Source organism: Gambusia affinis, linkage group LG24 (assembly GCF_019740435.1).
Source record: "Gambusia affinis linkage group LG24, SWU_Gaff_1.0, whole genome shotgun sequence".
In the NCBI taxonomy this organism is placed as follows: Eukaryota; Metazoa; Chordata; class Actinopteri; order Cyprinodontiformes; family Poeciliidae; genus Gambusia; species Gambusia affinis.
Window position 1 is genome coordinate 9,908,432 of NC_057891.1, and position 126,841 is coordinate 10,035,272.

General features: G+C 36.9%; 2 protein-coding genes and 1 long non-coding RNA gene across 5 annotated transcripts; all 3 read left to right on the forward strand.

The window, feature by feature from the left end:
- Nucleotides 1–12,278: 12,278 nt before the first annotated feature.
- On the forward strand, nt 12,279–38,666 carry LOC122827169 (protein SON). Of its 2 annotated transcripts, none has more exons than XM_044109795.1 (20): nt 12,279–12,460; nt 12,836–13,039; nt 14,002–14,036; nt 15,869–16,053; nt 16,652–16,842; nt 17,443–17,621; nt 18,531–18,798; nt 18,890–19,083; nt 19,185–19,337; nt 21,154–21,329; nt 22,347–22,481; nt 22,856–22,942; nt 23,045–23,263; nt 26,255–26,365; nt 26,473–26,589; nt 28,976–29,123; nt 29,435–29,503; nt 31,516–31,631; nt 33,749–33,850; nt 38,037–38,666. In XM_044109795.1, exons 1-20 carry the CDS (start codon nt 12,378–12,380, stop codon nt 38,112–38,114), a joined length of 2,850 nt encoding a protein of 949 aa, XP_043965730.1. In that variant the 5' UTR covers nt 12,279–12,377; the 3' UTR covers nt 38,115–38,666. The 2 variants fall into 2 exon arrangements, with proteins under 2 accessions (XP_043965730.1, XP_043965731.1); XM_044109796.1 differs by having other exon boundaries at nt 12,332–12,460; nt 12,839–13,039.
- Nucleotides 38,667–41,122: 2,456 nt separating this feature from the next.
- chrm4a (cholinergic receptor, muscarinic 4a) lies at nt 41,123–89,263 on the forward strand. 2 transcript variants are annotated; one of them, XM_044109798.1, is made up of 9 exons: nt 41,123–41,246; nt 53,332–53,386; nt 54,731–55,000; nt 62,516–63,114; nt 65,957–66,111; nt 66,608–66,809; nt 69,773–69,853; nt 78,166–78,435; nt 86,358–89,263. In XM_044109798.1, exons 3-9 carry the CDS (start codon nt 54,946–54,948, stop codon nt 86,601–86,603), a joined length of 1,608 nt encoding a protein of 535 aa, XP_043965733.1. In that variant the 5' UTR covers nt 41,123–41,246; nt 53,332–53,386; nt 54,731–54,945; the 3' UTR covers nt 86,604–89,263. The 2 variants fall into 2 exon arrangements, with proteins under 2 accessions (XP_043965733.1, XP_043965732.1); XM_044109797.1 differs by lacking the exon at nt 53,332–53,386.
- A 1,080-nt stretch (nt 89,264–90,343) lies between these two features.
- LOC122827354 lies at nt 90,344–102,874 on the forward strand. Its single transcript, XR_006370037.1, has 2 exons — nt 90,344–94,983; nt 95,083–102,874. It is a non-coding gene; the product is annotated as an uncharacterized LOC122827354 (long non-coding RNA).
- The last annotated feature ends 23,967 nt before the right edge of the window (nt 102,875–126,841 follow it).

The window sequence follows — 126,841 nt, forward strand, 5'->3', positions numbered from 1 at the left end:
TGAGTTTTAAGCTTTTTTAATTTCAGAAATTTCAGCACCACAATCAATGGACAGTTTGTGAAATTTCAGCACCACAATCAAATTTCAGCATAATTTGCTTAATATAACTTGGAAATGCTGAGAAACAGTAAATCTGGTTGTTTTAAGCTGAACCAGTTCAAAATTTTGAGTTTTAAGCTTTTTACTGTTAGTGACCAAAAACGCTTTATCTCAGCGAGAGAAGCCAAAATGGACAGTTTGTGAAATTTCAGCACCACAATCAAATTTCAGCATAATTTGCTTAATATAACTTGGAAATGCTGAGAAACAGTAAATCTGGTTGTTTGAAGCTGGAACCAGTTCAAAATTTTGAGTTTTAAGCTTTTTCACTGTTAGTGGCCAAAAACGCTTTATCTCAGCGAGAGAAGCCAAAATGGACAGTTTGTGAAATTTCAGCACCACAATCAAATTTCAGCATAATTTGCTTAATATAACTTGGAAATGCTGAGAAACAGTAAATCTGGTTGTTTGAAGCTGGAACCAGTTCAAAATTTTGAGTTTTAAGCTTTTTTACTGTTAGTGACCAAAAACGCTTTATCTCAGCGAGAGAAGCCAAAAATGGACAGTTTGTGAAATTTCAGCACCACAATCAAATTTCAGAATATTTTACTTTAATATAACTTGGAAATGCTGAGAAGCAGTAAATCTGGTTGTTTGAAGCTGGAACCAGTTCAAAATTTTGAGTTTTAAGCTTTTTTACTGTTAGTGACCAAAAACGCTTTATCTCAGCGAGAGAAGCCAAAAATGGACAGTTTGTGAAATTTCAGCACCACAATCAAATTTCAGCATAATTTGCTTAATATAACTTGGAAATGCTGAGAAACAGTAAATCTGGTTGTTTGAAGCTGGAACCAGTTCAAAATTTTGAGTTTTAAGCTTTTTTTAATTTCAGAAATTTCAGCACCACAATCAATGGACAGTTTGTGAAATTTCAGCACCACAATCAAATTTCAGAATATTTTACTTTAATATAACTTGGAAATGCTGAGAAACAGTAAATCTGGTTGTTTGAAGCTGGAAGCAGTTCAAAATTTTGAGTTTTAAGCTTTTTTACTGTTAGTGACCAAAAACGCTTTATCTCAGCGAGAGAAGCCAAAAATGGACAGTTTGTGAAATTTCAGCACCACAATCAAATTTCAGCATAATTTGCTTAATATAACTTGGAAATGCTGACAAACAGTAAATCTGGTTGTTTGAAGCTGGAAGCAGTTCAAAATTTTGAGTTTTAAGCTTTTTTTTAATTTCAGAAATTTCAGCACCACAATCAATGGACAGTTTTTGAAATTTCAGCACCACAATCAAATTTCAGCATAATTTGCTTAATATAACTTGGAAATGCTGAGAAACAGTAAATCTGGTTGTTTGAAGCTGGAAGCAGTTCAAAATTTTGAGTTTTAAGCTTTTTTACTGTTAGTGGCCAAAAACGCTTTATCTCAGCGATAGAAGCCAAAATGGACAGTTTGTGAAATTTCAGCACCACAATCAAATTTCAGCATAATTTGCTTAATATAACTTGGAAATGCTGAGAAACAGTAAATCTGGTTGTTTGAAGCTGGAAGCAGTTCAAAATTTTGAGTTTTAAGCTTTTTTTACTGTTAGTGGCCAAAACGCTTTATCTCAGCGAGAGAAGCCAAAAATGGACAGTTTGTGAAATTTCAGCACCACAATCAAATTTCAGCATAATTTGCTTAATATAACTTGGAAATGCTGAGAAACAGTAAATCTGGTTGTTTGAAGCTGGAAGCAGTTCAAAATTTTGAGTTTTAAGCTTTTTTTAATTTCAGAAATTTCAGCACCACAATCAATGGACAGTTTTTGAAATTTCAGCACCACAATCAAATTTCAGCATAATTTGCTTAATATAACTTGGAAATGCTGAGAAACAGTAAATCTGGTTGTTTGAAGCTGAAGCAGTTCAAAAGGTTGAGTTTTAAGCTTTTTTACTGTTAGTGACCAAAAACGCTTTATCTCAGCGAGAGAAGCCAAAAATGGACAGTTTGTGAAATTTCAGCACCACAATCAAATTTCAGCATAATTTGCTTAATATAACTTGGAAATGCTGACAAACAGTAAATCTGGTTGTTTGAAGCTGGAAGCAGTTCAAAATTTTGAGTTTTAAGCTTTTTTTTAATTTCAGAAATTTCAGCACCACAATCAATGGACAGTTTTTGAAATTTCAGCACCACAATCAAATTTCAGCATAATTTGCTTAATATAACTTGCAAATGCTGAGAAACAGTAAATCTGGTTGTTTGAAGCTGGAAGCAGTTCAAAATTTTGAGTTTTAAGCTTTTTTACTGTTAGTGGCCAAAAACGCTTTATCTCAGCGATAGAAGCCAAAAATGGACAGTTTGTGAAATTTCAGCACCACAATCAAATTTCAGCATAATTTGCTTAATATAACTTGGAAATGCTGAGAAACAGTAAATCTGGTTGTTTGAAGCTGGAAGCAGTTCAAAATTTTGAGTTTTAAGCTTTTTTACTGTTAGTGGCCAAAAACGCTTTATCTCAGCGAGAGAAGCCAAAAATGGACAGTTTGTGAAATTTCAGCACCACAATCAAATTTCAGCATAATTTGCTTAATATAACTTGGAAATGCTGAGAAACAGTAAATCTGGTTGTTTGAAGCTGGAAGCAGTTCAAAATTTTGAGTTTTAAGCTTTTTTAATTTCAGAAATTTCAGCACCACAATCAATGGACAGTTTTTGAAATTTCAGCACCACAATCAAATTTCAGCATAATTTGCTTAATATAACTTGGAAATGCTGAGAAACAGTAAATCTGGTTGTTTGAAGCTGGAACCAGTTCAAAATTTTGAGTTTTAAGCTTTTTTTAATTTCAGAAATTTCAGCACCACAATCAATGGACAGTTTGTGAAATTTCAGCACCACAATCAAATTTCAGAATATTTTACTTTAATATAACTTGGAAATGCTGAGAAGCAGTAAATCTGGTTGTTTGAAGCTGGAACCAGTTCAAAATTTTGAGTTTTAAGCTTTTTTACTGTTAGTGGCCAAAAACGCTTTATCTCAGCGAGAGAAGCCAACAATGGACAGTTTGTGAAATTTCAGCACCACAATCAAATTTCAGCATAATTTGCTTAATATAACTTGGAAATGCTGACAAACAGTAAATCTGGTTGTTTGAAGCTGGAAGCAGTTCAAAATTTTGAGTTTTAAGCTTTTTTAATTTCAGAAATTTCAGCACCACAATCAATGGACAGTTTTTGAAATTTCAGCACCACAATCAAATTTCAGCATAATTTGCTTAATATAACTTGTAAATGCTGAGAAACAGTAAATCTGGTTGTTTGAAGCTGGAAGCAGTTCAAAATTTTGAGTTTTAAGCTTTTTTAAAGTTAGTGGCCAAAAACGCTTTATCTCAGCGATAGAAGCCAAAATGGACAGTTTGTGAAATTTCAGCACCACAATCAAATTTCAGCATAATTTGCTTAATATAACTTGGAAATGCTGAGAAACAGTAAATCTGGTTGTTTGAAGCTGGAAGCAGTTCAAAATTTTGAGTTTTAAGCTTTTTTTACTGTTAGTGGCCAAAAACGCTTTATCTCAGCGAGAGAAGCCAAAAATGGACAGTTTGTGAAATTTCAGCACCACAATCAAATTTCAGCATAATTTGCTTAATATAACTTGGAAATGCTGAGAAACAGTAAATCTGGTTGTTTGAAGCTGGAAGCAGTTCAAAATTTTGAGTTTTAAGCTTTTTTTAATTTCAGAAATTTCAGCACCACAATCAATGGACAGTTTTTGAAATTTCAGCACCACAATCAAATTTCAGCATAATTTGCTTAATATAACTTGGAAATGCTGAGAAACAGTAAATCTGGTTGTTTGAAGCTGGAAGCAGTTCAAAATTTTGAGTTTTAAGCTTTTTTACTGTTAGTGGCCAAAAACGCTTTATCTCAGCGAGAGAAGCCAAAATGGACAGTTTGTGAAATTTCAGCACCACAATCAAATTTCAGAATAATTTGCTTGATATAACTTGGAAATGCCGAGAAACAGTAAATCTGGTTGTTTGAAGCTGGAAGCAGTTCAAAATTTTGAGTTTTAAGCTTTTTTTTAATTTCAGAAATTTCAGCACCACAATCAATGGACAGATTTTGAAATTTCAGCACCACAATCAAATTTCAGCATAATTTGCTTAATATAACTTGGAAATGCTGAGAAACAGTAAATCTGGTTGTTTGAAGCTGGAAGCAGTTCAAAATTTTGAGTTTTAAGCTTTTAACTGCTAGTGACCAAAAACGCTTTATCTCAGCGAGAGAAGCCAAAAATGGACAGTTTGTGAAATTTCAGCACCACAATCAAATTTCAGCATAATTTGCCTAATATAACTTGGAAATGCTGAGAAACAGTAAATCTGGATGTTTGAAGCTGGAAGCAGTTCAAAATTTTGAGTTTTAAGCTTTTTTACTGTTAGTGACCAAAAACGCTTTATCTCAGCGAGAGAAGCCAAAAATGGACAGTTTGTGAAATTTCAGCACCACAATCAAATTTCAGCATAATTTGCTTAATATAACTTGGAAATGCTGAGAAACAGTAAATCTGGTTGTTTGAAGCTGGAAGCAGTTCAAAATTTTGAGTTTTAAGCTTTTTTACTGTTAGTGACCCAAAACGCTTTATCTCAGCGAGAGAAGCCAAAAATGGACAGTTTGTGAAATTTCAGCACCACAATCAAATTTCAGCATAATTTGCTTAATATAACTTGGAAATGCTGAGAAACAGTAAATCTGGTTGTTTGAAGCTGGAAGCAGTTCAAAATTTTGAGTTTTAAGCTTTTTTAATTTCAGAAATTTCAGCACCACAATCAATGGACAGTTTTTGAAATTTCAGTACCACAATCAAATTTCAGCATAATTTGCTTAATATAACTTGGAAATGCTGAGAAACAGTAAATCTGGTTGTTTGAAGCTGGAAGCAGTTCAAAATTTTGAGTTTTAAGCTTTTTTACTGTTAGTGGCCAAAAACGCTTTATCTCAGCGAGAGAAGCCAAAATTGGACAGTTTGTGAAATTTCAGCACCACAATCAAATTTCAGCATAATTTGCTTAATATAACTTGGAAATGCTGAGAAACAGTAAATCTGGTTGTTTGAAGCTGGAAGCAGTTCAAAATTTTGAGTTTTAAGCTTTTTACTGCTAGTGACCAAAAACGCTTTATCTCAGCGAGAGAAGCCAAAAATGGACAGTTTGTGAAATTTCAGCACCACAATCAAATTTCAGCATAATTTGCTTAATATAACTTGGAAATGCTGAGAAACAGTAAATCTGGTTGTTTGAAGCTGGAAGCAGTTCAAAATTTTGAGTTTTAAGCTTTTTACTGTTAGTTTAAAAATTCGCTTTATCTCAGCGAGAGAAGCCAAAATGGACAGTTTGTGAAATTTCAGCACCACAATCAAATTTCAGCATAATTTGCTTAATATAACTTGGAAATGCTGAGAAACAGTAAATCTGGTTGTTTGAAGCTGGAAGCAGTTCAAAATTTTGAGTTTTAAGCTTTTTTACTGCTAGTGACCAAAAACGCTTTAACTCAGCTTTGGAAGCAAAAATTGGACAGTTTGTGAAATTACTGCACCACAATCAAATTTCAGCATAATTTGCTTAATATAACTTGGAAATGCTGAGAAACAGTAAATCTGGTTGTTTGAAGCTGGAAGCAGTTCAAAATTTTGAGTTTTAAGCTTTTTTACTGTTAGTGTCCAAAACCGCTTTATCTCAGCGAGAGAAGCCAAAAATGGACAGTTTGTGAAATTTCAGCACCACAATCAAATTTCAGCATAATTTGCTTAATATAACTTGGAAATGCTGAGAAACAGTAAATCTGGTTGTTTGAAGCTGGAAGCAGTTCAAAATTTTGAGTTTTAAGCTTTTTACTGCTAGTGACCAAAAACGCTTTATCTCAGCGAGAGAAGCCAAAAATGGACAGTTTGTGAAATTTCAGCACCACAATCAAATTTCAGCATAATTTACTTAATATAACTTGGAAATGCTGAGAAACAGTAAATCTGGTTGTTTGAAGCTGGAAGCAGTTCAAAATTTTGAGTTTTAAGCTTTTTTTTAATTTCAGAAATTTCAGCACCACAATCAATGGACAGTTTTTGAAATTTCAGCACCACAATCAAATTTCAGCATAATTTGCTTAATATAACTTGGAAATGCTGAGAAACAGTAAATCTGGTTGTTTGAAGCTGGAAGCAGTTCAAAATTTTGAGTTTTAAGCTTTTTTAATGTTAGTGTACAATAACGCTTTATCTCAGCGAGAAGCCAAAAATGGACAGTTTGTGAAATTTCAGCACCACAATCAAATTTCAGCATAATTTGCTTAATATAACTTGGAAATGCTGAGAAACAGTAAATCTGGTTGTTTGAAGCTGGAAGCAGTTCAAAATTTTGAGTTTTAAGCTTTTTTACCTCTAGTGACCAAAAACGCTTTATCTCAGCGAGAGAAGCCAAAAATGGACAGTTTGTGAAATTTCAGCACCACAATCAAATTTCAGCATAATTTGCTTAATATAACTTGGAAATGCTGAGAAACTGTAAATCTGGTTGTTTGAAGCTGGAAGCAGTTCAAAATTTTGAGTTTTAAGCTTTTTTTTAATTTCAGAAATTTCAGCACCACAATCAATGGACAGTTTTTGAAATTTCAGCACCACAATCAAATTTCAGCATAATTTGCTTAATATAACTTGGAAATGCTGAGAAACAGTAAATCTGGTTGTTTGAAGCTGGAAGCAGTTCAAAATTTTGAGTTTTAAGCTTTTTTACTGTTAGTGACCAAAAACGCTTTATCTCAGCGAGAGAAGCCAAAAATGGACAGTTTGTGAAATTTCAGCACCACAATAAATTTCAGCATAATTTGCTTAATATAACTTGGAAATGCTGAGAAACAGTAAATCTGGTTGTTTGAAGCTGGAACCAGTTCAAAATTTTGAGTTTTAAGCTTTTTTACTGTTAGTGACCAAAAACGCTTTATCTCAGCGAGAGAAGCCAAAAATGGACAGTTTGTGAAATTTCAGCACCACAATCAAATTTCAGAATATTTTACTTTAATATAACTTGGAAATGCTGAGAAGCAGTAAATCTGGTTGTTTGAAGCTGGAACCAGTTCAAAATTTTGAGTTTTAAGCTTTTTTACTGTTAGTGACCAAAAACGCTTTATCTCAGCGAGAGAAGCCAAAAATGGACAGTTTGTGAAATTTCAGCACCACAATCAAATTTCAGCATAATTTGCTTAATATAACTTGGAAATGCTGAGAAACAGTAAATCTGGTTGTTTGAAGCTGGAACCAGTTCAAAATTTTTAGTTTTAAGCTTTTTTTAATTTCAGAAATTTCAGCACCACAATCAATGGACAGTTTGTGAAATTTCAGCACCACAATCAAATTTCAGCATAATTTGCTTAATATAACTTGGAAATGCTGAGAAACAGTAAATCTGGTTGTTTGAAGCTGGAAGCAGTTCAAAATTTTGAGTTTTAAGCTTTTTTTTTAATTTCAGAAATTTCAGCACCACAATCAATGGACAGTTTGTGAAATTTCAGCACCACAATCAAATTTCAGCATAATTTGCTTAATATAACTTGGAAATGCTGAGAAACAGTAAATCTGGTTGTTTTAAGCTGGAACCAGTTCAAAATTTTGAGTTTTAAGCTTTTTTACTGTTAGTGACCAAAAACGCTTTATCTCAGCGAGAGAAGCCAAAAATGGACAGTTTGTGAAATTTCAGCACCACAATCAAATTTCAGCATAATTTGCTTAATATAACTTGGAAATGCTGAGAAACAGTAAATCTGGTTGTTTGAAGCTGGAACCAGTTCAAAATTTTGAGTTTTAAGCTTTTTTACTGTTAGTGACCAAAACGCTTTATCTCAGCGAGAGAAGCCAAACTGGACAGTTTGTGAAATTTCAGCACCACAATCAAATTTCAGCATAATTTGCTTAATATAACTTGGAAATGCTGAGAAACAGTAAATCTGGTTGTTTGAAGCTGGAACCAGTTCAAAATTTTGAGTTTTAAGCTTTTTTACTGTTAGTGACCAAAAACGCTTTATCTCAGCGAGAGAAGCCAAAAATGGACAGTTTGTGAAATTTCAGCACCACAATCAAATTTCAGAATATTTTACTTTAATATAACTTGGAAATGCTGAGAAGCAGTAAATCTGGTTGTTTGAAGCTGGAACCAGTTCAAAATTTTGAGTTTTAAGCTTTTTTACTGTTAGTGACCAAAAACGCTTTATCTCAGCGAGAGAAGCCAAAAATGGACAGTTTGTGAAATTTCAGCACCACAATCAAATTTCAGCATAATTTGCTTAATATAACTTGGAAATGCTGAGAAACAGTAAATCTGGTTGTTTGAAGCTGGAACCAGTTCAAAATTTTGAGTTTTAAGCATTTTTAATTTCAGAAATTTCAGCACCACAATCAATGGACAGTTTGTGAAATTTCAGCACCACAATCAAATTTCAGCATAATTTGCTTAATATAACTTGGAAATGCTGAGAAACAGTAAATCTGGTTGTTTGAAGCTGGAAGCAGTTCAAAATTTTGAGTTTTAAGCTTTTTTTTAATTTCAGAAATTTCAGCACCACAATCAATGGACAGTTTGTGAAATTTCAGCACCACAATCAAATTTCAGCATAATTTGCTTAATATAACTTGGAAATGCTGAGAAACAGTAAATCTGGTTGTTTTAAGCTGGAACCAGTTCAAAATTTTGAGTTTTAAGCTTTATTACTGTTAGTGGCCAAAAACGCTTTATCTCAGCGAGAGAATCCAAAAATGGACAGTTTGTGAAATTTCAGCACCACAATCAAATTTCAGCATAATTTGCTTAATATAACTTGGAAATGCTGAGAAACAGTAAATCTGGTTGTTTGAAGCTGGAACCAGTTCAAAATTTTGAGTTTTAAGCTTTTTACTGTTAGTGACCAAAAACGCTTTATCTCAGCGAGAGAAGCCAAAAATGGACAGTTTGTGAAATTTCAGCACCACAATCAAATTTCAGCATAATTTGCTTAATATAACTTGGAAATGCTGAGAAACAGTAAATCTGGTTGTTTGAAGCTGGAACCAGTTCAAAATTTTGAGTTTTAAGCTTTTTACTGTTAGTGACCAAAAACGCTTTATCTCAGCGAGAGAAGCCAAAAATGGACAGTTTGTGAAATTTCAGCACCACAATCAAATTTCAGAATATTTTACTTTAATATAACTTGGAAATGCTGAGAAGCAGTAAATCTGGTTGTTTGAAGCTGGAACCAGTTCAAAATTTTGAGTTTTAAGCTTTTTTACTGTTAGTGACCAAAAACGCTTTATCTCAGCGAGAGAAGCCAAAATTGGACAGTTTGTGAAATTTCAGCACCACAATCAAATTTCAGCATAATTTGCTTAATATAACTTGGAAATGCTGAGAAACAGTAAATCTGGTTGTTTGAAGCTGGAACCAGTTCAAAATTTTGACTTTTAAGCTTTTTTTAATTTCAGAAATTTCAGCACCACAATCAATGGACAGTTTGTGAAATTTCAGCACCACAATCAAATTTCAGCATAATTTGCTTAATATAACTTGGAAATGCTGAGAAACAGTAAATCTGGTTGTTTGAAGCTGGAACCAGTTCAAAATTTTGAGTTTTAAGCTTTTTTACTGTTAGTGACCAAAAACGCTTTATCTCAGCGAGAGAAGCCAAAAATGGACAGTTTGTGAAATTTCAGCACCACAATCAAATTTCAGCATAATTTGCTTAATATAACTTGGAAATGCTGAGAAACAGTAAATCTGGTTGTTTGAAGCTGGAACCAGTTCAAAATTTTGAGTTTTAAGCTTTTTACTGTTAGTGACCAAAAACGCTTTATCTCAGCTTAGAGAAGCCAAAATGGACAGTTTGTGAAATTTCAGCACCACAATCAAATTTCAGAATATTTTACTTTAATATAACTTGGAAATGCTGAGAAGCAGTAAATCTGGTTGTTTGAAGCTGGAACCAGTTCAAAATTTTGAGTTTTAAGCTTTTTTACTGTTAGTGACCAAAAACGCTTTATCTCAGCGAGAGAAGCCAAAAATGGACAGTTTGTGAAATTTCAGCACCACAATCAAATTTCAGCATAATTTGCTTAATATAACTTGGAAATGCTGACAAACAGTAAATCTGGTTGTTTGAAGCTGGAACCAGTTCAAAATTTTGAGTTTTAAGCTTTTTTTAATTTCAGAAATTTCAGCACCACAATCAATGGACAGTTTGTGAAATTTCAGCACCACAATCAAATTTCAGAATATTTTACTTTAATATAACTTGGAAATGCTGAGAAGCAGTAAATCTGGTTGTTTGAAGCTGGAACCAGTTCAAAATTTTGAGTTTTAAGCTTTTTTATTGTTAGTGACCAAAAACGCTTTATCTCAGCGAGAGAAGCCAAAAATGGACAGTTTGTGAAATTTCAGCACCACAATCAAATTTCAGCATAATTTGCTTAATATAACTTGGAAATGCTGAGAAACAGTAAATCTGGTTGTTTGAAGCTGGAACCAGTTCAAAATTTTGAGTTTTAAGCTTTTTTACTGTTAGTGATCAAAAACGCTTTATCTCAGCGAGAGAATTCAAAAATGGACAGTTTGTGAAATTTCAGCACCACAATCAAATTTCAGCATAATTTGCTTAATATAACTTGGAAATGCTGAGAAACAGTAAATCTGGTTGTTTGAAGCTGGAAGCAGTTCAAAATTTTGAGTTTTAAGCTTTTTTACTGTTAGTGACCAAAAACGCTTTATCTCAGCGAGAGAAGCCAAAAATGGACAGTTTGTGAAATTTCAGCACCACAATCAAATTTCAGCATTATTTGCTTTAGTATGACTTGGAAATGCTGAGAAGCAGTTAATCTGGTTGTTTGAAGCTGGAACCAGTTCGAAATCTTGAGTTTTAAGCTTTTTTACTGTTAGCAACTGCGACAGAAGGATAGAAGTTACAGTGAGACACAGACAATTGGAGTATTTGGGGCGGTGAGAGGGGTGAAGGGTTGGTTTGCTCAAAGAACATAACCAACACATGCATGAACTCGCAACAAACTACGGTATTACTTTATTCTGGCCCCCAAAAAGTATTTCGGCCCCATAAATGGATTTCAGCCCCGAGAAATATTTTTTTACTATTTTACTATTTAAAAATAACTGGATTTTAGAATTAAAAATAACTAGATTTTATTTGAAGAATTTAACATTTTTAATAATTAAATTTTTTTATTTTATTTTTTTGTCGTTTTGAATCCACAAAATACTTTTTTGGGGGCCAGAATAAAGCATTGTCCAAATGACATACCTGCAAATCAGTGTGACTTCTGCTGCTGTTTTTGGAAGACCCGATAGGCGTGGGTTCACCTTGGCAAGTTCTACTCTCATGTCATCTTCACAGCAAAGTCTGTTCCTTTTCTTCTTTTTATGCTCGACATATTTAGTATGGATTCAAATATTAAGAAAGAAACCACACGACATACACAGCCGTTGACTACTGCGCATTCCCCGCACCACCGATTGGCCAAGCAATGTACAGTAGTGATCCCCTGCAGCAAGTGATGGCCAAGCGGGGCGTGTCATCACGACTTTAAACAAGCGTGGCAGAGGCTCTGCCGAACCCCTGAGACCGACTCTATCGAACCCCTAGGGTTCGATAGAACCCAGGTTAAGAACCACTGACCTAACACATTTGCTTTAAATAAGAGTAACAGAATTACATAGTGCTGAAATAAAGCAAAAATAATCAGGTGGAAATCCTTTCCATGATTTTTTTATCTTCATCCAAAGAGTTATTTTTTTTCAGTGTAGTAAAAGGAGGAGGAGAAGCAGTACTACTGTATTAAGTCAGACAGTAAAGAATGTACATCACAGAAAAGGACTTAGTGATGAGACCTAATAGAGGAGGATGTTTTACTTGGCCTCTCTGGTAAACGCATGCTTAGCAATTCCGAGTTATATTATTGGCTAAATATCATATTCATCGTTGCAAATTCACTGAAAGGAAACCATGCTTTACTGCTTTTTTCAATGGAATTAAGTATTATATCAGATCTAAATTGGGTGTTTAAACATTTGAAATATGCAATGCTTTAAATGTACTATTTGAAACCTATATCCTCTAGCTTTTTCTTTTTCTCATTTGCTTCTTATCTATACTGTTCTTTTCTGAGACGTATAAATATATTCATTGAACGTTGTCATATGTTGTTATACTGTAAATGGTATGTCTACAAATAAAGTTGAGAAAAAAAACGAACAGCAGAGGGTGCAGCTATCGAGCGGATGGAGTTCCTACCCGGACGTTTATTCTAGTTACACACTGAAACATGGCGGCCAACATAGAACAAATTTTCCAGGATTTTATTCTAAACAAGATTCGCGAGATAGAGGAACAGAAGGGTGATAAAAGGTATGTTGGCAGTCGTATTTAGCTTGTGTTTCTTCTGACGGACTATTTCTAACGATAGTTCTGCAGTCTTAATGTCGCCGAATCATGTGGTTCTGAATGTTGTGAACTAACCATGCAGAGCATGCAAGCTTCGGGAAGGGCAGAGGATGAAAGTCTTCATACAGATGGAAACTGTTTTATATATTTATAAAGATCATCAGTTTGATTTTTAAAGATTATTTTAACCACGATGGAGATTAAAGGCCAAACAGCTGTACTGCCAGAAAGATCAACGCTAAATATTTTTCTCTGCTTCCACATGTATCTTTTCAATGCTGCTGTCGTGTTTCTTAAATAATCAGAAGGTAATATGTGATGTTCTGATCCGTTTTCCAGCAGTGAGGCAACAGGCGCGGACTGTGAAGATAAAGTTAGTGATGCGGCAAAGAGAAGTCCTCCGAGCGCCCAGGATCAGGACCCCAGCAAGTCCCAAAAGAAGCAGAAGAAGCACAAAAAGCACAAGAGCAAGAAGAAGAGGAAGAACCATGAGAAGGAGAGCAGTTCTGAATCTGGAGCCGACATGGAGGGACAAGAGCCGAGGTAAAACTTCCATCTTCCAAACAGGTTAATCTGAAAGACCATAGATAATCACGTTATCATATTAACAATATCCTTCAATAATTGCTTTTACTTTGTTCAACAGTTGACTTAAATATTAATCAGTTAATAGTTTTCTTCTATTTCATTATTGTTCCAAAATGTCAAGTTTACCACTGCAACAATTTAAAAGATCAGTTTTAATTACTTTCAGTTATTTTAATTCATTATTCCTGTGAACCTATCAAATGTATCTCATAATTTGTAATCGTTTTACCCCAGGACAAAGTTAACTCACTTTTTAAATGAAAGAAAATATTGCATTGTGTAGATTAGAAGCTGACATGCTCACAGTAATAATAGATCTTTACTGAAATTTATAGCAGTCACGATTCAATCCATCTTAAAATGAAATAATAGCAAATATTATCTTTGGCTGTATATCCCTGAATGCACTTTACCTAAAGGACATGTTATCATTTTGATACCAGAATGACTCACTGTTGCTTTAAGGGGATGTTTAAATGTTTACTTAATTTCACAACAGACAGTGAGAATAAATAAAGGGCCAGGTGAATTTAAAAAATATGTAAAAACATGCTAAGTGTTTATTGTGCAGATTATTAATCTGAGTTGCTCTTGTTCTCTTTATAGAGTAGCACAAATATAATTGCTAATGTTAGCTGGCTCATTAGTCAGGCTATCTGCTAATTTAGCAGAGCTTAAAAAGTTTGGAATTTCTAATGTAAAATTCCAAACAGTTTAGAAACCATAGTAACACATGACCTGGCTGAAACCAGTCATAGACATAATCGAGTTAGAAGAGAGGGAGAACTTGTGAAAGTTACAAATGGATGTAACACAGACACTTAAGCTGGCCTATTCTGAGACTTCATATTCTGCTGTTTTTGGTTGTCATGGATGTTTTCATTGTAACTTGCCTGTCTTTTGTCTTTTCCTAATAGAAAAGAGACACCAGCTCCAGAGATGAAGGAGCAAGGTGAGTCGACCAGAACTCATCTGCACTTTCTACAACCGAGTAAAAATATTCACCTTTTACATGTGCTTTGTGTTTTTTGAGGGCCAACCTTGAACTTTTTGCTCCAGATTTATCGGGAGTGAGAGAGGGGATAGGATTTATATCAATATGTCTTACAGGCATGGAGGAAAAAAGGTAGATATATTTATTGGGAAAAATGCTTAAAATATAAAATTTTGCCATTTTTATATTTTTATAGTGAGTGGGGAAAACGTCACATGTAGCGCTTTACAAAGTCCTTAAAATTTTTTATTTATGTCTTTTGTATATATATATATATATAATCCATACTATATACGATGTGATGCACCTGGCACAAATGGACATATAAAGACATAAATTTTTAAAATTTCTTCAACAGCATTTGCTACTTTTTAAAATGATGTAAATGTGAGTCTAGTCAAAGTCAGTTTGTGCAATTTAGTAGCAATTTGGAGGTAAATAGCTGAAATGTAAGATCAGAATAATCCATATGTGATACTATAAGTTGGTTGTTGGGAGTGAGGCTACCTTCGCAGTCTTACAGGAGGTTTAATTTTCTGCAGGGTTTACCTCAGAAAAATTGCTAAGCCTGGAGCTTGGGGCACTAAGGCAGTCATCCAGCTGTCTGCCATGTTTTTGAGTTAAAAAATGTTTAAAGTTGACAGAAAATTTGGAAATACTACTTGATAGTTATGCATTATTGGAAAACTGGAAGATCTAAATCCTATAGTAAACCAGTGGAGAAGCTGAAGAGACGCATGTGTGTGTTCCAACTGCTGTTATTGGCAGAAGGACATTTTCATGTCAGAGGTAGAGCACTGGTGTTTTTGTTAAAAATAATTTTTTTCTTTCTGAAACCAGTCTCAAATTCATGCCTGGAGTTTTCTACAATTATCAGTGAGAGATAGTGCTGTCATGAGAAACACTGAGGATGACTGCTAATCTGCTGCTAATCAAATGTATTCACTATTGAACATTAGTGTAACCTTCTCTTTTAAAGCAGAAGTCTGCTGCATACAGACTGATCTTAACACAATGCCAAGATGGATATATGCTGTTTTCAAACTATTTCCAGGTTATTCCCAGGTGGAAAACCTTTTAGACAGCTGTGATTTCTTTCCAGGAGCCACTAGGAGGATTCCAACTTAGACTCTGCAGTTTGTTGACCTGTCAGGTTTGAGAGAGGAAGACATGAATAAGCAGGGCTTATTTGGAAGTGTTGAAGGAGAAAGAGTTTGCAAAACAGCATCTGAAAGAAAGTTAGCACTTTTGGAAGAATGTTTTATTGGAGAAATAAGAGCAAAGTACAGAGACTGTGAATTATTCAAGACAATTGTGCCTAGTCCTGAATTTTTTATAGAGCCTATTCAAAACCTTCAAAAGATAACCCTTCTTAGGAAGTTGGCAAACCTTCCCAAAGGTATGTCAAGTAGATACATTGCTACTTGGCACACTATTGGGTAACATTTTCAAACCAACCAATCCAGGAATTTCATTAATTTTCCCTTGTGCTGATTGACTGTACCCAAAGAGCAGAGATGAAAAAACCCATAGGTAGTAATTCATATTAAGGTATATTTGGGTTTGAACTATTGGGAGTCCACAAAGAACTTCTCTCTATGCTGAAGATTTCGATGCCAAACTAGTTGAGAACTGAAAAGGGTTGCACTTTCTTTTCCAATGGCTGTAGTGCAAAAACTTTACATTTTGCAGTTTAAGTCTTGCAAGAGAAGATGTCTGGATCTTACATAATTCAGTCTTCATGCTCTGGGAGTCATCAGTGTCTTAAACATGTCTACTGAATGGTCTAGGTGACAAGAAGTCCAGCTCCAACAGAGAGCACTCATCAGGAAAGAAGAAGAGAAAGAAGAAAAAGAAGAGAAGGAGAAGTGAAGAGAACACGTCCGATTCGGACTCGGAAGTCACATCGAAGCAGAAGCTCAATGAATGCTTGCGACCTCGACAGGAACAGCTCCCAGATATCATCCCCAAACAGGTAATAATAATTCATGTTAGAGTAAATAGATGCTGCTTTTTTTAAATGGATTATTAGTCTCATCAAATGTATCATTTATCTTCTACTTACTGTTGACATTTTGAAATCTGGATATATGGAGTTGATGGTGAGCCTGCTACTTTTCCCACTGGTCTGTTTCCATGATGAATGAAGTAAAGAAACAAAAACAATTCAAACAGGAAATGTGACAGAAACAATTCCAGAAATGTGTTTACCTCACCACTTCCTGTTGAAACACTTTGTCGCCATCTGGTGGTCAGAGTTCCACCCAAAAATGCCTGATTTCACTAATTTGCATAAGAACCTCCATTTATATTCAAATCAAGAATCTCTAATTAATCGAGCTGCTGTTTGACAGCATTTTTTATTTTTATTTTAAATAAATAAGATCAGCATTTCCAGAAGTAAAAACTTTAAACTTTCTTCATTTAATGCTTGAAATTCTTCAAATTCCTAACAAGTAGTGGATAAGCTGGACCGATTCTGATCCTTCTCTCTCTGTATGAATATGAGCCTCAGATCATTTTGGACACTTTCCCAAACTATCTCTGTGTTGCTGCTTTTCACTCTAAAACAGGACAGCTCCAATAAAGGGACTGGAAATGAAATGAGAGCTGGGAGCAGGAGCCCGTGTCCGCCATCACATTCCAATTCTGAGTCCCATTCCTCCTCAGTGAAGAGCAACCCCGCCTCATTGCTGGGACTCCACTGCCAAAGGTCACAGACTCAATCACCGTCTCCTTCACAGTGCCACCAACGCGAAAGCAGGTATTGCAAGTATTATCACAACAAACAATATGATAAATGCCCACCCCTAGAGGCAGTTGCAGAAGCATTCAATTGAAAAACTCAGTTTTTTTAGTCTGTGTCCTTCTGATCAAGGACTAATCGGCCTAATTACGGTAAATCACTAATGCAGGGGTCTGCAACCTGTCTAATCCAAACCCTCAGGCCATCTCCATGAACATCAGTTTTACTCAAAATTAATAAGAACCAATGAGGAAGGTCTAAAACAGGGGTCACCAACACGGTGTCCGCGGGCACCCTGTTGCCCGAAGGGACCTTGTCAGTCAAGTTCTAAAAATAGTCATTGTCATTAGGAAAGTCCAAGGAAAGTGCCTGAAGACGTTTCACATTGATGCCACAATTGGCATTAAAATATACATAAAGCCCATTAACACAGCTTCAAAGCTCATCATCTGTTTTACTGGTTACTTAATGTATTTTTCCATGGAATCTGTCACTTGGCTTTAATCAAGTGCTGTCATTACAGTAATGAAGACAGCCCCTCACAGGCCAGAAAAATGTTTAATTGTTTGATATGTTTCTTAAATGAAACAAATGATGTTGTGGTGTGGTTGATTGCAGCCCGTCTGAGACGACAGGACATTTGTGTGAATCCGTGCTCAATCCCCAGTGTCCTTCAGAGAGGCCTCAGTCGCCAGTGAAGAACCTCAGTTCTGCACATAGACCCCTGCTGGTAGAAGAGAGAGCTGAACCAAAAACAGCGGAGCCAGGGGAGAATCGAGACAAAACTGAAAAACAAGGCAAGATCACGTAAAGCAAACAAAACCCCATGTGCTCCTCTGCACATTTAGTGAATGAGACACATCTCACCCAATTTAACAATCTGATGTGGAATATCAATTATTTTTTAAGTTCTAATTTTAAATGTCATGCCTTCATTACCTGTAAGTGGAAAATCCTCATATATAAAAGAAATGAATTCTTCATCTGTGTAAGTAATCTATGTAGTTTGTTTAACATAGAGATAAAGTTCCTGAAATAAATGGACTTTTCAATAATATTGTAATTTATTGAAAAGATTTGTGTATATATACAGGATTTCCAGCCTCTATCTATGTTAATTGTCTTTACTTTCTAAATGTAGGTGATGAAAACACATTTAAGATTATAATATTGCGCTAGACCAATTAAAGTACGGTAAGTCAAATTATTGATGCTTAATATTTGCCATTCAAAAGTTACTTTTAATCATTGGGAGGCGTGTTATAATGTATTGAATTTTGAACTGATGTTAAAATGGTTTGGTTAACTGAATGCTGCTTCCTTGAAATGGAATGTAAATGTACATGACAGCATATACTTATTAGAAAATTATAAATGGAGAATTAATGGCAAAGAACAAACTACTACTGTTAGAATGAAAGTGTTCAAAAATAATGAGAATTAAGAATAAATAGTTCTGCTTCAGACCTTGTATGAGACTTTTTCAATTTTGAACTGATGTTAAAATGGTTTTGTTAACTGAATGCTGCTTCCTTGAAATTGAATTATTTTAATTAATAAATGGAAGCAGGGTTCTTGGTTAAGCTTCAAGAAAGTTGTAGGTCACACACACACACAGAGACACACACTGGTTTATATCACACTGTCTCAAAGCACCAGTTGGAGTTTTGATTAAAATTTGTTTGTTGGTCTTCCTAAAACTTTAGGTTCTGGTTCATCTGCCCACAAGCCACCCACACCCTCTGAGCCCAAACAAGCCCCGAAGTCCACCGCCCCTCATCAGAAAGCTTCAGAAAAGCCCAGGTCTCATGACAAGTCACCAGCTAGGAGGAAAAGAAAGCAGTCCCAGTCCCCAGGCAGAGACAGAGACAGGAAGTCATCAAAGAAGAGAAAAAGATCCAAGTCCCACAGCAGGAGCTACAGGAGAAGATCCAGATCCAGGAGCCGCTCAGGGAGGAAGAGGTCACGCTCCAGGTAGCGTTACGTTTTCATTCTGTAACATCCAACGTACCAGCATCAGAACTGATGTCATCGTTTGTGTTTTGTTGGTTTCTTCTCTGTGTAGGTCGGTCCACCGGCGCTCCCGGAGGTCCCGGTCACGGTCTGCATCACGCAACCGCAGGAGGCTAACCTACAGCCAGAGGGACCGCTGGAAACGTGAACCGAGCCACTCCCCTGTCCTCATCCTGCGCAAAAAAAGATCGCCCACAAGAAAGGACCGGAGCAGGAGTACCAGCCCAAAACGCATCAGTGAACTGGGTCAGATACTCTAAACCAGCATTCCACAGTCAAAGCTACCATTTGCCACTATGAGTTTTTGAATAAATTGGGGTATTACTCCTGTTTCTGTGTTTCCTCAGATAAGGAGCAGTTGTTGGAAATAGCCAAGGCCAATGCTGCTGCCATGTGTGTGAAAGCTGGGATGCCCGTCCCTGCCAGCCTTAGGACTACAGTGCTTCCTCTGGCCCTACCAAACATGGCCATGAATGCAGCGATGGCTAGCATGACTGCTGGTAAAATCTGGAAATCATTTCTTAAATATGTAACATTCTGGGATGTTGGTTAGATTATTTTAAGCCCAATTCACACTACACAATTTTTTGCCTCGATTTTGTCCTTACGACAATCTTAGAATGTTCGGCATTCTAAGATTGTCGCTTGCGATAATCGTAACCGATCATCCTGTAGTGTGTGTAGTGTATTACGACTGATCAGGTCCAGTCGGTAGAACGTTGGGACCTCTCCGATCTAAAATCAGGAATATTCAACATGTTTGACTTGGCCTAATAATCTCAATGTGTGTGGTGTTCCACACACATTGAGTTCCACACAGCATTCAGTTTACAAAATGAGAACAAACCCTGTTGGATGTGACAGGTAGCCAATCATAAAAAATAAATAAAACAGAAAAATTATAAACTTTTCGCACAGTGTACATCTAGTTTGAAGTGCATTCTTTGGTTGAAATAGCTTGTTTAATTTCAGTCTGCAGTAATAAAACAACAGAGAAAAATACAGAAAGAAACTGACAGATGTTATCCTTCCGCAATCAGTTGGGGAAAAAATATGGATAACCGCTATCTGGTACGCAGCACATGCACTCTTCTAGTTCAAGCTGCTCTGATCTCTTTCAGCTTTCTGAAACAAAGGCTAGGACATGCACATATTCTACAACATCAACACATCAAAAACGTAAAGACTTATAATTAAAAGATTATTGTTAATTAATCGACAGAACAGAAAAAAAATTAAACCCAGTGTAATGTTTGTTAAAAGGGGGAAAAAAGTACAACTCTCCTCCATATCGTAGTGCAACAAATATAACCCTGATTGTGCTCTCTCCACTTCTTAATCCAAAGCTTTGACTTTTGTTGCGTCTCTTTTCCTTTAAAATAAGTTCACAAACTACAGTTACTGCTTCAATGTCGTTGCCCATATTTGTTTACTCTAAATTCAGGTGTGGTATCGTGGAAATTTAAGAGATTTCTCACACTCTATGATCGAACACATTATACTTACAATTTTTAGTCAGCTAGTGTGTGGTCTCTCAGGTTTTGAAAATCGGCAGACAATTCTAAAATTGTGTAGTGTGAACTGGGGATTACATTTTATTATATAAATCCTCTGCACAATATAAAAAAATGCCTTTCTAAATAAAAACACAAAAGCCTTTTTCATGTTTGACCTTAAATTAGGGTGAACTTCAATTGCTTTAAATCAGTTAGAATGATCAAAATGTATTTTATTTACTAAATGTAGAATAATGTCTCAGAGTTATGGAGAAGTCAGAAGATGAAGACATGGCTTTGAGAGCTTCTAAAGGGCTAATTCTAGGGCTAGGACTTTAACACAACAATTTCAGTTAATTATTTACATAGATTTGGATGAGTTTTTTATTTTTTGCATACAAAGGTTCCAGGCAGAACCTTTATATTTGAGCATTTCTGGTATGTTGCATAAGACACGTGAAACAAAACGATAGATAACAGAGACAGTTCTCTTTGGCAAGAGTCTTTGTCCCACTGGGGGTTATTTTTTTTTGCTTCAAAACATGATCTGATGGCGAAGAACAGACGTCCCCAACATTAACGTCATCGTCCACATTCTAAAGAAAAACATTTTCAAAGGAGTTCCCTGAATTTTCAAGGTTCCTGAAATGCTTGAAAGCTGAATGGGTAGAATAGTGCTTTGTGCCAATTTGATGGTTAAATAACCTACACAACAGAATTAAAAACAATAAATGTGTTGTTGTTCCACTAACTTAAATGAACAGTGCTAACCCATTTTATCGGCTCTCTTTTGAATCTTTTATTTTTGTCTCCATTGTAGCTTCTGTGACTGCAGCTCTGTCTAACATGGGGACTCTGTCTTCGCTGCTCACACTGCCCTCCGTCGGTAACAAGCCGTCTTTCCTCGGCATCCAGTCCAACTCAGCCGCTCTGGAAGAAGTGAAAAAGAAAGTGGCGAAGCAGGCCAACAGCATTAGCATTAAGGAATTTACTGATGTAAGATCCCAGTGTGTGTGTTTTCAGGACTAAATATAGCACTAAAAACAGCAAGCAGTCATCAGCATGCTCTCTCAGTTTGGAGGATTTGTTCCATCGATGTCACGTATTATTTCTCTATAACATGGCTGAAATGTGGAGGCGATATATGAAAGCTAAGGCTAAGAAGCTCTATGAGTCAGCAGAAATACTTTTACTGTCATAATTTTACTAGAAAAATGAACTAACGCAAATATGCATATTTTAAAGTTTCTGTTTCATCTTATTTTCAAAACTACAACTGAAGAACCATAAATCCTGTTTATATGTTTATAAATCCCCATCAAAAACCGATACAATTAAATACAGTACTTATATAATTGACATATTTTGTTAGTGAAAGTTAAGGATATATATATATATATATATATATATATATATATATATATATATATATATATGAAGAATTTAAAAATAATGCATTTTCAATAAATGCTCAAATATATTTGGATTGTAACTATGCTTCTTTGATGCTAAAAACTACAGTTTTTTATAGCAGTAAGAATCGTGTTCTTTTCTAAGTACTGAACTTCATGAAAAGTGAAAGGAGTGGTAGAGGATTTTTCTGTAGTATTCTTTCCATGCAGAGTCTATGCTCTCACTAAAGGACTGAGAGAAACAACAGACTTTGAAGACCAGACGGGTAATTAGTCTGGAATCTGTCAGGAATTGTTTAAAAAAAAAAGGAAAATGTCACCTTGTCTTACTTCTGACACAACTGTGTGTCCAAACTTTTGATCAGTACTGTACATCTGCACTCTCCCACTTGAAACCACATAATAGGTAAGAAGTTAAGATCTACAGCCTTATTGCATGTTTAGAAAAGTTGATTTAAAAAGTCTCCTTTACAACCCTTTTATTTTTCCTAAGCTAAAAACCTCAAATAGTGGCTGAATATTTTAAGAAGAAGTTATGATCTCAAACTGGGGGGGACATTATATCTCTTAAGTCATTTTATTGTTCTCTGTGTTTTTATAGAAATGCAAGATGATTGCAGACAGCACTGGAGAGCTGCCGGTGGCACTACCTCATGTTTCCGATGAAGAAGATGATGGCAAACTCTTTGGAGGATCAACCATTCGAGAGCAAAAAGTTATCAACTTCAACATTAATGTAATTTTTGTGTCTTTTCTAAACTGAGAAATGGACACTGAAAATGGGCATATATAAAGCTGTAGTTGGTGTGATTTGACAATCGTTTTTTATTAAAAGATGCATTAAAGCTCTTAAAATGCAGAAAGGGCAGATTTTAATTAGTTAATTTGTCAAAAATATGTCTTTAATTAACTAATTATGTTATTTTCCTTAAAAATAGGACAAAAATAAACGGTATTGAATCTGGTAGACGATTATTGATTACTTTAAATGCAACATGTTGTTCATAAGTGAAGTTGAAAAATTACCAGTCAGCATTTATATGGATTGTTTTAAGAAAAATAAAATGAACATTAAAATTTTTATTGCAATTTTTTTTTTTCAACTTTCAGAACACAACAGTTCGTCCAACATCGCGTAGTGATGCAGAAATGGCCAAGGAGTTTCCTGTGTCTTCAGGGTCACAACATCGTAAGAAGGTCAGGATGTACATCTGTACGACCAATAAGGATAAGCAAAGGATTTTCATCTGTTTCTAACACATATTAATGCTTCTTCCTATTTGTAATGTTACCATGTAGGAGGGAGAAGGAGTGGTTGCCTATGGAGAGTGGGTTCCAGTTGAGAAAACAGCTGACAAATCTACATCTACGGGCAAGAAGTCTGTGTCAAACGCTCCCTCAGCTACATCCATTTTACTGTCAGGCGAGGCTTCAGATTCAGGGTTACCCGACGTCATTGAGCAGCAGGCGGCACCTGTACCCGACAACGACAGTGTTTTCCCTGAAATACGGCAGCAGGTAAGACATAAACTCTCTAGAAGTATTGTTGGTGTCTAATAAAGTCACATCGTCCTATAAATTTAATTACAATTCATTGCGGGAAGATAAAGCAATATTTCCCATAAACAAAGCACTATAGTTTAAATCCCAGTGAATTGTGCCACGTGGTGACAAACTGAGAACCATGGCACCCATAAAATACGAAATATTTTAACATTGTGGCTATTTGAGCCTTCATATTGAAAAAACTGCAGCAATATGCTTGTTGACTGTTGTTGGTGTTTTACTGCTTTACATACATGTTAGTTAAAAAGAGTTTATAGAAATGTTCAACTTTGCAAACAAAAGTATGTGGAAGTCCGTCATGTTTATCTAGATGGCAGTTCATTTCTGAACCAGAAGGTTGTGCTAGACTCGTTTTAGCCAGCTCAGGAGTGCCTGGCTGCTGACACTAACACTGAAGTTAGGCGGAGACATGCAAACAATGTACAAGGTCTATCATGTTAGTCTCCATATAGATAAGTTAATATTTCAATATAAAACAGAATCAGCTATTCTCTGTATTAGATTTATTTAAACTAAAATGGTTTAAAGGCAACCTGTCCAAGACAGTTGTGCCTGTTGCCCAGTGAATGCTGGGGACCAGCCTCCGTTGTGAAGCTTCAGGGATGAGAGGGAATAGATGGATGATTGATTTAGTTTCATCAGAACCTCAGTACATTTGCAAAGTCTAATCTAGATTTGTTTTGCTCCATATGGAGTAATGTCTTCTTCCTCTGAATGGCCTTTCAACCAATGTTACTACAGGACTTATTGACTCTCTCTTAACTTGTGTGTGAGTAGGGTATTGTTACAGTTTGTATCTGGGGTTGATTTGAACATTTTGTACTTTCCTAAAGAGGATAATGGTTGGTATAGTTCAACATTATATAAAATTCCTTTCGTCATTACAATACTGCATTTAACAAAAGACTGGCTGGATACAATAAAATAAAAAAGAAATGTGCAGAACCCTAAGTATCCTCTTTCTGAGACGGTTACACAACAGAGCCTCTTCAGTCGCTCCAGGTGATCATTCCTACCCACAGCCATCAGCGTCAACACAAATTCTTTGAAAAACCTTTGATAAGGTTAGTTACATTTATTTTGGATTAATAAAGTGTTCTTGAACAGAATTGACAAAACTTCTTAATGTGTAGATGTGAAGTTTTAGAGAATTTGTGGAGGAGTTACAGATTAGGCAAGGAGGCCTTTCACCTGTGGAAAATCCAAAAAGCTTCTGGTTCGATCACTTTAATGCCATGAATAACTTCTTCATCAATACTAAAGGCATCCGTATGTGCCACAGAGGTCACTGTTACCCAACCCAGCAGTGCTGATCAGAGCTTTGAGCAGGAAGCAGCTGTTTCTGCAGAATAACAAGATACCGTCTTCTGCTTGGTGGGCACATGCAGAGAGAGACATCTGTAATGAGATCGGCTGTCAGCGCTGGCAGAGATCACACATCACTGCCAGCGCCTTTGGGCTGTCAATACAAGCAAAATGAGAAATAACAAGACACTTGGACTCTGAGTATTTACAGTTTGCTGTCACTGTTCAATTTGCAGTGCTCTTGCGGTGTTTTACATTTTCATGTGAATAAAGGTATTTTGTAGGCAGGCAGGGATATTATTCTGAGACAAAAAAAGCTACAAAACCTTTGTCAGGATGTGTATATTAGAAGGGACACGGCAAACTCAGGCTGTTTTGAGCTGGAAATCTTGGAAAAAGCTTCAGAGTGGAAAAGAGCAGATGCATGTTGTTCTTGATGTAGTGAAAGTGTCATAAAATAAAAAAAATAGTTGCCCAAACAGTGTTTGCAGCAGATGCTGCAGAACATTTATACACTGGGTGTGTTTATAAACTCACTGATCAAATGATCTAAGGATCTCTGACATGTTTCTGTAAGTCTAATTCTGTTCTTCCAGAGAACTAGAACTGCATTTTGAAATAGTTTTCATAGACTCAGAAGAGTAAAAAATAAAGTAGAACTGAGTATAAACTGTAGCAGGGCACATTTTGGGTTCATTGAGCCTAAGAAGCTCTGAAAAAACTCCTCAAATATAAAAAAAATCATTTTATGAAGTTTCGCACGTTTATATTAGGGCTGCAGCTAACAATTATTAGAGTAGTCAGTCTTTCTATCGGTTATACTGAGTCAGTTATTCGTATAAAACGTGATCACACTTTGCAGATTTTTATATTGATCTTCTTCAGCCTGTTTTATACAATGTTAGAAATACATTAAAAGATACAAATAAAACAGTTCCCCTTTTAAATAAGAAAATAAAAATGTTATTGCCTAAAATGCCATAACAGAATTTCTCTAGTGAACGCTTGATCAAAAGACGTACCTGCAGCTAAAATATATAGTTATTTTTCTTATATTCTGCTGAAGATAATTAATGAAAGCTTTAACTGCAAACAAGAATAAAGTGGGTTTGACCTGACGCCATTGAAACCTGACTGCTGTTATGTTGTACTGTATGCTGCGTACTGCAGATAAATTACTTTGAAAACATGCATTTTCTGTGACAGACTGGCGACCTGTACAGGGTGTACCCCGCCTCTCGCCCGGAACGTTAGCTGGAGATAGACACCAGCAGCTCTCCCGACCCCTCTCAGGGACAAGGGTGTACAGAAAATGGATGGATGGATGGAACATGCATTTTATTATTCTGATATATTCCTCAGCACTTTCAAGCTAACTCCAGTCAGACATATTTGTATATTAAACACCCAGCTTTCCTTTGCCTCCCTTCTGGAACTTCTCTGGCAGATATCAGAACTGCAGCTCCTGTGTGGAAACGGCAAAGATTTAAGTAAAGCCTTAAGTTTTGAAGCAGCAGCTGGAACAGATGGGTCCTTGTAGATGAGCAGTGAAGCATACAGAAGCATCCAAACCAATCTAGTGGTAGTTTTCTTCCATCACTTCAAATTGCTTTTTTTTTCCTCCTTCTCTCCCTTCAGAATGTGGATATCACCCAGGCAGTGACAGAGAGAATCAAAGCTCAGAGGCGATTGGCTGAGAACCCCTATGACATCAGTGCCATTTGTATGCTCAGCCGCGCTCAAGAGCAGGTACAATACTTCTCATGCAGGACTATTAAGGAACTGTTGATTTCTCAAATAGTTGTAATGAAAATTGAATGGTTGGCTTCTAAGACAATACTTTTTTTTTTTAACAGGTGGATGCATGGGCTCAGTCCAGTAACGTTCCTGGTCTCTTTACTGGTTCTACTGGAGCCCAGGTTCTCAGCTCAGAGGAGCTGTCTACCAGCGGACCACAAGCATGGCTAAAGAAGGTAAGGGTTACTTAGCCGCTGTGGCCCAATTCAGTCCATTTTACATAAAATCTTATGGTGAAATACATGAAGGACGTCGAGGACAGATGTTTTTCACCATCGGTCTTCAGTGGTTCAATGTGTGAAACATGAAAATCCTCATTGAAGTTTTGTTCCATTAAGCAGAGGGTTTACATTTCTTCAGGAAAAACAGAACAACTCCCCAACACTGTCAAATCTCAATCAAACTGCACTTTTAACATGGAAACTGGTTTTAGGAATCACACAAATATATTTTAGTGATTAGTTATATAAAAGAACAACACCCAAAAAAACAATCATGAACCTGGCTAAAGGAGTGAAGAACAAATATTAGCTGATTAAATGTTAATTCCAACATGTACCAGTGTCTTTAAGTCTAAGTTTCAGAGATTATGTTTGTTCTGAACAAAGGAACTTCGAACGAAAGGTTTGGAGTGTAAACTGAAAAAGAGGACTTTTGGGTCTCAAAAAGTTTTTAAATTTTCTTCGGTCACAGTAATCAGAGAGAGCATGAAAGGGTGGCATTTTCCAAAGGCCTCAAACTGGGAATTGAACCCCAAACTACTTGCCTCAGAGAAAAATTGAACAAAACTCTACCTGAACTTTTCAAAATTAGATGATAAACCCAAAGGTATTTGGAAGAAAAACATGGTGACCAAATCTGTGGGGCGTTCAGGCCCAGGTTGAGTAGAGGCAATTTTTCTCAGTCTTTGAGTCAAGATTAGATAACTCACAAAAGCAGGCCCACTGTGATATTATCAGGTGCCGATCAATCCCACTTAGGAAATTTAGGAAAGCGTGCAATGTCACGTTTAATACCCTGTTAAGAAAAAAATATACAGTGTTTCTAAAAGGAAACTGAAAAGAAATCGTTCAGTACAAAAGTTTCAGTTTGTTACCAACCTTGAGAAAACACAGTTTTCTATGTTATGGTTTATATGGTATTATATGGCATTTGTTAAAAGTGCAGGACTTTTAACAAATGCTGCTGCATTGTTTCTGGTTTCCGTCCATCTTTATTCTCTGCGATGGCTTAGCGGCTGACCAGCAGGCTCTCACAAACTCCTTTAGTTGCAGAGTAACCCAGCTGTCACTGACAAATTACACACTGTGGTGTGAAAGTTTATGACAGAGGTGACATCTCACCTTTTTCCTCTTGCAAAAACACACTTACTGACCTTAACCGGTGCTGAGACTGATGGCGGCAGCTCACCCGTTTAATGAGATGGATCAGTTTTCACCAGTCAATGGTAGTGCTGCCAGCTCAATCCCAGACCGCTTTTCTTTATATGCTGACTCCTGCGATCCAGTCAACAACAATAAAGTAGCCTCACAAACAGTGGGCTAACACACTGTGTTGTGCAATCCTTTGTGATCTTCTCCCTTTTTGTTCTAACTTCTGGGTTTGTCCTGTAGGAGAGGACACAAGGATGTGAAGAAGTTATTTATAGCAAAGGAAAAAGATTTATTTGAATAATTTAACTTGGTGTATGCCCAAAACTAATATACGTTATTAAAATTTTGATCATAAAATTTCTTTCCATTTACTAGAAAGCTTGGATTTACAAATACAAATAATTTTGGTAATTCTATTGAAGCTAAAACAGGAATAGCTTGGTCTAATTTAACTTCAAACAGTGAAAAAATTTATATGTGTCTTTTTATTCAGTGTATGTAAATATCTTTTTTCAAATGTAAATTATGGAGTTGATCTCAATTTCTACTCTTTGTAGCCTACCACTTTCTTTGTGCAGATATTTTAAACCACATATAATATCCGATGTTTCATAGAGCATTGGTAAAATCACTAACATCAATAAAACATGTGTCTTAAATCCTTAAACAAAATCAACAGCAAAAGAAAAAAAGATAGCTTTCAAGTACTTCTAACCCCCACAATAATATGCCTTCATGTCTTACCTTCAAAACCAGTCCTAAACATTCGCTCCCCCAAGATAAAACTTTGCAAAGTCCTCCTCAGCTGTTGGCACTGCAGGTCTGTGGTTACATGTCTTACTAAGGGCTGTTAGACACCAAGCTGACATGTGCCTGTCAGGAGCCTCAGTGCATGTCTGTCCCTGTTGACTCTGTGGATGGTAACTACTGTCAAACCCACCAGTAGTTTAGATCCGATTTAACTGTGTCAGGTTTGGGTCTGTCAGTCAGAAACATTGCGGTTGAGTCTTAAGCATGTTGAATAAACTTTTTGGAACGTCTACATAACAAACAATTACAACTAAAACTGAATAACTTCCTCTTCCTGACATAAACTAAAAAGGTTAGTGGAATGACCCCATTCCAGGGCTATATTGGGTCTATATTGATTGTGCTGATGCAGAGAGGTTTTTTTCTCTCCTGGGTGTAGGACCAGTTCCTCAGGGCGGCTCCGGTGTCGGGCGGTGTTGGGGAGTTCCTCATGAGGAAGATGGGCTGGAGAACGGGCGAGGGCTTAGGGAGGAACCGCGAGGGGACGGTGGAACCAATCGTCATTGACTTCAAGGTGGACAGAAAAGGTGTGAATTTTTCTTTTTTGGGTTATTTAGTATAAATTATTTATTTTATAGAAAATTATTACCTGTTTTTGCTCATTAAAATTATTATACAGGCATTTAAAGGGTTAATTCTTGGTTCTGTACTGTATAATAACTCCCAACATGCAAACACTGAATTTCCTGTTAAATCTCCTGCTTCTCTCTGGAAGCTCCATCAGCCCCTTCCACATCCCACTGATAGACTCTTTAGGGAGATTTTCAGACAGATGATGATAATAAATACGGCTGCATTTCTAATGGAGTTCCTGTGCTCACTGATTTTTATCTTCCAGGTCTTGTTGCTGAGGGAGAAAAGCCACAGAAGCAAACAGGAGGACTTGTTGTAACCAAGGACCTAATGGGTAACACATTCACTACATTATGTCTGTCTGCTTGCTCTTGCTGAAAAGATTCACATATGGAAAAAATAAGTATGTGTGAATGATTCTTGATTTGTGTCTCTAAAGCACTTAGGCTTAGGCTTGTCTTATTCAAAGCGCCATGGCAGTGGAGTGATTCCAGATAAGGATCCCCTCCATTAAAACACACTTTAGTTTGTTTCATTCATTTACAATTAAACATGAACATGTCCCATGTTGATGTAAATAGAAAGTTTTGAAAAAATAGGAGTAGTTGGAAGAAAAAAAATTGCCCCTTATCCCAAAAGTCAATTTGTAATAATCAGCCATCCATATAGATACCATGTCTTTACACACAAAAAAATTTAATAACTTTGTAATGATTCAGCAATCTACTGAGTCAAATTTCTTCATTATATCTGGTTAGAATATTATATTTTATTACTTTCTTAAAAATAAAAAGTTATCTACTCTAGTTATTTTAGATATTTAGTACTGACTTGTTTTTATTTTTTTTTATTTAAAAATCACTGGCTGCACAGTGGCGCAGTTGGTAGAGCTGTTGCCTTGCAGCAAGAAGGTCCTGGGTTCGATTCCCGGCCGGGGATCTTTCTGCATGGAGTTTGCATGTTCTCCCTGTGCATGCGTGGGTTCTCTCCGGGTTCTCCGGCTTCCTCCCACAGTCCAAAAACATGACTGTCAGGTTAATTGGTTTCTCTAAAAATTCTCCCTAGGTGTGAGTGTGTGTGTGAATGGTTGTTTGTCTTGTATGTCTTTGTGTTGCCCTGTGACAGACTGGCGACCTGTCCAGGGTGTACCCCGCCTCTCGCCCGGGACGCAGCTGGAGATAGGCACCAGCAACCCTCCCGACCCCGTTTAGGGAAGAAGGGTGTAAAGAAAATGGATGGATGGATGGATGGATGATCCTCTTAAATTATACATTTTGATTAACCTTTATTTTACCAGGATAAAAACACATTTAGTCCTGGCGAAAAAGCAGCAACAAATATAACACAGACAAATTCAATATTAATTATATTTTTGAAGGTCAATTTTGTTTATAGAGACTTCATAATCCATGTTTAATGCTTCATGTTGTGTGTGGTTTTTATTTCCATTTTATTTATTGTTTTTGGTTGTTGTATTTTATTTTGGATGTTTAAAATAACTTCCAATTCCAGTCTGGAATCTACTGATTCCACTTTGAGATGGAGAACTTTCATTATTACGCCACTATTAATATATTTACTTGAAAGTAATATCAAAACAACAATATTATTGTTTATCGCAATAATTACTGGAGCAATTTATCTGAAGGTTCCACATTCATCTGTTTACCTTAATGTTCAGGATAGAGAAGAAACAGGTTCTGCGTCCTAAATAGGACACAGAACCTGTTTCTTCTCAGATTCAGTGGGATTGATTCACTGAATATGCGATTCAACCCCAGAACAAAAGCTAAAAATCTTGTAAAGATAAAGGAGTCGTGTTCTGGCATGACCTGAAAGACCAGACAGGGAGGAAAAGGCCATTACTCTAAAAGAAGCATTAAAAACCAGATTACAGTTTGCAAACGCTCATTCATATACATAGACTTGTCTGGTGGTCTGATGAAACTGGACATCTACATTACTGTAGATGTTAGAACATTTCCTAACTGTGAAGGAAATGTTTTCTTCAGGAGAGATCAGTGAACTTAATGAAATACATGGTGACCCACCTGCCTGATTTTGTTGCTGGTTTAAGCAAAATATTCTCCTTGCGTCTGTATACATAAAATAAGTCAGTAAATCTTGAAATTAGCTTTAGATTTATCTGTTTGCTTTTTCATGTTCTCATTATCAAAGGTGCTGTCAGTGTGGCCTAGAATGGGAGCAGTTTAAAGAACTCCATCAAAACCTGATATTTTGAAGACATGACTCAGCTTTTGACAGAAAATCTCTTGATTAAACTTGTGAAAATGGTCACCATCCTTTCTGTCTCATTTTCTTCATGCTGGTTTTATTTGTGCACAGGGAAGCACCCGGTTTCTGCTCTCATTGAGTTGTGCAACAAGAAGCGGATCACACAGCCAGAATTTGTCATGGTTCACCACAGCGGACCAGACCACCGCAAGAGTTTCCTTTTCAAGGTTTGATTATCTGATAAACGGACCCATTCAATAAATGTGAATATTATTGAAAAGTGGATTTATTTTAGCAACTTTCTCACTAAGTGACATACATTATAAAGATTAATTACACAGATGGCCTTTATTTCTGTTAATTATGATGATTTCCCACTTTACATTTAAAAGTAGATTATTACATTCGACCAATAAAAAATTGGTTGAATTTACTGACTTAAAAACAGAAATGTGGGCTTCATGAAAAGTGTTATATATTTTCTTAAAGTTTGTTGATACATGAAATATGAAAATCGAGACTCGTTGCAACATATTTCCCAATAAACTGAATATGACTGTAAATTCAGAATGATACAGTGTCTATATTAGCATGGATCCTTCAAACATGATTATGGACCATACCTTATTCACTGTCATATTTTGGCAACAGATGAAAGTTTCATCAGAGCAGATTACTCTATAATTTTACTGTACTTTGGCTCCACGTTGGTTCTGTTTTTCTTTCAACTGAAAAATAAAAAAAGTTTGAAGACTTTTTTTTCTTAACGACTTCATTGAAATTGAGCCCTGCAAAATCAGGGCTCAACATTAAACAAGTTGTCCATAAAATCATTTCAGTAGCTGCGTTTCCTGTACAACTGTGTGAGAAACTTTGTCGATTTTCTGCTAAATCAACACAGCAGTTCCAGTTCTTGTTTTTATTATATTGGAAATGCAAGTAAAGCGAGACATGAATAATCTTGTTCATATGATAAGTCATTTAATATCACCGAGGTACATCCTTAAGGGGCAGTATTGTGTAAAGGCAACATTTTGAGCTTTACACCATGTTAAGGTGTTATTCCCTCATTAAGAATATATCTAGTGTTGCTTTGATTCTTTCATGCATGTTTGAGAAATCCTATAATGTCCTCTGTCAACCATTCAGTTGTGAAAAATGTCCAGGTTTGACCAGCAGTTTCTAAGCTTCCAGGCTTCTGCCTCACAGAACTTCTATTCCCCCACTCAGCTCCTTTAGACTAACCTGCAGCAATTAGCAAACACCTGGTAAAACTGTACATCAGCTGATCAAATCATATGAGCTACTTCTCAGTGTAACGCTGATGAACATGAAATGAAATTTATTCGAACATGATACAAATATAAAAATAAAATAGTGCACAGTAACAAGAAGTGCATAAGAAAGAAGAGAAAATACAGATTTTTTGTTTCAGTTAACATATCATGCTCAAAATGGGGTAGGAAGAAGTGAGAACTTATAAACTCCTACCCCTAAACACTTGAGACTTTAGAGTCCTACTGTCATTAAAAAAAATCAAAATCAAAGTGGCAGTCAGAAGTAACAGTTACTAATATTTACCTATACATTTTCCCATTTTATGCTGGTTTATCTTTCTAAACCCTTACACCAAGTTGTTATCTTCAATACACACCTTATTGCTTTCTGTTAAAGGATTAATAGAGGAGCCATGTTTGACTTCCTGAAAGCTGAATTTCATAAAGAGGAAGGGCTTTTAAAGAAACAGAGGCCCTATTTATTTTTTCATCCATCCATTTTCTGTACACCCTTGTCCCTAGTGAGGCCGGGAAGGGTGCTGGTGCCTAACTCCAGCGAACTTTTCGGGCAAAGGTCTGTTGCAAGGCAACACAGAGATCGACAGGACAAACAGCCATGCACACACTCACTTAAGGAGAATTTTGAGAGACCTATTTACCTTCTTGCTGCAAGGCAACAGTGCTACAAACTGCGACACTGTGGAGCCCCTGCCCAATTTCTTTTGATATCAAATTTCTTTTAAGTCATATTTAATATATACAGCCTTTTTATAACAACCGAAGATAATATACATAGTACATTGTGCCATAAAATTTCACTGTGCCTGGAAAATACATAGTACTGCCCCTTCAAGCAAAAAATACATTTGTTATTTCAATTTGCACAATTTTATGATTCATGGAAATGCAGCTAGTGTCATAACTTTTCTCATATATTTTTGAATAAATCTAGTATTCTGTGTTTACATCTTCCTGACCTTCTTGTTTTCACTGTAATTAAAAGCGTAACTCAACTGAATCCATAGCTCCTGTGTTATTAAAGCCATCCATATGCTGTGTTGCTGCAGGTCACTGTGGACGGGGTGGACTATCAGCCGCAAACTGCCAGTCCCAATAAGAAACACGCCAAGGCCATGGCAGCCACCGTCGCCCTGCAGGCTCTCGGAGAGGTACGGCCTCGTCTTCTCTGGGTCTAAATTACAGAATGCACTTCTTGTTGTTGTAACTCTACTTCCCAGTTAGAGAGCCTTTAAACAGCAGCTGTTATTTTCTCGTGGCCTTTAACTTGTTGAAAACGCCTCAGCTTTTCTCTCTCATCAGTTGTTTATTTCAACTCTTTGCTGTGTAGGCGGGAGTATTAGATCACTGTATAGCAGAGATCATTTTTGGTTCTAGTGAATACATTTATTGTGTTTAGATTGACCACAGATATACAGGCTTACATTAATCCATTATGTTAATGCCTAGAAAATTATTAGGAAGACTATAGATACCACAGCTGTCCAACACAATCATCAACACCCTCCACAAGGAGGGAAGGCCACAAAGCATCTGCTTTAGGAGCTAGCATATCACTGTGGAACGTTCAGCTGAGGGAAAAGTATTGTAGAACTGCAGGTTTGAATACTATGAAGCAAAGAATTTGATGTTTATTTAAAGCATTAACACAATTAGTATTTTTCCCTTTGAAAAAGTTATTCGGTCAGGAGATACAGGAGATCCTTCCTGCCCACAACATCACCATCCATAGCAATTATTTGAAGATACTCAGATGATACGAGTTATGATAACATTTAATTTCCCTTTGGGATAAACAATGGATTTTTAATCTAATTGAATTTATTGAAAATGGGCCTAGATGAAGTGAATATTTCTGAAAATAAAATAAAAATCATATATCTGCATATACACACAGCTAAAAACGGCATGTCTGTTCCTCAGATTGCAGCGTTGCAGAATTGTTGCCTTTTCTTTTGCGTCTTCTAAAGGTGTGCTTCATTTTTATTGAGTTTATGCTGACATTCATTCTTGTGATGTAGAATGCTTGCAGGTCATTAAACAAAAATATTGGAAAAATTCTCCAAGGAAACAAGTGGAAGTAGATTTTGAGTTGATTTTATACTTTGATGAAATGACAGAGTCTGACTTAATATGGACTTATAGACTTATAGATTAGCCATATGGAATAACTAATGCTTCCATTATCACCGATCCATTAGTTATCAGCCATGCTGTACCCATTAGTCCATTAGTGAGCTGTCATAAGAGATTAAATAGTTTGACTTTTTCATTATAAAGATTAAATGAAAGTAAACGTCTACCTGATGAAATCAGGCTAGAATAATATTTTCTAATTGCTGGTATTTATTTATGAAGACATTTTGAACGTTCTGAAAGAAGTGAAATTCAACCTCAGAGCAAGAAAAGCAGTCATTGTATTTTAAACAGATTGATGTCTGAACTTTTGATTCAAACATCAAAAGTTCAAACATCAAATGAACTTTTGATTCTTTTATGTTTTATTTTGATTCTTTAGACTAGCTGCTAGATTTGGAACAATGGCCTCACATTAGAATTTTGGGAAACCTTGGTATCTCATGGTCGACTGCAGGGCGATTGGGATTCTATCCCACCACTATACCTGATAGTGGTATTTCTACTGTGGTCTCTTCTTACCAAAGAACATTGTTCCAGAAGTCTTGTCTTCAATCAAAAAGACCAGACCTCTTAACTGGAAGAAGTCCAAACTGCAAATAAAACCTCTGGTGGTTTTCCATAGCTACCAGATTTATTTAAAGTCTGACTAAAAATTGCTTCCAACAGATTCTTCAATTTGAACTTTGACTAGTGTGCTGGGTTTTGTCATAAAATAGATAACTTAAAAAGATTTTAAAATTTATTTTTTGACATTTTGAATTGATTCAGAATTCCCAGTACTAGGAATTGCGATATTCTACGGAATTTTTTTTTTCTCCACCTCTACTCACTATATTGTCTATATTGAGTCCGTGGAGTGTAAAAGAAGAAAAGCAAGAGATGGGACTGTTGCTGCTGTCCGCAGATTGACCCTACTGACCCTCATTGAGGTTAACATGTCAGGTGGAAGTTTGTTTCCTTTTAAAATGCTCCTTTTTATTTGAGCTCACAGCCTGAAGAGGAAAGCCTGGCAAGGAAAGAAAGATTCTGACCCATATGGTTGGAGCCATTATTTCTGTCCGGCCCTTGGGGTTTGGATGCAGCTTTGGAGTATTTTAACATGAAGAATGGAGGGTGTTGCATGTTCCAGGGGTCAGTCAGTTCGTCAATGCATTACAGGCAGTGGAGATGCTGTTTACTTTAAGTGTAGTTTTGATTAAAAAAAAAAAAAAGTTAAAAGCTTCGGGTTTGTGTGACTTTCGTCGGCAGAGATGTGCTGACACTTGTTTCCTTCAGTAAAGAGCATCAGCCTCAGAGGCAGCAGCAGTTTATTGAAGGTTGTATTTGGAAGCATTTTATAAGGTCGCTTCCTGATATCCAATATTCCAGACATTTGGCTGCTCTTAGATAAAATTTGGTGCAGCTAATCAAGATTTCACAAAGTTTAGCATTAGCGTCTCATGGTGTACAAAACGGATCTCTTTTTTTTTTTTTATCAAAGTACAAACCAGAGATGAGATTTTTCAGTCGCACCTTTTGCAGATGAAATATGAAAATGATCAGATCTTAAATATTGTTTGTCTAATATTTTCTAAATATTTTGTAATAAACTCTATTTCAAATTTTTTTTGTTCCTTATCAAAAGACCAGCTGATTTTTAAGAAATATAAGGTAATCAGTCATGTCCATCTTCCCAGCTATTATGGCTTCTAGACCCGTAAAGGAACCTAATTTTGTGTGAAATTCAACTATACCCAAGAACTTCTTCAATGAGGTTTTAATGTTGGGTTTAAAATAAAAGACCACAAGTTATCTATGTGTACATCCATCAGAGACTAAATCTAACTAAAAAAAACCTGAGATATTTTTGTAGCTTCTCTTTAGATTGTGTTGGATAGACAGCTCCCCACACAGTGAACTTTCCAATCACTTCCTTAAATCACTGCTGCTGTTCCAACAGATGGCTGTGAAGGAAATCCTTTCAACCGCAAACTTCTTGAAGATTTGTAGCATCTTGCTGCAAACATGGCAAGGTAGAAGTGAGAGCAGCCTTCAGCGCTGTGGCTGCTGTAAACCTCTTTGCAAACTTCTAATTATTCACACATTTGTATGGAAAGCTATTCACAATAAGTTCCTTTTGACTGGAGTTTCCTTGAAAAACTCTTGTGCCACAAACAATCAGATGTGATGGAAACAGTAGGAGTCATGCCAATAATGTCAAATATTTTTGCTTGGTGTTGATTATGGGCACATGGCCTATTGTTCTTCCAAACAGGTTCATCTCAGTAGATTAGAACAGCATAAAAAGGTTAATGTAATTTAGTGATTCAATTTAAAAAGTTCAGCTCATTAAAGCAATTCATTCCCCAGAGTGATATGAAAATATTACATGATGCCAATAAAACACCTTGAATAGTTTTGCTGATAGAGTGAAGGACTGTAGAGTTAACTTGGGGAGGGGAGAACCTCAAACATTGAGGACCAGCTTTGGACACCACTGCAAGATCTTACTTTAGCAAATCTTCCACTCAACTTTCCATGCTAGGATACAGTAACGGTAACACCAACCTTCTAAGCCAAATTGTGGAGGTTGTTATTAGCTAAATTAGCATTACGAATGCGCGCAACACTTCAATATTCCGCTAATGCTGAAAAATTACAATTTCGGAGTAAGCTTGTTCAAGTTATTTAAAAAAACATGCTTCACCATCATCCTCCTACCACTTCCTGTCATATTCTTTTCTTCTTCTTAATAACATTCAGTTGTTGATCATAACTCAGGATGCAGAAAAAGTTTTTCCATTGTAGTTCTGCGAAATACACCAATTTTGATACAACGGTAAAACCACCTCAAACTTTTTTTTTTTTTAGCTTGGCGTGTTTCCATTAAGCAAACTTAATTTCATAATTCCAATGTACGTAATTTTATGGTCAATGGAAGTGCAGCTACTGGCAGCTGAAAAGTTGTAATGTCAGCAGTCTTCCTTATGATTCTAGGCCAGTGGGCCATGTTGTACCGAGGGGGATAAGAGTAAATTTCCACCAGAAAACTCAGAAATGTTTAGATAAATCTCAGAAATGTAATAAAAAATCAAGAAAATTTCTGAGTACATAACAGGAACATTAGACTGCTAACGCTACCCAGTGTCATGTTAAAACGCATTAGATGCATCAGTGAACATCTTGTTTTGAGATGTGTTCCTGTTTTTTTTCTGGCAGGTTCCTGCAGATGGACCTGGACTCTACACCGGCCCTGTCTTCACTGCTGCCTCCACCGGCCCTCTGTTCTCCACATAGACATTCACACAGAGCTTTTATTTTCCTACTGCAAACATTTCAGTTTGTGACAGTCAGTCAGGAAGGCACAGGACGTATTCCAGCTAAAACAGCTTCCTGCTTTTGTTCAGGATGCCTCATTGTCATGGCAGACCCGGTGCACAACATGGAACCGAGCCAGTCAGTAAATCCACTTGTAGTGTTTCTTTCTGGTACCTAAATATTCTGTTGTTCACCGTTGTAGCTGGTAGATAGTAAGATCTCAGCTGCCATCTAGGTGGTTATAAACCCCTTCTAACATACTCGGACGTATTACACAGAGATTGTATAAAATATGCATGGGTGTACCTTTGTAAGTTATGTAAATATGTATAGTGAGTGTAATGTATAGCATCTGTTTTAATCTTTTATTAGTTGAAACTAAGTAAAGACTTCTAGCAGTAAATGGCAAGCCTTGGTTCTGTTTGTCCTCTTGTAGTTTTCCTTCTGACTAAATGTTTCACACAAGGCTGTTCAGGTTGGAATAAAGCCTTGTAACATATGCAAACTGAAATAAAGATTTTATTTATGTAACATGGTTAAATAGCCTGGGGGTTTTTGAGTGTATTCACTGGAAATGTCACACAGCTTTGTTAGTTGCTGAAGTCTCAAAAAATATCAGAGGTTCAGGTGACATGAGAGTAGTGCACACTTTCCACCCTACTGAGGTAAATGAGGTCTTAAAAGGGAACTGTGGAAAATAATGTAAGGAGGTTTGTTTAGTTCCACCTTAATGTAATAGTACAGACAATTTGGACTTAAATTACCGTTTTCCACTAGTGACTAGCAGTTTGGCTTTACTCTACATGGTTACCTACTGCTTTGACTATGAGACTTGTTTCAAACAATCAAATCCAACTCAGGTCAAATCTTCATTGTTAAATTATGTTAATTTAAGTAAATAATCTTTCAACTGCATTCTCCATTAGGATTGCCTTCAGGAGGGACTGGTTTCTGTTTGATGCATCAAAGATTCTGAAAGGTTAGAAAATATATTGCTGTACCTTCACCTATATGGAAATAGCAATGTTCTTGTTTCAAAATGGGAAGAAAAGAATGGGAACTTGACCTGCTTGTCTTCTAAAGGGCCTATAAATGACATTTGTTCTGATTTGATGTTTTATAAATAAAGTTTATTGAATTCATTTGTAAAGAGATGGAGGCCCAATTTCAAGGGATTAGGCTATGAAGTCAAAATTCATTTAAGTTATATATATTTATATATATTATTTTTAAAGAGAACATGTAAACAACACAATATGACAAAATTAAACTGTCCACTTCGGAAGCATCACTGATTGATAATCAGTTTCACATGCTGTTGTGCAAATGGAATAGACAACAGGGGGAAATTATTGGCAATTAGCAAGACACGCTCAATAAAGGAGTGTTTCTGCAGGTGGGGGGCCACTTCTCAGTACCTATGTTTTCTGGTTGATGTTTTGGTCACTTTTGAATGTTAGTTAGGGTGACCAAACGTCCGTATTTCCCGGGACATCGTATTTCACGTCCTGTCCCGGGCGTCCCGGGTTATTTTTAGAAAGTGAGGAAATGTCCTGTTTTTTAAATGACCTTCACTGGACCATTAAATTGACGGGCTCTAGGGCACTGCGCACAGCGCTGCGTGTGACGTAATCCCTGAGCCGCGTCAGTGCGGGCAGCCCTGTTCTTAATCAGAAGATAGATAGCGTGGCTGTCAGTACGCCAACAACATGCCAAAGCGATATTATGTTATTGTAGGATTACGTTGGCCTGCTACAAAGATTTTCAGCCCCCCCACCCGCTCCAAGGTGTCCTGGTTTTCCCAAATGAAAATATGGTCACCCTATGTTAGTGATGTGGTAACATATTGTGGTAGCACAAGACTCTACAACTAGTGATGGGCAAATGAAGCCTTATGAAGCAATGAAGCTTTCATATTTAATTGTCATATGTTTTAATTATTAAAATGATTTGTAGCCAATCTAATCCTGGTATATGTTGAACGTCAGTTGTGTTGGGTTTTCTTTTATGTCATATACTAATTTGACAAAGACATTTGATGTTTTAGTGCCTTGGGAGTGCAGTGCTTGTTGGGGCATTTGCTTTTTTGTGGATTTCGTGGATTTCTGATCGCTTATATTTAGCTACAGGCAGAATTTTAGTCTTGCAACAGCATTAAATCTGTTTCTGCTGTGCAAGACTGATATATCTTTACTGATCAGACTACAAATAATAGTGGAAAATGTAAATCCCCACGCTCCTCCATTTTCTACCTCATGTGCTGTCATATAAAATCCTAAGAAAACATTCTTTGTGGCTCTTTCAACAAAACGTAAAAGTGGAATGAATACTTTTGGACGGTGCTGCAAATCAAACCTCTTGGTGACATTGCTTTGTGTAGTTTGGTGTTTCTATCCTGACAGTTGCGCTTGATACATCTGCTGGATCTCCAAGGTGAGTTGCAGGGTCATTAGCTATGAACAGTGGCAAGGTTGTCCTCCTTCTGTATCAACATGATGCTTCCACCTTCATACTTCTAATGACACTATGGAACTATTTCCTTAATTTATGCATAGTTCCATAATGTCTCAGCACAGACGAGTATAAGTTCATTTGAACACAACCAACATGTTGCCATTTAAAAAATAAGAAATTAAAAGAAATGCATTAGAACATAGAACCCGCTCCATTGGTTTTTTTTTTTTGTTTGTTTGTTTTGTTTTGTTTTTGTTTTTTTTACATCATGAGAAATTTACTATTACGGTATGCGAACCTTTTTATTAAAAGTCATCAAAAATATTGCCAAACATGGAAACATTTAGTCTTATCGCTAAAAAAAGGCGCTCAAACAAACTGCAACGACACTCGCAATGAAATCCTAAAACAAGAAAATGTGACGCGAAAAGAGCGGTTTTAGTAGAATTTATGTCTCACAAGCAAACTGACAGGCCAGTTTCCGAATCAGTCACGCGGGCCCGAGAGCGAAGCTTCAAACGTCATCACCTGCTCAATCAACACAAGCCTTGGCACGCGCTTAAAACACCCCTCCTGGATCACTCGACGCGCTCTTCGAAGCTTCGACACAGAGGACGCATCATTAATTTTAAGCACCTGGCTGACAGCGGGCAGCAGGTATGTTAGTTTGCCATATTTATGTCTGTGAATGCGCATATGGTTCATGAAGAACGCTTTAAAAGTTTAAGATTGTTTTATTGTGAAAGATACATCTCAGGTTGCCATGCCGAAAACTGCTTGCTGTTATTCATCTTAGGAGAGAGTTTTCACGGAGTTGATATTTAGGTCAATGTGTTTGAATTTGTTTAGTATGACCTAAAGTGGCTCTACAGGGAGCATTTGTTATTGTGTAAGAGCAAAAATAGTTTGATGCTTCTGTTTTATTTTTCTTTGTACCAATTAATATTAAACTATTAATAGTTTCCACTATTTATACAGCCAATGATGCTACACTGGTTCTAATATTAAACTATTAATAGTTTCCACTATTTATTCAGCCAATGATGCTACACTGGTTCTAATATTAAACTATTAGTAGTTTCCACTATTTATACTTTAATAGTGGAAACTATTAAAATGAAGAGAAAAATATGCCCTAATGAACTGTTGCTCTTAGCTACCAAGCAGAGATGAGAGGTGATTAAACAAGTCTAATTCTTGCGAGAATGAGAACAGCAAGCAGACATGCTCAGTGTCTGACCTGCTGTACTTATATTTTTGTTTTCATAAAGTTTCTCACAGGGAGTCTGGAAACCAACATTTCTGGCTCAGCATTTTGGTGTTGACAACGTTGAAACTTTGAAAAGGGAGAATCGCTTCCTAGGTTCTAAACCCTCCCTAGGTTCCAGTTGGGTGAAAAATACAATAAGCCTCTCATGAATGTGAGAGGCTGTTGCTGCAAAAGGTGATGCCCCTAGGTTATGCAAAGTATTCAAATACATTATTTTCTACAATGCCAGTATCAATCCACTGTTTAGATCATACAGGAAACTTGTTTCATATGTGATTGACTGCGATAAAGAAAATCAACAAAAATGAAATAAAATAAAATAAATTAGTAGCAGGATATATGAATAAAAATCTAAGGAGGTTAGATTAATAATCAACACAAAAGGAGCTGTTGTAACATTAGCATTAGCAAATGAGAATAAAAAATAAATACATTTTACATCAAATAAATGGATAGTTGGATTGTGAATGTATATGTTTCTTTACCCTGATGTGTTCCAGTGGGGTAAAAAATACAATAAGCCTCACATGAATGTAGCTGGCTGGAAAAGGAAGTTATTTTTCCCCAGGCTATGCAAAATATGAAAAAAAAAAGAAGTTATTTTTTTAAAATTCCATTAGTGTTCAACACTAAATTGTTTGGAAGGCATATTCATTACACAAATGTTATGAATCATCATTGCAATTAGCCATTATTCAGCCAATGATGCTACACTGGTTCTGTTCTGGGACCTGAAATGGAACCTCTGGAGACAATGGTGTAAAGTGGTCTGTGGCGTAATTATCTGTGGTAAAGCAGAGAATTGCTTGAATTCCTTGAATTGTGTTGAAGTTATTGGTTTAATCCAAATTGGTGTAAATTCAGATTACTTTTAGATGTCCATGTCCAAATGTGACATATATCACTGTGTTGTTAGCTCTTGTTCGTTTAGCATTATAAGGCAACATGGCTGTGACATGACTTATTCCTCAAGCTGCCTTCAGATATCAACGCCCCATCTGTGCAATCCTGCAGTGAACATTTTCTTTTGGTTAAATATGAGGCTCATGTGTACAGGTTGTGCAGGGACAAATCCTTAAAGGATGCTGATTCTAACCTCAACATTTTCCTTTTTCTAACTCCTGAGTTAGAAAAGCAGGGATCCGAGATCTGTCCGACTGCAGCCATTGCTGTGATCTCTTCTGCAGGAGAAAAGAATTAATCTGTTTCCTCACAGAGCTCACAGTAATTATTTCAGACTCTCTGAAGAAGGGATTTTGTCAAATGATCAGGATACACCAACTCTGTTCTGGAGGTACCAAGATTAAGAAAACCTGTAGTAAAACGCACCGCCCAAAGCCATTCAAATTAAAATCTCAAACTGTGGAGTTCTGAAGTCTTTAACAGGTTTTCTTCCAGGATTATCCTGAGTTTAGCTCCATCCATCTTCCTATCAATGCTAATGAGTTGTCCTGTCCTTGCTGATGAAAAACATGCTCACAGCATCACACTGGGGACGGCAGTGCCCAGTGCTTTAGTCTGTTTTTGCTGTGCAGTGTTATTTTTACCTTCAGTGGTTTGCATGTAAGAAAATTAGATTCCATTTGGGCCTGTTCTGGTCAGATTATTTTGTTGTATCCACAGTATAAAATAACTACTGTGTCCCAGCTGTATCATACTCTACTTTAATCTTTCTCATCTTAGCCCAATAAAATGCATGAAGGTTTGTGGGTGTGTGACAGTGTGGAAAGGTTTGAGGGGTATGGATAATTTTTTGCAATTCTCAAAAAGAAGAAGACAGAGGATTTAATGAAGAGAACCGCTTGGAGGGTCACAGAAAGGCAACATTTTTACAGTTTATCACCCAAATCTCACAATATATTTATTTGGAAAAACTCTTCAGAATTTTACACTGTACCACTTTTTGATTGGCCTTATATCTGTTTGTTTTACAATTAAGGAATCATCTCATGATAGCAAAGAGATGCATTGTATTGTCTTACTTTTATAAATGAGAATCAATAAAAATGTGAATCTGGGTGAATTTATTACATCTGCCCTGCATTATTTTAGTTCAGTCTACAATTTCTTTTATTTTCTGTGGATAAAATTATTGTATATCCAGGGAGTGATTAAAATGAAATTACACACAGTATACTTAAGAAGGAATTAATTAAGAATAAATCAGCAGACTCTCTGTATATACAGGCTATAAGCCTCAACATGGCCACCCCACTTTTATGAGGAGGAATGGGAGAGAATTTCAGCAAACTATTGTCAGATGCTTACCCTCCACAAATCAACTTAAAAGGCAATTTTACCAACTGTCTGAATTTGAAAAAGTAAAAGAATCTGTCTGGCAAAGAATATCAATTTTGATCATTCTGACTACCTTAACTTAACAGAGGAAAACCTAGTCTGACTAAATGTCATGCATTGAGGGAAGAGGCTTGTATCCTTTTGACCAGTCTGTTTGTGATACATTTTCATCCATATAATATGCTGTTCTTTCTGTTTATTTTCATCATTCATCCTGAAATGATGTGAATAAAATAAGCAAATAAAATGAAAACAATGTTGTGCCTGCAAGGAAATGTCCAAATGTGCTTTAAGAAACTGACACATTGATGGTCTGTCATTCAAAAGGCTGAAAATGCATCTGACAGAACACATTATGTTGCAGTCATGCTTGCTGTTTAATTTGAGTGGGAGTTGAGACATCAAAACAAATTTAATTCATATTCAAGATGCGATGGCATATTTTGGCTGAAATCCTGTTACTTACAGAAAAGCTTTAGTCTGTTTAATAAATGTTTCTGCCTATAACTTAATAAAATAAATTCATAGCTGAATGTTTCTGGAAGTTTTTTAATTGAATCAGTTCTGTAATTGGACCAAAGGAAGGGACTAGGACACCTTCTAAGCATTTTTCAAAAGGTTACAATTTAGTGAAACAAAACTTTTTTTTTATTTTATTTTTTTTAACAGATGTCACTTCAATAAAACTATAACAGCTATTGGAGCAAAAAGGAATGGATTTAATTAGGTCGTTTAGTGAAGCATACAAAGGCAACACTGCAAGACGACTGATTTCCAGGATTCAGTCGCTCTTACTGCTGCTTCAAATTAAAGGTGAGAAAAAAGCTGCAAAAGACTGGAAATGTCAGTAAATGTAAAACACTCGTAAATCCTATGAAACATTGTAAAAGGTACTTTATGCTCTGCAACTAAGACTTAACTAATGCAGTCAGTGTTTTAGAAAATGTGGTAAAATATCTGCTGATCATTCCCATTTTTTAATTAAAATTCCTTCTATTTAAAATGTTACTGGGAAGGCCAGTCAGTTAACAGTATTCAGACATGAGGACAACGTACTACACAGAAAAAGAGGTAAATTAAAAAAGTAACACAAAAAAGGATGTGTAGAAGCCTAAATACTGTAGTAATTTATTATATTTGACTACACTAAAGCCTAGTAAATTTACATTTCTTATTGGAGTTAAGGATTTTAGGGTGTGGCTGGAAAGGGTGAGTTGGGCAGATGGAATGGAGCTACACAGTTTTTTGACCTCACTCTCTCTCTCTTTAGATGTTCTTGTTTCTCTTTATTATTTCGTGGAAAAGTAACCTTTGTACCGTTTTTTATTATTATTATTATTATTATTATTATTATTATTATTATTATTATTTCTGAAGTAAACCATTTAACTATATTAAGAGGTTCCAGTCTGTTTTTTATTTGTTTTGTCGTTTTCGTCATTAAGTGGACTGAATGAAAAAGACGGAGAGCGTCAAGCTTATGGCTTCTTTATTTAGGAATCTACAGGATGGAAATAGAATTAAATAGCTCCACTACTTCAACATAGGACAAGCAAATGATGTTTATTGAAGCCCTAGACCATACAGTGGAAGAGATGACATTTTTATAAAGTCATATTTTCCAGACAGGAGTCCAGTGCAAAGATAATATATTGTTTTCATTTTATTTTTTTTATTTGTTGCATTAAGTGCTAATATGTTAATATTGTTAACTTACAAATAATGCATGCAATTAATATAAATTTTAATATGATGTAAATTAGTGACATTAGGCTTAATTGGATGTAATGGTTCCAAACAAACTTTATAATCCTAAGTAAGAAGACTATTTAATTCACTGCTTAACCATGTATTTAAAATGAACTGCAATATATGTTCTTGTCTCATTGCTGGGTATTGGAATTATGGCTTAATAATGCAAAACCACAACCTAGAGTTGTCCACACCCTAATCACTCCAAATGATGGAATAAGAATCAAAAGGGAAAGTGGGTGAATTATCCACCTTTGTTGTGTCAAAGTATTATTTATTCCACTGTAACTGACAATACAGAGAACCAAATCACCCAAAAACTGTTCCTGTCTGTTCAGACATCTTTACAAACTATGTTTTTATTTATGGCAGATGGAGTGCATCATAAATGATACAGTTGGTATTTTTTGAAGCAATCTCCATTATTTTATGTTTGAGCCAAAATAAAACCATCTTAGGTATGTCAAAATATACTGGGAAAAATGTGGCAGCAGCTTTAAGTTCTTTTTAAGATGGTGGAAGGTGAACATAGCTGGATTTTTTTTTTTTTTTGTGGTTGTTCAATTTTAAGTGTACATCCACAATTTCTCCTTAGTGTCTGATATCTCTGTAGTTCTTAGCTTTGTCACTTTGTCCTGATGTCTAGCTTTAATACTTTAGAGACTAAAAACCACAACTTTTGTCTACTTTTCAGCATTAATCTGGAGGAATAACATGCTGGAGTTAAGTGAGTAAGGGACTAAAACTTCGTGAGAAAGAAATATAAAGATGTGTACCATTAGCATAAAGGTGGTAAGAGATGTCACAAGACTAATCTGAGCTACACGAGCCACCTACTTTCGGTTTCTGGTAGGAAAAGAAAACCCTAAATTAAAATTTGATTTGCTGGTGTATTAAATTACAAAACAAAATCCAATACAAATAAAATATAAAATACTACTAACAATAATATTACACGCATATATGGGGGTTACACAACATTCAGTTTGTTACAGTGGTATGTTTTTAGGCTTAATGTTTATTTTGCGATTATTAATAAGCTATTGCTGTGGTAAGAGGAGAAAACTATAAATATATTGCTGCACTTTGCTCCATGGCTAGCTCCATGGCTAGCTCCATGGCTAGCTCCATGGCTAGCTCCATGGCTAGCTCCATGGCTAGCTCCATGGCTAGCTCCATGGCTAGCTCCATGGCTAGCTCCATGGCTAGCTCCATGGCTAGCTCCATGGCTAGCTCCATGGCTAGCTCCATGGCTAGCTCCATGGCTAGCTCCATGGCTAGCTCCATGGCTAGCTCGCTGTTACTGTCTCTTACCAGAGTAAGTAATTGTGGAGTCACAATACCTGGGATGATGAGCGCCCCCTGCCATGAGGCAAGAGAACTGCCTGCCTAACCTCAAATCTGTTCTCTGCCGTTTCTGATCGCTTCTCAGCACAAGGAACACGTTACACAGACAGCTGGCGACAAAAAAAAAAACACTGTACATTATATACATAAGCTAAATTATGGAAAATCAGTTCAGATATGAAATGTTTTTTAACCATTTTATTGGCGACGTACAGACAGGAGGAGCATGCTCTCATAGAATGGCAGTTAGCGAGAGGTTGATTAATCCCAGGTGAGGCTCAGCTGCTGCTGCCTCACTTCGCTTCCGAGCATTTGAATGGGAAAATGCGAAACTTCTGCAGTTTTGAAGAAAAAATTAATCATAATTGGTTAAGCTAAATAAAAAATAATTACTCCACAGTACTGGCTCACTTGCGTCCCCTGACCGCACATCACTGGTAACTATGGCAACCCGTGACAGTTTAAAAGCCCACTGACTCTTTCTGCAGTCAGGTTGCGCGTGCATCCGTCCTGTTAATGAAAAAAAAAAAATCCATCAGACTGAATATCAAAGGACACTGTGACATCACAACGTGACTCCAAAGGCAGAATTCTGACATCACCAGCCATTATATAAGCTTCTCACATCATCAACTTTCATCACAGCCTTTAGAAGCCTTGTTGATACATACAGAATATCTTTAGCAGTTTACAGATTTACAACTTTGTTTGGTGCAAATTTCCTTTGGTGATTTACATCAAACTTACAGTGAAATCTTAACCGAGATTCTAGAGATTTGATTTTAACTTAGAACCTAAAAGAAGCAAAGCTTATGATGGAGACCAACCAGCCTAAGGTCGAGGAGACTGAATTCGACATCATTGAAAGAGAATTGCAGCTACCCAACCGACCCAAGCGCAAGAGGAAGAAGGTGCCTTTTGCTGTCTGGTTGGAGCAGCAAGAGATGAAAACTTCTGCTGAAAATATCGAACAGCAGGAGGCTTCATCTGTGATGGAAAATGGATCGATCGCCCAACCTCTGGAGGTAGTCGATCAAAAAGGGGACAGACCGACACATGACAATGAGCCCATTGAGGAGAACCTGGTACCGACTAAAACCTGGACAGAGGAACACGCCCCAGCTGGCCAAGAGATTTCTGCTGGAAACATTGAGAAGCAGAACGAATCCCTGGTCAGCGGAGAAGAGTCCACCGTTGGAGGGCAGGAGAAAATAGAAATAGTAGAGAAGGAACAGCCCTCCATGTCTGAGGAACAACCACCAAGGACCAGGCGCAATAAGAAGAAGAAAATACCATTCAGTGTCTGGTTGGAGACACACGCCCCTGTTGATCAAAGGATTTCCTCTGAGATTACTGGAATGGAAGAAACTTCACTGGAGCCTGATGCCACCATAGATCTGTCATTTTTTACTGAGAACACTGACATTAATAATGGACCTCTGCTGGAAAACAAAAGTCTTCAGGCAGCTTCGCCCAGCAGGGGAAATAAGATGTTTTGGAAAGCGCTGCCCAAGTCAGAACCTCATGTAGATATAACTTTTATTGCTGAGAATATTGAAGCGGAAAAAGTTTCAATGGCGGCACAAAAAAGTAATGAGGAAGCTTCCTTGACAGCAACTCAACCAAAGTGTACATGTGCTGCTAAATTTATGGAGACTGAACTGGAATACATCAAATTTAGGAAATATTTAATGAATCAGCTTGATGAAATGTTTGATATAAATAAAAAACTGAGTGCGAAACTAAAACAGCAGAAAGATCTGCTGACGAAAGTCCTCTCAGAGAGACAACAAAGCAGGAAACCAACAGTTTCTGTACAAACTCAGACTGATTCACAGGAAAACCTAAAACAGAAACCAGTCAGTTATCAATCGGCTTCAACTCAAACAGAGATGGAGGAACCAGAAACCAGTTCCCAGTTAAAACCAGTCCTTAAAACCGTTTCAACGCAAACGGAGATGGAGAAACCAGAAACCAGCTCCCAGTTAAAACCAGTCTTTAAAACGATTTCAACGCAAACGGAGATGGAGGAACCAGAAACCAGCTCCCAGTTGAAACCAATCCTTCAAACCGTTTCAACTCAAACAGAGATGGATGAGCTGGAAACCAGAAGTCACTGGAGACCAGTCTGTGGAACGGTTTCAACTCAAACTGAGGTAGATGTGTTGGAATCCAGTTGCCTGTTAAAACCAGTTTATCAAACAATCTCGACACAAACTGAGCTCCCTTTACTGCTCCAAGAACAATCGTCTGAAACACAACAGGATGGGCATCAGGATGGGCAGACCAAGTTATTGAAGAGATCAGCAGGTAAGAAGAGGAGAGAGTCAGCAAAGAAAGCTGCCTCTGAATTGGAGACTCTGAGTAATGAAACAGTTTCAGAGGCGAACAGAGCACATCAAGGCATTCCAGTACCAGAATCAGTTGGTGATCAGAGAGATAAAAATGAGATATACTCAAATGAAACGATCATTGGTAAACTTCATCAGGCGACAGAAGAAGAAATGATTTGCACAACACAGCAAGGTGAGGACCAACGAGACGAGAGAAAAGCAACCAAAAAATCTAAACGCAAGAACCAGAGAAAGGCAGCGATGAAAGCTGCCTGTGAATTGGAAACAGTCAAAGAGAAAGTTTCTGTAAAAAACAAGGAACAAGAAGAAGTTTCAATGCTAGAAATAGTCAAGGATCAGAGAGCCTCCATCATTATTGAGATTCATAAAAATAAAACGGTGATTGATAAACTGCAGCAGGCGACTGAAGATGAAATGGTCCCTGAAAAACAACCAATTGGGGATCAGCAGGTTGAGAAAAGACCATTGACCAAATCAAAATGTAAGAAAAAGAGAAAGACAGCAGTGAAATCTGAAATGGAAAACAATTTAAACCCAATAGTGACTGATCAAAACTTGGTCCAAAACACAGAGACACCAAAACCTGATGTAGAAACAGCACCAGAGATCGCACAGACAGCTTTACAGCAAATAGAGATAAAACCAGTCATAGTTTCAGAAGATGTAGCAGGTAAGGATCCTGTACGTCTTACAGAAAAACTGAGAACATCGCCTCCACAGACAAAGGTTACTGTAAATGAAGATCGAATCCAGAGACCTCAGCAATCAGAGACTCAACCAGCTGAAGAGTCAGATGAACAGAACAAAGTCTCTGAAGCAGAAGAGAGCCCCAAGACAAAGATTTCACTGTGGAGGCGATTCAAAAAGGCTATGACTCCATCCTGTCTGCGCCAGTTTAAAGGCAGAAGTAAAGGTCATCCAGCGTAGACAGCACTTTATGTCTCCAGATTATCAGATTTAAAGACTGGAGGGGCCAGGTGTGGGTTGGGTGATTGGTGGGATTTGGAAAAAGAGCTACAGTTGTTAATTGGACATTTCAATATTAAAAAGCCAGGACTGCACGGTGGGAAACGTCTCCCTGTGTAGATTTGGGTTCACTCCGGGTGCTCCGGCTTCCCCCACGTTCAACATCAGTACTCATGTTCATCCATTGGAAGAGTTTTATTTCTAATTCTAAACAGAAAATAAGAAAACCACTTTTAATAATTAATGGGAGATTTGGAAAAAGAAAATGCAAAAAACATGGAACAAAAAGAGACTTTTAGAAGTCTAAACTTATACAAATTGGAAAACAAATTGAAAACTAGTTATCCTTCTGGGCAATATATATATATGTATGAATTTGTAGATATAGATATAAAATATCTATATATAGATAAATCTATATATTATATTTATATAGATAGATATACATATCTATATCTTTATAAATATAATATATGAATTTAGATATTATAAATTTATATAGTTCATTCAGATATTCATATATATCTATCTATCAGGGGCTGCACAGTGGGGCAGTTGGTAGAGCTGTTGCCTTGCAGCAAGAAGGTCCTGGGTTCGATTCCCGGCCCGGGGTCTTTCTGCATGGAGTTTGCATGTTCTCCCTGTGCATGGTGGGTTCTCTGGTTTCCTCCCACAGTCCAAAAACGTGATTGTCAGGTTAATTGGTCTCTAAATTCTCCCTAGGTGTGAGTGGTTGTGTGTCCTGTATGTTTTCTGTTTTGCCCTGTGACAGACTGGCGACCTGTCCAGGGTGAACCCCGCCTCTATATATATCTATATATATATATCTTTATAAATATAATATCTAAATTAATATATATGTAGATTTATATGAATTTGTAGATATATTTATAAATCAATAAATAGACATCTTTATAAATATAAAATATCTATATATACTGTATCTATATCTATATATATATACACACATACCCAAGAAGATGGATGGATGGATGAACTTGAAGTGATCAGTCCATTAATAGAAATTTTGGGACAAACTACATAAGTGGTGGATATACTGAATATGTCATTGTTGCTACATGGGAATATCTCAATTCACTTTGCACAGTTGTCACCTTCACTGTATCAAATTCAGCACTTGAGATCCAGTGATGCCAAGTTAGTACTGGATTCAGCACTAACTTGATGCATGATAGTTCATGTATCAATTAAAATGTTTGTATCTCTATATTGTGAAGTCGTTGAAATTCCTGGAAAGATCTTGTTTGCGAAAAAAAAGCTTTCAACTATTATTTTTAACAAATTTCAATTGAACATTTTAACAGAAATGTCAGATCCCATGTAATATGCATCTCTGTTTGCTTCCAAAACAAAAACTATAAAAGGACATTGTTCGCTATAAATGGTGAAGGACAACTACTTCACAATGCGAAGGCATGAGATTCCTTTGTGTGTCCATTAAATGGACGTTAATAGTAGGAAATGGAATGCGTGTGTGTATGAGTGTGTGTTTTTGTACCAACAAGCTTACGTAAGAAATTCTACTCAAACCATTATGGGTTGAAGTGCACTGATTTTGGCTCAGCCATTATACAACCTACTGCAGGGAGAAGAGTCTGGGTGTGTGCCTGACTATTTCTGCACACTCACATTACTCATGCCCTTCTCTGGCATTCGACTCATTTTTACAATAGGAGGCTTGGCCATCAGAGGTTTAAGTCACCTGGTTTTCACAAGACTTGCTGGGTTTTATTTTTTGTCATTCTGTGTTCACACAGAATGACTAACAGCAGATGGTCTGAAATTTCACACAGACAGAGCAGTAAACCTGTCACTGATTCAATGGCTCCTGTTCCTCTGAAGATGAGGTATTTTATATTATAATGACAACATGAGCAGAGCTGTGAGAAACACTGAGCAGATTTGTTTGTTTTTTTGTTTGTTTTTTTCACACTGAAATTTCAACTAATCAAGCATATTTTAAAATCAAGTCGCCAGTCTTTTGCAGGGCAACACAGAGACATACAGGACACACAACTATTCACACACACACTCACACCTAGGGAGAATTTAGAGAGACCAATTAACCTGACAGTCAGGTTTTTGGACTGTGGGAGGAAGCCGGAGAACCCTCGCATGCACAGGGAGAACGTGCAAACTCCATGCAGAAAGACCCCGGGCCGGGAATTGAACCCCGGACCTTCTTGCTGCAAGGCAACAGCTCTACCAACTGCACCACTGTGCAGCTCCTATTTAGCTTTCAAAAAATGCTAATTAAGAGGATGGTTATAGAAAATTTTGCTCAATTTCATTAATAGACACACCCAGGTCTGAATACCAGGTCACTCTGTCTGACATAAATCTAAAGCCCCAATCTAAAGAAATTTAAGATCAGATAAGAAACAAAACCATTGACCTCTATCAATCTGGAAAGCGTAACAAAACAGTTTCTAAGGAGGTGAGAAGATTTTTAAAGTGGCTCGATTTTCAGACACCATAAAACATAGACTTATTGCCACAAAGAGTCAGATGTTTTGTTTTAGGGCTTGCACTGTTTATAGAAGCAGTGGAGGCACAAACAGTATTACAAAAAAACATGCAAAAAGGTAATTGTACATAATAGATCTTCTTTGAAAACATTGTTTGATTCTTGACCTGTATACACCATAAACAAACGTGATTGTCCCCCAATAGATTTTTTCTGTTTTGATTTTTTTTTTTTTTTATCACACTTGTTTGATTTTGTAATGTCCAGGTTCTAAAGCAGCAAAGTTGTCCAAGTCCATCACACTGCCACCACCATGTTGAATGTAAGCAATGATGCTACACTGAGCAAGTCACTGAAAATGTACAGTTTCTGAGAAAATATGCAAGATGCTGTCAATATGTTAAACTCTTTAAAGTCAGAAGGTTAATCAGAGTGGAAGACATTTGAAAAAGAAAGAGTTACTCTTAAAAAAGTCAACGGTTTGCTGCTCTAAGGTATTTATCACAATGCTTGAAAAATACTAAAATACTAATCATTGAAGCAATTAATGCTTCAAAAAATGCAATTAATTCTTCAATGATTAGTATTTTTGTTTGTCTCAACAGAAAATTCTCTGTGCTTCATGTATTTTTATGTTCTGCTCAGGGGTCTCAAACTCCAGTCCTCGAGGGCTGCAGTCCTGCAACTTTTAGATGTGCCTCTGCTGCAGCACACCTGAATAGAATAATTAAGGCTCTGGAGAACTGGTCTACACAAGGTGGAGGTAATTAAGCCATTTCATTCCAGCGTTTTGTACCTGTGGCACATCTAAAAACTGCAGGACTGCGGCCCTCGAAGCCTGGAGTTTGAGATCCCTGTGCTAGATCTTTCTGAATTGGTCCTTCAGAAACACTTCAGTTTTAAGTTTCTTTGGAGTGGCATAACAAAACTAAGTGCAACCATTAATCATCATGAATGATGTGTGTGTGAATGTGGCTATTCTTATTTATTAGTTTTTTATCTGTTATTTGTTATGCATTTCTTACATTGTGTGTAAATTGTGAGACAGTTATTTTTAAGCATATGCACTGACTGATGGCACTTTTTAAGTTTTTGTTGTTCTTGTGACAATGACAAAGATTTATCTTAACTTATCTTATCTTAACTTTCCCATTTTTTTCTTACAAAAATTCTGAGATTAATCTCAAAATTTTATGAGTTTCTATGGGGGAAATTTATCCTCCTTTTGTTCTTATTCACAGTCTCTAATACACTGTCATAATCTCCCAGTTTTTAAAAAGCGCCTCTTCCTTTATCTGAAAATGTTTGCTTCACTTTTAAAGTGACAAAATCACAATCCAACTTTCCTCCCCCAACCTCAGGCTTTCGCCTGCGTTTGCCTGACAGGAGATTGAATTTGATTGGCAGAGGGCTGAGAGAATATGAAAATCTGCTGTGATTTGGTAGAAAACTGCGTTCTAGTCGTAGCTTGCTGTAAATGTTGGTTAAAACATTCCGGGAACACCGAAAGGACGGATGATTCCCCGGAGTTTGTGGATAAATGTCGGGAAGATTTAGGAAAGCATCTGTATAAATGAGAGTTCTAATATCCAAACAGTGAGTCATGAAGGATTGGCTGAAGAAAATGACATCATAAGTCTCTCTATCTCTCTGCTGCTTCTTCCAGAGAGCGCGGCGCGGTGAGGAACGGAGTGGTGCGCCTGGATGGAATGGAGCTCAAATCACTGCGATCCTAATTAGATGTTAACAAAAACTCGGACTGATACAAAATCAAGCTCCAGGAAGGAGAAAAAAGTCCAAACATCGGTTCTGATTCCAGCGGAGGGTCGAGGCGACAGAAACCTGAGTGGAAAACTTGGCTTTCGCTCTTTGCCATGAAACATGATTAATGAAAGCAGTGAAGTTGGAGGCTTTCAGCCTCACTGGAACTTCAGCGGTGAGTACAAAACCTTTTTATTCGGATTAACAAGCAGAGGGAGAGTTGGTGGAAATAAGCCATGGGTTTTAGTTTAAACCTGAGAGTGTGAGAATCAGTCAGGTGCGCTCCGGTGACCTCGCTGTTTTGGAATTACCCGCGACAGAGACGATTCTCATCATAATGACATCCCAACAAAAACAGATTTAGCATTTATTTATTTTTGTTCGATGCAAAAAAAATCTAACAATGGAGTACGTAATTGGAAATTAATCAATCACATTTTTAGCATGGATAAGCATGGACAAAGAAAGCAGTGTATAAAGAAAGTGTCTATTTTTACACTATTTTACTTATCTAGTTATCTAAAGGTTTGTTTGTTTCTTCTTTGTATCCTTCTGCATTCTCCCATGTCCTTCATACTTTCTGTTCTTCCATCCTAAATTTCAGTCGGTAAATTTGCAATTTGTTTGTTTATTACAGTAATGATCACTTAGCTGAATCAGTCAATAAATAATTTCATTTTCACTTTTACATCGGGCAGACATTGAAATCTGAGTCTGGAATCTTTACATGGTAAATTTGTATGAATTCTACCCTTAAGATGTCTTAAATTCATTCTGATTACACGGAAATTTACTAAAATTCCAACAATTATAGATATGACATGTTGCTATTTGAATTTTCTTGGAAAATATTAAAATCTAAACAGTGCTGTTATTCTTTTATTTTTATTTTTTATTGTTTCTAGGCATAAGATGTAAAATCTGTTCTTTATGGGGGTTGGGACCATGATGCATGCAAATGCAGCAGAATTGGTGAGCCAAAGCAGAAAAACATCATTTATAGGTTTACATTTTATTAAACTTTTTCTGTTACCAGTTTGTTTCTTGTTTCTTTTTTTTCTTTTTATGTTGCCTCTTTTCTCATTTCCCCTCCGTGAGTTAGTGTGAAAAACCCGGGCTTAAAACAGGGTTGAATTTTATCCTCCTTTGTTTAACTAATAAAAATGCACAATCTAAAACCAGTCTCAGAGTAAAAATCTATGTTTGAACACCACAAGCTGCTCTCAGATATGTCTGTTGACATGGTTTAGCAGAAATCGCAGGGCGTGTGGCATATGATGCTCGTATGTGAAGAGGAATGTAGTGAGATAGGAGGAGAGGAAAGGCAGGACGGTGCTCCATCGTTCCTAGAGCGTGTTAATGGTCAAAATGTTTAAATGGCCCAGCGGATCGTTGTGGCTTCTTTGTTCATTTGTCACCCATCTTTAATCCACCTGTTCTGCAGCCTGCTCCTTGGATTGTGTTGCTGGAAAGTCGATTCGTATTTATGTTGGAGAGTTGGATGAGGCTGAGACTTTTTGTTCGATTAATTATTGGATTTATGATCCTTAGCTATTTATTCTAGTGTATGGATGTGTCCAAAAAAGCAAAAGTTTCTGTTTGTTAAATTTTTATGCAGTTTGAAGCTATCTGAAACTTTCCTTTAAACTCAAATTCAAAAGGTGATTTTTCATCTTTCACCTCCTGCAAAGAATGGAGAGGTCTGTAATTTTCATCAATGATGAAAGCATATGATTTTTAAATTATTCAACATTTTGTTCTGCGTGAAATAACCAATTTGAGATGATTTAAAAAATAAAACCTAATATTTGGTACATAAACTTTTGTTTTACAATCCCAGAGGTTTGTCTCTGTAATTCTTGACCAGATTTACACACACTGCAGGGTTTTGGTCCACTTCTGCATATAGATGTCCTCCAGATCCTTTAGGTTTTGGGGTTGTCGCTAGGCAACACGGAGCCTCTGCTCCTTCCAGAGATTTTCTACTGGGTTGAGGTGTGGAGATGGCCCAGGCTCCTCCAGGACCATAGTGCAGTCGCCCTGTCCCAGTTACAGAGAAGCGTCCCTCAGTATTATGCTTCCACTGCCATGTTTTACGGTTGGCATGCTGCTTTAGGTATTACTCTCATCCTTCCTTTTCCTCCAAACACGGCAGGTAGCGTTCATACCACAAAGCTCTTTGAAGTTCTCATCTGACCTCATAAACTTTACCAGATCATCACCAGACATACTGCTACATCCTGAGTTATCTATGATAACAGAATGTTATCATAGACCTTTCCTCCCAGCAACTGTTATTCTAGGACCATCATAAAGTTATTGTTTAAATTCCTACTGGTTTCTGCACTGGTTTTCTCATTTTAAATAACTTTTATGCTGTTGTTTGCACACTTTTCTTATCATTTATTGAAAATAAATGTTTTGGATGCACAAACACATACACATTTTGTGTATTGTTTAAAATGATCCTGCAGTTTGCTGTGCAGTCCACTAGAGGTGGGCATATGGAGGTAGTTTAATCATGGAATTTTGTGGGGCTATAGTGATAACAATAAAACTATTCATTTTTTTAGGCATCTGTGTGATTATTACTGTGTTTCATAAAAATCACAGCTTCACCAAACACAAATACTTACAGCCTTCCATTTGTAATGTGTATAAAAGTTATTTGGGTAACTAACACACACACACAAAATAGCTGCATTTTGAAAATCACATTTTCAAATGTATTGATATTCATAGATACTTTCACTGAAAAAACAGGCTTGTTTGGTCGTTTGTGGCTCCCACACTCCCATTATCTGAGCTCTATTTTTCTCCCACACATTTTTCAGCCTTTACAACAGTTTTAATCCGTTGTTAGCATGTCGTAACATGTTTTTTCTGAGCCACCTTTAAACACAACATGAGCGTTGGGATGCCAGTAACCGTTTTATGCCCAGGGCAGCGACAGACACCTGCTGCTGAGCAGACCTGTATGTGTTACAGTCATGGCAGTATGCCAGCAAAAGGCAAAAAGAATTATCAGTTTTTTCTCAAAAAAGTTGAGTAATATTGTTGGATGCAGAAATTGTTATAACTGTTTAATACATGACAGTATGCTAAGCTTGTCAACAAGAATAACCTAATAAATATCTGCAGATGAAACCATACACTGAAGTTAATCTGACCAAACTTCTCATGTTTTAGTTTAGAGAGAATATGTTTTCTGTTTGCTTACTGAGAATTTTTTTCCAAAAACACTACTGTCAGGTTAATTGGTCTCTCTAAATTCTCCCTAGGTGTGAGTGTGTGTGAATGGTTGTGTGTCCTGTCTGTCTCTGTGTTGCCCTGCGACAGACTGGCAACCTGTCCAGGGTGTACCCCGCCTCTCGTCCGGAACGTAGCTGGAGATAGGCACCACCAACCCTCCCAACCCCTCAGGACAAGGGTGAACAGAAAATGGATGGATGGATGGAGAATATTTTTTATAGATTTTTTTGTGGATGGCATAACACACCAGTGCTATGCCATCCACATAACAGTTCTTCAGCAGAGGCCTTGTGTTGACACGATGCATCACACAATGCATTGTGGGATTAATAGTTCTTAAACCAGCCTCCCATAGTTCAGTTTTTTATAGCAAGATGCCCAATATTGCAAGATTTGAATCCATGACTGTGTAGTGTGTTACTATGGCAACCTTTGAGACTGTGGTCCTACCCCAGTTCAGATCATTGACCAGATCCTTCTGTGTAATTCTGGTTTGATCTTTGACCTTTCTCATGATCACTGGTCCTCGACAAGGTCTGAACGTGCATGGAAATCCTAAATCATGTGATTTTTCTGAATCATTCTTTTAGATTCTGTCTTCCACACCTGAGGTCTACGATGAAAATTACTGACCTTTACTCTCTGAAAGAGGAGAAACTTGGAAAGGTTACCAAATACTTATGTTCCCTAATGTATTTATATTATAAATCAAAAACATATTGTAAAATTTCAGGTGTAAACGTCAAAACAAGGCGTACAGTTGGGATCCACAAAGCTGTGTGTGGTGGTTTGGGTGTTTTTGTCCTCATCCGTCTCTCCAGGGTGTGACCGGCAGGTGCAGGCCCCGCAGCTGCGGCTCGTTAAGGCTCATCATGAGGCGCTTAGAGAGGGCTAGGGACCCTGAGGCAGATTCCAGATCGATCTCAAATCATTTAACTAGTCCGCAGAGACCAGCGGAGCTCTCTGGACAATTTAATTAATCATCCATCCGTACTGACAACCGAATTAGAGAAAGAACCAAGGGAAAACACTCGCTCCATTTTTTTCTAACACTGCCAAATTTCCAGTTTGGTGTCAAGTTCAATTCCCCTCCACTCCAGCAGGGGCCTCCAGAGCCAATGCAACTTGGACACACCCTGTTACCTATGTTATCTTGTGGATCTTGTAGATCTCATATCCAGGAAGTTTATCTTCTGTTCTATTCAATCATAAATTTATGCCTGCTGGTAAATAAGTGGCTACATGAGGAAAGGGTTTAGTTTGGTTAAATTTGAATAAGAAAAAATAAAATAAATACCTGTCTGAACAAGAATCTCATATTTTAATATACCAAATAGACCTAAAACCTAAAACCTAAAAGTCAATTTAAACCTAACCATCATTTGAATGTAATTTGAATGAATGAAAGAAGCCTGTGTGGATAAGACAGCAGCCAGGCCCTGCACAGTACACTCCCCCCCCTCCCCCCCAATCTACATTCCAGATGGAGATAAGTTGTAGAAACAAGTATGGAATGACTGACAGCTCTGCAGTTCTGAACATCTGCTGGTTCATTAATGTGTATCTGAATTGTTTCCACCATATGGTGAAACAGTGAGCTGACTTTTAGAGTTTCATTGCTCTCTTTATGGTGCAGTTTATACAAGTTTTATTTATTGCTTAGTTGATTGGGACAGATGCTCCATGGGACATGGATAACAATTAGCTGCTGATTTTGTTGCTGCTGATTGTCTCCACTGAGAACCTGCAGATAACTGATTGAACAGATGAAGGTGGAGAGTTCAGGTAGCTGGAGATTGGTAACCAAGAGTGAAGCAAACCTGGACTAAAAGTCCATAGTTCCCTTCCTGATGTCTTGACTTACTTATTTTTATTTTTGCAGTGATGTCACTGGAGGAGTGTTTGAGGTTTTGATTTAGATCACCTCTGCCTTTAAGTAACTGAATTGCTGTAAATCAAATGGAAGCATACAAAGCTGTGACATCATCATAGACTTAAAACTTAAGCTTATATAACTTATGTGAACAAGTAGATAAAAGAAAATAATAAAAAAGAAAATGTTCCCTTTGTCATTATTCTGGCATGTAGTAAATCCAACAAATTTTAGAAATCCTGATGGAAAACTGGAATTTTTAACAAATAAAAAAAAAAGATAATTCCTTTATATGGTGAATGTAAACATCTGATTTCAACGGTTGTTAATTGTTAACGGTTGTTATTGTTAATTTACAAGCAAAGCTAGTAATTTTCAACTTCTTGCACGTAGGAACCATGGGCTCCAGTTAGGCAGCTTCTCATATTTTTTAATGTTGATATGAAAAAGCTTCTCTGCCTCCAGAGCATACATGATGCCATGTATCCTGCTGTCTTTTCAGCATCCCATTGTTGCCTCGCTGTAACAGCTCTGATTCCTCAGCGGGAGTTAATCATAACACTGCCCCCACAGGCTTATAGAGTAGGCTCTTGGCATGACAGGGGCATCGCTTCATCTGCCGTTATTCTTTCCCTGATGCTCCCATCACTCTGTAGTACGGTGAATCTGCACTCATCAGACCACATGACCTATTTCCATTGTTCCAGTGTTTCACCTGGAGGTTCTTGGAGTTAGTTTTTTGTAAGGCTATAATGTGACTTTACTTCTATTTGTTTATTTATTTATATATTTTTGTCTGGAAATCTCCTTATTGTAACTAGTGGTGAAAAAGTATTTTTCACCACTAGTTTCTTCTGCACGTTTCCTCTTTATTTTTTTAAAAAACTTCAAGGTTTCAGACTAATAAATAAAAGTAACTAAAGTACTCACACAATGCGGATTTCAAATGATGATTTAATGACTTATGAGATGAAAAGTTGGTCCTTTTTGAGAATGTAAGTGCCCCCTGGTTAAAAAATGGAAAAACTGTAACTGACTTGATTTTTCTAGATGAGTTCAAGTTTAATGGTTATAAACAGGATTATCTCAGTAGAAAAAAAAATCACTTTCATAAAGTTTAAGCTACTGGGACCCATTTAGATGCTATCCCATGTCTGACCATCAAATTGTTTTGCTATTTGAACAAGATGACAGCTGCAAACTTTTTCCTTAGGTGTTGTAATGTTCATACATCAATTTATTTTTAAATTTGAGGAAATGGCCTTTGCCATTACGGAGCCCCCTAGGGAACATGGGGAATTTTTTTCCTTTTGCGTTACCTCGCAAAACTGTACTGATCAGTTGTGCGGCATAATTGAATATTGTAAGTCTTTCTTACGGTGGCCGTCGTACTTTCTGATTTAATATAAGGTTATGTAAGGTTTTTCCATGAATGTTAATATCTCGTTGTGAAATATCTGAAGTTTTATATCTTTCTTTAGAATACAAAGGCACCACAAACCTATGATATAAACAGAAACCTTCCGTAAGTAGGAAAGAAATATAAATACTGTACATCCAAACTATATTCCTGAGTTATTATCGAGCATTTATGAGGCGACAGTGAAGAGGAAAATGAAAACCTCCCCTCTAACAGGAAGAAACCTCCAGTAGAACCAAAACCAGGCCCAGTACAAGCAGCCTGGTTGTATTGAGCCTGCCATGAGAATCTTAAACTCTTTTTTTGGATTTAACAGTGAGTCAATGAAATGAAGGCAGAAAAAATGTGATCTATCTTTTTAATTTTCATCAGAATTTTATTTATAACAGGACCGGTGTAGTCCAATCCCTACTGGAAATGAGTCTTATTTGCTTGCTTTGATTATATTACTCATAGAACCTCATGTTCATGCAACACCCACCAAAAAAACTTTAAGGGTTACAGTCAAAAGGTTTCTCCACATGCACACATGTAGACTAGTTGAACCTTGATCCGCTCAACATTCCCAAAGCCACGCTGCTCCTTCTGGGTCTGAGGCTTGACAGCTGGAGTCAGTCAGTTTCTTCAGTGCACTCAATCCTCACATCATTTGAGATGAATATCAGCACACAAGGCATCTCCCATCTTTAAAACTGCTGTCACTCATCTATCTGTATCTGTCTATCATGTAGAACATTGTCTGTCAAAAGTGTCCAAAAACATAATGTGGAAGTGTGCAGAGATGTCAGTGTGTTTTAGGATCCATCTGATTCCTGGTGGCAGTGCAGCCAGCAGGTGTTTATTTCAGGTTATGCATGGACTATAATTGGATGGGTTTGGGGATCTGATATGTTTTGGGTTTTCTGTTTTAATTTCCAAATGGTTTCCAGTAGTGAAATCCAAAACGGAAATCATTTCCAACACCTGTCCACAATCTCGGTCTCATTTTTTTACTTTTCTTTCTCAATGTTAATCTGTTTGCTGAAGCATACAGAAATACAAGTAGAGGCACTGTCTATATCAAACAGTGATTGCAGATTTCAAACTTAGCTACATTTCATGGTTCCCCACCGTCTTCTAATTTCTGTCTTTGTTTTTTCCCTCAGGGTCGTTGGGTAACCAGTCAGCTGACCTGTTCTCCAACATCTCCTGTAATGAGTCGACCAACAGTTCAACATCCTGCTCTCTTCCCGACAACAATGCATGGTCTGGAAGTCCGTATAAAACCTTGGAGATGTTTTTTATTGCTTTGGTGACTGGATCTCTGAGCTTTGTGACTGTGACTGGAAACATACTAGTCATGCTATCCATCAAAGTCAACCGGCACTTACAGACTGTCAATAACTATTTTCTATTTTCCCTGGCCTGTGCTGACCTGATTATTGGAGTTTTCAGCATGAATTTATACACAGTCTACATCATTGTTGGCTCGTGGCCACTGGGACCGGTCATCTGCGATCTGTGGCTAGCTTTAGATTACGTCGTCTCGAACGCTTCTGTGATGAACTTATTGATCATTAGCTTTGATCGTTACTTCTGCGTGACCAAACCCCTGACGTATCCCACCAGAAGGACAACCAAGATGGCGGGATTAATGATTGCTGCAGCGTGGATCCTATCGTTCATCTTGTGGGCTCCAGCCATCTTGTTTTGGCAGTTCATTGTCGGGGAGCGAACAGTACCAGCAGGAGAATGCTACATTCAGGTACATTTTATAGGTCAAGTACGACTGTCAATGTTCCACGTTACTGAGAGGAAAGGTCAGCATTTTTAAAGTTGGGTTTTATGAGTGATTAGTTTCCAGGAAGTTACTGGAATAAATAACTCACTTCATGTCTTCATTTGTATGAATACAAATTAGTTTCACACACATGATGATGCCAATAATTTTTATGAAAGAAGATAAATAAAAGTCTTGTCTTCCACTTTCTTTTTAAATCTTTTTAAATTTAAATCTCTGGGAAGGAAACCATGGAACACCCTTTTCCTGTTCACCTTAAACCAGGAGAGAAAAAATCATAAACCAGAAAAAGTAACTGCTGACATTTAGTCAACTGCATCAAGCCAATGCCAGAGATAACATGGATGGTTTTCTTTACTTGAAGATACAGTGAGTGAGAGAGTCTGGGATAAGCAAAAAAAAAAAAGGAAGGAAGGACATATGACCATGACTATTTAAAATTTTGATTTTCATGGTTTGGATCTGAAGATGTTCCACAGGGACACTGTTGCCTGCCAAGAGTCTTATTGAGAACAAACCACCAAGCTTCCCCCTTACAGAGCAGCCCTCCTCAGAATCTCCCCCACTCAGCTCCTTCAGACTAGCCAACAGCAATTAGCAAACACGTGGTGGGACTGCTGAGCTCAATATAGGAGCTACTCTCAGTGAAACAATGATAAAATGTTATTAGAGTTAATAGAGGAGCCATGTTGTGATGACTTTCTGAAGATGGAGTTTCAGAAAGAGCAGATCTTTTTAAAGAGACAGAGGCCCAATTTCAAGGCATTAAATTACAAAGTCAAATTTGTTTTAAGTGCTATTTGATATATATAGAATTTCTTCTAACAATTGAAGGTAACACCTTTTATGTGATTGTGATGGAAAATGGCACTGTGTCTGGAAAATACACAATACTGTCCCTTGAAGTAATTTTCTCTTGGACTCTGAGAATTATGATCTCACTATGTTTTAATCTTGATCTCTTAAAAATGAGTTTCTGTCATCTCAAAAGCAATTCCGTCTCAAAAAGGTCAATTGCCGTTTTGCAAACAGTGAAACTTTCTGGTGTTGAAGTCGTGGTTTAAATTTAAAGGTAATGTAGTCGATCAAGCAGACGCTCTCTCAATTTTTACTATTGTGCAGCACAATGACTCTGGCAGGATAGGCTTCTCAGGTTTAAATCTGATCAATGTTTCACATGGAAGGTCTCTAGAAGAGGACCACACTGTACTACAGTCCTTATGTAAACAACAGCTGGTTTGCATACATAACAGTATAATGCAAAAATGATATCAGGTTAAAAGATCATTAAACTACTTTTGCATTTCCCCCTCTCCCTCTCCTTTACCTGTGTTCATACAGGCCATTAGGTTTGCCCTCTGAAAGCAACTAATGTGATTTATAAATAATTGGACACTAAGTACGTTATCTACTGCTGCTCAGTGGAACCCAGCTTAAATAATACTGGACCATCACTTCATTAAATACATTCTCTATATTTTAAAGATATTAAGAATTCTTCTTTGTTCCAAGTCATTAAATCACCTGAAAGGCCTTTTGAAATTGATTTTACTGTATTTCCATAAGATTTGTGTTTGAACATTGACTAGGCCACTCCAAAAGCTTCATCTTTAGCAAATCTGAGGTACTCCCCAGCAAATTTACTGGTGTGCATTTGTTTCACTCATTTAATAAAGCAATTACGTTCATGTTTCATAAGAAATGAAATTATTGAAATCTGCATTTCATATTTACTTGTTTTATTTTCGTTTCATATTTATTTTTTATAGCATAGTGAGTTCTAATGATCACAGTGAGGTGACACCTAAATAAGGTGGTAATGTCTCCTGGCTTTCATCTTCAGTATTCAGTCTCAGCTGTGAGAAAATGATGGAACAAAAAAAATTAACTTCAGTCAAACTAAACAAAAGCAATCTTGCCAGTGAAGATGAATTATTTTTGGTTTTGCAACATTTCCTAATGTTGGCATCACAATGTGAAATAAATCCTGGAAATATCCAACAAATCTGTTTCCATTCTACTGGTGTCAGTATGTGCCAACACTAACTGTAGCTTACTTACATTCTACATTACATTCACATGAAATAATTTATTTTATGTGGCAGATGAATGCTGGAAAAAAATATGACTACTTACTAGATAGTGGATTTCAGTAAAATAAAGATGTCAATAAGGATTTTGAGGAAGATATGCAATGGAAAAAAACATATTTATTAACTGTGGTTGATTCCTTGCAGGTTAGGAACTAAAATAGACCCAACAATGACAATGATTTTGCCACAACTTGACAGTATTTTCTTAGCACGAAGGTCTCAGGTTTGAATCCCAGCCAGTCTTTCTTCATGAAACTTCTCTCTGGATACTCCTCTTCCTTATACACACAGCCTAAAAACATGACATAGAATGCTCTACATTTCAAGTGGGAATATATGATGGAAAGCCAAATTGAATCAAATATGTAGTTAATTATTGGAAGAGGGTTTTTTACAAAAAAAATAATTTCCACCCCTTCAAGAATCCAGTTTCAAAATTGGTGGAAAACTTAATATAAATGCAACCAGAGCTGAGTTTGTGAGAATATCTTTTTAGTTTGACCAAAAATAGTTCTGTATAGTCTCTACATGGCTTGTATTAGTCAGAGCAAAGCCTTGGTCAGTCTCAATATTAGTCTAGTAAATATGTCAAGTAAAGGCAAAATGCTTTTTATTGGACTTTAGTTTGTTGCCTGTGTATCTAACTCTTACATATCTTAATTCCCTCTGAGTGTGAACAGATACAATTATCTTTTTTCTGTTTCCTCTTCCAGTTCCTTTCTAACCCTGCAGTGACCTTTGGGACGGCTATAGCTGCCTTTTATCTGCCTGTCGTTATTATGACAGTCTTATACATCCACATCTCCTTGGCTTCCAGGAGCAGAGTCTCCAAACACAAACCTGAGAAGAAAGAGAAGAAGGGAATCAAGTAAGATTGATCAGTGAATTAAACATCCAGCTTCTTTGAAATACCTTCTGGACATAACAGGGATTTTTTTTTTTTTCTCAAATTCAACCTAGCTTAAAAAAATACCAGAGGTTTGCATACCCTGTATATAATGATGCAATCTTTTCTTCACTCTGACATCAAATCTGGTTAAACTTTTCAGTGTGGCTCTGATAACATCATGTCATGAATTAACTCATCAAACCGTTACCCACCTGCAAGATCATCCCAAACTGATGACATAATGAGTCTAAATTTAAAGAAAGTCACAAAGATAAAAATAAGTAATTATTCTGACATTTAGAAAATTGAAACAATTTAATAAAACAGGATAACTTTAGAATGTTTTAATATCAGAAAGCAAGACAAAAAAGGAGTTACTGTTTGAGATTATTGTGAAAGAGTTTTGGCAATGTCCAAAATCATTCTCTAGAGTCTTAAACATATTTTCTAATTTAATATAATAACTGTTCCACAGACCTCCCAACCTGCTAAAGAGTCACATGATAAAGCAGAACAACAACAACGATACCAGCCCTCAGGTCAGTCCTCGCTCCACTCCCAAGGCCAGCCTGGACTCCACCACCACCGCCCTTGATGGAGTGAAGAACGGCCAGGTGGAGGAACAGAAACCTTCCCAAGCCGAAGCCCTGGGGCACCCAAGTCCCAGACTGGCACAGGTACTGACTTATTATTCTAAACCTTATTAGACATTAGAAAGTTAAGTTGTTGGAAAAATTAAACTCTAAGCTTCAATACAATGGTTTTTGCATCCATTTTGATTAAACTTGCAGGATGTTTATCTCTTGTGTTGTTGCCAATAGTGAAAGAAATCTGGAATTTAAGCTTATCAGCATTATCACATTCTCTGTGTGAATATGGCCTTAAATGATAAATAAAAGATGTGGTCTTAGAGATATTTCTGCATTTATTCACGGCCCTCCGGTAATTGTGTAGCTGAACACTGACCGTTCCCTCAGCTCAGGGTATCGGCCTGAATTTCCTCTTTAAATCCTCTCTGGTTTTGAATCCTCTCATGTTCCCTTTTCCTTCTGTTGCTTTCACTTGGAATTGTCTAGATGTTTGAAAATGAGGAGGAAAAACTCTAAATACATCTTTGAACACTGACCATGTTAGACTTATTTTATTATCATTGCACAGACACAGCAGTGAATTTAGCAATGAAATGTTGCTTGGCTAATAGAGTACACATGAAAAATGCTGAAAAACTTTAAGTGTGACTCTATAGATTTAAAGCTATACATAGCTTTAAAGCTGTGGATCTATTAAATCTATAGATCTATGTTTTAAATCTATATATTTAAAGCTATAGATTTAAAACTATATTTAGATTTAGCTATATGTAGATTTAAAGCCACATATAGCTTTAAATTTATAGGTTCATGTATTTATTAGAGCCATAGGTTAAAGGACAGTCCTACTTTGAGTGTTGGTGTTGCTGAGGAAGAAAAAGATGATGATAGAGGGGACCGTTAAGATAAAGAGAGAGAGAAGGTGAAACTGGTTAAAAACTGAGAAACCACACCCCAATTAAACTGAGACAGATCTCCACAGCAACACTGAAAACCTCATTGTTACTTTTTTGTGCAGGCAGAGCGTTGCGTTTCTATATGATTGTCAGTTTTGTTGTTTTGTTCTGAAGGATGAATGCCCCCGGTCTACATGTCTTTACCTTCTGTTTCAGCTCCAGCAGCAGCTATACGGGAGCATGGAGTGTCTATGCTAAATTACAGTTGGATTCAAAATAATAGCACATCTATAAAATGTTCAAAATCCTTGTGATAGCTTTTATTTTGGTATATGTCATGGGAACAGAGATCATTCTTCTCTACATCACAAACTTCCGCAGATTTTATCTCAAGTACTGTATTATCAGTTTGTTGTTTCTTGCATAGGTTCACACATTTTTTATTGTTTTTATTTACATATGTTCATACATATCTTCTACTTTTTTGCCATAAATTAACTTACTTAGCTGTGCATCACTTTTAATCTGACTATGCTGTTTTAATAACTGCACAGTATCAAATTTTTGTTGTAGATTTGTACAGACTATTATTACTCTTACTTTTGTGTAAATATGTATGTCCACGCTGCTGTTATACCTGAATTTGCCCTCTGTGGGACAACAAAGGATAAATATACAATCAGTCTGCAAAAACAGGTGAAAAATGGATATTAGCTCATCCAAATTAACATAAGCGTCTCCATTTGTAATTTACAGAGTCAAACATTTATTGTGTAAACTGAAAACTTTGTAAATGTAGTGAACCACTGAACTGATGTTTAGCTGTTTCTGAGATCTGCTTCTTTCTGTGTTGCCTCAGAATCAACATATTTGACCCCACCTGTTTGAGTTTCGGCCACTCCTTTGTGTAAAGAAACATGACTTCTTCAAGTATTTTCTTGTATTCAGACTGATCTATGATCACTGATGTTAGATGAGTAGATCATAAACACCATAGCATTCCCTTACTTTAGTGCCTTTACCACAGTGCATAATAGTTTAATATCAGTGTTTGGGAATTTATCCAACAAACTGTCTGTGGCCCAAAAAGAAAAATCTGTCTTTTATCTCTCCCTTAAATGTTCCAACATTTCTCTTTGGTTCAGAAAATTGTGATTTTAAGTTGTTAACTCTTTCGCCAAGTTGTTTTTATTCAACACTGTAAAGCATTATAGCCTCTTCCACAGTTTGTGAGACAGAAGGACTGTGTGTCTAACCGGTTGGTCAGCAGCAAAGCAGCACCACAGAGTGCTGTACTCTCACCATTAATTTGAGATAACATTCATCACAGTGGACCCTTCTTCACTGAACTCTGCTATGTTTGACAATTCACCCATAGAATCAGGAGCATGGATGTCAGAGGTCATGAAAGTAGGTGATTTTGGGGGCTAACTGTATTGGATGTCTGGTACATTGAACCCAAGTACTGATTCTTTAAAATCTTTTAACATCTGGTTCTTTAAATCTGCAGCTTGATCAGAATCAGAAACTAACTGCTTGTAGTAACCTGACTGATCTCTGGGATACAGTTATATATTCAGCACTTTTCAATGTTCATTTCAAGAAATGGTAATGATAGATGAAAAGTTTTTGCTGAAATGAGCCTGAAGTATAATAAAAGCACCCCTAATGTTTGTTGCCTGTAGTACCTGTGGCATTGGTTTTTTACCATGGAGGGAATCCATCTAATCACAAACTCCTGATGTAGCTTTTCTGTGTGCCTGGGTTCATTGGTATATTCTGTTTTAGTGAAAGGGGAAGGTTTCCACTCTCGATGTTCGCTGTATCTCTTTCAGTTCTTTCCAGTCAAAGAATGGCTCCTTTCACTTTCGCTGATGTCAGTTCACAGACTAAAGTCAGAATGCAGATTCCACGTATAGAATCTCCCACAATCCTCCTACCTGCTCTATTAATCAGAAGATCTAATGAGAATTTCTCACAGCTCTCCATGAAGCAGATTCTAAATTCATAGCCATCTGCAGAATGCTGCAGTCCTCTAACCCCTACTTGCAGCTTCAGAGTGCCCTCAAATTAAAGCAGAGAGACTGTATTTTGAGCCTGAATTTATTACGTAACTGAGTGGCATTAGAGTTTGTACCTTTTTCTTTCTCATAGGAAAAGGAGAGTTCCAATGACTCGTCCACAGCTTTTATCCCGCCAACAGAACCAAAGGCCAACAGCGAGGCGACGTCTGAGGTTTGTGTCCAAAATATGGATAATATTGTTGTCAGTGGTCATAAACGGAAGCACATGGTCAGTAACTCATGTAGGCTGTAACATTAAAGCACTGCTCAGTTGTGTGGTAAGAGAATATTCCTTGCCTCATTAAACTTGAACTTTGAAACTTGAAAATTCAACATGACTCAAAACATTGCTTTTTACAAATAAATATCTGAAAGTGCGGTGTGCAAATGTACTCAGCCCCCTTTTCTCTGAGTGCAAATGCAGCATCTCTGCAACCTTTAGAGGGTGATTACTGGTATATGTGTGTTATAACTATGGCTGAAAAACATATAGTGATATACATAAGCTTTTTATATCAGTCAGCATTGATAATGATTGATTTGTTTTTTGTTTTACAAATATAAAATCCTGCCAACTTGCTGACGTGACCGTTCCTGTTTTATCCAGTTGTTTTTTTGTTTTTTTTAAAGCAGTTATGAAACATGATGGTGAAACCTGAAACTGCTGCTGCTACACAAGTTGATTAGCAGGTTTTTTCTAGGTATCCAAAACATGAGTGAGTAGGTAAATGCCACCTATTTTGTTTTGCTGGCTAGGAGAGGTTGAGCGGCTAGTCTTTCATCTGCCTACATCCCCCAGAATCTTGTGCAATTCTGAATCTGATTTCAGTGAGTTCAGACGAAACCTTCTTGATTCTTTCTAAGCTCCATTCAATACGGACTGACTAGACAATTAGAGGCAAACATAATGAGGAATGCATCTCTCTTGACAGCCAATTAAGCTCAGAAATACTATTATTATTGATTTATTTTCCAATACACAAAAAGTTTATTTGTGCAGAAACTTTACGCAGCAAAGATGTTCAGAGCTTTTACATGATAGTTTAGTTGAACTTCATCATATTAATATCGTTTATTTCAATTTGGTTTCTTATTATAGGAAATTTTCACATAAATCCTCTCAAATCACTCTACAACCAGACATGTTTATTCCGATTGTATTCAAATTTACCCAAGTTTAAAAAATTTATTCCAGTATAATTTAGATTCAGATCAAAAAAGATACTTTTCTTGGTGAATAGCTCAAGTGCTTTGACAATATTCACTGAATCAGGATGTAATATGAAGAATGCAGCAGCAGAGCTTCAGATAAAGATGAAAACAACCTCCTGGATTTGGACGTCGCTATTTTAAAGTCAAAGCATCTAATTCTGAAGATGACTTGTTCTATTTGGACTAATTCCTACATAATTCTTAAAACCCAGTCAATTCAGCCGTTAGAGATTTAAAACCCAGTTGTAATAAATTCTTGTGGTTTAGTGATGGCTTAGTGTCAAACTTAAAATGGACACAATGACACGCAGGAGAATTATATAATGACACAAAAAGGGAAGCAAATGGCAGCTCTGTTTGAGTGATGTATGCAAATATTTTCAGATGAATGCACCATTATGCAGAAACCCCCTCCAAAACTCCCCTCCAGAAAAAACAAGATGGAACTTTCAGTCTGAATTTGCATGTAAAGACAGTAGGTTTGACTTAAAACAATCTGATGCCGGTCTGGACATTTTTCTTCAGATGCTGACTGACCTGCTCTGTGTTTTTGATGTCCAGCACCACGTCTGGATTATTTTTAGCTATATATGACCGTTTCATATCATCATCTGATGTCTTTTCACCTTTTCTCGATGAAACACTTTAAGAATTTGTGCTTAAAATTTTGCTTGTGTTGTCCTTTGCCTCCCTGCTCCTTCACACCTTTTCAGTTATAACTATGTATGATGATATTTGGAGCTCTGAAATGTTTTTAGTAACATTTAACTTTAACCCTTCACTGTCTGACTCTGATCTCTGACGCAAACACAACGTACAGATTATGTCAGGGTTCCACAGATTAAGTAAAGGTGCATCAAAATAAATAGGAACTTCAGTAAAAAAATATGTTCCAAAAGTGAAACTAGTGTTACATAAATTCATTTAATATTTTGGTTAATGAAACATAATCATTACAGACATGTAACTCATCATAATGTATCCAGTTGAGAGCAAACGCAGCTGATTTGATAATATTAATGATTGAGGTAATGTCCTTACTTCAATCACCATCATTTTTACTGTAACGTATTTTGTTAATGCGTATTTGCACTAGAAGTGAAATAATAGTAACAGTGAATGGGAATATAATTTAATTGTAGAGATCAGTAGGAATATTGAAATATGTCTGTTTTTGATTTATTCTTCAGTTTCCTTGTGAAAATATGAATCTAACTCTGTTTCAATAATATCCAGAAGGCCATGTCAGCGCAGCATCATTTCTGGGTTATAAGTATCATCCTGTTTGTACCTGCAAAGTGATATAAGTGTCTTTACCAGTGGCATTATATGATCTACTAATGTGTTGTTTTATGATTCCAGTCTAACTGGACTGGAAATCTGTCCATGTAAATGTTTTGAGTTAATATCAATTGGATGTATTTGAAAAAAAAAAGTTTCCCCATTACAGAATTCTTGTCTTGACCCCATTACAGAAACACATTTCATAATTTTTTGATCATCAAAAATTTTCTCAGTAAATACAATAAAGTGTTTTTTTATAATTTAATTGATAAACCATCCAGTCATATCTGGCCTAAGTAGAAAATGTAACAAACCCTTTTAGCATATAATGAATGGTTAATGAAATGTAAATCAGCTTTCCAAACACCGCGATTAAGCAAAATGAATTTGACTTTTTTTTTTTTTTTTTTTTTTTGCTTAATCAGAGGTTATCAGAGGTTTCTCTGATAAAGACTCAGGCTGAGCCTTTTTTTAACCAGTTTTTAACTGTGAAACTCTGACAAAGTGTGTGTTACAAACAGTGCTGGGCTTTGGAAATTTGAGACAATTTGTTGTGGTTGTAATGTACACAAGTTCGGTGAACCCTGTGATGGTTCAAAAACCAAATGTACCTAAATATACATAAATACAATGAAAACTACTGCTAGCTAATTTCCACAACCTTCGTTATCTTTGTTGCTGGGGATGCAGCCAATCAGCACCAAGGAAAATAAGCGGTGCTTCTAGATTGGCTGTTTTTTCAAGCACAAGCACCCATTCCCTTCAGCTTCCCAAGCTCCTTTTTCTATCTAATATTTCAGATATGCTCTACGAAAAAAAGCCATGAATGAGCCGGTTTTCTGTGAAGAAAATCCACAAATAGGGGAACCCTCAAAACTAAGTTGGTTTTGCAAAATCATTTAGTTTTTAGAAAATCAGTCCTTTAGTTTATATATTTCAGATTAAAATGAAAAAGATGATTAAATGCCATTGCTTCTTTAGATCAGAATGTATCAAAGTAATATTTTTTGTTCTCCTTGGAGCATCTTTGCCCCTTTCTCTAACTCATAGAAACAAACTGTTCCAGGTGTTTAAACTGCTCTTCACACATCCTCAAACCATTTTCCCCACTGAGTTTATTCTTAGCATTCAGGCTGAGGCTTTTTTTTTTTTTTTTTACCAGTTTTTAACTATGAAACTCTGCCAAAACAACTGTTGAAAGAGATTCCTCTTGCCTGAAGCCCCGCCCATGTATTTAGATACAGAAATTCTCAGTGGTCTGTATTTTACACATCAGTGGGGAAAGAAAATCCATTATTAGTACATTCAAACCCCACATCATTGATTAATGTTCCCATTAGGTCTATTCACACACAGAGAGATGCTCACAAGACTCTACAGACAATTTGGCTCGGCTATTTTCCCCAGATGCTGTTGACACGAGCTGTTCAGGGCGGGAGATCTTCTGCTGGAGATGAGTTCTCACAGCAGGAAACTCCAGGGAAAAGACATGGGGGAGCATCTTTCCATGAGGCAAGACGCTGAGATCGCCGTGTTTTCTCTACACATGGCTACCTGATGGCTGGTTTCCGTGGATACTCGTATCACATGCAACCATGTTTCACGCCTGCAGATAGAAGTAGAATGCAGCGACTCTTATCAGCACACAAATTTGCTGGTTCATATTTGCTTATCTTTCAGATATTTTGCTGGTGAACCCAGACGCAAGTAGGCTCTGGAACTCTTACAGAGCTTCTAAAGAACAGCAGTGTGTGTAAAAGAAAGAAAAAGGCTAGACATGTATGGCCTATTTGGTTTTTGTAATCTGACTTTGCAACCAAAACACATTTTAGGAAATATGTGAATTACGTTGAATTCACATCAGCCTTGTTCTTTAATCAAACTCTACTATGTTGGGGATGTTAATCGACCTCTGACCAATAAAAAACCTAGGCCTCGATTTGGTTGAAGTGAACTTTGTTGCAGTTTGAATGCATATGTGATTGCCAAACAGCCTTCGTCAGTCTTGCAGAAATAGTTTTATTGAATCAATGCCATAAACTTTCAAAAACAATTTTAAAAAATTCAGAAAACAGAAATATTAGAGACTGGAAAATGTTTATTTATAGGCAGAAGTTGCAAAGAAATTAACCTATTGGTGCAAAGAAATTAACATATTACTAGTACTACAGTACTACTACTAATAATAATAATACAGCTAGAAACCTCATCTTACAACCTTTAATTCATTGTCTTTTAATTATTACAAAATAAAACCAAAATCATGATAAAGCAGTACATTCTATCCATCTATTAACTATATATTAACATCTATCATCTATTTAACCTATCTCCAGAGGTCAACAGGTGAGAGGCGGGTTACACCCTGGAGACGCTGCCAGCCCATCACAACACAGAGGACAAACAGACATGCACACACATATTCATACCCAAGGGTAATTTAAAGAGACCAATTAACCCAACAGTCAGAGTCCCTGAAGAGAACATGGAAGGCCCCAGCAGAAAGAACCTGGACTGGGATTTGAACCCAGAACCTCCCAGCTTCTTTAGAAAAAGAAGACAATGATCAGAAAAAGATAAGCTTCATGACAATGAACGGAAATATTACGCTAATTCTTGAGTCTTCTCAATATTCTATGAACAACACTAGAAAATATTTTAATTAAAGTTTGCCTTGAATTAAATAAGAACACAGCTGAAACCAGTTTCTTCTACACACTGTAACTGTTCACACACATTTCAATGTCTGAGATGAATTTTATTTTAGTGACTGTTTCCATTTTTAATATCACTGCAGAATTAAAGAGAATTAATTTTCCATTTTCGTTCATCTTGAACAGTTTCCATACAGATCTGTAGTAATTGGAGGAATTACCTCATGAACATGTATGACCTGGTACACACGTCCCTTTCCTCCTGACAGAACTGGAAATTATGACCAAAACTTCAATTTTATTTTATCATCATGCTAGAGAATTTTTTTTTTCTAAAACTGAAAAGATATTTCCATTTGCAAATTGCCAAATAATTTTTTGTCAATTTTGGAGTAAAGGCTTCTTCCTTGCTGAGCTCATAACGTACAGAAATCATTTCATTTTGTTGTATTTTGGTTTTTTTCCTGTGGTTGATAGATTTTACACCAAACTCATTCATCTGTGAGACATATATGTTTCCATATATATATTGGCATATAACTGTGTGTAGTTCTGCTTCAGTTTTTCACAACGATCCTGTTGGATTAAGACTTTGCACTTCTGGTCTCACTCTTATTTGTTTAGCTCCACTTGAAACTGTCAGGATAGATGGAAGGTTTATTCAACACAGATGTTTGCAAACATTAAGTTCTTCAAAAATCTTTGGATTGGGAAATCTGACCACAATAACGTGCCTCTCTCTTCCACCCTCACACCAACTTCTAACCTCAATCTGTGAGGAGAAGGTTGGCTAGGATGCAGTCAGTGAAGCACAAAAATGTAACATCCACATAACCCAATACATCATGGAGAACATCAGTCTGAATTGGGCCATTAGCTTTTTCTCTCCAATTGAAAGCACAAAAAGTGTGAATTCTTCCTCCCTTATCTACACAACAAATACAACTAATATTTTAACGAAACAAACATTAGCATGATATTTGCCTTGGTTTCAGCGGTTATCTAACTTCTTGTTGGTCAATAGAATGTTTTTGTGCATTTCCAGCAACAAAATCTTTTTATTTTCTTTTAAAACTGTATTTAGCAAATTATAATGGATGGGTGTGCCCAAGTGTGCTTCTGGGTAAAAAAAAAAAAAAAAAGTCACTGGATACTTGTGGCATGACTTTCTATGAAACTATAATAAAATATTGTGTTTGTTTGTTTTGCATGTAACATTTTCCATTTAAGAAGATATAAACTGGGAGGACAATAAGATCATCCATTATATCCAGTAGAGTTCATTAAAATTAAATTAAATAAGCAATCTAAAATGTTGAGCCTCTTTCAGCAGATATTCAACTGATGCAGCAAATCAGTATAAAATGTGACTTAGTTAATGTTCTTGATTTAAAATCCCAACTACATGGTTTTATGTTCAATTAATTAACTGCCCATTCTTTTGTACTTACTGCCTCATTTTTGGTAGCTCAGTGTTAATGACTTGCTGTAGAACGGCGGTTTTCAAAGTGTGAGGCGCGCCTCCCCTGGGGGGCGCCAGAGCACTTTAGGGGAGGCGCGGTGCGAGGGAAAAAAATAAACCGGAAAAGCTATCTGCTTGCTGTCTACTGATGTGAGAGAAACGTCTTTTACGCACACGATCAACTCTGTGGATTTAGGAAAAAGTTGGTACTGTGGGGTGCGCGTGTGGAGCGGGGATCAGTGGAAATGTTTCCCACCTTAGAGGATGTTTTGGCCAGTGATGTCAGTAACGTTACTGACGTCGGACCACTTTTTTCTGTAACGAATAATATAACGCGTTGCTATTTCAAATCCAATAGTCAGATTACAGTTACTTATCAAAATCATTTTTGCGTTACTATCTTCTTTTGTTATTTAATCGTATTTCCTCTACTCGTCTTGTCGAGTGACCGACGTCTCTATGCGACAGAAATGTAAACAATGGAGGGAGATGCGCATTTTGTTGGTGGAAAAACTGGAATATTTTCAGTTTCTGTCGCCAAGTTCGATTATTATAAGCGGCTTTGGGCTTCATTTTTTAAAAGTCGCTTGCAAATTTAATGAGTGGCGTGTTGCGCCTTTTTGGGCTCGTTTTTGAACGTGAAGTTTCTCATTTGGGCTTGGAAATAAGCAGAGACTCATAATAAATCCCAGAATTTGTCCGTCATTAAGGTAGTTTTAGTCAGTCTCTCCCTGTTCATCATTTCCTGGATGATCCGTCCCGCTGAGTCTTTGTTAATGTCAAGTTAATATATTACCTCTGAATGACGTCGAGCTTCGCGTTGCGCTCCAGAAAACTGCAAACATCGAGACCAATATGAACAGCGCAATAAACGTGAAAACAGCCACGAATGAACGTGTCCATAGTTGGCAATGATTATAATGGCAAGTTAGCACCGTTATAATTATTAATATTACGGTAAGTGTCGCAGCCATCTGAGCTGTGGAGCTGCAGGAGGAGCTCTGTGCGCTGCGACATCAAACGCAGGGGCGTAACGCAGAATCTGGAGGCAGGGGGGCTTTAAAATCCTTCTTAGAGTTTTCCAGACAACAGTGGACCACACAAATTACTCATGTTTTTTATTTTTGTACAATCTCCTCTTCAGTTCAACCTTATCAGTGGAGACACATTGTTGATGTTACCATTATAAAATAACTTACAATTAAGTATTGGCAAAGATCAATGTGATTTTCACAGGAGGCAGAGCATTGTTGTTAGCAGCTGCTGAAAGTAACTAAAAAGTTACTTAATCCTGCAGTTAGTTACTACTTGACTTGGAAAGTAACTTAGTTACTTTCCAAATCAAGTAGTCAGTAATATAACTAAGTTACTTTTTCGAGGAGTAAATCAGTAGTCCGATTAAAAGTTACTTTTTCAAAGTAACTATGCCATCACTGGTTTTGGCCAGAGCGGGGCTGAAGGTGGAGTTTTTAGAACTCTGCCCCCCTTCACGGGGAGGCGCAGCAGGCATTAAGCTCCTTGAAGGGGGGCTCACCCTTTCATACTTTGAAAACCCCTGCTGTAGAACATTAACTTTCACCTGAACCGTTTAAGGTCTCACAGGAACTGAGTTGCTGTGAGACCTTACTGCTAATTACCTGGTTTGCTGCTGGAGAAGAGCTTCTGTGCCTCCTAGGAATGTTTAAAGTTAAGAAGAACTTCACTTTAACAGGAGGAAATCTCCAGTAGAGCCTGGTTCAGTGTGAGCCGCCATCTTCTCACAGTCTACTGTTAGCTACTCTAACCGAACACTTTATGAAAAAGAAAAGTTTTAACCCTATTAAAAGAGAAATCATGGTGAGTTTTAATAAAACTCTTTACTTTTGGTTACAGGTGGCTACAAATCCCAATCCAGTTGTCACGACAACATCCAACTCTGCTCTTACCAAGATGAACCCATCGTCAAGGTGGTCCAAGATAAAAATAGTAACGAAGCAGGCGGGCGACGAATGCATCACAGCAATAGAGATCGTCCCACCAGTGGAGGGAGCGGAGAGGCGCTCCATCCCAATCAGCCGCCCCAGAACTGTGGCAAGAAAGTTTGCCAGCATCGCGAGAAGTCAAGTGAAGAGGAAAAGACAGATGGCTGCCAGAGAAAAGAAAGTGAGTGTTTACACTGAATAGGCATGTGGTGAGAACTGGATAGTGTTGCAACAACATATTTCCATATACTGTATATAAAAGACAAAATTTTTGTACTATCTGACTTAGAACAAACTAAACTTTTAAATCATCTGATTTACCAAAGTTATTCACATACACCCTTTAGGCTCCACTCACTAAAGTCCTCTGGGTTCAGGACTTTCCTGCTCACTCTGAAACATCCATCCATTTTCTTTACACCCTTCTTCCCTAAATGGGGTCGGGAGGGTTGCTGGTGCCTATCTCCAGCTGCGTTCCGGGCGAGAGGCGGGGTACACCCTGGACAGGTCGCCAGTCTGTCGCAGCCAGCTAACGTTCCGGGCGAGAGGCGGGTTCCACTCTGAAACAAACCATTGCAAATGTGAGCAAGATTTGTCAGTATTACACTAATGTCAAACAATTACATTTTCACAATTGTGGTATTTCCATTAAATGAGAAATGCAATTTAAATCATGTGTGAATAAGTTTGTCCACGTGTTAAAAAACAAGCTGTGTCATGATCCTCCACCTACTTCCTATTTTCTTATTTCTGGTTTGTGCCAGCGGCAACATCTAACTTGTGTGATGCAGAAAAAACATTTCCATTGCAGTTTTCCCAAATAAACCAAAGAACTACCTAATCCTAGCACCACAAAAATTTTGCTGAAAAACTTTTTTGTGGCATGTTTACTGGTGGGATTACAGATCCATTTACCCTTAGACTTTAACTTTCTGGCTGATATCTGTAGACTCTAATTTCCACTGATTTTTTTTTTTTTTTTCTTGATGACATTTTAATTTATAAAATTTTTCAATTTTATTTCATTTTCAATATGACAACAATCAGAAGGGCTCAAAACTTACATTTTTGTTTCTTTAGACTACAGGACATGTCTCCAAAGTTCTTGTTTATGAGTAGATTCCTGAACTGTACTCTGGCGGAATGTTTGGTTTGGAATACTGGCTTCTTCTTCTCTTAAGCGGCCTTTCAGCCTAGAACACGACTTGTTTCACTGTAAATGATGTGTATCTTTACAAAGTCTTTAGCTATTGTTCTGGGCATGGTGTGAATATTTTTAATCCCATTGTTTTCACCATGAAGGTACTTTTTTCCCAAATATTGGCTATTAAATACACATTTTCACGCTTACATGGCAACACAATTACAGTAATTGTTCTTGGTTTCTGTCTTCTGCCTCTTGACTTTTTTCATCTTTCATTTGACCCGGCAGAATGTGTGTGAGTGCATTTTCTGAGGATGTTTCATGACTGTGGCTTAACAGAAATTGTGAAATTGAACTGACTATGGAGAGTCATTTTACTATAAAGTGTGTAAAAGCCACTTTTTTCCACAGTGAGAAAATAGCTACTGGGAAAACTCAGAACAATGTCCAGTTACTTGTGTTATTCAATTAGAGCACCTTGCCGTTGTGCTCCACAGGGACATTATGTTTGAGGGAAGCTGTGGGCCGTGTAAACACATGTAGACAAGTCTTGTTATGATCCAATTTGGTTTATCCAAATGATAAGCACTCTGAAGCTTTATTTGTGCAGGAGTGAAATTTTCTGCATAAATACTGTTAGCAAACTCAGCAAAACATAGAGATGTACTCATTTAGGCTAAAGGCTAACAGCAGCCTGTTAGCTTTCATGGCCTGTTAGATTTTTCGCCATAATTTAAATCTGCTTTTTGTATTTTCTCAGGTTATCTTTGGTAATAGAATTAGCAGGATGATCCAAATCCTTCTGGTTTGACAAAGAAAGATTCTCTGGCCTGTAATGCTGTAACAAGTCAGACACAATGTCAGATTGTGTCATTGTTAACCCATAAAAACAACAACAAAAGTTAAGGTTTGGTCCTTAGGATATCATCACTTGTGTCTCAGCCCAGACAAATAAACACCAGAGTGGAAGAAATGTCAAAAGAATGAACTGACATTTGATCCCAAATATTGCTAAGCTAATTTGAAGTTATTCAGCAGCAAAAATCAACTTTCACAGCATCCTCATCTCCTTGCCTTTAAAAGCACTTGGCCAAACTGGGTGTGAATGAGGCAACAGCTCTGATGTTCTCCAGTATGTCCAGTTCTGGCCCTACCATCTGTGTTGATGCTACTACTAGTAAAATTGTCTCAAATTTCAGGAGAAGGTGGGTAGTCAGCAGAGTGGCTCAAATGTCGCCTCACAACAAGGTTTTTACTTTTGCTCTGTGAATAAGATTTCCTCCCAGTAGATTCTAGTTAACTATTGTGATAAATAATTATGCAGCTGATGTGTCTTTCTCTCTGTTGACCCTGTTAAGGAACAGTGATTAAATTCTAATTTCATTTGTATGGGGTTATGTTCTGGAATCGTAGCTGCTAAATAAGAACAGGGTTTACTTTGTGACAAAAGTGGATGCAAGGTCAAAAACGTGTCAGTTCTTGAATAAGTGTTGTGGGCATTGGAATAGAATGAATAGTCTTTGCTGGTTGTATTATGTAAACGCCATACATTCCCCCAATCCTAATTCTTTCATGCCCTGAGCCAGAGCCACCGGAGATCTGAGTAGTGTAACAGGTTTAGGAGAGGAGCGATCCATTGATGGATTTAGAACCAGGTTGTAGTTGCCGCCCAATATACATGAAGCTTCAATCGCTGCCAGTTTTAGAATTAGATCATTAAAAAATTCCAGCCTGCCTAAGTTTGGGCCACATAAGGATACAAGTATTACCCTGTTTGTATTTATTACACAATCTACCAAAATTAATCTATCATTTTCTATATAATTTAACTAAAATCTAAGGTTTTTATTAATAAGCAAGGCTACACCCCTAGCTTTAGATGAAAAAGAAGAATAAAATACATGACCAACCCAATCCCTGCACAACTTTAAATGTTCTAAATCTGTGAGATGGGTCGGTTGAATAAAGGTGATGTCTGTGCTTTGTTTCTTAAAATATGTTAGAACTTTCTTCCTTTTAATGGAGTTGTTAATTCTTCTAACATTCAACAAAATACAGTTTAGTAGTCCTGTCTTATTCATTTTAAGTAATATGAAAAAATATTCTGGTTAAGTGACAACAAGAGATGCACATAACTTGGACAAAATAAAGAAATCTTAAACCCTTTGCTATAAGTTTACAGCTTTCAATATTCACAGAATGAACCCCATAGAGAGAGTGTCCCACAAATCCCAAGAAAAATAAATTAAAAAGTAAACCCAGACTTTAATCCCCAGTAAACAAAAAACAAACTGTGGGATAAACTCCGCTTCTAAATATTTGTGGTATCCTCAGCAGAGAACAATTTTCTAAAACAGAAGGATATGATTGCTCCAGCAGAAAACACTCAATAACTATATTTAACAAAATCTACTTAACACACATGTGGTGTTATCAGGCACAGGTACGCCCGATATTACACGAAATGGTTTAACATTTGAGGGACAGCCAGTAATTATGGATTATTTTATGTAACATTTTACCGTTAACAATCATGGTGCGTGGTCATCTCGCAAAGGAAATGTTCTATCCCTGATCCCGAACAGTGGACAGGAAGGTCTCCACCTAAGATGAGGCTAAAAAAAAAGTTTAAATCCACCTCCGTGTCGAATCCTCGGTTTAGCAGGTGGCGTATTCAATATTTTTCTCCTGTAATTTTTTCTTTACCTCGTTGAAAGGGAGTATTTTGCGTTGCACCTCGATGCTGTATTCTGGGTAAAATGAGACCCGATTATTATCCAACTGTACTGTCTCCTTGTCTTTGGCCAAACAGAGCACCCTGAAGTTCAGAAACTTCACGAGGTCTGCTCCAACGCTCTCCCCAGGCGGTGTGCCCTCTCGATGGTAACCGGGGTTGGGAAGTGTTCCTTCCCGAGAAGCCGCGGGATTAGTCGTTCCACATAACCAACCATGTCAGTTGTCATGATTTGGGTGAGAGTGGTGGTGAAGGCAGATGCTGAGACCCGGGTAGGATGAATGACGAGTTTAATAATCCAGAAAATACAGAAACACAAAGTCCAGGCAGTACGGAGGAGTGCAGGGCAAATGCTCACAACTGGTGACACAGGCAGACTAGACATACACGACGTGGACCCGACGAGGAATACAGATCACAGGTGGGGTTAAATATAAAGAGGGTAATCAAGACGATCGGTGCAAATTTATTTTTCCAAACATCAGGTACCTCTCTGTTTCTGTGAAGCACAATGGTGAATGTTTCTTATAAAAGAAAGGTTTCTAAGTGGTAAGATTGTGGCTTCTTTAAGTTTACAATAATGTTATTGGTTCTTCTTGGTTTTCACTGTCTTTCCAAATGAGTGCAACATGCAAGGAATGCATTGTGGTGATGTGACTGACTAGAACAAGATTTGCTGTTAGTATCTTGCACATGGTACCATGCTGAGTTAGGGATGTGCATGAATAATCAGTACCATACCAGAAACTCTGTTAGCTGTATTTGAATCATGGCTGCAGAAGAAGGAAAGGAACGGCTGAGCTCACGACAACATAGAGCAGTCTCCTCATGATTTTATCAACAAAAGAACATCTGTGGCTGCATCATTGTTGTTATCACACAGCTGATCCACCATGCTCTGATTGCACTGCTGACACTTTTTTAGAAGGTCTAGCATGAATACATGCATTACTGGACTATATTGCTTTTGCAATCTCTACTTCATATAGCTTTTGCCACTGGGTTTTGCTCATTCAAATTGAGCATAAAAGACAGCACAGCCTCAATCTCCATCACAAAAAGAGAGGGTGAAGCACACACCGAATCCTACATGCCTGTGTTTCACTACAGCACTACCCTTGAAGTACAATAAATCCACTTTTTCATAAATGCTCATATTTCTTATATTTTGTAGTTGAGTTGAAGTTAGTACTTTCTAAGCTTTCTTGAGTTTCTTGAACTATATTGATTCAATAGTTGGTTGGCGATCCATAAATTGCCTACCGATCTGCATATCTGTGTATAAATGTGTGTGAGTGTAACTGGGTGAATGTGACTCTAGTGTAAAGCGCTTTGAGTGGTTAAAATGACTGGAAAATTGCTATATAAGTTCAGTCCATTTATCATTTAATGATATGGAGGCAAGACGAGAGAAAAGACTTTGGACCACCGATCCGGTCCAAACCTTTGTCTCCTCACTTCAGATTAGCGGCTTCTGATGTTGTCTCTGGTTCAGGATTTACCTGAAGGAACAAGATGGTTACTGTCCATGTCCTGGATATGTCTGAGTGCAATGGCTCTTGATGGCTCAACCATACTCCAAGCCTTTGGTATTTCCTGTCCACTGAAGGTGTTTTGCTTCAATACCTTCTCAAAGTTGTGGTTATCCCTGTCCTTCCAGACTTTTCCTTTTCCACTTTACTTTCTACCAATATGTTCACTTTCAAGGATTTTTTTTATTGCTCTTGTAATAGAAAATTTTGTTTTTAGCCTTATTTCATCTTTGATGGAACTGATAATAACTGATAATGTTGTGTGTAATGTCTTGAGCTGCTGGGACCTTGAATTTCCCCTTGGGGATCAATAAAGTATTCATTATCATCTAATACTTATTAGCATTTATTTACTGATTATATCTGCTGTGTTTTTTGTATTTCTGCAAGATGTTTTTTGACATTAAAGAAGTTTCCAGATAATGTTAGATGTTTCTGCAGCTGTGATAGTATAAGAGACATGAAGACCTCTTGGGTAACATGCTTAACCTGGTAATTGTCTTAAAGGACTGACGTATGAAATGTAGGTTGTACCCTTGTTTGACCCTGAACCCATGAGTAACTGACAACGAAGAATTAGAAGTTTCTCCTGAAATCCTTATTGGCTCTTTCCTTCCATAAAATCATCCCTCCAAGAGGTGAGGGATAGGTGGGGGTAAGGATTGTGTTTGTAGTCCATCTGGCAATAGAGATAAGGTCAGACTTTGGGTGGGTCTTTTCCTTGCTGTGACTATATAACGATGTCATGTGACTGTGTTCAGGGTTCTTCTCCTGACTGCGTTCAGTGAGACAGGTCTTCAAACGCTTTGCCTTCGAATAAAGCAACTTAAAGACAAATATTAATCTTTCGCTTATTATTGAAACAGATTCTCATTCTTTGATTAATGAAATTTCCATAACACTCATGTAATATAAGAAAGAAACTGCATTTTGGCTTTCCTTGCTTTTAAGCTACAACTATCCAAATAAACAGAAATAAACTCTTGAAACATCACAAAGGGAATAAACAGTTTATTTCTGTCTATTTGGATGGTTGTGGTCTGTCTTCTAGCCCAAGACAGACTACAGCCTAGGTTATGTCCACCAAGCTACACAGAGTCTCATGTCACCTGAACCTACCGTGTTCAGGTCTTGGACAGGTTGACATGACAACAAGCCTCTGTCTATTATGGCTTCACTTATGAAGTCTCCAGTGCATCTACTAGATGTAAAAGCTTCTTTCAAAGTAAATTCTGCATAAATCTACCAAGTTATGTTTAAACAAGAACATTTCTTCTGGCTGCTTCACTTTGTTTTTTATTTTAACTCTTTGCTGGTTTTTCAGCCATGCTCTCTCAAAAATCACTTTCTTCCCATCACTGTTATTTTAGGTATTTAGATGCAATTAAAGATGTGGAACAAATGATGTCTCTGTGCAACAGGCTCTAACACAACAGTTAAAGCTAGAATTCAAAACAGGTTACTTGTAGTTATGTAAAGGCAGAATACTGGTTCATCCGTTGAAATAGATGTCTTTTTTGCACTTGAATAATTCATACCTTTCTGTTGAAAGTAAATGCCTTTGAAAATGCTTGGTTTGAATGCAAGGGCGTAATGACATTCACTGCTTTTATTCACATAACACTGAATCATGTCCTCCTAAAGTTATAATAGCTGCAGTTCACAAATACTGTTGAAACCAGAGATTTATATTCACTGTGTAAAAATGTGAATGTAAGTCATTGACATTTTTACACATCTTTCTTATATTAAACCTTCCACTTGCAAGATACCAGAATAATAAAACAGTGAAAATTTTTAGATTTTTTTTCTTTCTTTAAATTCCAAGTTTTACCTGCTTTTAAACTGTATGATTTTGGTCAAATGTTTGGGTTTCCTTCAGCAATAGTTTGTTGGAATGTTGGTCGATCCCTTACAGACTCACCATTTCAGCTCTGCCCACTGATGTTCTCTGAGGCTGAGGTCACGACCTTGTGATGGACACTCCAAAACATCGACTTTGTTGCCTTTAGCCATCAGACCACAGGATAGATCTACAAAACTCAATGTTCTTGTCCATGAGTGCATTTCCAAACTGTAATCTGTGTCTTTTGGAGATGGCTTCTTCCCTGAGCGACCTAGCAGCCCATGTTTATACAGCAGCTTGTTCATGAGGTTTTTAGTTGTTATGTTGGCATTGAGTCACACATTTCAGACCAAAACCTCTTCACATCTGGGACAGAGAACATGTCTACTTTATGATCTAACTGATATATGATATAACTGGACATTCGTGTTCAAAATTGTTTGAACAAGGGAACCTTGTGGAAAATTGGAGCCAAGAAATTTTTGCCTCAGTTTTCTTCAGCCTTCCTGATACTCTACTTCTTTGCATTTTTTATGTTGACACACAGTGTCAGTGGTGTGTTTGTGGTGTTGCATTGAAACACATCCACAGGTGATCCAACATGTAACTCAAATGTTTTGTCTCACCTCGTCATCATTAGCTAACAAATTTGTTACATTATCTGGATTTTCAAAAGGCACTGTAATCAGGTTTTAAATGCATCAGGTCTGTTTAGATAAAAGCAAACAGATAAACTGTGTCTTTTTAAAGAAAATAGCAGGTATCTTTCATTTGGAACTGCTTGTAACTTTACTCTGTTTTGCTAAGTCCAATCTTCTGCTCTCTCTTTTTTTCTTATTCTCTGCAGGTAACCAAGACCATCTTTGCCATCCTCCTGGCTTTCATCATTACATGGACACCCTATAATGTCATGGTGCTGATATCCACCTTCTGTCAGTCCTGTGTCCCTGACACCGTGTGGGCGATTGGCTACTGGCTGTGTTATGTCAACTCCACCATCAACCCAGCTTGTTACGCACTGTGCAATGCCACATTCAAAAAGACTTTCAAAAACCTGCTGCTGTGCCAGTATAAAAATATAGGTACGAGATGAGATGAAAGAAGAAGATAAAGGGTGGGATGGGAGGGAGGGAAGGGGAGGGGGAGATGTAAGCCACGTCAAAGGAGGAACAGAGGAAACACTATAAAGGTGAGTGACAAGAAGCCTGGATAAATAGAAGCATAAATGTGTGAAATTTAACGAGTTCTGGCATATGGCGGGGGATATGCATCTATTTATTCTGCAAGTTAAAGCAAACAGGTGAGAGAGCTCCCCAGCTTCCCTTTACATGGATCCACAGAGTGGAAAAGCTGCTACAGCAGTAAGACAAAGTGAATGTGGGCTGGGAAGGAAGGAACAAGTGTAAAGTGTGGAGACCATGAATAGAAATAAAAACTTGTGGAAATAAAGCTAAAACAGAGCACTTACTCAGCGGCTGCAGTGGCGCTGCTCAGATTTGAGTGTTTTTATGTTTATTTGGATCAAGTGAGGACAGTTTGGGTATTCTGTCATTTTCCCCATGATGAATTATTCTCCAGCAAAAATCCCCGCAAAGTCATACTTTCAAGTTCTGATGTAATGTGAACTCTATTATATCAAAGTACCGAGGGCAGTTGTGTGGGTAATTGGCCACTGGCTGAGTTGTGACAGTTCAACTATCGACCCAGACGGGTAAAAGTTGGTCCAGAATCATTAAAAAGTTCTTCTTCATCCTGCAGATAATCTGAAATCAGGTATTTGTACAGAAAGGAAACAAGCGATGGATTAAAATAAGGGAAAATATGTTGCTATGTTTCCATTGGCCACATAATCGTGCAATTTGACATTTCAAAGACAAATTTGCTTAATAGACACATGCCAATTTAAAAAAACAGATTTGGTTATTGATTAAAAAAAACAAACGATTTAGCACTAGGATGTGGTGTTTTTTCAGCAGCATTGAAATTGGTTTATCTTGCAAAACTGCAATGGAAACACTTTTTTTTCCACATCACATGTGTTTCCACTGGAGCAAACCATGAAGAAAAGACAGGAAGTAGTAGGAGGATCATGATGCAGCATGTTTTAATGTCATCACATGAACAAACTTAACATGTGATTTTAATTGCATTGGAAAAACTGCAATTGTGAAATTGTCTTTAATTTGACATAAAATTTTTGTTTCCATAAAGTTATAATGGAAACTCAGCTAAAGCCTTCCACTCCAAAAATAAGTTTCAGATTTATCAACTATTGAGACATAACTGAAGTATCCATAGCAAGTTTCAATAGAGTCTAGTAAGGTCCTGCTCAGCGATTAACACTAGAAATGGTTTTAGTGAGGGTTTAGAAGCTGAAGCTGACACTAAAGTTCTCTATAAGGTTTTTTACTCCTCTCAGAAGTAATTCTATCAAAGATTTTCCATCAAGTAACCCAGACACGTTTTAGCCGTAACATAAAGGAATTTCTCTGGTCTGTTCACGACAAAGTCAGCGTAAGCTCCGTGTTCTCAATGTGACCCATTGGACAGATGAGCATGTTAAGAGAAGAAAAGAAAAAGTGTTTCAGGAAGTCCCAGAATACACTGGAAATGAGGCCATCAGTGACTGAACCTGGGGCAGAAAAGAAAGGTAGCTCTGCATTTCACTCTGCCTTGGAATCATATTCGACCTGATCATGGTTATAAGTTTGTCACTTGGAAAGAGAGAGGACATTCTGAAGTTTAATATTTCTTTAGTTATGGGTAATATATCAATTTAAATCCACTTGATTTATTCATTAGCGCCAATAAGTTAATGATTTCTAAATATCACTCCTGCTAATATTGTTTAGCTGTATTAGCCCCTTTGAGTAATACATTAGTAAATTGATGTGTTTAGCAATTTTCTGTGTTGAAATTAGACATAAAAATAAAATTTAAAGTGCTTAACATTTTTTTTAAAAAGTAAATTTTTAATATTTAGTTTTGAGATTTATTTTAAATATCTCAGTAATTACATATTTTCAAACCTCTAGCAAAAGTAATTGTATTTCTTCTGTCTGCAGAAGAACTACAATGTTTAAAGCAGCTTATTTTAGTCCTACCGAATGAGATTAAGTTGAAGGAAGGATTATATTTATAATTCAAACTGCCACAACACATATTAAGTCTTTATAGTTGAAGACCTAAAAGAATAAACAAAATAACTTGTGGGCTTTCATCGACTGCAGCGTCTTGAAACAAGATTGAGACTTGTTTTAGCAGAAGCATCTACTGAACCAAGCATTACTTATTTATTGCTTACTTTTTTCTTAAATTAAACTTCACTGCTAATCCAGTCACTGGATTTTAATGAATTTGTTTGCAAAAATATTTTATATGCAAATAAAAGTTAATGCTCCCTCGCTGTATGCAAACACATACAGCAAGGGATCAGCAAATTAAACTTCAACATTGGCTTTAGCATTTTGCATCTTAAAGCAAAAAAGTCAATCAAGTTTTTGGCATTTATCACAAAGTCAAAGAAAGTCTCTGTTGTTTCTATAGAAAATCAGCTCAAACTTGGCCTGTAAACCCAAAAACACACCAATCAAATGTCACCTTACCTTTAGCTTCTTTACTTTTTGAGTCATTTTTCTCTCTCCCACGAATCTTTCTCTGATGGGTCCCAATTTGTGCAGACATCATTTCTGTAATTATTCCCAGTAGCTAAATGTTACATGATAAGAGATAAATAATATGTCTATGACTTTATTTATTTGGCTTTGTGTTTGATTGGCAAACTGTTCAGTGTGTAACCTCGCCTCTCTCCTGCTAACCGGGCACAGACAGTGTTAGATGGATGGATGTTTTTTTATTTATTTACCCTTTTTATGTCCGCCCTGAGAACCTGCCAAGATTGAAGAAAATATGCAGAGAAGACATTAATGTTGTCAGTGGTGCTGCTTACCATGGCTGCTGATGATGGTCAGGATGCCTATGGTTTAAAAATCTTTTTCAAAATCTGAATTACAGGTTCAGATAATTTCATACTGTTCACAGAAACTCCTTTTCTCACTTGCTAAGCCTTCATTGTGTCTAGACGGATTATACACCACATGCTACATTAGACGATTGGAAGTTTGTGATATGTTTATTTCATCAGTAAAAACCCAAAACAACGTAGCTGTGTTCAGCATTGTTGATCTCCTCTTGTGCTGTGAAAAAACATTTTCCTCTTACACATTGCATTAGTTTTTGCTTTTCCTATCAGATCTTTTAAACCCCTTAACTGCTACCTTCAAATCATTTACATGTTAGTCAATGGGCCCATGAGAACTTCAATTTCCTCATGACAGTTAAAGAGTTAAACTAATATAAATTTGGAAATTTGGCTTACTCTGCTTTGTTGGTATTTGTGTTCAACCAAAGTGGAATGTTAGCAAACATAAACTTGTCTGAGGTCATGCCACATCATCTCAGTTGGACTTTAATCTGGTCTTTGACTAGGCCAATTGAAATCTGTCAGTAGTTTTGTTTTTTTTCCTCCAGTTTCTATCTGTTTTAAATGTAAAAGTTCTTTGTAAAGACTTTTACCTTATTTTTATTTTATTTTTTTTAAATCAGCTCTCAAAAACTGCTTTTGTATTGCAAAATCATCAAAACCCATTCAATGGGCTGAGACCTTCAAATGTCAAAAACAACCAAAAAAACTCAACCAAACAGATTCAATCTTTAATCCTTTTTAAAGCACTATAGATGAAGTTCTGCTTGAATTCTTCTCCTCTCTGCCCTCTCAGACTGGATCATTATTATAAGATTGAGCTTGGTAGAAGTTCGCTCCTCTATAAAGCTTAAAAGCTCAATTGAAGAGTTTGACAGTGATGCTGTTCAGGCTTAGCATAATAGCAGATGGCTGCAGTTGCCGTCTGTCTTAGAAACAAAGAAGAATTCTTCTCCCAGGAGAGAAGAGGAAGGAACGGTTCCAGCTGCTAGAGATTCATTGATGTATCTCTCTGTTGCCACCCTCACAGGGTGAGCGAGCAAGCTTATATAACTTGCCACAGGGGAAGGCAGCAACTTTAAGTAGCAAGGGTGAGGTGGCTGAAGTCACAGTGTTTATTGAAAATAGATCAGGATAAGCGACAAATTTGAGAGAAAATCAGTGGGGGAATGATTGCTAGGAAGATTTGCAGGCAGGTGGATTAGAGAAAGTTGCTGCTTCTTAAAATCCTACCAGCTAACAAACCATGATGATTAAAGAGCTTCAAAATGATATTTTTCAGAATAAGAGGAGAACTGAGGTGAAAGGTGGAAGAAACACTGAAGGAGTGTGGAAACGGGTTGTTTCTGTTTTGGGCCAAATCCTGAATCCTGTTTCCTCATTTTCACATCATTCTCAGACCTTAACCTGATTCTGAGAAGAAATGTACAAAGGCAACAGAAGCCTACGCTAACAGGCCAGCGTTTCAAACCTCGAAAAAGAGATGAATCATACAAAAACACTGTGTAAATACTCAAATTTTAATGAAAAAATTATCACTTTGATAATGTTACATTTTTGGCATATTAAGAAAGAAAATGTAGGGCTCTAATAATTAACCTCATTAAGACCATATTATGTAATAACCAGCACAAAATGTAATGAAGTCATAAAACGCTTTTTCCAAGATCATTTTAATAGATTCTTTAAAACTTTTATTTGTATTATATCTGTTGCCTTGCCAAACAAAAAAACAAAACAAAAAACCAGAATCAAATATTCCTTAAACTTGGCTTTTCTTCTCAGTCATTCATTCAGATTTTTGAGATGAGCTAAGTAGTCAAAAGAAGATCCCAATTAAACAGCCCTGGGCTGTTGATGTGAAAATGTTGAGACATCTGACTGAGGGAAGCTCAATGAGATCCAACAGAAGAACTGGCTCTGAGGCAGCGTGAATGAGTCAAGGAGCCGCTTTCTCAGATCACTTCAGTTACCTTAATTAATTCAGACTGATACATCCGAGCAAGAAAGCAAATTAGCTCATCGCTTTGTCACAGGAGACAATCGTCACCAGAAATGGGTTTGTGATTAGCTCCAGTTCTGGTCACCATGTCTGAATCTGGCGTGACAGGATGTCACTCAGGACGCCTTCATCAGAGACAGAATCGAGGAGCTGCGCTCAACAGATTCCTTTTGTAATTTAAATAGTGATGAAGTGAAAGTAGGAGGCTGATTTCCCTAATATGGCTGAATCACAAGAAGCTGAGTCGGCTGCTTTCTCTTTAATCCTTTATAAACCAGTCAGTGCAGCAGAGCAAACAGACGAATGTGAGGAGAATCCAGCAGCACACAGAAACTCGTTTTCTAACACAATCCCTGGATTTGTCTTCTAGTTTGCTCAGGCCTCAGCCCTGCTGGAGATTTCGTGTGGCAGTCAGCTCAGACGCAGTGAAGATATGACTGGAGTAAATTTACCCCAGAAGAAGAAGACAAGCAGCAGCTGTTTTTTTGTTTTTAAGACAATAGCTTTTTCACATTGCTGTGAAGTATTTACCCCTTTAATGTCTCAGATCAACAAACAGATTTTAACATTGGATCAAGATGTCATGTATTAAAGGGAAAACTTCATTTCTGATTTAAGGGATATTTAAATCAGGCTTGTTTCTGGTGAGATTTGGACTCTGCCAAGATTGCCTTTAGTACGGTAACCAGTCCCCTTCATAGAGTTTCTAGGTGCAACTAACGTGTTGAAGGGATTCGCTTTAGTTGTCTCGGATTGGGTCTGTGCTGTTTGCAGATGATGTGGTTCTGTTGGCTTCATCAGATTGTGACCTCCACAAGGTTAAGAAAGCTCCTGAACTCCTCGCTGGTGAGCTATTCCAGTCATTCTGAAGTGACTGGAACAGGATGGGCTGGGAATGCCAAGGGATTCCCCAGGATGAGCTTCTCCAGGTTGGAGAGAAGTCTTCTGTCTGCTTTGCTCAGCAAGATTTGCTCAGAGATCACACACCATGATTAAAAAATCATAGTTGTAAGATTTTGTTGCAGTCAATGCTGTCCAGCCACATGGGAGGAGCAACACACCAAAATACAAAGGGATTTCACTCACCAGCATTCAGATGGAAAATCTGGCCAAACCTCTCGAGAGACCCAACATGAATTCAGGGTAATTAAACTTTAAGGTAAAAAAGTTGTCATGAAATCTTGCCATGTGAATGAGGCATTAGGGTGCTGCTCTGGACCCAATCCTGGATAAAGTGGAAAGTGGTTGACTTAATGGTTGACTTAGATGAAGGTTTTCCTTTAATAAATGGAATCATAATTTGACAAAATAATTTTTTTTTTGAATCTTTGTCTAATATTAAATTTGTTTCATGATCTAAAACATTTTCAATGCAGACTAAATCTGTAAGAGGAAATAGGCCTACATATTGTTATAGGATCCTTGCTTTTTGTGATGTTTTTCCTATTAATATCTCTAAGGTGTGCTATCAAGACGGAACACACAGCTGAGATCAGATCTGTTCTAATTATTCAATGACCCAATGCAAGCTGCTTTCCAGTCTGACTACTTAACTATAGCAGACACACCAACACATTCAGGTCCATTTCACTGACACGGTGCTGCACTAAGCAGAGCAACAAACCACCAGTTTATCTTCATTCCTGCTAATCTGTTGCTGATGCTTATAGCTGTTTTTCTTTTTGACTCCACTGCTGAGCCCAGACTGAGAAACTCTCCATCTTGACACACTTTAATTTATTAACTAACTCATGATCAGTTTTGGTATATACCATTCAGCTCAGGTTGTATTTTTAAAGTTTTCTTTTAGCCTCAAACATTTTTTTTTTTCAGAATTAAGTGACATTTACTTCTATCTTTCTTCAAAAACTGCAAAAAGGACATCTTATGATTTTCTTTTCACAATTCAGCAATCTAGCCACTCTAACACAAACACCAGAATTTGGGATTTTCCCACATATTAGTCTCTGAACACTCCAGAGTTATGGCGGTAAATCCATGTTGAAAGAGGCAAAGTTTAAATGTCAATAATTGTTTTTGAAATACTATGAAATTCAGTAAATTTCTGTAAAAACAATACATTGAATCCACGTCTATTCACTTTAGGAAATTTTTTTTCTCAATAAATCTCTTTAGCATGTTCGAAGAACAGGAAAAGACAGAATATTGTAGAACAGCAAAATAAATAAAATGCAATTTTACAAAAATAAAAATCTCAAATTTTTCCACCTGTCACCATGCCTGTGGTTCCATTCCTGACTTCCCTGCATGTCGAGATGCTTGTGTTTGACTGTAAGGTGCTCAAAAATGTCTAATTTCAGTTCATTCACCATCAAAGAAGAAAGCTGATGCAAAGAAATGACAGAGGCAGAAGGAGAGGGGAATTAGAGAAATGTAATGATGAGGTTGAGAAGGAAAAGTAGGGCATGAATCAATGAGGCAGAACAGGAATCTTTTATTTAGTTCTAGTTAGCTTGAGAGGGAGACACAATAAAACTGAAAATCACACCAACAGGCTATTAATACAACATTTACTTTGTGTAGGCCACCAGTTGCATGTGGAGTTCATTGATTCTTTCCCATCGGTTCTTATGAGAATTTTAGGAACCAGAAAGGATTTTTTTTTTTACCTCGCATAGAACTGCTCAGTCCCAAATCCAGGTATTTTATCTGCGAAGTGAAATGTTTCACAAGCTTTATTCAAACCCCCCTGCAGCTCAGCAGTCGGCTCGTTCATATTTCCAAGTAGCTAACCTCAGCTTTACCTTTCTCTGGATTCCATCCCTCCTGTGTTCCTGCTGCCATCACTGGAGAAAAACAGCTGAGACCTGCAGAAAACCACGACTTCCTGTTCGTTCTTCAAGTCACTGCTTTATTCACTGATGGCATTGAAAAGCCAAACCTTTTCATTGGACCATTCAGCCAGAAACATAAAAAACACTGAAATGTTTCAGATCATCCCATTTTAATATCTAACAAAGATCAGCTGAGGAAAATATAATCAACCAAACAATGGCCCTATATAAACAATATTTCTATAAACATAAACATATGTTCACATATGATGAATATACCAAGATCTAAAAGACTGAACACGTCCTGATAACTATTAGCCACAAACTGAGAAAACTTCCCAGGAAATACCAGCCTATCAGTATTGATGATCCATTCAGGATATTCCAAAATAATAACAATCGCATTCAGTGGTTATAATTCAGCAATAAAAAGGAGACGGAACAATAGTTATTTGAGTTTTCCTAAACCCATCCACTGATAAACCAGAAGTTCAAATTCACAAGATGATCTGGACCTGTAATAATGAATACATTGCTTCGTTCTCTCTAGCTAGCAGTAAATCCTGAAAGAGAAGGACTGGCAACTCCTCCAAGACCTTCAACTCAACCAGAAAGTCCACCTCTAGTTAACAAATTGTTTCAGAGAAGATGGTTGCCTCAACAGAAGATGTGTCAGGACAGATTTCTGAACATGGTATGCTAATTGCATGATTGACTTTTTAAAATGTAGACTGGGCCCAAAGTACTGACTGTGCCACACTGATGTAACAATCTGTGCTTTTGTGACTTTCAGCTATTTTAATTATATTCTATGAAACTCTCCAGCGAACCCAAATCAGAAATAAAGTGAACCAAAATTTCTTCATAGCTGTCACGAACACAAACACTTCAAAACACCAGCATTAAGGTTTAGGGAGTTGTTACTTCTTTCCATGGTGGGTGAGGATTTTTTTTACCTTTTAATAAAGAAAATCATAATTTGACCACTGCAGTTTGTATTTTCTCAGGTTATTTCTGTCTATTGAATACTTTCTCTGCCTTTAAGAGAATCAAAACTTCTTTAGCTTTTTTCCTTTTTAGCTTTCTCTTCCTCTGAGCCATGCTGGGGGAAAAAGCTCTATTTGATGAACAGCGTAATGATGATGCAAAGTGCAGGAAACCAATGGCTTCACTGTTGTCCTTAAAGATTTTGTGCTCTGTGGTACTATCTTTTATTTCTTCATTTCTTTTTTCAGGAAGTCGGTCACACTGAGTTACCACAGAGTTAACAAGCTAGGTTTCAGTGCTACTTACCTTAAAGCTCCCTGTGCTTCTCCAGGAGGATTCACTGCTCAGAGAGACATGGATAATAAAAGGTCCTGAAGTATTTCTATTCATTTTTATTCCAATAAGTGATATCTGGCAATGCAGGTGACAGGAACACCATTTCCATAAAAAAACAGGCAGGAATCCCTGAAATGAGTTGTTGTTTATGGCCTGGAATCCAGTTTCACAGCTGGATATATCTGAGCAGCCTTTGTGGGTCGACTGGATGTGTCTGAACGGATAATTAGGTTTTCCAGTTATGTGTGCTGCAAATATGGAAATTCATTGGTCATATCTGTTCGAAAGAAGCAACAGTGGTGAACTTGGAAAAGAGAGGAATGTTGAGTTGCTGAAATTAGCACTAAATGAACACTTGATCCTTGTTGATGTGGGTTATAGAAGGTAGAAATATGAAGAATCATAAAGATGTGACGGATTTAGAAGAAAGCCTGTGGTGACGGCCTACTTAAAGCGCTTCAAGGAAGAAAAACAGGAGAAATGAAGACAGGGATCATTGATGCTTGTGGGGAGTGAAGAATGATATGTAATATTAGATCCAATATAAAAAAAGCTTGTCTTACTGAAATAAGTTTTTCCTGGAAAAAATTAGAACACTCTGTGGAAACCTATTTGTAATTTATAATATAAATTTGAACAAAACTGGATACATTTTGTAATACATAAAAAACATTCAAAAAGATAACATAAAATATATAGTAAAACACCATTAAAACAATGTGAGAAAATATGAGATCATCTGTTAAAATGTTCCAGATCTTCAGCTTTTTTGAGACAGAACAAAGCATCATGGTTTTGAAGACATATCTCAGTATGACAGGGTGATCTGAAAATAATGCATTTTGTTTTAGATGCTCCCTTTATGCTTTCTTTAAAAGTCTAAATCAACAGGTTACACATTCTGGAGTAAGACTGTAACATTCAACTACAGCAGTTGAGGCTTTTTCCAGCATACTTTTACACAATAATGGTGTAAAGTTGTGCAAAAACAGAAAATAAAAACACAGGGAATAAATGATTTGATGTGCATTGTATTGGGAACACTGGCAGCATTGGGTTTAAGAAGCCTGCACCCAGATGGAGACTCATACATTTTTCTGATCCCCTGTCATAATGTTGCTGCGCTCAGGAACAAGTCCCTCATTCCCACTTCATTCACTCTGTTTCCATATTAATAACATACAATTTTAGAAAACTGGGTTACAACAGAAATGATTCACAACATTCAGCAGACATGCGGCACCAGCTTTTGTTGCCTTTGTGAAGTATCTGTGCCAGATTTTACAGAAATATGTAACGGAACCACCAACATAAAATGAGGAGAGGGGAGAGAAGGAGAAGCTGTAGTGGGTATAAAGCTGCAGAACATTGATAGATTCTTCTGTTTGATCTCAGCACAACATGGTTTTCTCAACAATACAAATTGGTTTTTCAGTATTCTTGATATGGGCTCATTTTTAAATGACATGTTGTGGATGGTGCAACGAAGAATTGAAAATAAAGGTTTCATTTCAAAGTTTGGTCAAAATTCTGCAGAAAAACTAATTCTAGCAGACATTGATGGCAGGTGTGGTCACAGAGTGACACACCAAATTGTTTCGATAAATGAGATCATCTTTTGAGAACTGATCATTTTTATTTCATACTAAAATGTGTTGGATGATGTGAAATAATTAAATTAGATTAGAAATCTGTGAGGAGGCAAATGGTGTACATTATCAGGATGCTTAATCCAACTTTGCTTTCCTACATTAGAAATGTAATCACATACTGTCTGGGACTAGACAAAACATCCCACTAACACTACAACCTTTTCCTGTGATTCCTATGGCCAGAGGATTTAGGCAGTCTGTCATATTTAGAGAGAGGGAAAAATGCAAAGAAGCCTTTACTGCCAGCACTTACACCAGAGTGTCTGTGATGCCTTTTCTCTGTTTAACGGACACATTGACGACAAGTCCTGTTAGTGATAGACAGCTGAGTGACAAGTAGAACGTGTGGAATCAGTGAAATAAAGACAGCATTATAGGAGAAGGCGAGTTATTAGCATCCACCTTTAATAATATTTAGACTTCATTCAGATTCAAGTATTTTCATTGTGTATTATTTGTATACTGCCATCTTACAATAAGAAAAGTTTATCATTTATAATGTTTATAATGTTTAAAAGCAAAAGTATGAAATTACCTCTTAGTTTCAGCAGAGAAAGAATGAGGCTAAAATGGTTCATTTATTAGACAGTGGTGAACTTAGTTCTTACTTTTTGATTTTCCTGTATCTTGTTCGCTGTCCAGAATTCCTCAGGGAACAACCTTCTTCCCCTAAGAGTCTGACTGTGTGGTTCAGCCTGTACAAACCGGACAGTTTTCATTGTTTTCACTTGCTAGCAATGCTAACAAGGTCCAGGACATTGTAATTGAAGCTCACCTGTCTCATTGACCCAAAATATATACACTTTGCACTCAAAAATATGGAAGTAAGAACGTTTCTTGTCAACTTAAAGAAGAATAGTTTTTTTAAGTAAAACAAGATCTGTTAAAAAAGGATAGGAATGTTATGCTAGCTAGCTTTTGTCCTCAAAAATCCAAGGAAAATTAAACAGCAGTCAGATAGATTTTACTCTTCTTTCTTTTGTTTTCTTTTTTATGGTGGAATACCCCATAAAGATTGATAAGGTTTTAGTAGCATTTAGTTCTTTCATCTAAGATGATATCTTTTTATTTTATTTATGTGTGTTAGCTTGTGTTACACAGAAATAATCAGATTATTTAAAATTTTTTAACACACATACACATATGTGCCACATCTGGGTCCCTCTCTCTTCTCAAGTGCCATTTTAACATAGAATTTGTTTACAGGCAGATAAACAAATCCCAACCTTGCAGAACCTCAACCCTTCTCTGTCCCTTTTTAAGTAGCTGATAATGACACTTCTTTGAGATTCTGAGTGTTAAATCACATAATCTCTTTTCTGGTTAATCTCCTCCTGCTTCCTGGTTCCTTTCAGCTTGGCATTGTCAGCCTGTGATGTATTTCCTGCATTTAGATAAAGCTAAATGTTATTAATAAATGACTAGAACAAAGATAAATACTTGAGATGAACCTTGTTAAGCCCAATTAGACACAAAGGTTCACCTGTTAAGGTTTAATTACAATAACACAAAGAAGAAGCAAGATTGTACTTTCATTCCTCCTCCAGTCTAATCAAATCTTTGTCACATAGACTATCTGAAGGATTAATATCTATATCTGATCCAGTATAACAGTTTTACCTTCAGGGAGAAAAAAAACAGAATGTCATGGATCTTCAAAGATCCTGATCAACTTTCAGAAACTTGTAAAAAAAGAAAGAAAATTAATTTATTTTAAGTTTTTAGGAGTGTGGGAGTTTCATCACTTCAAACTGCTGTGCTAGCAGTCCCTATTTTTGCCATTAATTCTTGATTCACATTGATTATTACTTTTTTTTTCTGTATAGATTTGCTTAAATATTAACTTTGAACCAACTTGTGTCACTGGGATATTGTTACACACTATAATTTCTTCTTTTGTTTATAATTTGGATATTTGAGCTTCTATTGGAAAATTTGTTAAAATGATTCCTGTATTAAAATGTACTGAAGGCTGCTGAGAGAAGAAGAGGCCATTAATCTAAAAGTAACATAAAAATACAGATTATAGTTTGGAAATGTATTCAGAGACAAAGAGATGAATTTTTGGAGATGTGCTGTTGTCACAGTGACCATATTTGGAGAAGAAAAGAGAAGCTTGGACGACTAAAGACACCTTTCCATGGTGGTAGCATCATTCTGAGTTTATTTTGCCAGAGAAAGCAGTAGAGCATTTCACAAAGTATCTTGAAACATAATCCAGGAAGTTAAATCTTGGGCACAAATGCATCCCTCATTGAGATTTCATTTCCAAACTTCTCAATGAATTTGTCTAAAACGTCAGAATTCTAGATTTTTGAAGTAATGCGCATGGTAGTCTACATAGTTTTGGAAAGAGTGAAAGTAGACTTCACTGAGGTCAATTAGAGCCACAAAGGTGCAACTTGAGGGAGCATGAGTCGCTGCAGCCAAATAATCAGGCTCCCATTTCTTGCCCGTTCTGGAGTTAGAAAATAAAAACATCCCTAATGGAAAGGTCAGTCCATTTTTCTGAATTTAATTAAATTCAGGTGTATTTATCTGGCATCACTTGATATTGAAAATCAACAGTGAGCGATATTTTGAGAAGGTAAACATATTCAAGTCAAAAGCAGTTATGTAAATGCAGCCTCGCTCATTTCACACAAATCAGTTCTAAATATATCCCAATTATATTCCAGCCAAACTTTTAACAGGCTTTTGTGTTTGTTTGTGAAGAAAGTCAGTAAATTAAATTTGATTTGCACAGGCAATATAAACCAATACGAGGCGAAAAAGGAAAAAATAGTGATATAAATTTCTATATGTTATATTTTATTTGATAAAGTTCAAATTCTTCTATTTTTTCCACTGAAGAGAAGAAAGTCAGAAGAAATGTCTATGAAGTACCTCTGAGACCTAACAAACCGGCACAGCTGAGGGATTTAAAAGTGCTCTCTGACGGGCCCATTGAGTCTGTTATTCACCACAATAAACAATTAAATTGTTTTAATTTATTAAAATTTAAACAATTAAAACAATTAAAGATCAGACAGATAGATGGTGACATTTTTACTCTGCTCAAATTTAGAATAGTTCATCTCATGCACATGAGCATTAACCCTCTTGTTTCTTTCTTTCTTTCCTTGAGTTCACCCGTTTCCTGCAGAAAGAGATGATCGTTATAGCGAAGCAGCTCTCTGTATGTTTTCTGATGTGACCAGTTGGTGACCATAGAATAGATTGGTTACTAACTATCTATTCAACATATTTCCTAAATTTTAAGAATGTTATTATGTCAAATCATTTAACTAAATATGACTGGTGTCAGGTTTCATGTTCAAGACTAAATATTTTTTGAAGATATTCTTCCTGTGGTGAAAGCTGGAATTATGTGTCTTAGTCAGAGAGAGTCAGTGTTTCAACCAGAGGCCAATAATCATCCAAACAACTGCCCAGCAGAGAGCCTCTGTCTCTGGTAATTAGATGGTGCCTCAGAATGACTGGTTTTAAACATACTGCTGGGACAGTGCATTGGTTTGACCGGTGTCAGCCAATGACAGGTTTTTGCCTTCCACAGAGACCGATCCACAAAAATTAAAAATAAACATTTTAAAAGTTTTTGAAAAGTGTAAAAAAAATACTGTTACTTTTTATACTGCTAAGGATGAATTATGTACAATTATCTACAAATGCAGACAGGAGACTGGCTTAAGATATACTGCTGGATGTTCATGTGTATATTTCTTGTGCATGACTGTAAATACTCAACAGAAGGTGAATACTTCAGGGTTTGCATCGCTTACTAAGTTATTCCAAAGAGAAGAGACTTGTGTTCTTATAAAATATATAAAAAAATGTATTTACCTCTATGTACAGAGCATGGGGTTTCTAGTAATCTAAGGAAATAATTCTAGTCCTTTTCTGTCCCAATAACAGTAAAAGTGACTTCAGATTATCAACAAACATATTAAAGACCAAACGAGGGTTTTAGGTGTCAAATAGGCAGGATGTGTAATATATATACAAATATATACACTGAAGAAAAATTCCACTCAAATATTTTGTCCTATAAATGTTTTATGTATGATGGTAAATATCTGTTATATGCTTTGAATTATATTTGCAACTTGGCCACATTTGTATTCTTGTACAAGATGCAGCCAGAATGACTGTAAAAAGGGTAAATCAATATAAAACATTTAACTTGTTTTTTGTTTTTTTTTATAATGATTATTGTGCTTTTTTGTAACTGAACTATAAAACAACAAACACCTATTTAAGTCTTCATACCTTCAATATATTATTTAACAACATCATTATGGGAGAAGATTAAAAATGCTAAGCTGATTAGCTGATTGTTAGTTGAATTTGGGTCAAAACCAAAACAGATTCCTACCATGTTAAACAGAAATTCTTGGTAATTCACTACAAGTTGAATTACCAAGTTGAAACATTGCTGATATGTTTATTACTGTGAACTTGTGCTTTCTCTAGACAACTCACTGAATTAAAACAACTCTTTTCATAATTTTTAAATGACATTAATTCTGAGTCAAATGCACCAATTTTAACCCTCTGGAAAGTGATGGTAGCTCATTTAATATTAATAAATGCAGCATGTACAGTGGGACTACAGCAAGCAGCAAACTGCAAAAACCCATAAATGCTTGAGACCCACTCTAAAGACTCTTATAAATATCAATTTTAATAGTTCATACACCTACTATACCTTAATATTCATTAATATGCACTTTGGAAACTGCTATGTTTGTTCCACAGAAGCTAACATCTACAGTTTTCCTTATGAACTCTTGGAGTTCAGCCAATCAGTGCCGAGGAATTTCTGGCATTTCTGGATTGGCTGCTTTGTAAAAGCCGACTAGCATTGAGTCTTGGTATTTCAACTGCAGATTTGGCTGGTTGAATGTAACTGGTAGATTAACCAGCCATCTACAGAAGTTACCTAGTTAAGATTAAGACCAGATTAACTGTTTTGACCTGTATGTTCTGCTGAGATTTGCTTTACAAAATAGGTTTTAAAATCACCAAACTGTTTACTAAAAAATGCATCTTGGCTTAAAATATATTCAAACCATCAAGTGAGGAACACTGTAGGCAGTATCGTGTTCCAGAGTGTGTGCTTATCTGTGTTTTTTTCTTTCTTTTAATTTTTTTTTCTCCATTAGCAGTGTGTAACGTTTTGTCAAACACAACCAAATAGTTTGGAGGATCAGTTTTAGTCTCTAGGCTTATTCATAATTATTTTATTCTTACACTTTTAAACTGGCAGTCACTTTGCTTCTATCACACAAAACTCATCCATCTTAAATACTTCCAGGATTTTGGTCACGGAAGCCAAAAAATAATAAATGTAAAAAAAGACATCCCATAAAAGTTGCAGTGAAATAAGTGCTTTTCATTTTCTTTACACATTGTGGTTGATTTACCCTTATCAGTCAGACTCATTGTACTCAGGTCTTTCACTTGGTTTGGTTTTTAGTGGTGGTTTTTGGGGAAACCCTTAATGTGAAGTGTTTTGTCTGTGTAATATCTTATGGCTGTTTGTATATTCTCTTAGTACTTTCCATTTTAAAAGTGCTCAAATAAACAAATAAATCATTTTCAAAGACACAAGAAGCAGCTGGAGTTCCTTTTTCATAAAATTTTCAAACCATGAATATGTGAAACTGATGTAAATCAGCATGATGTAAAAATAAAAAGTTCTGCACACTGATGGGGAAAAATGACACGACAACACTGTATTGTGATGATGAATGCATGAGGTCTAATAAATGGTGGAGACATGAACTGCCAACTCCATCATATTCTAATGGTCCCATTTTAGTAGTTCACTCCCTCTTCACTTCAGGTTCACAATAGGTACTGCAGTTCTTGTTTTAAACTTGTTTAAATCAGTTTGTATTTAGCTATTGGTAAAATAACCTGAATGAGAACGAGTGAGGTGGAGGAGCTCCACTATCTGAGGTCAGTGTAAGGTACAATCCTTACACTGATATCTTCTACATCAACCGGACTCAGTTGTGGTAGGTTGAGTTCTAATCAAGATGGCTTCTGTGCAACTTTCTTTTGGGATTTTCCAAATACATAGCTCTAAAAACAACAGAGCAGACAGAGCAGGTGGGATTCAGAGGTGTAGAATGAAGTTATGGGATGTAGAATAGAGTCACAACTTTAATGACTTTAATCTTGAACTTGAACTTTGATACAGATGACTTGTGGCTTCACTTTGATTTGAACAGAATTGATATCAAATAGAATGAGGGCTTCAAACCTGCTCTTCACTTTGTCTGTTCTTGCTCTACTATTGCTACAACATGAACACTGTAACTCCTCTGCTGTTTACCTGCTTTCTTCTACAGGGCCATCATCTCCTACGATGATGGCCCTAAAGGTGATGGAGGTGGAGCAGAGTTCTCTTCCAGCCCCGTCAAAGAGGACTGTTTAAAATTTGAAAAAGAAAATTAAAGTTCACCCATCAAACAGGTTGAAGGTTTCCACCAGAATTCTCCAGAATCCACTTACAGAAAGATTTTAACTGCAGATGGCAGCAGGTTCAGAACCGATCCCGTACTGAGAGTCTGAACACAGTGATGCAATTGTTGCCAGTGGCCGTGTTGACATCATGGATGCCATGAATGTGTTGCTAGTGTGTTGGATGATGCACTCAGAACATAATACTTATAGACAGAGAGGCATTGCCTCTCCACTCTGGTATGCACTCCATTTGGACTTTTTACAGCTTCATCACAAACCACAATTAAAGTCAGAACCAATCTGTTTAGATTTGTCCAACCCACCAGCATCCTAACTAGCAATTCTATATAGACTTTGACTACTTTTCATTTGTATAGTTTCAGCCAGTAGTTTTCTAGTGTTTTTATATCTTGATTTTTCATTTTAATGATGGCATTACTTTTATGTGTAGTTCATATTGTTTTTGTAAGTAAAATTAATTTACTATAATTAAGTAACAATGGAAGTGTAGCAATATTGTAATGTAATTGTGCAGGTTTAGTCACATTGTTATGCTACAAACTGATTTTCATTTATTTCATCTTTTCATCAAAAGGATTTTTTTTCCATATCTAAACTTCTAGGATAAACATTGTCTGTTATTATTATTCATCGATAAAGGGACAAATGAATGCTTAACATTATCTTTCTTTTGGAGCCTGACAAATACATCCAAGCAGCACATCTATGTTGTAATATTGTAAGAGAAGGTTTGTGATGTTGTATTTGGTTAACATAAAAATCCTTTTTTTATTATTATTTTTGTATAGGAAACTGGGTATTTTTTTTAAAATTAGGGATCAGTTTGATCACTATTTATTTACTGGATATTTGATTTGTTTTGGTTAATCTTTCCCATAAAATGCATCATCAGCCACACTTACACATTTTTAAAGTTTACTTGCTGGTTGTTCTGGTGAAAAAAAAACTTTTAAATAAAATTTATACATCAAAATAAGTAATACTCTGATTAATTTACAAATCTGTTCAAATTACTGAGAGTATTTTCAGACTTCATCTCCACTAGAGACTTGTAGCTTGCAGAACTATAACTTCCCTCTGGGACAGAAATGTCCTGGAATTCCCAAGAAGAAGATGGAGGATGTTACAACAGGAGGATGTCTGGGCTTCCCTCCTGAAAACCCACACACACATATTCTCTGTGTCTGGACCTGTTTGACTGTTAGATGCTCCTGCAACTGCCTGATCACAAATAGTTTTATTCTAGACACCTGACCAAGCTTTACAAATGTAAATGTTGGATCATTAATATGTTTTCTGAATGAACTACTTTAGTTTCAATGTGAAAATAATTCAAAATAAGGATCTGTGTATCATCACAGTATGATGATATGAAAGATGAATAATTCTTATAATTAACTTGTGTATTTTCCATTTGTTACACGTGTAATGATCTATCAATACATTTCTGTTTTCTGTTATCTATTTAAACGAGCTCTAAGTCTGGAAAACAGAGATAGCCCCTCTTGCTGGCACTAAAATGCCAACGTCACATGGTAGTCATGGCAACACACACAGAAACTATTCCTATAATTTATTCCAGTGCAGGATTCCAATGAAATGGAGCACAGAGATCAGAACACGAGAGCTGACCTAGATAGGGAGGAGCTGGTTGTCAAAAATAAGAACAAAAGTAACAAAGCATATGGACAAAAGCCAAGGCATCTGGTTTGATTTGGCATCATACTGGTTAGTTTAAACCACAAAGCTCTCCCACATGATCATGTTCATGACCAGATGATGGGACAAACTCTGAGTAGGTACAGCTTGTTGGACTGGTTGAAGAAGAAAGTTGATTCTCTCTATAAGCTTGAACTTATAGAGAAACTGTTTCAGATGAGTTTTTTGGAGTCACCTTTAAGAGAGACTGATTGGTTGAAAACACCTGAACTCCTTAGATTTGGTTTGATGGTCTAGTTCAAACCTGCTGTTGAGGATCACAGGAACAATGAAATGACCAGAAACATTCAGAGTTCAGGTGAAGTGAGTTAGCTTTTGCACTTTTTTAATTTCTTTTAGATACACATTTCAGACATCTTAAAGAATTCAAAGCTTTTTCAAAGTACAACATTTAACTGTCATCTGCATAAAAGTTAGTTATTAGTTGCACCAAAACCAAGCACATATGACTTCCTGGTTAAACGTTTTATTCTATTTCATTGGGACGTTGCAAATGAAATAAACAAAGTATATGTTCTACACTGCAAAAACTATAAAATAACTTTGATCCAGTCAAAATTTTAAAAACACTTGAAATAAGAAAAGTTGATGATTCTTTGATGTTCATGGAAAAAGTATTTGTTCCAATGTCAGATTATTGCACTCATAACAAGTCAATGGTGCATCCGACCCCACTGGACTGCACACAAAGTACATCAATTGACCCCTTCTCTTGTTGAAATTCTAAATATATTATTATTAGATGTATTAATATGTCTGGATTTAAAAATCACAGTTGTTATGTGTTATTTTTACTCTGTTAAAATGTAAAGTTGTTTAACTTATGTTGTTCTGAAGGACACCACTTTTCTTTGTTCAAAATACAAAAATGTATGTTTTTCACAACAAAATACAACATTATTTTAACTTTTTGTTTTAAAATCTACACTGGTTTTTGGTTTGACATTATACAACATCATACTGGAAAAAAATAGAATATTACTGCGTTTTGCTGATTTCACAGAATTTCACTCTTAAGTGTGTCCAAAATGCTAGATGAATGTTGTTGGCAGTACAACCAAAGTAGTTGCCCTCCAAGGTTCGGGGGGTAGTTATTTCTTCACAATCTGATGAGGTTGATTTGGGTCTCTCTTTTCATGTGCAGGTTGTGTTTACTCCAGTTATTTTTAATGTGTTCATGATCTGACCCAAGCCTGTGTGAGCCCTAAGAACTTTTATGGGACCTCAAGACTGCCTGGGAGTTGACGATGGAATCATCACCAAAATTCACTTTACCAAACCTGATCAAGGAGGCAGAATATGAAAGATGATTTATGTTGATTTTAGCGGTATGTTTACCTGCACGGCTGTTTGAGAGGCTGCTGGAACTGCAGGTGGATGCTTCCTCAGATCCCAGAGTGGCTGTCTATCTGACAGACACATCACTGCTGGTGCAGCTGAAGAGTTGTTCTGTGTCTGAGGGTGGTCAGCAGCACAGGAGGTGTGAGGGGGGGAGTGAACTCTGACAGTTCTTCTGCACCCACTGCACCTCAGACTTCCAGATTAACTGGGAGCGCTGTCAGCTGCAGAAATCCTCAGCAGGCCGGCCCGTTGTGGGCTGTGTCAGCTGTGGACAGCCAGCGGACAGCAGCGACCCGTTCTGTGGTTCTGTGTTCTGACACCTGAATGGGAGGAGGACAAAGGAACATGTTTGTGGATTTAGCAGCAATGAGAGAAAATGTTTTTCCACCCTGATAACAAAATGAAGGTGGAGGAAAGACGGACCAGAAATAAAACACTGATGGACTAGAACCAGGCTGAATGCTTTCACTAAACTGCCTTGGAAAAGTAATCGCATGTTAAAGGGGCAGTACGATGTAAAATCAACTTCTGTGAACTTTACATCATGTTATAATGTTATTCCCACATCAAAGCACACCGGGTGTGTTGCTTTGATTCTTTGATATATGTTAGAGAAATCCTGTAGTCTCCCATAGCAACCATGGCAATGCTGTCTTTGTGGCCTCAGCTCCTCTTCAGAGCTGTAGTTTCCAAGCTTCCCCCTCACAGAGCAGGCCTTCACCACTCAGCTTCTTCAGACTAGCCAGCAGCAATTAGCAAACACCTGGTAGAATTGTGTATCAGCTGAGCTCATTATAGGAGCTACTCCTCAGTAAAACTCTGGTAAAAACTTTGTTTAATGTTGTGATGACGGAGTTTCAGAAAAATCAGGAGGCTCTTAGAGGCCCAATTTCAAGGCCAAAAAGTACAAAGTCATATTTGATGTATACAGCATAGTTACTTACTTGATTATGCTATAAAATGTTTCTATATTGCTGACCCTTTAATATTTTATCACATTTCAACCACAAACTTCAATGCATTTCACTGGCATGTGAAAATATGAAAATGTCTGTTTTATCTCTATCATTTATAGACGCATGGGTATTTAGTCATTTAACAACCTGGAACATTTCAAATGAAAATCAAGATTCAATAAAAAAGATTCAATATTTTTACTCTGCGTTTGAAGGAAGTTTATTCAGTTTTAAGCCTGAAGTCTGGTGCTGCTGACTGTAGGAGTTACTTCAGTACAATTGATGAATTGATCTGATTGTATTGAAGTGTCGTTCCATAATAACCAAACAAATAATTTCACACCACCATAAGGGATCCATCTGTGTTTATGTGAATTGGTAAATGAGAACATAAATAGATTATTAATTAAACTAAATGGAATGGCTACTATATGTTTCTGCAGCTTTTATAACTGTGCTCTTATAAAAGCTGTTAAATACAGTTTTCAATAATATTTACCATATACATTATACTGCCATGTTATTGTTATTAACAGTTATTGAGAGTGTTGCTACAGAGATGCTCAGTAAAAACAAAGATGTGACTCATTAAATGAGTTGGAAGAGAAAATAAAAGAACTAAAAAGTGTTTTTTTTTCTGAGTGTGACTCAGAGATGAGACAACGACAGACATGAAAACATTGTGAGAAGTTTGGAAAAGAAATTAAGGAGTATACCAGAAGAACAAATGTAACTTTATCCTCTTTTCAGCTTCTCTCATGTTCAGAAGATAAAAGCCAGTCTGAAAAAAGATTTTTCATCTGGATCCAGGACAAAAAAAATCCATTCCAGATCCGATACAGCGTAAAGCCGTAATGACTGCATTAATTAACCTCTTTCATTTTCATAAGGAACCATTAAACAAAAAAAGTTTCTGGTGTCCCAATGTTATGATACCAACTTAATAACTGAGCTATGAGTAGTTCACTGATTCTGCAGATTCAAGAAGTTTTAATCTTGGAAAATTAATATTTTTAATTCAAAATAATCTAAACAAGTTTGACAGAAGCATGTTGTCTTGGCTAATGGAGCATATTCCTAATTTTTTTTTTATGTATATATATATATATATATATATATATATATATATATATATATATATATATATATATATATATATATATATATATATATATATATATATATATAATGCTAATGCTTCAGAGGAATAGGCTGCAATAACAATGACTTTAAAAAGTAGCAGTTCAGGATGGCGACACAAACAACTCCAAGCTTCTGATAAAGTAAATTGTTGCTTTCTAGCGTAAAAGGTTTTAACAAATATATAACATTATCATAAATTGTAATGTACATTTTATTTTTCGGCAAACACAGAAAAGAATGGACATTTTGTGAGCCAGAGTTTCTTCCTCTGATGGATAAATCAATAAAGGTGCCACATAAAACCTCTGGCACAAATAAATGTTTGGTAAGAAAATCAGTTGAAAAACAAAATGAAATATATAATTTTTTTCTCTTTTCTGGAGTATCATGTCAACCAAAACTGCTTTTTATTGTAGGTAATGTTTTTTAGAACCTGGTCTGATGGAGTCTCCTTTCTGCTGATCACCTTTTGACCTCCACACCATCATTAACTTTATCATCTTCTCCCCTCATCATGTCTGCGGTCAATTCCCTGAACAGCTGACCCTCCCCAACTGTTCAGGGAGATAAACTTACTTCAAGCTTCCCAGGATCTCTGGTAGAGTCAACAGGGATTCTGTTTGAAGCCGCCGGCAGCTCGGCTTCATGCATTACGAATCAAAAGACATTTCTCAAATAAGGTTAAAAGTTTCACGTTCTATTCTCTTTATTAGGTCAATAATAATCAAGTTGGGGATGTTTTTTATGACATCTTGATTCATAATATACAGTTAGGTTTAAAAATATTCATACCCATGGCAGATATAAATTTAAAGTTATGTTTATTTAACACTGAAGGTTATTTGTGGAAATGATGCAGACTTCGCTCCAAAAACAAATACAGAATAGAATAGAATAGAATAGAATAGAATAGAGTAGAATAGAATAGAATAGAATAGAATAGAATAGAATAGAATAGAATAGAATAGAATAGAATAGAATAGAATAGAATTCAACTCTATTGTCATTGCACTGTCACAAGTACAAGCAATTAAATGTAGTTTCGATCCATTTCTCTCATTAGCTCTATAGAATCAGCCATTTGGTTTGGTTGTATTTATCCAGTATGCAATGCTCTGTAGATCATTTCCAACTTTTGGAGCGGACTCCGGTCTGCTTGGCATTCACATGCATTCAAACTGTGCCTGAGTTCACTTCAGCCAAACCAGAACACGGTTTTCATGTGAACCACAGTTCACTTTTTTTAGTCCACATCAGAGTTCAGTTATGCATTCCCATCTCCTCAAACAAACCAGACTGAACAGGACTGGTGTCAATGGAAAGGAGACCAGTCTTTTCCAGTGATACCACTGTCTTGTCAGTGTCGCTGTCAGTTTTGTTGTGGTTAAAAGGTGAATCTCCTTCCTGCGTTTGTCTCTTTTAGCTGCAGGTTTTATGTTTGTCTGGTTTGTTTCTTAGAATATATTATTGTGATTACTAATAAATTTATAGTTGATTCCATAAATCCACAACTCAAATGGTATAAATCAAATTTAATTGTGTTTTCAGTACCATTATTCTCAAAACATGCATTTATATCAGATGTGTGATTAGAGCGTTCTAATAGAAAAAAATTTCCTTTTACATTTACTATTGCTGAATTTGAGATTGAAATCATAAGATCTATATTTTTCATGATAAGAATTTTGATCCCTAAATGTGATTTAGTACCTGCCGCTCGGTGCTTTTATGCCTGACCTTCTAAATGTTGCTCTTTGACGTGTGAAAATAGTCTCACCTGCAACTCAAACCGGCGCTGTCACCACACTGTCAAACACAGAACAACAGCCTGTTCCTCTGTGTAATTATTTTTGTGCAAAGAAGCATAAAGATAATTGGGACAGTGATATCTGTGGGCACCAGATTAACTTGGTGACTGCTGCACACATCTTGTTTCTGCCTCATTTTCTCATTCTTACTCTATCGCCTATTCCAATCTGCTGTAGATAAGAAAGACTTTAAAGATTTTCCATGACTTCTCTTTATCTTGTCAGCATTTAGAGTCATGTACTAGAACTGACCCTACATCTGCTCTACATGCCTGTTCCTGTTGCTACTTTTAAAATAATCTCACTGATACTAAATGAGTGAGATATCAGTGAGAGTATCTGTACACATGTTTAGCGACTTAAACATGTGTACAGAACGCTCAAAGGCAAGAGGGAAAATTATTTGCTTTTTCTAAGTCTGACAAAAGTTTCTTTCATTCTTGACTTTAATCAGCAGCTTCAGGTTGAGAAATGTTGTCTTGACGAGGTACAGAAAGTGAACTTGTGGAATAAAAGACTATCGTAGCTCAATCTGTTATTACACTAATAACAGCCGTCTGAATCAGAAGAATGAACGCGTCTGCAAGAAAATAAAAAATTCAGAGATAGTCACACGAAGAAAAGTCTGATGTTTTGGCTGTGTGGGTTTGGAAAGGACTGGATTGGTTTGTTAGCTGTGTCAAATGTCAACATTAGTTAGTAAAGTTGATTTAAATCTGCTTTAGCCTGAATGTTGTGTTGGTAAAAACAAGTGCAGTGATGTTTCAAAGAGTTGGACTCTGCTGGGCAGACACTCCAACACCCAGAGGCAAATCTATTAAAACTCGCTGGAGAATCTCAAGTAAAACTAAGTTTACTCAGTTCTTCTGTGTCTATTTACTTCAAACTCTTCTGATCAAAGCATTGCACAGCAACAGAGAAGAGATGACATACTTTTAAAAGTATAAGACAAACAGTGGTGTAGCTTATGCTGCCTGGTTAAGAGATATACAAAAATATAAATATTTTGTTCCATATAACACAGTAGGAGTGTGTTATATGGAACACACCCTAAAAGGTTTACCAACCGGTAAACCTTTATGGATGCAAATTTGACTAAAGACCAACCTGTTTAGGATTGTATTTAAAACGTAATCATTTACAAATTTATTGATGGAACTTGTCATGTTTTGATTATTGATTCTGTGTTGCATTGTGTTTCTGTGTTGGATTTGATGTAAAGCACTTTGAAATGGCTTGCTGCTGAAATGTGCTATACAAATAAAATTGGATTGATTGATTGAAAAACCAGCAGCATTTCAGTACAGCGTGTTAAAAAGAAACAAAGTATGGAGAAAGACTCAATGAACACAACGAGAGAGGGAATCTTTTGACAAAGCTGTTAGTTTATGTGATTCCAATCTGTTCTATAGTGACTTCTTGTCCTTGTGTGGGTGTGTGTGTGTGTGTGGGTGTGTCAGAGCAAGGAGAGTATCGACTAATACCCTGAGGGGAACTTGTGCTCATTGTGTAGAAAATTTAGAGCAAGCTGCAAAAAAAGTGTCGAGGTTGTAGAAGACAAACATACAAGCAGACCAAGAAAGATATCAATGGACCTTAATGGACTGAAGTGGATTTCATATTCAGTAACAATACAGTTATTATGAAAATAAAACGGACAGAAAAATGTAACATTTTTGTTGGCTTTTTAATCTTTTAAAAAGTAGTCAAAAGAAAAACAACTATTGTTTCTGCTTAGTGAAAGTAGGTCAGCTGAGGTTAACAAGAGCCTGACCTGTTGACTTAAAAAAAACTATGTTCTGGAAAAAAGAATTCAACACATTCTCATGTAGATTCTGAGGCATTTACTACAGTTTGTGACAAATATAATTGTCCTGCTGCAAAATGTCCGACCATCTCAATCTGAGACAGAGTAAGACGGGGGATCCACATGGATGGAGAGGCTGAAACAATCTGAAGCAAGGATGGGATTTAAGCTAGTTACCTTCCAGTAGGATGTTTTTACATTTAATTAAGATTTATGCATGTTTTCCATTTGTAAATACTGTCTGTTGATGGTTAGACAGCAAACAATTTATGTACACCAAAGCAAAAGAAACTGCATTGGGATTCAGAACCTTGAAGCTTCTGGTCGTGGTGTTCAGACCCTCCACATGGAGGCTCGGTTGATCCCAGAAGTTTTCACTGCTCCTCTCACCTCCATTGGTGATGAAGCCTGGATGATCTGAGGATCTGTTGTGCATGAAGGCAACAATCAGCACAATAACTGGGTGGAGATAATTCAAATCATATTGGCTCGTCATGGTTTTATTTATAGGTTGTAGAGAAGTTCTGTAATGACTAAACTCACCTACCTAGACTGAAACATCAGCATGTCTCGTCTGGTGACAACACCAATAGGATTGGTCCATACAGGTCTTCTAGCATGCAGATCATTATCCATTGTTCACAATGATTGGCTCCCATTCTCTCTGTGTCTGTGTTGGTAGAAGCTGATGATGTTCTACCAACACTCTAGAGGTTTTCTCTTACTTCATCTGAAGAGTTTCTGCTTCCCTTCTCAACACTAGGCCTGATGTGTTGTGTGATTGGAGAAGGCTCTCTGCAGAAACCTGTGGCACCTTCTCTGTAACTGTTTGAAGTAAGAGGGGTTTTCTGTGAAACTTGTGTGATGTGTATGAATATGAACACCCTGCAACGTGACCACACATCAGCTGTTTGGCTTCAGATGAGCTATAGGAAGGAAGCTGGAAACTTCCCCTGGAGAACCTGGTAATTCTTCCTGCATCCATCACCATCCACAACTGTTTTCAGATACTGGGATGATGTGAGTTATGACAACAAATTTAATAGAATTTGAAGTGACCTGAAGAAAAAGAGAAAAAGCTGTTATGTTAGATAACTTTATCTCCATTGTGTGAGCTTCATTCTAAGCTCTGATGGATTCTCTCCTCTCTCGGCTGAAAGCTGGTGGCAGCCTCAATGTGCTGGTGGAGGTGGAAGCTTCTCAGCGTGTTGAGTCTGTTTAGCGTGGAGGAAACATTCCGCAGAGTGAATTCTTATGATGAGCGTTGCAACTGTACATACACCACCTATGTTTTCCTCTGAGACCCCGGGACAAGTTGTCAGGGCCAATCTGTACCTTGCATCATCTCCAACACTGAAGGCAGAAATCTGACACTTTAGCAGAGACATTCTGCAACCAAGTTCCAAAAAGTGAAATGTGGTCTGCTTTCCTCAAGTGTGCAGTGTTAATTGGGACAATATGAACTGTCATGGCAACATGGCAATTGTCACACACCCTCTGTGGGATAATTGATATACCCAAAGACTGTACGTGGTGAGTTGTCTTCGCCTCTAATTTGCCTATCTGTGCCCCCCTCCCCTCTCTCTCTCTCTTCTGTCTGTCTCTCCTCCTGCATTCTCCTTCCTCTCTTACTGTATCTAGGTCATTGCTGAGCCTAACCAGTTAAGAGCTTTTTCTGCACAGATGAAACCTCTGTGGAACACAAAACGAGATGCATGTTTGAAACCACACGTGTGTAAACACACACTCTCACGCACGTGCACACAAGCACAAAGGCGAAGACACAGAGAAGCCCCCACAATGGTACGGGGCTTTTTTTTTCTTTTTTTTTCAAGCGGTGATTTTGCCAAGCTGCAATTACCACAGCTACCCCACAGAGCTGCTAAGCCAATGCAGCACATATATTACAGCTTGAAAAAAAAAAGGGTTATAATGATGTCTGTTCACAGCATTCTGTTCTCTGTCATGTGTATTTGGATAACTGTTATTATATATTCTGTTCTAATGGAGACGCATCTATAGGTTCAACAACAAACAATTCTAAAAGAAACTTTAGTTCCTACATTTTTTAATGAAAGCTCTGTAACATCTTACTTGAACCTGCTGGTTTTCCATTATTGCCTTGTGTTGTAGCTCTATGAGTCACACTAATTCTGATCAGCCCATTAGAGTCACATATTCCCTAACTCCCTAATTACACGCCTCGGCTAAATGTAAACACAGACAGGAGCGAACCGTAATGGTCATTTTGGCTAACTAGATAGGGGCAATTTACTCATTGTTTCAGTTTGTACAAACAGAGTGAAGTAGCGTAGCTTTTCATAAGCATGTGGGAATGTTTGGAAATTATGTGAGTAGGAGACCTCACATGAAAACACAAAGCTTGAAAAGGCGACACCTAAACTGTGTTGTTAAACAATGGATGACGTGGAGAAAATGCTGCAGCATTATCGAGACGGGAGAAACAAAGTTATCATTCTCTGGCCAACAGTTGCTGTTTTGAAATCACAGCTTCATGAAAATTACAGACAAAACAAAGCGAAGCGTCCAGGAGGAGGGATGTGATTTGGACCAAACCTGGCCCACACGCAGACCCACAATGGTTTTTGGTTCCCGTCATTAATGAGCTGCTTCTTCCAAATAATGAATGTCCGTCAGTATTTATTGTAATTATTGTTTTGATTTTTTTTATATGGAAACTGCTAACAGATACAAAAACAAGATCATTTTCAAAAGTTCTCAACAAATTAGTCAAAACTTTCACTGGGATTGTATATTTAAATTTGGACAATTTATTCAATGAAGATTATGTGTTTTAGACAAAAACAAATTGTAGAATAAACTCAGTTGACCTTTATAACTCAGAAAAAGTCTGACATCCACAGAAAGGTGCTTCAGAAAAATGGTAAGATGGATTTTATCACCTGGTACTTTCAGTTTAGTCTGACTGATTGTTTAAGCGGGACAAGATGACGTCTCCATTCCAGGAAATGCATTCCATCAAAGAGTTGAGTATAGAGACGAAGATGGAACCTGTGTCCAAAAAGGTTGACCAACATGTCAGAGAGGGGAACAATTTCATTAAGCCGTAAAGAGGAAGAAATGTAAAAAGTAAAAGCATCCAATAACTTAGCTGCATAAGTTTGAACACAAAACTAAATTTTTATTCACCATGCGGTCTCAAATAACATCAGTTATATTGAATCTAATTGCAGAATCATCATATTATAGATGAGGCATATTGCCATAGAATGGGAGTAACAATAAGCACAAATCTGAAGAGAGACTATGGAGAGAAACGGAGTGAAAAAGAAGGAGCCAGTAGAGAACAATGTGACTAGAGGGCTTAAATATGATGAGGAGGAAGCAGAGGCAGCTGGGGAAGGAGCAGGGAGAGAAAAATGAAACTCTGACCTGAAGAAACAAATCCAACTCACAAACAATGAGTCAATGAACTGACACAAAGGATTAACTAAATGGTTCAATATAAGAAAATAAACAATAAAGGAATGAAACTACAATCTACATCCAGAGATCAGTAAAATCTTCTGTTCCTTCATCATATCAACTGCTGACCAGATCACACGCTCCATAATCACTCACCACTTACAAACCTGCAAACCTTTTTGGCCTCTTTTGTCTCTTTTTCATGAGTCACAGTTTAATAAACATATTTTTTCAGCTGAGGATCTGTTTATCTGTGGAGGTGATTGTAGCTGCAGAGATGGAAAAGTGTCAATCGAACCAATCATTATAGCACATTTGGTTTGCAAAGCTGCCAAAATGGCATTCAGAGTTGATAACACTGCAACATATGGGCCGACGAGAAAGATTAGCACAATACAATGGCTGCAATTTTCAGAGAGGAAGACAAAAACATCCATAGATCTATTAAATATGAAGTTTTGAACCTTCATGCAGCTTCATATTTTCTTATTTTGAGCAAAAGGGAGAAACCAATCTACAGCAAGTTTACATCGATATTTGTCTCTAAATTTTCTGAATTGTACATTAAGTTTCTTATACAACCTAAAGTGAGATATAATAATTATATTATAGTTAAATTTATAGTTTCAAATAATTTTGTATCCTAAGAGCAAAATTTTAGTTAATGTTTTAAAAGATTTCCGCTATATAGAACTTCCATAGATCATAAATAACTTGAGTTATGGATGTACATATTAATTACTCTCAGCTGGACAATGAGCTTAAAGATACATTCAAAGATAAAATAGAATGATTTTGACCTAATATGTTAGAATAGCCTAGTCAAAGTCCATAGGATAATCTGTAGAGAGACTTGAAAGCTGACATTTTCTGTTCAATATTCAAATGTTGAGCTATTTTGAAAGAAAAACTGACAAATATTTCAATTTGTAGTTACACACAACTAAAAGCTGTAAAAGCAAGGAAAGATGATTTTTCTTAGTAATGACAGAATTTCAATATTCCCCTTCATAATTATTCACTATTCTATGTTCATCTACCACAAATTAAAGAAAAACAAACCCCAGAAGTGTGTGGTTGTAATTATAGGTCAGCGATCCTGGGCCAGTATCGCCAATTTCGATACCAATATTGATACATTGATAAAATTTGATATATCATTTGTCTTCTGTGTTTTTTTTTTTTTTTATATATTTTTTCCTTTGAATTATTTTTGCTAAAATCCTGGACTGAATTTGAACAAAGTTTATAGGTGTCTAAAAAATACAATAATAACATATTAACATGATAAACAGAAAATAGAAAAACAAAGCAAATTTTTGTGGTGTGCATTTTCAGAGTAAATTAAGTGTAATAAATTATATTTTGAGAGCAAATCAAAGGAAAATCCTTTTATATGTAATTTGAAAAACAAGAATGCAAAAATACAATATAAATTCATGAGGAAATCTGAAATTACAGAATCAATCTCACCACGCTAGTATCGATTCGATTTTATCTTCTGATGTTAACCTTGTTTTTTGCTGTAGCAGAATGAATTGCTCTGTAATTTAATGTCAAACTTTATTTTAGGATATTTTTAAAGCCATCTTGTTGTAATGTGCACAAGGACAGAAGGCTGCAAACATTAAGCTGCACACCAGTGTAAATAACATACCTGTGGGTCCATTTTCTGTAATGAGGCTCCTGCTTTACCCACTAGTGACAGATGGTCCTGTGACACAAGGATGCAGTTAGATGAAGAACCATTCCCCACTGGTGGTCCACAGTGCAGAGAGAGAAGAAGGGAGAGGGCAGGGGAGATGGATTTTATTCTTTGTCCTATGGGAGCCAATCACAATTCATCCTTCTGGGTGTTTGGGTTTCTATACTTTCTTACATTCTTTTCAGTTGGATATTAAGCCACAACTCACTGGAACAACATCTTCAACACAAAGAAAACTACAGCAGATATTAAGAAATACAGAGAAATGACAAACAAATTACAGTTTCTTTAAGTTTTATTTCACATGCTATATCAAACACATTTCAATAAAAAGTATAAGCTAAAAGAAATACAAAATAAGTATTTAAATAATGATTAGGGGGGAAATCTATAAATTGCCTAGAATTTCAACGGTGACACCCAGATCTGATTAGAAATCAAAAAAATCCTAATCAGTATGTTTTCTTTCATTCATTCAAGAATGAGAGAAAAACTTACATCATGATTGGAGATGATTAAAGCCATTTCTACGGCTGTGGAAGACCAGACAGCCATAATAGCTGTGTTTCCATTACAAAAGCAACGCTTTGTCAATATTTAAATAATGTTGAAATAACACAAATAACACCGTTGATGTGTTTCCATTAAATGATAGATGCAATCCAAATCACACATTCATGCGTTTGCTCACACAATACGTTATTAAAATCTTTGCCGCCCCATCATCAACCAACTACTTCCTGTTGTCTTCTTCATGGTTTGTGCCAGTGATTGATCACCAGTTATTGATCATATGACTCATGTGATATGAAAAAAGTTGCAATAAACCAATTTCAATGCAGCCCAAAATTAAAGAGCACTAAAACGTTTTAATAAAAACTCTTTTTTGGCATGTTTCCATTAAGTACATTTATTTTTGAAATGTCAAATTGTGTCATTGGGAATGCAGCTAGTGAGATTTGTTATCCACATAGAGAGACAATGGAGCAGTGGAGAGTCTGAACCACCAAAATGACTCCAAGAGATCGTCCAGGAAGTCCCAGATGAACCCAGAACAACATTTAAAGCTCTGCTGGTAAATCTGCAAATCTTAAATATGATATTTATGCTAAAAAGGAAAACCCTCCAATGCTACTGAATTACAATTATTATTCTAAAATAGCTCACTTGTTGTTCCTACGCCTTTCGCTCACGGACTATAACTTGACATCAAGTAACATCAAGCTGAGGGAGCATTGTAGCAGAAGTAAGAAATACTGCCACCTGCAGGTGTGAGATAGCATCGCTTAAATGTTTATTGACGATTTTTGCTTCTTTTTTTTTAAACTCACAATTATGCATTAGGATGAAAAAATATGTTGATTTTCTATGAATTTCCATTAAATCTTTGAAAAACTGAAAGATTTTCAAAGATTTCATAAAAAAGAATGAATAAAAAAATTAACCGAAAATAAAATTAGTAGCAGAGTAATTCAAGAGTCAAGTTACTGCTTTGCCTACTGCATAAAAAAATACGTTTTGGTTTTCGTTTTTAAAGATAATGACAATAAGTGACAAGGTGTGTTGAAATGTGATCAGTAATAGCTGAAACAGATATTTAAACATACTTACTGTTTAAATATCTGGGAAAACCCAGGGAAGTGGCTCATCATATCATTTGTTATTGAGGAAGCATGTGCTGACTATAAGTTCAGATATGAGATGAATGAGTATTAGGTTGACCTCATTACTTTCTCGCTGCCTCTCCTTCCAAATAGCTGAGTGCTAATCCAGTTATGCTGGGCTTAATGGGAGTGTGTGCATGTGTGTGTTAGAGAGAGATAGAGAGACGAAGAGAAAGAGACAGACAGAAGAAGGAACGGAAAGAGAGAGAGAGAGAGAAAGTAGACTTCAAAAACCTCTAAGAGCTTTTGTGGCTTTAAGACAAATAAAAGCAACACACACACACACACACACGCACACACGCACACACACACACGCACGCACACCACAAAGTCCAACACACATTCTGAATGCTGGAATTAAATGAATTTTGCCCAGGGAAGGAATTACATAAACCCGAGAAAATGAGAGGCAGGCTTTCGACATCAGAGGACAAAGACAAGAGAGAAGACAGACTGTAAGCCTAACACACAAACAGGCGCGTCACTTGCTCCGTCGAACTCTTCAGTTTGATGCAGTCATTCTGCGTGACCCTTATGGGAGCTGCTGCATGTGTGGATGAAAACAGAAAGGATGTATGGTGGATCGCAAGCAAAGCTGAATATATGCATCTGTTTTTATTAAAACATGAAGGCAAGCATCTCCAATTAAAAGGTTTTCGGTTACATTATTTAAAAAAATATTGAGGTGACAGCTGATAATTATAGTAAGAAGCCATTACATGAAAAGGAATACAAAATGGACCGGTTCAAAAATCATTCAAGAACTAAATCTTATTTCTGTTTTATGTTATGTACAGTTTCCAATAAAACTAAAATTGAACTTTGACAACAGGGAATATTGTACCATTTGGAGGGAAAAGGCTCGAGAAAAGCATCTCAACTGTAAAGTGTGGGAGGGGCAGCATAATGATGTGTGAGGATTTTGCTGCAGGAGGGACTGGTGCGCTTCACAACATCATTATGAAAGAATAATATGTAGAAATTATGAAAAGCAACATCTTAAAGCATCAGTAAATTAATGTGTATAACCACAAAACTGTTTTTGTTTTCAGTTTTCAATTGAGAAACAGCAATAAGAATTACATTTTCTAAAATCCCATTATCAAAATCATCAGGTATCAATGAAATCGATCAACCATCAAATACATCAAAAAATATTGATCAATGATTCGGTTGTTATGAATCAAAGGCAGAGCTAAACAGGCAGACTTGATTTAACTGAACTCAGTATTTCTGCAGTTTTGCAGTTTTCTGGGAGTTTGTTCCAGAAAACCGGAAAAGTAAAACCTTGGATATAAATGGGTTTTCCAAATGAACAACATCCCTCTGCATGCCACCTGTAGTTACAAGCAGAACATTCACAGACAGAGCTGAGAGGTGTGTGTGACCAAGGAGGAATAGAAGCTGACCCACTTCCACTGGTACTGTCCACTGGAACACTTGGAAACCTTTGGAAGTAGTAGTTGAAATACTATTATAATACTGAGATAATGGGTGGAAACTTAAAGAAAGTAAAAAAAAAATAGTCTAATTATTCTGGCATCTAGCAAATTCAAAAATGTTTGGTCAGACTTTTGATCAGACTTTTTCTGTTGTAGGTCAGCTGACCTACAACAGAAAAAGTCTGATTTCATGTAAGTTGGAGGAAATGGTTGTGTGTCGTTTTCTAAAGTTTGTGGAAATGTTGTGTATCAACCATAGCTGCTCTGAAATATTAACATGAAGACATGAACATTGTCTTTGGTCTAAAATCCTCCTGGCTGAAGAAAAAACAAAATTTTGTAGAGCATTCCAATTAAACATTAATTGCATGTGGCCTACAGACAATGTTACAGAAACTGACTTCAAATAGCATCCTTTCTCTGCTCAAAACGAGCCTCCAAGTCATTCCCTTACAACTAAAAAATTCACCAGCAACCTTTTAGCGGCTGATAGAAGTGTCCTCAGGGAAGCTGAGAGGTAGCGTGTGTTTTATTTACTAGCCAACATCATCGTCCGTTTTCTGTCTTGTTTTCCAGAAGGTGAAGCAGAAGACAGTTATTATGAAGACAGGAACACTGTGAATATAGTGGAGAAAATGTTGGGGTTTTTTATCATCTCTGCTGATGTTAGGGTCATTTCCTCTATGACAATGCCACACCACAGCTGAGCTAAACATTGTCTTTGTACATGGATCAATGGAAAATAACCGTGGATAGAATCCCCAAAGCATCAGGACAGGGACAGAAATGTCTCAGCTCTTGGTGTTTATTCCAACCTTTGAATATATATTTGTCTTTCCTTCATTATTTTCAGCTGATTTCGGAGGCCAACATCAACATCTGGATGGGAAGAAATAGTTTCCAAAAATTAAACAAAAACAGACAAGCACTTCTGAAATATCAAGACAGCATTCCAAAGAACACAACCCGCATGATTTTGGGGAAGATTTGTGTGGTGCATGCTAGGATGGGAGGTTTTTCTTTGGAGTCAGATATTCAGTAACTCCTTGAAATAGACACCCTTCTTCTGGCAGCACTTGGCAGGTTGTTCCTGAGTGTGCTGGAGAACAATCCCTTGACAAACAAAGTGGCCTAGTAGACATGAGCTCTGCGAGAACATCAAACAGTCAAAAGCTGCTGTTAAGATCTTTGTGGGCAAAACTAAACTTTTTAACCCAACATGTAGAACATTATGTTGGACAAAAGTCTAGCTACATCTGGGTATATCAGGTTGTCCCAATACAATTTCATGACTTCAGGTATAATACCGATATAAGCATTGAGTATTGGCCAATACTCCTATTGATTACAGCGCTAATCATATTGTTGTTACATATTTTGTATCATGTAATGTTAGAAAACACTCGATCAAGTTATATTAGTCAAACAGAGAAAACTGACCTAGTTATTATGAAAAAATGGGTCTGTATTCTGTTAAAATCCCATACTTTTTTTTTTGCTGATATTGGACCGATTTCCAATATTAGCATCAGATTGGGATGCTCCTACTGCACACCACCATTAACTTGTCTTATTATGAACTGAAAGTTTTAAACTTAAGACTAAGAAAAGCAGCTAAATCCACCCCAAAAGACCAATAACTATAACTACAACTAACTGCTGACTTAGTCCAATGTGAATAAAAATCACTTCAAATTCTTATTTGCATGTGAAATTTTTGGAAAAATGATGGTAATGCAAGGCACTGTAAGTGAAAAGGAAATATTTTTATGCAAAGGAAGTGGATTGATGATTACTGTAAATTAGCCCCACTCCACATGAGACCTGGAGTGGTTTATGAATGGAGAAGCCGATAGACACAAAAACAGCACGACGCCTGTACATGGCAGTGTTTTTTTTTGTTGCTTTTTTTCATATATTTCCCAAAAGAAATTTGCAGACATTCTTTAATCTCAAATCAAAGACTTTACCTGTTGCAGAAGGAGAAAACATGTTTCATCTCTAAGCTGCAGCAGGGTGGGGAGAGAAACTATCAGGTCAAAACTTTCAAAAATAAAAACTAAAAAAGTGTTTTGTGTGTAGGAGTCTCTCGGTGTTAGTCAGGGAGACAGAGGGATGGAGAGAAACAGAGGAGAGAAGGTAATTACAGTGGGAGGAATAACGCTCACCTCTGGACTTGCGTGGGCTGTTGGCTTTACTGTTTCTGTGTGAGAGCCTGTGTGTCTGTCTAAGTACAGTAGATTTGTGTGACTGGAGTGCTATGACAGGCATTACATTTCTCTCTCCAATCCACTGTTTTCCTGTGTTTTTCCTAAACCCATCTCTGCCTCACTCGGCCCCTGCCTCTCAGTCTCATCTCCTCCTCATCCTCCCACTCAGTGCACTTAGTATTACAAATCATTCCGCCAACACGCATGCACACACATGTGGATGTGTGCGTATGTGCACCCTTAGAGCCAGGGGTCATGCACGCACAAACACACACACGCACATTGCCAAAGGGAAGTGTTAGGATCAGTAGGTTGTGTTGTTCTGCTAATACTCTGATTCCACCTGTTACTTTATTTATTCCATTTTTTATACTGTATGCAAATCTTTATATACAGATTTTGCCTTTTGAGTCCACCTCTCCAGTTCCATCTATTGGTATCTTTTTTTTTTTTTTTGGTCTCTATGGTTTCCTTCACTGAAGCAATATTTTCTGGTATATTTACATAGATGAATTCGAACTTACTCAATAAACCAGTGGCTCAACAGCCTTCCACACAGAAGGGTGAAAGTAGACTAACTTTCAACTTATAACAACATCTTAAGATTAAATTATTGCTTTGCTTCTCTAACACTTCTTTTATTAATATCAAACAAGGAATTGATTTCAATTCATAATGAAAAACATCATTACATGAAAAGTATTGAAATAGGAACAAAGAAATACAACAGCAAAATATAAAAAAATTCTGCCATTGTTTCTTGTAAATGACGATAATGTTAAACTGACAGTTTGCACGTTGCTAATTTTTAAACAGGCAGATTTATGGGCACCACGCTGTTCAAATCTTAATCGATTTGAACATCGATTAAGTCCACACAATGTGCCGTCCAAATTCAAAGGCGGAGAAGAGGGAGGGAGAAAAGAATAGTTTTTAATTTACGTTCAAACCTCGCGGTGTAAATGTTAGAAGTGATGATTGTTAGTAAATAAAAACTTGTTTCTTTGCTCAAACTTTTATTCCGCCAAGTACCACAGCCGAACAGACAATCCCTGAGAGAAGAAGAGTACTGTTGTGTTATTATTAAGAGTGAGCTGCGTCAAACTGTATCATCTTTATTGGTTTATTCAGGATCACCAAACTTCCAGCATGGGCTTCATTATAACAATCAGCGTCACCTGGACTACCTGAGCCTCACGCTCTTATGACATCATCACAGGTGGCCATTTGTAGTTTTTAACCATGCATAACATTAACACCACATCTCCCCTCTCTAGGGGACAATGGGTGGACTACCATTGATTCAACAGACCTTAGAGGATTATTCTGCCTCTATAGCTGGAAGGTCTGTTTCTACCTAGAGCTAGAAAAAACTATGTAAATAGAAATACATATTTGCCAAAATCATTCTTGATCTTTTATGGTACAGCATCAACTACGGAGCCTCAAGACAAATGAAAGATTTTGTAGTTTGGGACCATTTTGATTTTACATCAGAAAATAAGGCATTGGTTATCACTTCGTTGTTGTTTCATCCAGTTCTTTCCAGTTTCTACTCGATCTATCTGAATCCAAATTCAGCTGATATTGACTAATAATGTTCTGCAAGTTAAGATATAATTTTAGAATAAACTATGCCTAACCCATTAATTAGCTGTAGCCTAGCTGGCAATAGCTTAGGTGTGGAATCAAGTTAAATCATTAAAAACATTTTGGTTCAAAAAACCATAAGTATTTTGTATCTCAAGAAAACAGTTTGTTTTGTCTTCAAAACGTTCTGTCACATACTGCTTGGCACATACAGAAAGTTACCTTTGAGGGTGAGAGCAGAACTTAGCCGCTTTTCCTCAAGGCGCTGAAGCGAAATGGAGGTAGACAGAGAAGCTACCAATGTTACACATGATTACTCACACACTGACGTGAGTTTTTGCATGGGTGAGTGATCTGTAAGTTTACGTACCCACATCTTGTGAAACAACAGCAGAGCTCGCTCACACCCTTGAAGGCAAAGAGATTACACAAAGCAGAACACTGACTCTCCCTCCTAAATGCTGCTGCTGTGTGCAGACTGCCGCACGCTTACAGAGTCATGATGTTGGATGAATATTAGATTTAATTCAGTTTATTCCATTCATAACCAATGACTTCCCAACACTTCACAATACACAGAATATATGCTGCCAAAACAATCGTACAGACAGAATAAAAGTTGATGGCATACATTCCAATTTTATCCTACTTCCCAAAAATGCAGCCAAGTTCAGTTTATTATTCACTTTCCAAATAAAAGTTTTCGGTAACACTTTTTTTGACAAGGTGTGCGTAAGACTGACATGATGTGGTCATAGATATGACATAACATCTGTCATGAAACAGGAAGGAGTTTTTACGAATGTCTATAACTGTTGTCATGAAGTGTCATTTAGTAAGTAAGGATGTCCTTTACCAAATGATGTTTGGGATAACCGTGTCATGTCAGTCTTATGCACACCCCATCAAATAAAGTGCTACCAAGTTTTCTATATGAGGAAACCCAGCAAATTGCATCAATTCTCCTGATTCAGCTTGTACAGTGACATAGTGCAATTCAATTTTGCAGCAATCCCTCATACTGACTTTGCATATGACAACAATGGATGAAGCAGTAGATCCATTAGTGAGAAACACACTGACACATGTAAGCTCTGGGCAAGTGGTAAAACATACAGGAATAGCTCCTTCAGTTGTTTTTGTCTCTGGAACAGACAGGGTTAAGACAGAGTCAAGTGCATCATCTTAAGACTGAGAATGGAAAATTGTAGGCAGCGGTAAGACAGAGCAGAAAGTCAGATGTAGCATCTATTAGGAAAATAACTGAAATAACCTAAAGAGAATAGTGGACATGACAGCAGAAAATGAATAACTGGACTTCAGAGTCTGACCTGTTCCCAGTGCTACCAGGGCTGCCAATTCTCTCTAAACCTAATCATGAACACAGATTTCAAGGTGTTATCATAAAGAGGCTATCTTGGTTAGGAACCTGAGGATCTAATTTTTGCTTTTCACAGATGATGGTATTCTGTTGGGTTCTTTAGTTGGTTGCTGAGTGTGAATCATCTGGGATGAGAGTCAACTCCTCAAAGTCGAAGGCCATAGTTATCAACCGGAAAAAAGGTGGACTGCCCCCTCTGGGTCAGGGTTCAGTCTCTGGCTCAAGCAGTATCCTGCTGTCTTGTTCTCAAGTGATGGTAGGAAGGAAACAGAGATGAACATACTTACTGGGGCTTCATCTGCCGAAACAAAAGCGCTGCTCCAGTCTGTAGTGGTGAAGAAAGACCAGGGCCAACAAGCAAAGCTCTCGATTTACAGCTCCGTTTACGTTATGATCATAACCAGATGGAATATATCTGGGTTCCCAGTAGGAATACATTGGGAACCCCTTTGCTTGACCTGGAGGATGTTGCTAGGATGTTGCAAGGGACATAGATGTCTAGGTTTACGTCTATGACCTTTTGCCCCCTCAATCCAATCTTGGATAAGCAGTAGATGGTGGACTGACAGACTTAGTACTAGTCTACAAGACAGATCCCACCTACAAAGAATCACTGTAGCATCTCCAGAGTTATGGTGGGTAAAAGAAGTCTCCTCCCACTCCAGATGGTTTTTGTAAGTCTTCTTCTTTCTCACTGAACCATCCGGCAGCTTTTCAAAAAGGTCCCTGTAGGTGAGAATTTAATCTGTGGGAGCATGTCTGTGTAAATACGGTTAAGAGGATTGCATGTGGGGGAGGGGTAAGTAAAAAAAAAAAAGAGTGGTTTCCACAGACACACACAACCATAAATCATATCATAGTAGCACTAT

Coding starts and splice junctions, on each gene's coding strand:
- chrm4a (XM_044109798.1), top strand. CDS start 54,946: ATGATTAATGAAAGCAGTGAAGTTGGAGGCTTTCAGCCTCACTGGAAC. Junction 66,810..69,772: donor CAAGTCCCAGACTGGCACAG/GTACTGACTTAT, acceptor TCTTTCTCATAG/GAAAAGGAGAGTTCCAATGA. Junction 78,436..86,357: donor TGGCTGCCAGAGAAAAGAAA/GTGAGTGTTTAC, acceptor TATTCTCTGCAG/GTAACCAAGACCATCTTTGC.
- LOC122827169 (XM_044109795.1), top strand. CDS start 12,378: ATGGCGGCCAACATAGAACAAATTTTCCAGGATTTTATTCTAAACAAG. Junction 14,037..15,868: donor TCCAGAGATGAAGGAGCAAG/GTGAGTCGACCA, acceptor TGAATGGTCTAG/GTGACAAGAAGTCCAGCTCC. Junction 26,590..28,975: donor CACAAGCATGGCTAAAGAAG/GTAAGGGTTACT, acceptor TCCTGGGTGTAG/GACCAGTTCCTCAGGGCGGC.